Source organism: Onychostruthus taczanowskii, unplaced genomic scaffold (assembly GCF_017590055.1).
Source record: "Onychostruthus taczanowskii isolate IOZ18803 unplaced genomic scaffold, ASM1759005v1 scaffold30, whole genome shotgun sequence".
Lineage (NCBI taxonomy): Eukaryota > Metazoa > Chordata > Aves > Passeriformes > Passeridae > Onychostruthus > Onychostruthus taczanowskii.
Genome location: NW_024500350.1, coordinates 2,434,120 through 2,556,015, shown reverse-complemented (window position 1 = coordinate 2,556,015; position 121,896 = coordinate 2,434,120). Strand labels below are relative to the sequence as shown.

The 121,896-nt window shown below is 53.4% G+C and overlaps 8 protein-coding genes across 14 annotated transcripts in view; 3 read left to right on the top strand and 5 right to left on the bottom strand.

The window, feature by feature from the left end:
* Positions 1–998: 998 nt before the first annotated feature.
* GRIN2C (glutamate ionotropic receptor NMDA type subunit 2C) lies at positions 999–15,508 on the bottom strand. The gene is made up of 13 exons (XM_041409191.1): positions 15,402–15,508; positions 10,925–11,348; positions 8,860–9,455; positions 8,282–8,396; positions 7,512–7,723; positions 7,226–7,394; positions 6,728–6,881; positions 5,297–5,422; positions 4,982–5,211; positions 4,615–4,775; positions 3,880–4,067; positions 3,124–3,356; positions 999–2,725 (listed from the first exon to the last, which is right to left on the bottom strand). The coding sequence occupies exons 2-13, from the start codon at positions 11,330–11,332 to the stop codon at positions 1,316–1,318; spliced, it is 4,002 nt and encodes a 1,333-aa protein (XP_041265125.1). The 5' UTR covers positions 11,333–11,348; positions 15,402–15,508; the 3' UTR covers positions 999–1,315.
* Positions 15,509–23,193: 7,685 nt separating this feature from the next.
* FDXR (ferredoxin reductase) lies at positions 23,194–32,125 on the bottom strand. 4 transcript variants are annotated; one of them, XM_041409416.1, is made up of 12 exons: positions 31,804–32,125; positions 31,559–31,716; positions 30,423–30,518; positions 29,211–29,333; positions 28,567–28,680; positions 27,957–28,058; positions 26,586–26,693; positions 26,313–26,397; positions 25,528–25,724; positions 25,061–25,232; positions 24,487–24,660; positions 23,194–23,814 (listed from the first exon to the last, which is right to left on the bottom strand). In XM_041409416.1, the coding sequence occupies exons 1-12, from the start codon at positions 31,832–31,834 to the stop codon at positions 23,684–23,686; spliced, it is 1,491 nt and encodes a 496-aa protein (XP_041265350.1). In that variant the 5' UTR covers positions 31,835–32,125; the 3' UTR covers positions 23,194–23,683. The 4 variants fall into 4 exon arrangements, with proteins under 4 accessions (XP_041265350.1, XP_041265351.1, XP_041265354.1 ...); XM_041409417.1 differs by having other exon boundaries at positions 30,429–30,518; XM_041409420.1 differs by having other exon boundaries at positions 30,429–30,518; positions 31,619–31,716.
* A 1,305-nt stretch (positions 32,126–33,430) lies between these two features.
* Positions 33,431–39,904, bottom strand: FADS6 (fatty acid desaturase 6). Of its 2 annotated transcripts, none has more exons than XM_041409566.1 (7): positions 39,807–39,904; positions 39,238–39,584; positions 38,327–38,493; positions 37,896–38,076; positions 36,682–36,875; positions 36,172–36,351; positions 33,431–35,265 (listed from the first exon to the last, which is right to left on the bottom strand). In XM_041409566.1, the coding sequence occupies exons 1-7, from the start codon at positions 39,842–39,844 to the stop codon at positions 35,116–35,118; spliced, it is 1,257 nt and encodes a 418-aa protein (XP_041265500.1). In that variant the 5' UTR covers positions 39,845–39,904; the 3' UTR covers positions 33,431–35,115. The 2 variants fall into 2 exon arrangements, with proteins under 2 accessions (XP_041265500.1, XP_041265501.1); XM_041409567.1 differs by lacking the exon at positions 36,682–36,875 and adding an exon at positions 36,876–37,063 and having other exon boundaries at positions 33,438–35,265.
* An 18,139-nt stretch (positions 39,905–58,043) lies between these two features.
* USH1G (USH1 protein network component sans) lies at positions 58,044–66,751 on the bottom strand. The gene is made up of 2 exons (XM_041409336.1): positions 66,588–66,751; positions 58,044–59,289 (listed from the first exon to the last, which is right to left on the bottom strand). The coding sequence occupies exons 1-2, from the start codon at positions 66,749–66,751 to the stop codon at positions 58,044–58,046; spliced, it is 1,410 nt and encodes a 469-aa protein (XP_041265270.1).
* Positions 66,752–70,460: 3,709 nt separating this feature from the next.
* Positions 70,461–75,036, top strand: OTOP2 (otopetrin 2). The gene is made up of 6 exons (XM_041409323.1): positions 70,461–70,857; positions 71,366–71,502; positions 72,122–72,180; positions 72,838–72,971; positions 73,419–74,308; positions 74,866–75,036. The coding sequence occupies exons 1-6, from the start codon at positions 70,461–70,463 to the stop codon at positions 75,034–75,036; spliced, it is 1,788 nt and encodes a 595-aa protein (XP_041265257.1).
* An 8,533-nt stretch (positions 75,037–83,569) lies between these two features.
* Positions 83,570–89,373, top strand: OTOP3 (otopetrin 3). Its single transcript, XM_041409313.1, has 6 exons — positions 83,570–83,954; positions 85,094–85,230; positions 85,983–86,041; positions 86,598–86,716; positions 87,539–88,470; positions 89,203–89,373. Exons 1-6 carry the CDS (start codon positions 83,570–83,572, stop codon positions 89,371–89,373), a joined length of 1,803 nt encoding a protein of 600 aa, XP_041265247.1.
* A 2,047-nt stretch (positions 89,374–91,420) lies between these two features.
* HID1 (HID1 domain containing) lies at positions 91,421–118,094 on the bottom strand. 2 transcript variants are annotated; one of them, XM_041409394.1, is made up of 19 exons: positions 117,933–118,094; positions 110,717–110,866; positions 108,241–108,411; positions 105,438–105,551; positions 103,740–103,846; positions 103,147–103,263; positions 102,187–102,409; positions 101,731–101,787; positions 101,494–101,634; positions 101,017–101,107; positions 100,225–100,376; positions 98,920–98,998; positions 98,151–98,315; positions 97,223–97,450; positions 96,610–96,740; positions 94,978–95,058; positions 94,517–94,608; positions 94,035–94,193; positions 91,421–93,570 (listed from the first exon to the last, which is right to left on the bottom strand). In XM_041409394.1, exons 1-19 carry the CDS (start codon positions 117,996–117,998, stop codon positions 93,507–93,509), a joined length of 2,388 nt encoding a protein of 795 aa, XP_041265328.1. In that variant the 5' UTR covers positions 117,999–118,094; the 3' UTR covers positions 91,421–93,506. The 2 variants fall into 2 exon arrangements, with proteins under 2 accessions (XP_041265328.1, XP_041265329.1); XM_041409395.1 differs by lacking the exon at positions 108,241–108,411.
* Positions 118,095–120,776: 2,682 nt separating this feature from the next.
* The window catches only part of CDR2L (cerebellar degeneration related protein 2 like), a 19,802-nt gene continuing 18,682 nt past the window's right edge, over positions 120,777–121,896 (top strand). For both annotated transcript variants that reach the window (XR_005953037.1, XM_041409571.1), the window contains exon 1: positions 120,777–121,228. Coding sequence is in view for 1 of the 2 variants with exons in the window: in XM_041409571.1 (XP_041265505.1) it covers positions 121,150–121,228 (79 nt within the window). In the remaining variant the exon portion in view is untranslated. The remainder of the gene's footprint in view (positions 121,229–121,896) is intronic.

Here is a 121,896-nt window from a genome sequence, read left to right as displayed (position 1 = left end):
GCTGGGTGTCCCAGAGCAGTCCCTGCCATTGTTCCTGGGAAAGGAATGAATTTTCCCTGACTTAGTGGTACTTTCCCAGGGCATTCCTGAGCTAGCTTTCTCACTCCCAATCCCATGTTCCCTCTCTGTTACTGGCCCCAGCTGCTTGGCGGCTGCCAGCAACCCCCAACAACTGTATTTTAATAAAAAGGAAAAGGAAAAGGAAAAGGAAAAGGAAAAGGAAAAGGAAAAGGAAAAGGAAAAGGAAAAGGAAAAGCTCTAGAGCAGCTTCCCGGGGAGACATTCATGGAGGAAGGCGATGCCAAAGCTGGGAAGAGGGGCTGAGGGTTGCTCACGGGCAGCTCTGTGTATTTCTGGTGGTGCTGCTCTGGGAATGGGGCTGGAACCACCCGGCAAAGCCCTGGCTTTAGCCCGGGCCCCCGGAGCCTCCGTTTCCATTTCCCAAAGACCCTCTGCCCTGCCTGAGGCTCCTGTGAGTCACGGCCGCCCCTGGTCGCGCCCCAGCCCGGCAGGGAAAGGGCTGTGTCAGACGTACATGAAGAGAAGAATTAAACCCGGCTTATCTATCACACCTGATTTATGGCTCCATCAGCCTGGGAAGGTGGGAGGAATTTTTCCCTTTCTCATTCCCCACAGCACACCTTCCCGGGGCGGCTGTGCCGAGCTGGAGATCCCCGCCAGGCTGCCGTTTGCAGCATCACTGACAGACCCGAGCCCAGGGCTATCGGTGCCCGGCACCCCAAAGCCTGAGCAGGGGGCTCCAGTGCTCGGCTCCAGCCTCTGCACAGGCTGGCGGCTCCTAATTAAACCCTCGGAGCAGTTGCCATTTTTCTTTTCCATCTTTCCCTCGCCGGTGGGATGAGCCTGTGCGCGGCTCAGCAGTAGGAGACACGGACGGGGAGGGGGTGCACAGGACAACGAATATTCATGGGAATCCATGATGCAAGGGCAGGCCCGGAGGATGGAAGAAGGATCCCCAGGCAGCTGAAAATGTCTTTTTAATGACCCAGACATGGCGCTTCGAGTCCTTTGAGTGAAACCAAAACGTGACGGCGAAACGGCGGCGGTGCGTTTGGCGTCCCCGATGCCAGCCCCGCCTGTAGGGAGAGCTCGACCCAGCCCGTACCAGCCCTTGCCAGGCTTCTCTGATTCCCCCAAAGAGCGCACCGGGACCGGCCGAGCCGCTTGGAGCATCCCGCTGCCGGCGGTGCAGGACGCCGGGAGGCCGGAGCCCGGCCGGGAGCCGCTGGCTGGCCCGTGGGGACACCCGGGCAAAGGGCAGGCAGAGGGGTGCGGACACCCCCCTGTCCCCCCATCACACCTCCGACTCCAGGCTGGAGACCCGCCGCCAGGACCCGCCGGCGCAGGGACTCGCCACCCCGCGGGCCACCAGCGGGTCCCTCCTGTCCGCCGCCACCGCCCGCAGCAAGGCCAGCTCCCCGCGCCTGCCACAGTCCCTGCAGGCGCCGTCCCAGCGCCCGGACCCCCGGTCACAGGGGTGCACCCCGGGGTGCTCCCGGGGCGGGGCGGACCCCCGCGAGAGGTGTCTCGCGTAGAGGGGCAGGTTGGCGTACGAGTTCATGCAGGCGTGGGGGGCGCACGCCGGCACGGTGAAGGCGGCACGAGGGTTTTGCCGGCACGCCTCCCGGTAGGACGGCAGCCTGGTCACGGGCGAGCGCGGTGGCAGCCGGCCAGCGGCCTGCGGGCAGCGGGAGCCGCAGCCGTAGCCGGCCTCGGCTTCGGGGAAGAGGTCGGGCACGTCGGCGCGGGCGGCCGGGCGGGGGCCCCCGCAGCGCCGCAGCCCCGCCGGACGCCGCTTCTCGCCGCGCTCCCCGGGCGCCCGGGCCGAGCTCGCCCACCGGCTCAGCTTCTCCCGCTCCATCACCGCCGCCTCCGGCCGCGCCGGCTCGCCCCTGGCTCTGCAAGTCCTGGTGACTTTCGGGAAGGCTCCGCGAGGGCAGGATGGAGGCAGGAAGGCGCTGCCCACCTCCCGCTTCTTCTCCGCTGCCGAGAGCAGCCGGGGCAGAGTCCCCGAGCCCCCGTGTGTCCCGTCCCTCTGCAGCAAGGGGTTGTTTTGCAGCCGGTCCCCCCGTCCCGACGGCCGCTTGTGCTCCCTGTAGATGTCCGGTGGTGGGAGGTCTCTGGGGAACGTGGTGGGCGGGAGGGGAGCCCCGACATGGTTCCCCACCAGCATCTGCTCCCCATAATCCCCTCCTGGAGAAGTCTTCACCAGGAGGTGGGGGAAACCTGTGACAGCTTCATCCCCTACACAGCCACCCCGAAACTTCAGGGGGTGTAGCAGGTGGGGGTGCTCGTTTTCCCCTCTCCAGTTCTCCTCCCCGTGCAGACGGGAGTCCACGGGGACGGGCTGGGGCAGCGGCAGCCCCAGGGGAGCACCCTTGGGAGCGTGGGCTCTCCCCGGCCTCTCGGCGGGGTGCGGGCCGGAGGGGGGGCCGCGGTGTGCGCCGGTGCTGTTCTGCACCACGAGCTGGGGCGTCCTCAGGGAGAAGGTGGTCTGGAGGCGCTCACTGTGGTTGCTCCAGTCCTCAATGGTGCGGGTGGCGTGCTCCAGTGAGCCGCCCACGCTGGCCGTCGTCACCATCTCTTTGGCCGCCTGCAGCATTTTCAGCACATTAGCCTGGGCTGAGCTGGCAGTGACATCGGGTGTGGGTGCCCGCCCGGGACTTGACAGGGTCTGCACCCCATTGAAGCAGCTGTAGATGCCCTGTGGGGAGAAATGGAGACCCCCCCCATCGTCAGCAAGGTCAGTGGGGTCCTGCCCCCCTGAGCTCACGCTGCTGAGCTGAATTCATGCTGCTGAGTCTGAGGTAGCTTCAGAGAACTGACACCTCCCTCCCCAGGATCCCCAGAACTTGTCAACATGGGTGACACTATTCTCTATCACCCCTTTCCCCAGGGTTGCTGATAAGGATGTGGGGTCATTCCCAGGACTGAGCCCTTTCCCCAAAAGCTGGCTTTTCTCACCAAGATCTCATATCAACAAGAACACCTCCAGTCCTTCCCATGCAGGTCTAAGGACAATGCCCACCAAGCCGTGTCCATCTCTGTGACACCATGTGAAGACATTTGGGCCCCTCGAAAGCCCCTGTCAGCATCCCTCACCCTGCTGATGGCCAGGAGGAAGTCAAGCTTGTGGGACTTGGGGACGGAATGACGCAGCTTCCAGTAGACGAGGTGCTCCCAAGCGAAGACCAGCAGGCTCAGCCCCATGGCCACCAGCAGCATGTAGAAAACCCCAGCCATGTTGTCAATGTCCAGCTTGCTGCTCATCACCTCATTCTTCTCATTCTGGCAGATCCCTGACAGCCAAACGGTCTCCAGCTTCTGGGTCTCACCTGGGACATGCATAACAGTGCAGGGGTTGAAAATCCACCCCTGGGAATCATCTTCCCAAGCACATCCCTGCCCCTTTCCACCCTACTGTGGATGGAGAAGGATAAAGAGATCCCTGAGCCTCTGGAGGTGGAATCACCTAATGCTGCTTCCATTGGCCTGAGCATCCCACCAGTCACTTGTCCTTCTCCAGGGTCCTCTCCCAACTCTGTTCCCCACCCATGTGCCAGCCAGCCATGCTTACTGTCCTCTTCCCAGGCTTCTCCTCAGGACCCTCAAATGTTGTGCACAGCCATCTCCAGGATTTTACAACCCCAGAGGGAATGACACGCACAACATCCAGAGGATTTCATATCCCCTGAAAGGAGCTGGTGAGGTCCCTCAGTGCCATCCTACCATCAGGGTGTCAGCTGTGAAGGCTGCACAGGGGTTGAGGACCCAAGCCCTGTTCCCTGGGTTAATCTGCAGGGCAGGGGTGGGGCAGGATGGGGACAGGGCTAAGGAGGAGCTCACGCAAACACCCACCATCTCCCAGGAACTGCAGCAGGGCCAGGTCAATGGCCCGCTTCCAGCGCGAGTCCTTCTGCAGGGCGATGCCGTAGCCCGTGGTGGCAAACACCTTCCCGCTGCCGATGGTCACCAGCTTGCAGCCCTCGTCCTTGCCTGCCATGTAGTTGAGCACCGCTGCGTCGTAGATGAAGGCATCCAGCTTCCTGCCCCACCAACAGGAGGAAGGGTGAGGGGGGTCAGAAAGCCCATTACTGGGGGAGGGCTGTGCCTATTTGGGAAGCTCTATCCCTTTCAGAAAGCTGTAGCCCATCTGGAGGGGGTTCTATTTTCTCTTGGGGTCCCTGGCCCATCCTGGAGTGTTGTAACTTGGAGGGGAAGTACCCAGTCCTGGGGGGAGTTGTACCACCTGGGGGAGCCATGCCCCGTCTGGGGTGAGCTGCATCCCTTTTGAGGGAAGCTGTATGAAGCTGTATCCCATCTGCAGCAGGCTGTGCCATGTCTGGGGGTCCTGTACTTCATCCAGAGAAGATGCAGAGACATACCCTGTCTGGGAGAGCTGCACCCAGCCTGGGGGGCTCACATCCAACTTCTGGGGGGTTATACCCCAGTTGAGAAATCCCTTCTCCATCTGGGAACTCCTGTACCCTATTCCAGGGAGCCATAGTTACTTGGGGGTGCTGTATGTCATTTGGAGGAGCTCTGAGAGCCATACCCCATCTGGGGGCCATACCCCATCTCAGGGAGCCATACCCCATTTTGAGGCTGGTGAGGGCATCCTCCACAGAGCGCTGGTTGTACTTCACCATGTGGGTGTGCATGTCGGGGTAGTTGCTGCGGATGTTCCTCTCGGTGCTGCCGTTGGGGACGGTGCCGAAGCGGAAGGGTGGATACTGCTCCTGCGGCCTCTGGAACTGCAGTGGGGAGCCCCAGGGGGTGGCATCACATGGTGCCCACGCCTTTCCATGTTTCCAGCATGCCCCCTCCCCAGCCAGCCCTCTACTCATGCACTCGTGCCCAGCCAACTGGCAGTGATGTGTAGCTCTGCACACATCACTGCCAGTAACTTCAAAAAGGGTTTTTTTAAGGGATTTTTTAGGGTTCCCACCCCAATGATCACCTTCCTGTCACTCAGCCCCGACACAGTGTCGATGTACTGCTCCTGGATCATGAAGGCAGCCAGGTTGGCTGTGTAGCTGGCGAGGAAGATGACAGCGAAGAAGGCCCAGATGAGCACCATGATCTTGCTGGTGGTGCCCTTGGGGTTCTCAATGGGGACTGAGTTGTTGAAGACCAGAGCCCACAGCAACCACACGGACTTGCCGATGGTGAAGGAGGGACCTCCCGGCCCTGCAGAGACAGGGAACAGAGGGGACATTTGTCAGCCCAGCCAGGGATGTGTCCCCCCCTCCCAGCTCCCACCTTCCCAACTCACTCTTGCCGCTGGTGAGGTTCTGGTTGTAGCCAACGGGGCTGAAATACTCAAACACGAAGACGGTGATGGCCACCACAGTGAGGCACATGACAAACATCATGACCCACACAGCTGGGCTATAAGGCTCTGCAAAGCAAGTAGAACTTTGTGAGCCTCCAAGGACATCCCCTGGTCCGTTGAGGACTGCCAGGAGCCCTCCTGGATGGATGAGGCTCATCCTGAATATTGCCCCTCCTTGGGGAGGAGTTGGAGATTGGTAGCACCATGGCCAAGCAGCTCCACAGGGAATCAGGAGAGAAGGGGGTTGCTACAGAGCTAGGGGATGCAGCTATGCTTCCCTGCCTATACCAAATCAGGTTCTCACTAACAGGGAGATCTTTACAAAATGCTATCCATCTCCAGGGTCACTGCAGGAGGATTTCCCAGGGGATCACAGGTTGTCCCCCATGATGGTTCTGGGCACAGGACTGTGCCTGCACATCAGGCACAGAACCAGCCCCCCAGCCCTGCTCAGCCCTGGGAGAGCCCCCCCATGAGTGGCGACAAGCAATGAGCCCCTGCCTGCCCAAGATGATCTGGGATGGAGCAGCAGGAGCACTGGGGATGCTTCCGAGCCATCAACGTGTGGCCACCGAGATCCATTTATCAGCACGTCCTTCGCTGTCAGGGAGGAGAGGCCTCCCCTGATGGGGATGTGGCTCACTAGCGCAGAGGCAGGAGACACAGGGACATGGGGACTGCAGACCCCGACCCTGCCAAACCAGGGCAGGATGCTGCGTCTGTCCCTGGGGTGGTGAAGGTGACCCTGCTTCTGTGGGAGTCTAGGCTTCGTGGTGTGGGGGGGACAGGATGAGGAGGATGTGCCCAGCTGATGGTCCCAGCTTCCATGGCATCCCTGGCACCCACCTGCACCCTCCCCACACAAGAGCCCAGTGCCAGCTGAGCTGGGACACTGCTGCTGTGCCCTTGCCGAGAGCAGAGAGCCCTGCCTGAGCTGAATTTCCTGATGACATTGGCCCATCCTCCCCTTCCTAGGCTGCAGTTTTGCTGGTGTAAAACTCATTAAATAAAACTTTTAGCACTGGTGGTTTCCCACTTGGCTTAACCACTGGCTCTGGTGGCAGAGATGGGTCCCCAAAGCAGAGCTCCAAGCCGACAAATCCTCCCAAGTCCCCATCCTCCCTCCTCCACACAAAAAATGAAGAGGAGAAAACCACTGAGCCCAGCCTCAGTCTCCAGCCTCCATCTCCATAATAAAAGGATTACTCAGGCAGGGAAGAAAGAAGCCCCAAAGCTAACAGCACAATCTCCTTCCCTTATGACTTAGGCTTTTTTTCCTTGAAAGTTGTTAAAACTGAACAATATTTCCAATTTTCATTTGTAGGAAGTATGGGATGAACCTGCAGAAAGACAGAGGGACACAGGGCTCACCCAGGAAAGCGGAGGGGGACACGGTGCCGTTACTCCGGGCCACCATGACGCTGATGCCTGTCTCCACAAAGGGCACGGAGAAATCCACAATCTCAGACCGCTCCTCATTGATGGTGAGGGAGCCGATGGCCATGTCTGCACGCTTGTAGTACACCTGGAAAAGGGGCAGGTGAGCTTGGGATGGGCAGAGGGACAAGCAGAGGGACCCAGACCACTTTCCCCAGGCATTTCTTCATCTCCAGCATTTCCAGCCTTAATTTCTGCCTTTTTAAAAACAAAAAAAAATTAGTTTCCTAAGTGATCAGGGGCACAGACACAACCTGCTGTAGGGTTCTAAGTGTTCATCTGATGACTCCTCCAGGGAGGAGCTCATGCCAAGCTGTCCTGTGCCCACAGTCCCACCACAAATCTCATCTTCACCAGGAAAGCCGCAGGTCAGGGGGGAGTGGTGCCCTCCAGGGAGTGTTGAAGCGGGGTCTGAGCCATGCCCATCCCTACCTCACCAATCATGCCATTCCAGACCCCACGGACGATCTTGCCGTGTTTGCCATTGGTCACCAGGTAGAGGTCGTAGGAGAACTTCACTGCCTTGGCCAGCTTCTTCAGGATGTCGATGCAGAACCCTTTGCAGCACAGCTTGGTGTAGGGATCCACAAGGCCATCACCACTGGGAACACACCAGGAAAGATGGGTTGGACCAAACAGAGATGCCCTGAGCACCCTGGCCACCACCTGCCAAGGGAGTGGGGGCCAGACTTGCCGAGCTCCATTCCCTGGAGCTCACCTCTGGGAGGAGTTGGTCTGCTTGCGGCAGGGCACGGTGTTGCGCACGCAGACCCCCGTGCTGGGGTCCGTGTTCTCCACGATGACAAAGGGTCTCTCCTCCAGCGTGGCCACTGTCAGGTGGCGGTTGTCAACCACAGGCTGCATGAAGGAGCCGTAGCGGGGCCACACCGGGTACTTCATGTGGATGATGCCTTTCTCCCACTTGCCCACCTGCCCCCAAGGCAGAGCACATGGTCACCCCAGCAAAGGCTCTGGAGGCCACACGTGATCCCATATCCATCCTCCCACCTTTGGGGCTTATTCCTTGTGAGACCCATCTCAGCATCCCTTTCCCCACACACCCCTGGACTGTGGGGTGAAGTGTTTGCTCCTGAGCCCCAAGCTTCACACTCAGGTGAGCACAAACCTGGACAAACTTTACCCAAAATACTTTCAAACGACAAAAAAACCTCTCCATGCATCTTGCTTCAGATCTAGGTGTTTGGCTGCTGTTCTCCAGAAGTGGGCATCTGCATTTCTGACTTCTTTTTGAACTTATCAGCCAAATTGCAAGGAAAACTGACAACTCCTGCCAGAGCTTTGGTGCTCATCACTGCTGCAAACCCCCACCATGGCACCATGGGTACTTTTGGGACCAGCCATGGTAGATTCAGGTTTTGCATGGTACAACCCACCCCAGGATGAGACCCCAGCCTGTGCATGGCCCCAGGCTCACCCTGCCCTGCCACCCTGCAGTGTGCCCATTTCAGGGGTCCTGGAGGTTCCTACCATCTCCCAGAGCCGGTGCTGGTTGAGCGTGATCACCACCATGGTGGGCTTGACCAGGTAGCCACCTTCATTGAAGGAGAAGTCCCTGTGCTCCCATGTCACATTGAGAAGGTGCCTGGTGGGACACAGAGCCTGTAAGCCCTTGGCTGTGCGGCCCTGCACTGTGCAGCCCTCCTCCTTCTCCTCCACCTTCACTCAGGCTGCCACAGGTCCCATGGAGACATGTGGGGCTGAGAGCTGGGGACCAGCTTTAACCCCCATGCAAGGGGCAGAGGGGAGCTGGAGAAAGCTCTTCTAGCAAGGAGGCACCAAGGATGATGGCCCACGGCAGGGCTGAGCATGCACAGACTGCCAAAGCAGACCTGAGGTGCCACAGAGCTATGATAGCCCCCTGAGACCCCCAGGGGTCCTGAGTGGCCAAGAAACATGGGAAAAGGCAAGGGAGATGCTGGGACATCTCTGGGGAGATGCCCAGTGAGCATCATCCTTGCTGCTCACCAGCTCCATCCCCCTCCTCCCCTGCCCTTTCCCTCACTTTTTCCCCACTCCTCCCGTTTCACACCCACCCCAGTCCTCACCGGTAGAAGCTTGTGTTGGTGGCAGTGGCCCTGGTGGGGGTCCAGCAGTCCCGCCCCACCTCTGGGAGGTAGCCATGGGCACGGAAGAAGCTGGCTGCCCCCATGGCAATGATGGCCACGCCGTCCCGCACCTTCTGCCGCAGGCTCAGCTTCCAGCTCTCCGTCACCACGCTGATGAGGCCGACCGGGAAGGAGGAGGGTGGCACCTCCATGTTGCCCACTGTCATGCTGGGCACAATCCAGATGTATCCTGGCCCCACAAGCCCGGCTTGTTCTGCCATGGAGAAGAGATACTCGGCCTCCTCTCGGGAGCAGTAAACGAGGAGGACCTGGGCATCAATCTGGCGCAAGAGCCGCTGCGTCCTGGAGCTGCTCTGCTCCTGGCTCATCTCAAAGGTGAGCACCTCTTGCAGCTCCCAGCCAAAGTAGCTGGCATCTGTGAAGGAGCGGATGACATCCAGGAAGATGTTGTAGCCTGGGTAGAGGCTGGTGATGACAGCAAAGGAGCCCCAGTCATATTCCTCCAGCACCTTGAAGATCACCTGGATTTGCTGCTCGATGGAGACACCCAACTGCAGGAAAGCTGATCCAGGCTCCTGAGGGAGGAGAGGGATCAGGGGCTGCTCTGGCATCATGATCCAGGTCTCATGCAGCCATGCAAGCCTCCTCGAATTTGCTATCATGAAAAGTTCAAGATTGCCATGAACCAGTGTGGTCCATGGGCTCAAGACACCCAAAACCACACTAATACTGCTCCAAAGAATTTTACCCCATGCAAAGGGTCAATTCCTGCAGCCATTTCTTAGCACATTGATCAAAAATTTCTCCATCCTCCAAAGGAAATCATCAGTTTCTCCTTAAATCGGAAGGAGGTGGGTGAAAGCTCTGCCAGGAGCATAAATCCCATCCCTGCTCCATCTCACTACCTGCAGCCAGAGCTTGTGTGGCTCCTTCCCTCCTGCTCCACCTCCCTGGCCATCTGGCCTCTCATTAGCAAACCTTAATTGGTCTGATTCTGTCTTAAATGATTCAGCGAATGGTAGTTGCTGAAGGTCACGTGCAGGCAGCAGGTTTTGCCACCCAGGCCCTCCCCACCTCCAGAGAAGTAGTCTGGGGTGAGCCCCAGAGAATCCCAGACAGGGAGGAGGAGACGGATCCCTCCACCGATCCTGAAATACACAACCCCTGGAGAAAGCTGCAGAAAATCACCTGGACAGCAAAGCCATGGATCTTTTTCCATTGCTCCAGGCTCCATCTGAGCCCTCTACACCCACCTGAGTCCACTGCACCAACCAGAGCCCACAGCACCCACTGCCACCCACCCACAACGTGCTCCATGAGCACCAGTGAGTAGAGACAGGGCTGTGGGGCTGCAATCCAGGGGGATTGGACCCCAAATCACTATGCAAGAAAAGCACAAAATCTGTTCCCTCAAGAAGGGCAGGATCTCCGGCCACAGGAAAGAGCAAGCACTGAAACCCCTCCAGCACCCAGGCCAGGCAGGCTGAGGAGATAACCCAAATCTCCAAGCCCAGGACCCTCCAGCCTGGCTCCAGCTCTCCTTGACACCAGCAGCTCCCAGCAGGCAGGGTACAGTAACTGACAGTGAGGAGCAGAGAAGGCAGAAATCCTGTGTCAGCCATGGTTCACCTGAGATCACTGCCACAGCTGAGCAAGGCTTCTTCATGCTGCCCACACAGCCATTGCAGGGCTGGATCCAGCCCCAGCAGGGCAGGAGGAAGACAAGGTTGTGATAACTCTGCTGCTGCCCCAGCATCCCGTGGTGTGCACAGGAAGCAGCACACTGGGGAAGGTCCCTCCACTGGGCACTGAGGTCCTCTCCCACACCCCATTAACGGGACCCCTCCTTGAAGTCCCCACCATGTCCCACCACCCCTGCTGGCCACACTGCCACAGCCACTGATCCACCATTCCTGCCCCTGATCCCAAAGGCTGCAGTCCAGCCGTTCCTCTGCCCTCCAGCATCCCACATCCCTTAGCTATGCCACTCTAACAGTTCCTCATGTCTCTCATCCCCCCTGGAAACAGTAAGTGAGAACCTCACCTTTGGGGTCAGGACCACTGCAGACCCGCCACTGATGCTGATGATGGGGACCTGGGTCTGGGAGGAGATGAAGTCAAGGATCTGGGCCACGGCCTCCGTGCCCACGTTGTCTTCAAAGACAATGCCGTGGATCTTGTGGCCGGCGAGGATGTCGCAAATCTGGGTGAGGAGGGTGCTGGGGTTGGTGTTGTTGACGACAACAGTGATGGGATGGATCTCCAGGGGCATGTCCAGGAAGCTCTGGGGGCTCAGGCGGGAGCGGATGTGCAGAGGGTAGGACGTGCCCCCAAACACCACGGCCACGTTGACCACCGGCTCCTCGGGGCCGGGCAGCAGGATGTCCGTGAAGGCAGCCGAGCAGCCCAGCACCATCGACAGTAGCAGAGCGTGCGCCGGCGCTCTGCCCATGTCCACCAGCGTGTCCCTGCCAGCACAGGACACAGCCCCTCGCATCCAGCTGCACACCAGGACCCCCAGCCCCACTCACCCCCGCCCTCCCCACTGCCCTGCGGCGTCACCATTGAGGGTAGACCCCAGGGAACGAGGGGACCCGCCGTGCTTTGGACACTGGATGTGGTGAAGGAATGACCACAGGGTTGTACTCACCACCCACTGTACACCTCAGTGCTGTGTCACTTGTCTCCAGTCTTATCTACCACCAACCCTTCACAGCCAGTCCCTGTTTCCCACCTCAGCATCACCATCTCCCTCCCACTGCCCTCCCACCCCATCCCAAAGCCACCACTGCTACACTGGTCCATATCATCCCTTCAGCCAGGGACAGAGATAGCTGCAAGAGATGCCAGGAGGGGCTGGCAGCTCTTTGGTGCCTCTCTCTGCAGCAGACAGCCGCTTTCAATATTCAAAGGCTTTGCCCTTGAGAGATGGTTCAGCTCTGCACCCTGCTTGTTGAGACTTTGCAAATCACAGTCACTGAAGTAGCTGGTCCCCTGCCTGTCCCGCTGCCTGTCTCCTGCCCATCATCCTACTTCAGCCCCTTCTCTGCCACAAAATCCCAACCAATGCACCTATCTGGCTCCATATCTCCAAGTTTTCCCTCCAGTTTTCCACAGCATCCTTCAGCTTTCCTTCTCTTTACCCCCAGTGTGTCCCCTGCTGGCAGTGCCCACCCCGATGGGACACCCTTCACACTGTGTCTGTGCTGGCTACACCCCAAATCCAGGCTCTCACGGGCTGTTTGGGCACATCCTCCCTGCCAGGTCCCCAGTTCCCCACTGCCAGTGGGTGCTTACACTGCAGCAGTTGAGGTGACAGTCCCATGAAGTGGGACACATCCCTGCCCACAGTGATGCACCCCTGTGCTGGAGTTCACCTCTCAGAGACCACCAGCCTGTGACCAGGGGTATCCAAGCCCCTCTGAGCCCCATTTCCCCCAGGACAGTCACCCTCATGCCAAGGGGGGCAGCAGGGAAGGGGACAAGCAGCCATCCACAGGGGCACCAGCCACACACCAGTGTTGCTTCATGCAGCAAGGTGCCAGCTGGTGCTAAGAAACGTCACTTGCAATTAAAAGCTGCTGTTGCTTAATGTGTCTCCAGCACAGCCAGATGCTCCTCTCACTGAGTCCCAGCTGGTTTTGGGGTTTGGGCTACCCTGGTGACCTGCACCCCAAGACTCCTCCATGCCGCAGTGACGGACACCCCGTCAGCACGCTGCGAAAACACTGCCAGCATGTTGGACTGAAAATGCAGGACATAAACCCAGCAGCTGCTGGGCTGGGCACCCTGCAAGAGCTGCTCGGCGCAGATTCAAGCACTGGGGCTGTTCCCTCTAGGGAGCACAAACCACACATTTCCCTCCTGTACCCCCTGGCTACCGGGAAGTCTTGGGCACCCGTCCGGGCGCTGATGCTCACCGGCAGCATCTCTCTCAACCAGCTGAGTTTCATCAGGGAATCATCCACGCCCAGCACCCACCACCACCCAGGGGGTTCACTCTGCCTGACTGCATCTGCCACCCCACTCCACGTCACAGCTGGTGGAGCTGCAGGAGCCACAATGCCACAGCGATGGCCGCAGCCAGGGCCCCTTGGCCAGAGAGGGCAGCAGGTGAGTCATGCCATGCTGGCAGCGTCCCATGCTCCGGCACGGCCAGCTCAGTGGCAGGGCAGCCTGCACTGCCTGCTCCTCACTGCGAATTCCCAAGTATTTTTAGTCCTGTGATAAATAATTCATTGGGAATTCGGCATCAGCTACCCAAGCAGAGAGGAAGGGGAGCAACACGCCACCCAAAACAAACAGAACCACCCTGCCAGCAGCACTGCCCGTCTGAGCCCTCCTCAAGGACATTTAAATATACTCTGGGCCCTTGTGGTGATTGATTGGGTTTGCTAGTGCCAGCTCTGGCACCGCACCTACTCCAGGACTTTATCCTCCTCTTCCTCAACTCAGCTCTTGCCTAAGCTCAGGAGCCTCTTCCAGCACCGAGTAATCCAGGCACAGACCAGTGGTCATCCCTTGCCATGCCAAGCTCTGTCACCCCCTGCTCCTGGCTCTGACTGGGGACAGGGTTGAGCAATCTGGTTTCCCGTGGAGCAAGCCGCAGGTGGAAAATATCCCCATCCCTCACAGCTGAAATGTGATGGCAGCAGCAGAGGGGAGGTGGGCATGGGCTCATCCCATCGTCCGGCCGGTGCTGAGACAACCAGGGCAATGAATTTCCATCCTTCCCAGGAACCTGGTGCCTCCATGCAGAGTCAGGCTGGCTCAGCACAGCCTTTGGCAGACGTGGAAGAGGATGGAGGGGTTCAAGGCCAGAGAGCCTATGGCTGGCAAGGGCTCCGTGTGCAGGCTGGAGATGGGGCTGCTCCAAAATGGCCAAAAATTTGGGAGGCAAAGGGCAGCCACCCCTCCAGCCCAGCTGACACCATGCATTTCCAGGCCATTGTTTCTCCTACTGAGCTAGAGGGGCACGGGAGAATTTTAGGGTTTTTTGAGGGCGATGACAGATTGCAGGAAAGTGATGGAAGCTGAGGAGAAACTGAGCCCATTCTGGAGCTACTTGGGCTCAACACAACACAGCAAAGCCCCTGCCAACTTCAAAGAAAATCCACATTTTCCAGCCCTTTGTAGGAAATACCGCAGAATTGGTCCCTTGGGAAAAGACTTTCCCAAAAGGGAGGTTTTCCAGCCGGGTGAAGGGCCAGTGGCCAGTCAGGGTCAGGAGGAAGGTGCCATGGCCAGGAGCCTAGCAAGGCAATGCCACCTCCTGGCAGCCTCCCCAAGGACCAGAGGACACCACGAAGCTGCTTGGTGTCTTTGGCACTTGTTTTTTGTTGTTTTGGGGTGGTTTTGAGCAGGTTAACTGCCTTCCTAGGCACAACTTCCCCTGGTGCACCCAACTCACAGAAACCTTGTGCTAAAGGCACCGATAGAACCCTTACCTCTCACCAGACCCTGAAATGCCATTTTAATGCAACAGGGAAAGTTTGCTCTTCATTTTAAACCTCCTTTTTTGCCCTCACTCCTTTCCCTGCTTCAAGAGAGGGAGAGCTCATGCAGATGCTTTGACCTCGGGAATGGGGAAAATAAAATTCCAAAATCAAAATATCGTTCAGGAAAGAGAAACTTTATCTCCCCCCCCCCAAAAAACAGCCTCTGAGCCTGAAATCAGAGGGAAAACGCAGTCTGCGCCAGGGGATGGGGAACTGCTGCTGATGGACAGAAAGGACAGAGCAAAGCCAGACCTGGTGGGAGCCATGTGAGGAGGAGAGGGGGCACAGAGGAGGGCACCAGGATGTGCCAGGGCTTGTCATTGCCCCGATGGGGACATCCCTGTGGAGCAAGGAGACCTCGATGAAGCCCCTCAGAAGGGGAGAAAGCAGCAAAACCTCCTCAAAGACAACCCATCACCATGCCTGTCCCCATGCAGGGGGGATGACTCGGGACAGAGAAGCACCGGCAGCCCTCGGCAAGCTCCGTCTCCTTTCAACCTTCATCCGTCACCACCCGGCCGCACCCTCCTCTTCCTCATCGCCCTCCCCTTCCTCGCCCGCACCTCTGACAGCAACAGTTGCGGGCCGGGGGCTGCGGGCCGGGGCGATGGCCAGGGCCTCACACACGCACGCACCGAAACGCAGCTTAAAAAGGTCGAATATGGATTAACCAAAAATAAACGCCAAGTGTCCTGCCTGCCGCTGGGTTACGCAAGGTGGCGGCGGGGGACACAGGGCTGGTGGCACCCAGGGAGGTCTCCTCAATTTTTCCTGCCATCCACTCGCCCCGAAACCCCCCAGAGCAGCAGCGCCCAGGATTAAGGCTCATTTCTGTCCCGTGTCCGGGCTGGGGAGCAGGAGCGCTGGGGATGCGGGGGGATGCTGAGCTAGGGGAAGACGGACAGGGAAAACCCCCACCCCAGAAAAAACAACCGCCTCATCCCTAAAAGTTGCTGGCGGCGGTGGCGGGGCGGCAGCGGAGCCCGTCGTGCCCCGGCTGCCCCCGGCCCGCCCGGTACTTACGGGACCGCCGCTGCTCGGTGCCTACATGCCCCGCGGCTCCGGCGGGGCTCGTCCCACCGGGGGCTCGGCTCTCCCAAAGCTTCTCCTCCTGCGGGGCAGCCCCCCGGGGCAGGGTCGGCCCCCGGCGCGGCTGGCGGGGGGCTCCGGCGGCCGCCGTCGGTCCCGGCTCGTCCTTGGCGGCGGCGGCGGCGGCGGCTCTGCAGCGGCGGCTGGAGGCAGGGACGGGAGCGGGGGAAGGAGGGAGCGGGAGCGGAGCGGGTGTGCACGGGGGGGGGCCCGGTGGCAGCAGGTGTCTCCTCCGAGCCCCGGCAGCCATCTCCCCCCGGCCCGGGAGCGGCGGGGCTGCCCGGGCGGGACGGCCGGGAGGAGCGCGGGGGAGGGATGCGGGGATGGAGGCTGGGGGGAGCCCGGGCGGCGGTGGAAGGACAGGACGTGTGTCCTCCCGCCTCGCCGCAACTTCGGGGCTGGCCGCCAGCCCCGGTGGAAGGGGGGGAACGGGGGACAGGCTGCCCTCCCTCCAGAAACCGGCCCGCCTCTCCTGGCACCGGGGCCGGCCTCGGCGCCGGGGAGAGAAGGGGCAAGAGCCCCTCTTTTCCTTCTCCCCTCTCCTCCATCTCCAGGAGGGAAAACCCACGGTAAAATGGCACAGACTCCCTCTCTGGGCAGTGCCCGTCCCTAGCCCCGGTGAGAGCTGGAGGAATGCGGTTGGACTCATTCCCTCCCGCCAATATCTTCCATCCCTTTGCTGATTGAACCGGTGGATAGTGGCCAGCTGCCCACCATGGTGCCCCCCAGCCAGTGCAGGACAGCCTCAGGGTCCCCATCGGTCACAGGGAGGGGGGTGGCACTGAGCAAAGCCCCCGCAGGCAGCAGCATCCTCCAGCTGTCGCCAGTATTAAAGCATCAGCTGATCCCGCAGCACTGGTTTAGAGCAAGCCAGACTGGGGGACGGGGTGGGGCGGGGGGGTAGAAAAGGGGAGAGATGCAGTAAAGGAAGGGGGGAGACAGGCAGGGGTCCTGCTGGGGCTCCCTTGTCCCTGGGTGGTGCCCACTCTGCCCCAAAATGAGCCACTGGCTGCAGGCAAAGGGACTACAGCTCTGGCAGGACCTGGCAGGAGTTGGAGCTCAACTCAGACCCCACCGTGAGGGCAGATTCTCCCAAAGCTCCCCATGTCCCAGCTCAGAGCCACCAAAACCCTGGGCATCACCCCGAGAGCACTTGCCCTCTCCAACGGAGCCAGTGCCAGCAGTGCCCGTGCCCAGGCTCTGCCCTTCTGCCTTCCCCAGGGACAGATGCCTGGCTCAGGGACAGGGCCACCCAAACGGGTTGGGTGTTGAGTGTCTGTCACCCAGGCTGGCACTGCAGCCACCTGCAACAGCATCCTTGTGGCTGCTGGGCTTGGAGAGGCCATATCCAGAGAGGTTTCAACTTGCCTAAAAATGTTCTGTCTGTGCTTAGCCAAGAGCTGCCTGAGGCAGGACCTCCACACACCATCCCTGGTCCCTGAGACAGCCTGGCCACCTTCTGCCCAGGTGCTGTGGGTGCCTTTGGGGTGCCTCGGGGCACCCCAAAAAAAGGAAATGGTACCAAAAAAAAAAGGAAAAATGCATATAGGGCTACATTTTAATCCTGGTAAAGCAGCACCCGCTCTCTCTGCAGGAGAGCTCAGCCAAATCTCTCAGGTTGCTGCAGTGTGAGGGCTCAGGGCAATGGGGATGCAGGATCTGTCCTGTCCTGGGTCCTGCTCCCCCAGCCTCGGGCTGCCCGCCTGACTGCGGCAGCACTGCCCACCCCCTTCCCTAAAGGGAGATTTAAGGGCTGGCAACAGGCCCTCAACACCTCAAATTCTTCTCCCAGGTCGACAAAAGGGCCCATTTTGGGTTTAAGGTTGAAGGAGGCAGTGGCTGCATTTAACCCTTCCTGCTGCCTTCGTGCTCCGGTGTGGCAGAGCTGTGGGACAGCGTTCCAGGGATCTGGTCCTTTGGGGCTGGCATGGAAGCACTGAGCTGTTCCCATGCCTTTATTACTCCTCCAGCAGCTCAGGTGCTTCATTTATCTTTCCCAGGACTGACTGCTCCATGGACTGGATCCCTCAGAGGGTCTTGGCTCACAAAAATTTCCCAGCAGAGCTTCCAGGTGGACTGAGGGGAGCGCAGCAACCCCACACCTGGGGCAGTACCCAGCTCCACCACCACATCCATGACTCCCCAGCATCCCCATCCCAGGGGACATTTAATCCCCACCACAGCCCCATCCTCACACAGACAGAGACAACCCGAAGTCTGGTTCACAACTGGGCACAGCTGGAAGGTCTCTGGAAGTGGGGACAAGCAGTGCAGGGCAAGGACTGGTGGTGACACTCTCATGCCAGGCCCCCCAGCCACATCTCCTCTCCACTGGGTCCAGTGGCTTGCAGTGAGCAGCTGCCCTGAGAGCCCTACTGCAGTTTTGCAGTTTTCCTGGCAAAGTAGTTCAATGTTTAAAAAACAAAATGCCCAACACTTTTCTTTGGGAGAAGGCAGCGAGTTCCTGAATCCAGCCTGCTGCTGGGTCTGGGTCACCAGACATGATGTAGCTTGTGGGGGTTGTTCTGCATCATCAAAATAATTTATTTGTGCATTTAAACACCTAAAGTCCTTTCTATATATTAAAAAAAAAAAATGCCCTGATGGCTACAAAGGTCCAGGTTGAAACAGAAGTACCACTGACACCCCGGGATGAACCCCAAAACCCCAGGAAATGCAGCTGCACTTTTCCTCTTCCTTCCCCAGCCCCTTAGTGCCACTTTCTCAGGGGATGCTGTGCCCTCTTTGCCCAGCTGGGCTGGGTGGGGACAACACAGGCACCAAGTCCCCACCTTCATCCTCCTCCTTGCCAGTGCTGTGGAAGTGGCCCAGAGTGCGACCCTCGGCATCCCAGCTGGTCCCTCAGCCACGGCACAGCCCCAGCAAAAGGGAGCTCAGCCAGCTTCTCCATCGCCTCGTTACCTTTCCCTGGCATCTCCTCCTGCAGGAGGCTCTGTAAGCAGGTTGATGAATGCAAGGCTTGGTGCTCTGACAGCTCCTGGTGTGCAGCCACCTCCTGCAGGGAAGAGCTTGCTGGCAGCCAGGCCAAGGGAGCAAGGAGAAAGTGGAAGGCTCCTGTTGGGACTCTGATCTTTGTCCAGGTTTGCACTGGCCCATCTAGGCCAACACCAGTCAGAGAAGTGCCCTGGGCTCCATGCAGACTCCTCAGAGCCCACTGTGGCCCCACTGGAATCTCACATCCTAAACTGGGGTAAAGCCCCACATCCTGCCCCAGCCCCCTCCATTCTGGTTCCCCCAGACCTCCAGCCTTGCAGAGATCCTGGGAACCCCCACCTCCAGCATAAACCTGCACCCCAGACCCTACTCAAAGCACCCACCCCCAGCCAGGAGAGCAGCACACCAAGGCTTTGGTATCACCAGCTCTGCGAGGCAAACCCCAGCATCAGCCTCCTGTTCCTGGGAGAAAATCAGCATAGGGTTTCTAACCCGTGTGCATCCAGTACCTGGGGAAGGGGAGGACCTGCATCTGTGCCCTGCCAGCACAAAACCAGAGCTGCCCCTGGAAATACAGGGTGGCATCTGGGTGACACAGCCCTCTTGGGCTGTCCCCACAAGCATCTGCACCCCGCTAATGGCAACTGACATCAGATGCCCACAGGTCCCTCTGCCAGAGCTGAGTCTTGCAGGTGACACTTGTGACACATAGGATTTAGCCACAGACCTACAGCCATTCCCTGCCCTGCACTCATCCCAGTCCTGCATCCATCCCAGTCCTTCCTGTTGGCTGCCAACCTCTCTTTCCCAAGAAGTCTGGCCAAAACTTAAGAAGGTCTGAGCCCAGGTGCTCTTATTCCCGTCCCTGTCCTGTTGGGTCTCATTTAAGATGTAAACATAGGTGTGCATCATCTTCCTCCATGCTGTGCCACCTTGAGCTGACAGGGCCACCCTCCTTCCCCACCTCCCCTGTCTGCTCCATCCCCCCGAGAATTCAGGCCTTTAGTGCTAAATAATCACACAGCTGGCTGGTATCTTGGATCCCAGCAGCCATAAAAGCAATCAAGGTAGAGAGTGGAGCAAGGAGAAAGGTGGGACAGAGGTCACGGGGATGGTGCTGTGCATGGTGCATGCCTGGCACGGATCCGGTGCAGCTCCAGCCTGGCACAGCTCCGCTGCCACCACGTCCTACCCTCACAGTAATTAAGGATGCAAAAATAAACAGGGATGGTTTTATCTCTGCAGGGCTAATTCCTCACCCTGGGGTGGCATGTGCCTGCAGGGCTGCCCCAGATGTTAGGGATGAGGCAGACAAAGCTGCTGGAAATGGAAATTTCCCAGGAAGGAAGGAAATCACTTCTTTCTGGGGCGTAACCAGCCATCACTCGCCAACAACTTTATTTGCCGCTGTCGTATCCCTAAATAACTCCTGGAAACAGCTGCTTGGAGTTTGCATCTCCTACACCTCTGCTCCTCTCTTGACCTTGAGAAATGGGCTCATGCAGTCCCAATTTCCAAAGTCATTCATCCCAAGCAGAGGGAAAACATCTGGACTTGCAGCACCACTACCTGACCCTGCACAACCCTTCAACCATGAGCAAGACTTTGGCAAGTGCAGAACCCTGGCAAGGGTGGATCTGTAAGACTGGGCATGGAAACCATGAGGCCGTGGTGGGTCTGGAGTCAAGGACGTGCTTGGGGCCCTCTGGGAGAAGGGATGATGTTGTCCCTTGAGTGAAGTGGCTTCCTGGACACAGTGGGGCTGGTATCCCACTCCAATGACCCCAGAGCCTGGCATGCCAACATGTTCCCCATCCCTGCCCAGGGCTGGGGATGGATCTGGAGGGGAAGAGCACATGAGGGATGTGCCCGGGAGGGCAAGGATCGAGGGTGGGTTAAGGCAGGGCCGGAGCTGTGCTCAGCCAAGGCGCTGAAGTCAGCACTCTCTGGAGCCATCTGTTCCCGGCGAGGCCCCGGCGCGGACGGGCTCGCCCGGGCTCGGCGGCGGCTGCCGCAGTTTGGTGATTCATGTGGCCATTCCCCCTCTGCGCCACGCCAGCCCCGGGGACGGGGCTGGAAAATCCTGTGTTAGCCACGCTGGGGAAAAGCCTTTTCAACCATTTTTCTGCAGCTCCTCAGTGCCAGGCCAGAGATCCAGCTCCAGCTGGTTTTTCCCTTATTCCACAGCACAGGAAACCTCCTGCTTTGTGGGCTCTAAACGCTCATTGGAAAAGGCCAACTTCAGCAGGCAGTCAACCAGCAAAGCCAGTGAGAGATCTGCACTTGTCTTCTGGGAGTGGTTGGAAAATGAAGCATCAACTGGAGCTTCTGGGATGTGTCAGACCTGCTGCTCCAAGGCAGGAGCTCACAGGCAGCCCACGAGCCTGAAGAGCTTGCCTGGACAGTCTTCAGACAGGGAAACTGAGGCACGGCAGTGCAAAGCTACAAGAGGAAGTTGTAAAGACCCAAATTGAACCATGCCATCCCCCCACAGTGTGACAAGCTCGGCCCCACAGCCAGCCTGGCTGCCTTGCAGAGAGGCACACGGGAGACAGCAGGGACATGGAGCAGGGAGCCGCGTCCAGCCACTCCCCAGGCCATCGCTCACCACATGCTGACCTCCAGCAGCTTTGTGCAGCCTCATTAAAGCTAAGCTGAGCCATAATTCATCCAAGCAGGGCAATCCACATGCAGAGCTGGCAGCGACGATTTCCAGTGTTTCAGGCCGCTTTCCAACAGCAGACGGGTGTCTCTCGCAGCGTCGCCTTTCCAGCTCCTCACCTGCGTCAGAAAACGGCCTTGGAGCTGCTCCTGTGGCGGCTCAGGAGAGCGGAGGGCGAGGGGATGGCTGCCCAGCCAGGCTGCCCTCTTGCACCTCCGCGGTGAGGACACCCCTGGGGCAAACACAAGGTTTAAAAGCAGAACCCGGGTGCGAGCCTGCAAGGTGCCCCAGGCTGCCCGGAGCCCCGGGAGCAGCAGGAGTGCTGGGAGCCCCCGGGGTGCCCGGCCAGTCCATCCCAGGGTGCCCGGCCAGTCCATCCCGGGGTGCCCGGCCAGTCCATCCCAGGGTGCCCGGCCAGTCCATCCCGGGGTGCCCGGTCAGCCCAGCCCATCCCGGGGTGCCCGGCCAGCCCGTCCCGGCCCCTCCGCTCCCCGCGCAGCCTCCCAGCGCCACCTAACGACGGCGGGGACAAGGACCTTCGGTGCTGCACGGTGCCCTGAGGAGGATCGAGGGCAGCGACAGCCATGGGGAGGGAGAAGAAACGTGGACACAGGGCTGGGGCTTGGGCTCGTAGGCAGCAAAGCAAAGGGAGCTGGAAGCATTGAATAAGAATTTACATGATTGTAACCATCAGCCCTCTGCCCACGAGGCTCAGGACCCTGTCCCTGCCCTTCACTGACCTTCATCATCCCATGGTTTTCCCACAGACCAGCATTAACCCCAGGGCCTTGGCTAAGCTCAGGCTTGAGCAAAGTCACGGAGCTCAGCAAGGACAGACTCGTTAATCTGTTACCACAGCCCAAAAACTACCCTGAAGCATCCTCACTTTGGGAACAGCCACGTGCCAGGCTCAGCACAAGCACAGTGGCCTTTTCCACAGCTACAAAAGCACCCTGGCATCAACACTCAAGGAGATGTGGAAGAAAATCCTGGGGAGGATCCATCTCCTCCCTTCCCAAAACCTTCAGATCTGATGCAGCCACAACAACCCCTTTGCCGTCACATTCCTGGCTGGGCTGCCGACCTGAACTGCTGCTCCCTGTGGTAGGTGCAGCCCCCTCGCCTCCACACCCTCCCCCTTCCCAAAGCTGTGATTCACCTCGGAACCCAGCACTGATGTAATCTCCTGCTCGAGAGTTCAGCATTAGGACTGCATCAGCCACGAGACGTAAGGAGAGCCACATCACACAAACAGCTGTTCCACAAAAGCTTTATTGCTCGTTTGAGTACGAGCTCCCATTATCACATTTCCTGAGTTTCTTAATGAGCTTTCAAATGAGATTTAAATAGAAAAGTATGGGAGAGAAAAAGGGAAAAATAGGGAGAAGTCAGAGATCTCCCTTCCTTGAGATGAGACAGAGATGAGGTGAGAGAACAGCACCCTGTGGGCAAGCCCTCTGCAGTGAGAGGGCTGAGCTAGGTTGCCCTAGCTCGATTTCCCCTCTGCCTCCATCACAGCCACTGCCACTGTCACCGTTTCCAAAGGCCAGGGAGGAGGGGCTGCAATCCTGCAGTGCTCTGGCAGGGAGCAGGGGGGGCTGGGGACAGCCAGGGAAGGGGCACAGCTGACGCTGCCCCTGCGCCACGGATAAAAGGAGATTACAGCTCACGGTTTGTAATCTGGCTTAAAACCTGACACCGTCACCGTAGGCAATCTGGGCTAAGAGAAGCATTTAATAAGCTTCAAAACACACAGACCAAAAAAAAATAACCCCAGCAGTGAAAGGAGAGAAAGAGCTCAAGGCACTGCTTGCACCAGTCAGCACTGGCAGGTACCAATGGACACGGGATCCCTCATGATCCTGAACAATGCAATTACATGCCTGTTATCCCAATCCACCCCATAAAACAGACTGTGGGAAGCAGAAGGCAAATTAACTGTGGGAAGTAGAAGGCAAATTAATGCCCTTTTCTACTTGTGTAGAGTTCACAAGTGGAAAGCCCCCAGAGCTGCCTTGCCTTGGGACGTTGCAGGAGCCTCAGCACTTTGAGGGCTGCTCCAAGGTTAAGGCAGTGGCAGACAAAGAACCCAGACTCAAGCTGTAGGTCCATTTTGGCTTCCCTGGAAGGGTTTTTTTTTTTAAAAAAAAAAGTCATTATTAAAAGATGCCTGCTCTGGCATGAACGACAAGGCAACAAACCCATTTGGCTTGTGGCTTCAAGGGGAGGCAGCAAGACACAGGGAAACTTCTCCATGTGACTTGCTGTGAGAGAGTGGCTGGCCAGGAGTCTCCCAGGTGAACACACACCTCCCTTCACCTGCACTGCATGATTCATCAATGCTTCAAAGACAGACAAGAATCACCCCTGGAAACGGTAGCTGGCTGCAGGGATGTGGGGCCAGCCAACAGCCTCAGGTCTTGAGACTTTGGGAACCCAGAGTTCATGGTTACCAGAGAGGCTCCAGTGTCACACACCCCTCCAGAGCCAGCACCAGCCCCAGACACAAGCCCTGTGCTCCCAGGCTCTGCTCATGACCCTCTAGTGCTGCCCCAGGATGGCACCACTGGGGCAGTGCCACGGTCCCACCACTGCTGCTCTAGTGACCGATGATCCGCAGCATCTCCGCAGGATCCACGATCTTCTCCCGCGGTTTGCCAGCAGCTTTGCCTCTTGCCACTTCAGCGGCATCAATCTTCTCCCAGTCCGAGAAGGAAACAGGACGGACCCCTGGGGTGACGGTGAGACACAGGAGAGAGAACTTAACCAAGTAAGAACAAGTTCAGCCTCAGCTCCCCATTGCCTGATGTGGCAGCAAAGCTGCCCTTTTCTGACACAGTGTCACAGCTCAGCCTTGCAAAGGAGAAATAATTCCTAACACCAAAAGGAGAGGGGTGGCAGGTTCCAGTCGGCTCGGATCAGTCAGACCTTTGTGAGCCATAACAGCAGCGAGCACAAACCACCTCGGGGGACAAAAGGCTTCCAGCTCACTGTTAAACCTCAGACAGTTTAAGAGGCAAAACACACACACACACTTTAATTGAATGTCTTTAAACACAGCTACAGCAAATTACTCTCCTGGGCATTTTAATCTTTCCCCTAACTTGCTTGGAAGGATTACTAGGAAAACCACTCAAGAGCAATAGCTCACTGTCTCGGCAGCTGACACTGACATTTTACCCAAGGTCTGTGCTGCTTTTATTGGCCCTTCCCAGAAAGTGGTCATTAACCTTAGCAATGACACAGATATTTGAGAGAATTCAAGCCCCGTTCTCCCTGGACTTTGGAACATCAAAACAGCAGAAAAATCCATGCCCATGGTTCAGACTCTGCTCCCTCACAGATCCAGGAGTTTGGCTACACTGAACCCTCCTACTGGCTGCTACTGAGCCTTGCACTGACCTCGGCTGCGCAGGATGCTCTCCACAAGCCCAAAGCCTTCTCTGGAGGGGGATATATCCAGCACACCCCCCTGGAGATCCTCCAGCAGAGACTGGGCAGTGTCAAAGCTGTCGTTCATGGTGGTGATGATCACGCCTGTGGGTCCTCTCTTCACCCACCCGCTGCAGTACAGACCTGCAGGGGCACACGGAGCAGCCAGGCTCAGGTCAGCATGTGGCCTTGCACCCTTCTGGCTGCAAGTGCTTGCCCTCTTCCCCACCCTGGTGATGTGAACAGACCCTTAGACAGTGCAGTGGCAGGAATTTGTGTACCTACAGATCAGCACTAAGCGGCTGCATGGGCTGTGTCACTTTAGTAGCAGGATGCAATAAAACCCCTGTGCTAAACCAGACAACCCTAAAGAGATGGAGACTGCCCAGCCCTTAACCCCTGGCAGAGGCGGCTCATTCCCTCAGTTTCCACTCTCCAAGGTGTGCAGTATCCATGCCCTTGGTGAATGAACTTCCCACCCCAAAGCCCCCAAGCCCACCAGCTGTGCTCAGCATGTCCCATGCAAATCCCTGTGGATACAGACCTGGGACACCCTGCACCCTGCCCGAGCTGTTGGGGATGACCCCGCGCTGGCTGTCGAAGGGCACGGCCGGGTCCAGCGGCAGGCTCCGGTAGCCAATGCTGCTGAGCACCAGCCCACACTCCAGATCCTCCACATCTCCAGTGGGAATGGCTTTGGCAGAGTCACCCGAGCCCTGAGAGAGAGAGGAAAAGGCTGCTGACCACCGCTGTAGAGCAACAGCCCCCTCCAGTCCCCTGTGGAATCTTTGACCCCTGGGTATTTGCTAAAGGCCATTCTGCAGCAGCATCAGAGAAAGAGCTCCCTTTGGAAAAACTCTTCATGGTACCAGAAGCTCTTTTGGTACCAGACTCCCTGAGAGCCTGCCAGAGGTCACTCCAGCAGGACAGGGAACAGAGAGCTGTCTTTGGGGAGATTCCCAAGGAATGCAACAGTGTCCTGCTCCACCCCAGCCTCCCAGGCCCCGGTACCTCCAGGCGGGTCAGGGCCATGCGGACGCCCCTCGCCCTCCTCCCATCAGCACTGGGCAGCACTTCCTGGGGGCAGCGCTGGAACTTCAGCCCCCACTCCCTGGGGGCTGCTGCCCCTGCTGCCTGCATCTCCACTGGCTGCTCCAGGGCTGTTTTGATCATCAGCTCAGTCAGTCGCTTCCTGGGCCTGGGAGCATCTAGGAAAAGAGAGAAATCTTCACAACAGGAATCAGCAAAAGCCCCTTGAGACACAGCACTGGGCCAAGGCCATGTCAGGGCAGTGTCAGTATGTGAGTCTGTCATGTTGGTGGGAGCCTGACACCTTTGAGATGACAAACTGCAAGTCAAAGTGACCAGAAGACCTCCTGAGGCTTGAGGCCAGTGGGACACACAAATCAAAGTCTGCAGTTTCCTGTCTTGCTGGTGCTTGGAGGAAGCAGCCCATGGAGAAGAGCAGGTCTCTGGACACCCTTGAACTCAGTGTTTTCTTTTTAGGTCTACAAGAAGCTCTTAAATCAACAGCCTTGGGATCTCCTCAGCCCTCCTGAGCCTCCTGCCCTCATCACTCAGTGTAAGCACTAAGTGGCTGCACAAACAGAGATACACAATGTTCCCTTATCTTGGTGCCTCCTGGCACTCTGAGGACACGACACACCACGGTAACTGAGCCTTCATGAGCCAGGCATTGAGTACAGGGCAAGTTTCTCTGATGTGCACTCTGGGCACCTGCAGCTCCCCTGCCAAGGTGAGTCCCTGTCTGGAGGAGCATGGCACACTTCCCTCACCTCTGACAGCACTTTCGAGGCCTGTGAAGTTGGCAGGGTCCAGGACAGCTCTGGTACCAGGCAGGTTTATCATCTCCCGCAGCTCCTGGGAATTGTGGGCAGGAAAATGTTACCTCCAGCAGAAAGAGGACAGCCCCAAAGCCCTAGGAGCCAGGAAATGGGTGCAGGAAGGAGAATGGCTGGGATCCACACTCACCCCCAAACCACTGCTCCCCACCAGGGACAGGCAGTTTGGGGCTCAGCTCTGGGAAACAGCAGCACCTGCAGCCTCACCTTGATGGTGAAAGCAACTTGGAGAGGTCCCCTCCTCCCAACCAGCCAGACACGCTTCACCTTGCTGCAGGCAAGAGCTGCCAGGGAGCTGTCAGTGATGTCTGTCTTCTGCAAAACAGAGACAGCAGAGTGGGATGAGGGCAGATCTGGAGGGAGCTGGGGGGAAGGCACAGCCTCTGAAGGTGAAAAATCAGCAGAAAAGCTGGCTGTGCATGCAGAGAGCCCGGGAAACAAGTCATCTCCCTTTGCACAGAGCTATTTGCACAGCTGGTCCCTCATCACTGAATGTTCTTTCCGAGGCCATAACGCACCAGAGGTAACGAGCCAGCACCCCGTGACTGCCTCGGGGGATCCACCAGCAGGTTCACCTTGGGGCTAACACAGCAAAGCCTTCAGCGAGCTCCATTCTGAGCTGCCTGCAGATGCTGCTGGGGAACTTCCCAGCTCAGGATGTACAGGCTGTGGATGAAACCTGCTGCAAACCACAGCTGAAATCACCACTGTCTGCCCCAGACAGCTCCAGCACAAGCACAAGCACGGCCAGGCCTCACCCTGGCACTGGCACCTCACAGAAACCCTGTGCTCTGCTTCAATCATGTCTGCTTATCTACACTGCAAGATCTTTTCCAGAGAAAACATGATGGGAGAGACACAAGGTAACCAAGACAAGCCATTCCAGACCAATATTGCTATCAGGGAACCACCTGCCCGCCCTGGCACTCATACCAGTGCCATGTCTTTTGCAGCACTGCTCCCAGCTGGCTTAAGTCACTGGTTGGCACTGTCTCCAAGTTTGGGGGCTTTTAAAATTTAATTTAGATATTAATACAGGAAGTTGCTGCACAGCTGTAACAAACCTTGTGGCATTTCTCCCACAGGGAAAGCCTTGCTGCCAACATCTGGGGCAGCAGCTGTATGGAGCAGCTGGTGCACACCAGCTCCCAGCTGTCTGTAGGGATGAGGTCCACCACTCTGCCCAGTGCCACCAGCTGAAACCAGGCTGCTGCCCTCAGCTCCAGCAGAAAAAGATACACACCAACAAAAGTTTCTGGTTTGGTGGCAGAAGAGAGAAAGTGACCCCTCTTTTGCTTCTGACAGGGATGATGCTCAATTTCCAACTTTCTGGATTCCAGCAGAGCAATCCAGAGCCCTCTGCAGCATCACCCAAGTCATGGCCACAGCCCTGGATCACTCCCTACAGACTGTGAATCCATGGGTGCACCTGAGAGGCAGCAGCCTTCCCCAGGGAAAGGTCCCAAAGACAGAGGAATGTGAGGTTTTATCTGAGATGGGTGGGAACCAGCAGCCACCCAGCAGGGAGGGAATTTGGGGCCTGGGCTGCCCTCCTGGGGCAGAGCACCCATCACTCACCCTGAGGAGCTGCAGTGGGGACAGCAGGATGCGGGCAATGTCCAGTGCCACGTTGCCATGACCCAGAATCAGCGCTGTCTCACAGCTCAGGTCAGGCTTCAGCTGTGGGGAGAGACCCAGCTGTGACTGAATCCATATGGCCTCCACTGTGTCCAGCCCTTTAGACCCGCTCCTACCACCCAAATTCCTTCCCACCCTGCTTTGCCCCAAAAAGAGGTGATGCAGATTGGGAAACTCCACAGCCTCCTCCCCGAGCAGACACAGCAACACAGCTGCTCCAGGCACCCCAGGTGATCCCTCTTCCCACCTTCCCTGCTCTCCTGGGAGCAGAAGCTGTTTTGGCCAAAAAGCCTCATCAGGAAGCAGAGCATCACCCCTACATGTTCCCATCTAGCCCTGCCAAAATGTGCTGCCAACGTGCAGAGCCAGATAATCCACTCTCACTGATGTGCAAATTGTTCACATTTCCACAATCTAAGAAGGATTTAACACACTGCTGCTAATCTTTTCCAATTGCAGGCCTTTCAGGACTTAATCTGGAGTTGAATGCCTGCACTGGGATGGAAAGAAGGATGGGAGGAAGGGCAGGGAAGCACAGGGCCATACTCACATCCTGGTTCTCAGGCAGCCCGTTGTACCAGCCCACGAAGGCTCGGGCTGAGTAAACACCAGGGAGGTTCTCCCCTGGGATCCCCAGGACCCGGTTGTCTTCAGCACCATAACTCTGAGGAGGTAGCAGACACTGTCAGAGATGCCACTATGTGCGGGGTTTGACACCAAAACACAAATCTCCCCTTCCAGATGCTGCCAGGGTCACTGCATGGCTGTGATATCCCCTCCCAAGGGCTGAGATACTTGGTGGAAGGGCTAAACACAGCCCAAGCACAGGGGCTTCATCCACCTCGTCATCCTGGGCTCCAGAGCCAAATCTGACGTCCTTGGTCCAAGGCAGAGCATGACAAGCTGAGGACTGAGCAGCAAGGACAAATCCATGGCAGGCTAAAATAAGCATTGGCCAGCACAGGGAGAGGATTCACAGACCTGCACTCGATGCCCAACTCCAGCACATGCCCCTTGCAAGGGGCTTTGGACAAGCCTGGGAGCATCTGAGCTGTCCCAAGGCTGGGAAGAGTTTCCCATGGTAACGAAGCACCCAGAAACACCTCACCCAAACACTCTTCCCAAGATCCCAGTGGAGAATACCCCTGCAGCCCTTTCCCAGGACTCGTGGGACCCTGAGGTTTGGGTACCCACCAGCACCACGGCGTGGTAGGCCTGCTGCAGCTCCGGCAGGGTCACGTCCCGGCCCACGGTGACGTTCCCGTAGAAGGCGCAGCGCTCCGAGCGCGCCGTCTGCGTGAAGGCGTTGGTCACGTTCTGCAGGGATCACAGAGCTGGAGTTACACCCCACAGCCAGGGCCAAGGCCTGCTGCTGACAGGAGATCCCTGTGCCTGTCCCCTGCAGCCTTGAGATGCCTCACTGCCTCATCCCAATCAAGTTATTCTGAGGCTCTTATCTACCAACAGCCAGAGATAACTCACAGGGAGATAAGCACAGCTGTGACCTGGCACTCTCTCCATCACCCTCTGTGAAAGGAAAATCCATATTTTTCACCCACCTGGGGAGGATAGGACCTTCCCCGCACATTCAGCCCCTCAGAATAACCCCCACTGCAGGGGAAAACTCCTTCCCAAAAGTGAGGTTTGCAGCCCACCTGGTCCCCTCTGCTGGCATCTCATCTCAACCCTTTCTGAAAGGCCATTCCTCGAGAGAGGATTCAGGGCAGGATGGCATCCAGGCCTTTTTCTTCTGAGTGATCAGGGCTACACAGCAAAACCACCACTCCCAGCCCTGCAGCCACAGATGGACTCAGACTGGGGACAGGACAGACAGCACCATAACAGCTGCAGTATGTCCATTCCTCCTCTCTCATACAAAGGGATCCAGGCATTTTGGTCTTTGTATCTCCAGGGATTACAGGAAACCATTGCAAGATATTGCTGTGTCTGGATCTCCTGTGTCCTACCCTTCCAACCACCTCCACTCCAGCTCAGATATAGCAGATACTCCTGGGTACCACTCACTGCCAGGCAAAGGAAAATGGCTGGGAAATCCTTGGTGTAACTTTTCCCTGCCCAGGAGAGCACCTACAGCCCAACTCCCCGGCCCCCATGCGGAGATCTGTGTGTTCCCACAACAGGTACTGACTGAGGGGCAAACAGCAGCAGCAGTGAGCAGCCCAGGGACACAGAAACCCATGTGTGCTCCTTGGCCTTGCTCTAGGCCAGGCTGACCAGCACTGGGAGCAGCACTTCCCATCACAAGCCCCTGGTTCTGGCCCTCTGGACCTCTCTGGCCTCACAGCTCCGTGCCACAGAGAGCCTGGGACACCAGGAAGGACAGAGACCAGCTCAGCTGCAGCCACCACTGTCACCACGCAGGCAAGGGCAGGGAGCAGCACCAACCTTCACCTCAGGGTGGTCTGGGGCCACTCCAAAACGGACGAGCCCGAAGGGAACGGGCAGCTTCTCGTAGATGTCCACCAGGGCCCCGCCGTGGTGCTGCGGGAGAAGGAATTCACAGCCGGGGTGAGGACAGAGGGGTCACGGGAGCCTAGCAACACTCATCTGGGGCAAACACAGGGCACGAGGATGGGCTGCAGCAAGACAGAAACTGCCTCTTCCAGACTTTTCCATGAGCAGGATGAAGCTGCAGCTGTTACTGCCAGCTCAGACCACAAGATGTAGCACAGAGTGACCCCAACCACCACGAGTCCATCTTGGGGGCTCCATCTCCCTACCCAGACCTCAGCTCCTTTTCCACACCAGCCTGGTGGGTATGCAGTACCTGGGGGGCTGATCAGAGAGCCCCCAGAGCTGGGAAGCAGCCAGCACAGCACCCTGTGTGCTGGGGGACCTGCCAGACACCTCCCAGACCCCAGCAGAGATGCCCCTGCCCTGAGATGGCCTGGGCTGAGTCACCTCAGGGTCAGAGCCTCAGACAGAATCTTGGCTGCAAGGCTTTTGTTATCTTGTATTTTGAGTCGGCCTCTTCCCAAGATTAAGCAGCCCTGAAATTCGTCCCTGAGGCTTAGTAACAGCTATTTTCCAACACATTCCAGAGACAGCACAGCATGGTTTAATGATGGGGTTAAGCTGCTATATCTCTGGAGGGTGCCAATAGCCCAGTTCTGTGTTCAGCTCTCATTCCCCAACAGACCTGACTGCCCAGAGCACTGAAATTTGCAGACACAAGGTAAAGCATCATCCATGTGCCTTAATTCTACTGGGGGAGGAGGGAGGTGACACAACCACGTTAAACACACAGTTAATGTCACTCCTGCTGGGTGACAATAGCTTTGAGCGAGGCAGATTCCTGCTGATTATCTGAGTCTAGAAAAATCACTCGGGATGAACTCACAGCAACCAACCTAAGTCCTGAATGGACGACCCAGGGGCAGGGCAGGGATTAACGCAGTGCTACCGACGCCAAGCAAAGGGGCCCAGAAGGACCTGGTGGGGCCTGGGCAGCCCCAGGGAGCCCCCCAACAACACCGCCCCGAATGGAGCAGGGCCAGGAGCCCAGTCAGCCACCCCAGAACCTGCTGCGGGCCAGGCAGGGCAGAGATGGCTCCCTCGGAGGGCAGGTCCCGGCGCGGTACCTTGAGGATGTGCTGAGCCGTGTAGAAGCCGGCGGGGCCGCTGCCCACCACGCAGAGCCGAGGCGCCGGGGCAGCCGAGGACAGCCACCGCCGCAGACCTGCAGGGGACAGCGACAGGCAGGGCGTGAGGCCACACGAGCCGCCACACGAGCCGGCACAGCCCCTCCCGGGAGCCCGGCACCCACCGAGCGCGGCTCGGGGCCCCGCGCCGGCCATGGCCGAGCGGAGCGGAGCGGGGCCGGCCTTTGGCACCGCACCCGGGAGGCGGGCACGCCGCGAGCTCAGGACAGCGGCCTTGGCGCTCAGGGCCGGGCCGGGGCCGGCGGGTGGCAACTGCTCCACCGCCCCGGAACCGAGACCCCCGAAGCCGCGCACCGGGGTCCTGAGGGCCCCGCGCCTCTCACAGCCCCGGGGGTGGAGCACGGGCCTGCGGGGGCGCGGGGTCCGCAGCCCCTCGGGCCCGCAGCCCCGGCTCTCCCGGCTCTCCCGCTTATCCCGCTCCGCTCCCGCTCGCCCCGGACACGCGTCTCCCCGGGCCGCGTTCCGCTGCCGCCGCCGGGCCCCGCCCCTCCTCCTCGCCGACCAATCGTGAGGCGTCACAGCGCATTGTTTAGCATAACCCCTCCTCCCGCAGCGGTCGGACCCCGCCCCTTCTCCTCACTGACCAATCGTAAGGCGTCACTGCGCCTTGTTTAGCATAACCCCGCCTCTCTCCGCGGCCTGGCTCCGCCCCCGCACCGACAGCCAATGGCAGCTCGCCGTTTCCACCGCGGCTGACCGGAAACGCGGTGTTACCATAGAGAGGCGGGGAAGGAAGAGTCGTCTGGCGGCCGCTCGCACCGCCGCTCTCTATGGTGAGACGTCCGCGGCGCGCTCCCGCAGCATCATCATCAATGCTGCTAATTGCTTGCGGCCCTGCATCGCCCAAAAAGCGACCAGCTGCCGAGGTGTGCCGGGGAAAGCGAACCTCAGACTGATTGTAACCGTGTGCTGCACAGCGACCCAGCTCTTGCCAGGAGAAAACCCCAGCGTCCTTCGATCAAGAGTAAAATATCAGCTCCAGAGTGGATAAATGATGCTGACAGCGTCCCCATGGTCTCTGCTGTATTTCCTCCTTCATCCCCGTCACTCAGCACATGTTAAATGCTCTCAGCTCCCATGCAGGAGCAGCACATCCCTTCTGGGTCCAGCCCTGCACAACACCCCAGACAGAAAAATCATCTCAGCGAGCCCAGCAGACACTTGGAAGTTGGCCAGAGCACGCAGGCAAGTGCTTGATGGGGCTTTTTAAATGCAATTAAGACCATGAGGAGTTTACAGCCAGGAGCTGCTGGTAATATGGATCATAAAATTCACACACTTTTTCTCCTGGTCTTGGAGATGAGCTGATGGCTCTCTGCAAAGGCACACTGGAAATGGAGCTGGCTCTGTGCCTCCTTCTGCACCCGCTCTGCCAGGGGCTGTGGTGAGCACCGGGAATTCCAGCGGCTCCAAACCCTCATCCTCAGGTCAGCAGCACTCACTGAGACCTGCCCAGGGAGCCAAGGCTGAAGGCTCCAAATATCCCCACAGAGGTCATCCACAGAAGCACTCGGTTTAAATTTGGAGGGTTCCAAGCACATGAGTCAGAGTCCTCCTTTTTTTTTTTTTTTTTTTTTTTTTTTTTTTTTTTTTTTTTTTTTTTTTTTTTTTTTTTTTTTTTTTTTTTTTTTCCAGAATTCTCCCTTTCCCCCATTAACTTCTGTATCCAGCAGTTCTGGCAGGGAATAATCCATCCATTTCCCAAATCACAGGCTGTCTCCCGCTGGCTGAGGGACCTGCAAACACTCGCCTTCAGCTGGCATTGCTTTAAACATCATCCATAAAATCCAGCTGGGAAAAGAGCTGTTGCTCTGACCGGTGCCTGGGAACATTTTGAGGCCTGATCTCTTTGCAGCAGGAGAGGCCAAAAGAGCATTTTGTGCCCACAAACAGGAACAGGTGAGGTGAAGATCACCCCACCTGAACCAAAAGCACCTCTAATGCCCCCTTGTCCCCTTGCTGGAGCTGGGAATGCCAGTAATTTGTCACCTTTATCTTATCTTTGATGCTCAGTTGAGAGATTAATTGGGGAAGGGGTGAGGTGCTCTGGGGAGGGTCTCAGCCCCCCCAGAGCATTCAGGCCCTTTGCTCTGGCCATACCCCTCCAGCTGCTGTCCCACCTACAGACCAGCCCAAGCCCTGCTCAGAGGATGGGAATTTGCCCTCTGGGTGTTTCACAATGTCCTGGATCCACAGGGGCCTGGAGAGGGTGGCAATGCCAGCAGAGCAGTGCATCAGCAGCCCCTGGAGCCCAGCCCAGGGTAAATCAATAATTCAGCATTTCTGATGCCAAAGGGGTCAGGCTGGGTAGATCCAGGAGCACTGCTCCTGCTCCTGAGTCTGGATCTCTGCACAGGGATGCCATGGAGCCTGGTACGGCCATGCCAGCTCCGGCCCCACAGCACAGGGAGCTTCTCCTCAGGAGCAGGGCACAGCATCCTTGAGCCTCCCAAATCCACAGTGTGGCACTGCAGGGGTCCAGCCCGGAGGGGAGGACAACTCAGAGAGCAAAGCCCCAGGCTGAGGGCAAAGCCACACTGCTGCCAGCCTGGCCACTCTGCTGCCTCTCCCCAGCGTGGCCCTGGCGTGGGCTTTGCCATCGGTCTCGCAGGTCTGGGGCAGCAGAGCACCCTGCTGAAGACACACACAGCCTCCCACAGGTGCCTTGAAGAGGCCAGGTGAGCATCCCAGCCCTGGCAGCAGCACAGGCAGAGCTCACCCTCCCCAAACAAGGAAAGCTCCCACACCCGGGACACCAGCTGCTCTGGCAGATGATTCCCTGATGAATTCCTGCCACAGCAATGCCCAGGGGCCCCAATGACTCTGGCACCCCAACACAGACACCCCCATGGGTGCCCCCACTCCTGCCCTGGGCACCACAGGATACCAGTAAAACTTCCTCCAGCAAAAAAACCCAGTGATAAAGGAAATCCACCCCAAAGTGTTAAGGCCGAGCTTATCTTTGAAACAAATCTTTGTTCCTAGAAGGGACTGATTTAGCCCAAAGCACAAGCAGCAGTGACACAGCCCCCTTCCCACATCCACCCCTTCCCTGAGACCCCGAACAAACAGCTGCAGCTCCATCCTGCAGATCCTGGTGCTTCTCAGTTCTGCGTGTCCCGGACACGGTGTCACATCCCCCACAGACGGGGTGGTTTCCTCTCCCCAAGTGTCAAAGCAGAGTGGATAAAAGTAAGCCCTGGCTGGGAATAACTGTGGGGAACCCCGATTTTTGTGTCCCTGGTGTTGCTCTCCCCCTGCCATGGCTATGTGCACCATTTTCTAGCCAAAAGCAAGAGTTCAGGGAGGGATGTTTCTACACGATGACTTCATGGAGGTGCTGGTTCCTGCTAAAACCATCCCTCTGAGTGTCCCTGCGGGAAACAGCCCCCCAGGTGCTGCAGCCCCCGTGGTCCTCACTGGATGCCCACCAGCTCCGTTATGGGGGGAGCATGGACCATCAGCTCCTCGTATCTCTGGAGGAACAGCCAGAGCCTGGAGCTGTAGGTGTCCTCGTTGTAGGGCAGCTTCTTCTGCTTCAGGTACTGGGAGACGATGGGTTTGATCTGCAAAGGCAAAGGTGAGGTCACTGCTGTGCAGGGTGGCCTGGTGTTTGTACAAATGTGCCCAGAAAACACACCCAAAGCTGGGCTGGAGCACGCAGCACCAGCTGCAGTATCTTCGCTGTGAATATTAAGAGGAAGGTGGTTTCCAGTTGCAGCATCACAGGGAGTTCACCCTGGCAAAACGCCTTTGGAGGGCTCCAAATTAGGAGAGATGCCCTAATGAGGCTTCTAATGAGCGCCAGCCACGAATGCTCGTCGTTCACACCCATCATTATTGGCCCACACAACTCGTTGATGGGACTGGGAGCTGCCACAGGCTTAATGACCTCCTTCCCTGCGACAGCTCTTTGGGGGAGGTCGGTGCTGCCAGCCCCGTGGGCTCAAGGACGCTGAAGACAAGGGCCCAGCACTTGCTGTGGCCATCCTGGGCTGGAGGGCAGGGTATGCACCTGCCCTGGATCCCCTCCAGCCGGGGCACTGCTCAGAGCCCACGTTCTGAACACACCCCACACCTCAGAGCGGCAAGCAGGGGCACGACCAGAGTGACAGCAGGTTTGCCTGGATGGTGTCTGAACCAAAAACCGGACTGCGCAATGCTGGGGATACTTTCCCAATGGAATAACTGGGAGGATCCTGGACTGCTGGAAGGCTGGAATTGGGACCAGGAGAAGGAGCAGGGAGCAGAAACCCAGGAGAAACAGGAACGGGCTGGCAGGAGATGGGCTAGGGACTGTTGCAAAGCAGTGGGTGGTTTCCAACCCGAGAGGAGCAGCACAGGTCTGTCCGCGGGGGCGGGAGGGCGCGGGAAGATTTCCCGTCCCCGTCTCACCTCCCGGTCACCCCGTGGAGTCAAGAGGCAATTTCCAAAGGCTCCCAGCACCAACCCCTGCTTTAGGAGCAGCTCACCTTCAGGCACATGTTGTCAGAGAGGCTGGGGAAGAGGTGATGCTCCACGTGGCAGCTGATGAGCGAGTGGCCGAAGGACCAGTCGAGGAGGGCGTTGCGGGGCAGGTTGAGGACACCCAGGCTCATGAGGTGGATCCGCTTGGGTCTGCGGTCGGCAGCGAACATGGGGAGGCCAATGTGCTGCAGGAGAGGAGGGAGGGCACCCTGTGGCACCTGTCACCCCCACAGTCTCTTCCCAGCGGAGCCAATGGCAGCTCTGCCCGTGTGTGGGCACGAGGAGACACATTTTGGGGTCTCTCTGTCAGCCCAAGAGCTGGGTTTGTCCCTAAAGTCATCCCAGCTTGTGTTTGTCCGTGGAGCCACCAAGGAGCTCCCAGGCTCTGTTCCCCCAAAACATCCACACTTGGAGCCACCAGCCTCTCCCCACCCCACGGCCTGTAACACCACCTGAAACACATCAGTCCTGCCAGCCACTGCAGGGGACACCATCCTCACAGCCTTTGCACTCACCTGCCCTGACATTTTCCAAGGGCCACCACTTTCCACCCAGCACCACCAGCCTGATCCTCCTGGTGACAACATCAGCACAACTGCACCCACACGCCTTAAGGTGACACAAGCTCCAGCTAGAAGCATCAGGGCACTGGGTGGTGGCTTGCCTGTCTCCAGCACTGTTGGGATACCTTGAAGCTTCAGGTCTCTACCTGGAATATGTTGACATGGATGTAGGGATGGGCCAGGAGGGAGCGGGTGACCAGCATGCAGAGCAGGGCAGACCACGGCGACTGGAAGCCCGAGACATGGAGCAGGAGCCAGTAATGGCAGTAAAACCCCAGAAACATGCAGCAGAGGGTCCGGAGAGCTGCCTTCCACTCCACGTTCCTCAACAAATCTGCACAAGGAAGAGGAGGCAGCGCATGGGCGAGGTGTTGATGTTTCCATACCACCACTGCTGCTCCAGCAGTCAGTGTGCCAATAGCTCCACAGCCCAGCCCAGCCCATAAACTCACTTTCCCCATCCTCCAGGTTGCCCCAACCCTATAAAACTGCTGGGGTGTGGGTCTGAGAGACTCTCCAGAGCAGCAGATCCAGCTGTGCAACATCACTCAGGGGATTTGGACGCACCTTGGTTTCTTACAATTTGCCAAGTCATTGCTCGTGCATTTCGCGCTGCCCAGAGCTGGGTCAGGCAGCCTGGAGAGCTTTTCTTCCCCAGCCTCTTACTGCTTTCTGGGCTCTTCTCCCTGATCGTTTTCTGGCACCATTATTTCCCTGGAGCCACCACCTTTCCTGCCCAAGCTCTTTGTGTCTGGCCCCTGCAGTGCCCCAAACCTCCACCCCATACATGCCACCAAACGCCTCATGTGCATCTGATCAACCTGAGACCCATGCGTGAGACTGAACCCCATCATGGCCACAGATCTGAGTTAAAGAAGAACAGATTTGGGTGCTGCAGGCTTATGAGATGGCTTTTGGCAGAGATTTCAACATCCAGCACAAGAAAAGGTGAAGTAATTTCTCAGCATCAGCAGAAAGCAGATGCAGAAGATGTGGTCCCCAGGGCAAGTGCAGCATCTCCTGCCCATCCTGCAGTGTCCCACCAGGGGCTGGTGTAGTTAATGTGATGCCTCCAACCAAAGCAGAACCCTTGGGTGGGGTGAGACCTGGGCAGTCACAAGCTTCCCACACCCAACACCCTGTCCCAAGGTGCCCGGGACACGTACCAAGTGCCACCAGAGGGGTTAGGATGGGCACTGCGAGAGGAGCCACGAACATGTAGACGTAGCGGTTCAGGAAGGGAAGTTTCCACGTGCTGGAGTCCCCCAGTCCAATGATGTTGGTGTAGCCATGGTGGATCTTCACGTGGTTGTACGTGGCCTGCTCGACTGTGAAAGCTGAGCAGAGCTGGGAGGGAAGAGAGTTGTGGTGCCAGGGTTGGGCACTGCCTGGCTTGGGCTTGTGTGGGAGGAACCTGAGGAGATGCTCTGGAACCACAATGAAGCACCATGGGGAGATGCTCTGCACCCCACAGACCCCAAACCAGTCTGGAAATGGACTTTTAACAGTTAAGCACTAGAAACCCTTCCCACCATTCCAAACATTGCCCACCACCACAAGGAGCTGATGGGGTGTTTTTGGGGGCTGCCCCACTCACCTCAATGAAGAAGACAGCCCACACTTTGCTCCAGGGCTTGGACTCAGTCAAGGCATTGTGGCTGGCCAGGTGGCTGCCCTTGACAGTCAGGGTGTGATGCACCACGCCAAGGGTGAGGATACCCGCCAGGAAAGGGATGGCCTGGGACGACCGCAGGCACAGGAACCCTGTGGAGAAACCAGCCGGGCAGGAGCTCGGCCATGCACGCGTCCTGCAGCCCTGTGAGCCAGGCTGGAGGTGTTGCTACACCCAAACACGCCAGGCACTGCCCTAAACCTGTTCTTCAGCCGTAGTTACAGGTGTTTAAACCACGCAAGTCAGAGTTTGCCTCCTCATCGTCCTCATGACTGGACCAGCCACACTCACCCTTGTGCTGAAGGTTTGGCCACTTCCAGCCTCGATGGCAACGAGTGCTGCAGGAGCCTGATCCCACCCCACAGTTCTGGGATGTGGGATTCCACTGGTGCCATTACTCCGCCAGGATTTCAGCATCCCCAGGAGTTCAACAGCAAGAGAAGGTGCCAGCTTTCCAGCCATACCACCAGAGACCCACGCTCAACTGTTTTCCCTTCCACCCACCACAGCCAGGGCCACTGCCACCAAACCAACATGTCCCCTGGTGGGACACATCACCCACTGCCCTGCCCTGTGCACATCTGCCTGGGCAGCATCCCCTCAGCCCAGGCTTACCCCAGATGCCACTGGCCCCTCAGCCCAGGCTGCACCCCGGGTGTCATTGTCACCTGCTGTCAGGGGTCAGAGTGCACCCAGTCACGGGGTGAAGGAGTTACTGTGGCTTTGTTACAGCCTCAGTAGGTGCCAACAGACCCCCAGCACAAAGCAGCATGAGGAGCCAGTGGGACCCCAGGGGACCCCCCCGGCCATGGTGTGGGGGCGCTGAGCCAGGTTACCTGCTGGCAGCAGGAGGAAGCTGCAGGCAAGGATGCTGATGTCCACGCCGTGCCGTTCCCACCAGCTGCTGCTCTTCACCACCTTCTGCACCAGCTCCGAAAGCTCGGTCATCAGGGCTTCCTCGGGCTGCCACGCTCGCTCTGGGGCTCCCCCGGGGCTCACATCCCCGTCACCCAGTGCCGGCCCCGGCTCACAGCCCTCTGCCATCGCGTCTGTCCTGCTGGCAGCGGGTGCTGCCTTGCCCCGGAGCGAGGGGTCCCCCATCCCCCTGGGCCGGGGGACACCGCTGACCTCACCGTTGACCTGCCGTCCCCTCGGCCTCGTCCCATCCTCCGTGGGCATCTCCCTGCCGAGCAGAGGCCACGCCGGGTGTCACCCGCGGGGCACCAACCCCAGCACCCCGAGCCCCCGCGCACGGGGCTCGTCGGCTCCTGCTGCCGCCGAAGGACACGGGAAGGGCAGGGATGGGAAAAAACAAACAACCCAAGGAGAACGCAGCCAGCAGAGACGGCCAGAGAGCCACCCAGCCATGCACCCCACCGCAGGGACACCGCAGCCCCCTACTCACGGCAGCCCCGGCGCGGGGGCTCTCCCGGCGCTGGCCATTCCCGGGCAGCCCGCACGGCTCCGGCTCCGCTGGAGCGGCGATCGGGAGGAGGAGGAGCAGGGCAGCACCGGGAGGAGGGCGAATGCAGATGAGCCGTGGCGATAATCCGCCTTCGTGGCCCATTTAGGGGAGCAGCCGCGGCAGCGGGGGCCGTGGGGAAGCGGCGGCGGCAGAGGAGGGAAGGAGTGGAAAAAAGATGGAGAGAGGCAATGGAAATGCTGGGGGCGAAGGAGCCAAGTGCCAGGAACAGCCCTGAGAAACCCAAGCAGAGCGCTGAGGACAGGGATAGGGTTTCGCTTTTGCCAGGGAGAGGGAGAAAACGCTGCCTGTCCCACGTGGGAGCCGTTTTGGGGAGAAAATCGGCCTTTTCCACAGCGAGGAGGAGCTGCAGGAAGGAGGAGCCCCTGCCCGAGCTGCTGCTGCCACACCTCCGCTCTGCCGGGCTCCCACCAGCAACCAGGCCACCCCAAATCTGTCCCTCGCAGCTCTGGCACCCAGCTCTGACCCCTGCAGGGTCTCTCTTCTTCTCTTCTGACCTGATTCTGCATGAATTTCCCCCATTTTCCATCACTGCCTCCTGACTCATCACCCCAGACACTGGCATCCAAAAGCTTTGGGGATGCCCCTACACAGACCAGGGCCTCCAAAGCCCTAATTCTTTATGAAGGAAAGCTAAAATCACATTGTTCCTCGATGTAGCCCTGGATTTCTTCTTGCTTTGTTATTTCTCCTTGGCAAACCTCAAATCAGCTCAACTGATCCACCAAAACCTTAATGAACATTGACATCCATCAAATCCATGTGGATTTGCAACAAATGAGGCTGGTTTGCTACACCCATCACTAGGATATCATAGCCCCAAACTGGGATGGGCTCAGCACCTCCAGTAACATCACATCATCACTGTGATTTGCAGGGAAGCAAACCTCACACTCAAGTTACACCAAGCCCCAGGGAATTGTCATCATCCTCTGAAAAAAAACCCCATTTATAACAATTTAAAAAATCCAAGCTGCTGCAAAAGGGGCAGAGCTGAGAGTGCATCAGAGACCTGCTGAGGTTTCATTTCCACTGTAAGAGCCTGCATTAGGAAAGACCATTTCTAGAGCCAGGGGCACTGGGGAATCCCGGTGGTGTGTGAAGCCCAGCCAGTGATTCACTCTGATGGGCAGAATGGCTTTTGCCACCTGCCCACAGCTGGGAGAGCACCCATGGGTGCTGCCAGGCCAGGGGAGGCAGGTGTCAGGCCCAAATGTGCATCGGGTGGGGCTGCTCCTGAGACACACATACCCGCATTGTCACACCTCGGGTGTCACCACAAGGGACAGTGGCAGGAGTGTGACAGCCCTGCTCCCAGGGCCCCGTTTGGCAGGGGCAAGGGTGAGTTGTGCTGGAACTGCCATTGCACAATGGGGCAGAGCTGGTTATGTGGGGGCAGCTGAGGAGGAGGAGGGGTGGGGATCAGCCACACATCCAAGAACAACACGATCCATGAGGATCCCACTGCAGCTGGCACAGGGAGAGGCAGGCGTGTGGCATCGTTCAGTTCCGTGCTGCCACTAGGACCAGAGATCACCTGGGAGAGGAGAGCAAATCGAGGGTTGAAAACTACATGGGAGAGGCTGAAATTTGATTTCTGAGGAAAAGTGCTGAACCCAAAAGAGGTACAGGCAAGATGAGTGTCACAATGCTGACAACAGACCAGAAAGTGTAAGAACTGCAGAGCCATAAGGACAGTCAGCAGATTCAGGATTGTAGCCCTAAATCTGCTGCCTCGCAGAGCTCCATTTCCAAAAGAAACTTTTAAACATCTGATTTCCTACCACACACAGGCCAAGTCACACAGTTCCCCTGACCCAGCTGAGAACATAGGGATCAAAGCAAACACTGACCTGGCCCTTGCACTGTGGACACAAACACCTCCAATTTAGCAGGGAAAACATGTGTAAGACTCAGAAATCCTTCAGCACACAGCAGGGCAGCTGGAGCGGATCAGCATAATCCCTGAAGCAGCGAGCTGGGGCCAGCAGCTGCTGACCCTGTGGCTGTCCCTTGCCCTGGGCACCACGAGGGTCCCACAGGCAGCCCCCACTGGCTCCCCAGGCATCTGCCATCCCGAGGGAGCCACGGGAATCAAACCCTGCCACTGTCCTCATCTGACCCACTCTGCCCCTAGGACTGAGCCCAGCCCCTAGAAAGGCCAAATCTGGCTCTCAGCAAGCTCCTCCCGTGTCCCTGCTCCCCAAAGAGGAGAAAACAGCCATTTTAGCCTGGGACAAGGACACACATGTCAAGCCATCAGGACCCAGCAGCTGCAAGTGCTTCCTTGCTGAGCCCTCCCAGGGTCCCCCCCAGCCCGGGGGACAGGATCTGCTGCAGTGCCAGAAGTGCAGCTTCCAGCCCAAATCCAGGAGTATGGAAAGGTGCAGTATTTGCACCCCAGGTCGTGGTGAGGAGGTAGAGCTCCCTCAGCAGCCCTTCCCTCCCTTGCACTCCCTCCTCCTCCTCCCCGGCCCCTCCCTACAGCCCACCTTGCACTCCCTCCTCCTCCTCCCCGGGGGAGGAAGGCTCAGGCTGGAGGCGCTGGCAGTGGGACACCACCAGATGCCCTGGCTGCCTCAGCCAGACACTCCCCAAACCACCACCTCCCCTTTCCTTCCCCTGACATCGACCCATGGGTCTGCAGAGATTCACTTTTATAATACCCGGGTTTGGGCGGCACTTCCTCCCACCTCTTTCAGACCAAACGCTTTTGGGTAATTAACTTAATCAGGGATTAATTACCACCATCCCCTGCCCAGCAGGGAGACTTTAAGCACCGCCTCTTTTTGTCTTTTGGGGACTGGCAGAACTGTGGGGTCCTCAAGGAGAAATTCTCTGGATTCATGCCTCGCTCCAGCCCTGTCCCCGAGCGAGGAGCTCCATCTGCAGGCAGAGCTGTGCCTCCATCACCCCGAAAGCAGCTCCTGCCCCCCAAATTCGGGCCCCGGCACACGGGTGTTTGGCAATGCCGAGTCCCACAGCTGCTGCCCAGGTACGAGTTCCGATCCCCGCTCACCCATCCACCCCAAGGCCAGCTGGGGCACCCCAAACCTTCCCTGCTGTGGGATGAGGAAAGGGAGCAGGACGGGCTGGGGAGCACGGGGCAGGCACCAGAGGGAGTCACAGCTCTGTGCAGCGTCTGTCCTTTGTTCCAAGTGCAGGAGGCTGAGGTGGTGGGTTCCCAAGGGACACTTAGCCCTGAGCTCGTGGGCTCCCAAAACGTGAGACCCAGCCTGATTTGTGTGCCAGGGAAACAAGCTCTCAGTGGACGCCAGAGCTGGCACAGCCACCAAGACCTTGCCCGTGGGAAAGTGCAGGAGGCTGAGCTGGTGGGTTCCCAAGGGAAACTTAGCTCGTGGGCTTCCAAACCGTGAGACCCAGCCTGATTTGTGTGCCAGGGAAACAAGCTCTCAGTGGACGCCAGAGCTGGCACAGCCACCAAGACCTTGCCCGTGGGATGCAAATTCTCCTTCCAGGGACCAAAACCTTGGATGCTGGGGGGACAAAGCCACTGAGCCCCATCCCATGGGTTGCTAAGTCCTCTCCTAGGGATCGAGACCTTGGGTGCAGCCGCAGCCTCTCTGCGAGCTCCAGAGGTGCCAGGCTGGGACGGAGCTGGCGGGGGTGAGATGCCAGATCTGCCCAGGGCTGCTTTTCAGCCCACATCCTGCCAGCCCTATGAGACTTGGCAAGGTCATGCTTTTAACCTTAAATCAATACCCTTCCCGGGATATCTCACTGTTTGCACGGCACAAATGGCCACTTTAAGCCCCAGAAAACTTCCCGCTGGTGCTCAGCAGCTCCGGGAAGAGGCTGGGTCCCAGCGCTGGCTAATCTGGCCGATCTGTTTGAATGGCACGGCCGGACGATGGCGAGACGGGGCGGGCAGAGCCCTGGGTCATGCACTGGCTGCGGGGGAGGCGTTGTGAACAATGCCTGGTCTTATCCAGGCTCTTTTGGTCTTATCCAGGCTCTGTGTTGGTCCAGTGCTGCCCTGCACTGCCCCGGCACCTCCGCATGGACGTGGCTGAATGGCAGAACCCCACAAAGGACATTGTCCAAACAGAAAGGAGTTGGAGGCTCCACACCCTCCGTGTCATTCTCACCATCCTTTTCATTGCTGCGCTATTTTTCTCTTCTATTTGACCCTAAGATGGGTGCTGGAGGGATTGTAAGTGAGGAATTGCTCAGCCAAACCTCAGTGATGTTCACCTGGGGTGACAACACCTGGGATTTACCTGCCAGCAGCAGCCAGGTGTGGAGACATCAACCTAACTCCTTGCTCTGGCAAGCTTTAGGGGCTACATGGCAGTGTAGAGCCTGAACCCTCCTGGCTCTGGGGCTGGGACAGTGGTCCTCCAGGTCCTGGCTAGGCCAGAGTGCTGCTTTTTACAGGGACAGACCATAAATAACCCTGCACTTGCAGGGTGGGGACAGACCCTTGGGACAGCCTGACGGGAGATTCTTCCCAGCATGGAGTTAAACACAGGCCTGGTATCAGCTGTGCCATGGGCCCAAACACAAACACCTCCCCTCTTCCTTTCCTAGTAGCCACCTGCAAATACAAGAACCCCAAAGCTCAGGGATAAGCACCCTGACATAAGGAGTAATTTCTTTACTTCCCAAGGCTGCATGAGACTCACAGCAGTGGCTGGTGAAGGGGGGTTTATTCAAAGCACATGGAAACCAAAGTCAACACAAAGTCCTGCCCCGAGCCCTTGGATATCTCAGCCCAGGGCTCCAAGCCACAGCACCAAAACCCATCTTTCCCCATGAGCACCCCCAGAGCCCCTGGGGACTCGCTGCATAGTCACCACCAGCATATCCTGATACCAGTGGAGGAGCTGGAGCTGGGTCTGTGACTGGGAGACAAGCAGCCTAATGTATTAGTTTAGTAATTAACTCCTGTAAATTGTGCATAACAGAGCAATTAACTACTTTAGCCAGGCTTGGGAGGGGGGAGCAGGAAAACCTGTGTGCTGTGGGAGTGAGGGCATGGAACAGATTCCCTAAGCCAGGCCTGAAAAACCTGGTGTTAGTCTTGGTTTATTTCCAGTGACCCCTTGGGGCCTCGCTGCACGTTCACCACCAGCATATCCTGATACCATACCTAGGCTGTGTTTTCAGTTTTATTCACTGCTTCATTCACTGTAGTTTTATTCACAACTGCTTTATTCACTGTATCAGCAGTGAATAAAGCAGTTGTCATCCACCCCTGCTCCAGCCCAGCTTAAAATCCAAAGCCCGGCTGGAGGTGTCAACTAATCACAGACTTCCTCCACTTAGCAGCTCAGGGCCACGGTAATCACTGGTTTGGATGCCTCTGCTCTTGCCCCGACCGAAACTGCTTGCCCCCACCCCTGTGTCCCTGGCGTCACCGCCTGGCCAGGTGTTACCCAACGCAGGAGCGCGGTGGAGGTGCCATGGGCTCCCTCCTTCTCCCCTGCCATAATGCTGAGCCTGCCACCAACAGTGCCACCAAGGCATGGCTGAGTCTTCTCTCCTGCCAGCCTGGCAGGTCTTCTGTAATGCTGAAGTTCCGTGGCGTCCTGTCCTGGCAAGGATCAGCCCTGAGGAGGGAACCAGCCACGGCTCCAGTTCCAGTCAGCAGCCAGCGATTGGAATGATGTTCCCGGACACAACTCTACACTTCCAGTCCTCAAAAATTAAATATGTTTCTCCTTGTAAACATGGCACTACCCAACCCCAGCCTTCCGAGTTCCCAGGTGTCCTTCTGGTCCCCAGCCGGAGCCACTGGGGCTGGCACGCACACGTCCCCGCAGGCAGGCACCGGCCCGGCAGCTCCCTATCAGCCACCCACACAACATTTTTACCACTCGGTGCAGGCAGTGTAACTCCAGGCTCCATCCTCTGCCCTCTCGAGGAAAGAGGGACGTTTCCAGCCTCCTCAGTGTGCGGGAGGAGGATGTGGACCCCAGGATGGCATTAGCCGGCACTCGCCACCTTGTGCCGATCTGTGACCGAGCAAGGATGGCTTGCCAGGGTGGCTGAGTGTTACTACCCACAGCTGCTTTCGGGGGACAATTCTCCCTGCCAGCTTCCACTGCTGGCTTCACGTGCCAGAAGGGAAAGGACCGGGAAGGGACTGCAAAGCTCAAGGCCAAGTGGCTTTTCCTTTCTCACCCAGGAGTTTTTGAACAGGCTCTGCTGGGGCTGTTGCATTCGCCCAGTTTAAGAAACCAGAGCGAAGGTGGGTACCGACCAGCAGCTGTGCCTTTACTTTGTTCCTGCTCTTTGTGGCATCAGGATACCTTGAATTCATGGAAACCAGGAATCCTGCAAGACAGAAAGCTCCCTGCTCATCAAGAAGCCCAAGTACGGCTTTAACTGGCAAGAGGAGAGATTGCACGATGCAGCCCCTGCAGCTGCGACGGGCGCTGCCCTCCTCTGGGCATGTGCCCATGCTTTTCCCTGGCATGGCAGGTTGGTGCCACCCTGGGTGCAAACAGCAATTAGGTGCCATGCTCCCCGGGCAGGTGCCCGATCCCACGCTGCTCCGGCCGCAGGGAAGGCGAGGGCAGCCAGGGCCATGATGTAAGCGCCGTGCCCGGGAGGCAGCGCTGGAAGGGAGCGAGCCGCCCGCCCGGCCTGGGAATCCAGTGTGCTGCGTCACCCGTGCGGGCTGGAAAGTTGGTCGGGAGCCAAAGGGCTGCCCAAATCCAGCTGGACTCCAAGAATGCATCCCCACCTCGCCGGTCTCGCGTGGCTGTAACCTATTTTCCCACTTTTGGCTGCTGCAGAGAGATGATAGTTGAGCTGAGGGGATGAGGAGAGGGTCTGTCTCAGCTCCATCTTGCTGCCTGGCCTGGGGACCCATCCAACCAGCACCCAGGGTGTCCACTTGTCCATTACATCCTTCCCAGTCGGCAGCCCACCAGAGCCCTGCTGAATTAGGCACTCACCAAGGGTAGTTTTTGTTTCTTCTCCCAAGCGAGTGCCCAATGCTCCCTGCCATCCAGAGGGATAACTCACATGCTGCCTGGCAGCTATTTCATCAGCACAGCCAGACCCATACAACCAGTTAGCTTGGAAAAACACGATTCTTCTAATGATACCTTTGGAGAAGTGGTGCTCTGGATCCCAGTCGACCAAGGGAATATCCAGAGGAGCCCTGAGGAGGTTGTGGGTCAGCTCTGGCTGGCACATGGCTTCAAACTCAGCCCTGCCAGCAGCACTGGGTGAAGAAGCTGCCTTCCATCCCCAGCGCCTTAAAAACGGCATTTTTCAGCCCACTAAGAAAACACAAGCACCAGGAAAGCTGTTAATCCTCCAACTGGTTTTCCCATGAAAGAAAAGTCTCCCTGGCCCCATTCCTCCTGCTTTTCCCCTCCCACTGTAAGCCATTGCAGGTAAATCCAATGTGCTGCTCCTTAATCCCAGCCTGGGGAAGCAGGAGCCACCCTGACCCAAGCAACCTCACCTCACTGGTGCATTTCATTACTGACTTCAGCCAGGTCCTGCTGGGATCAGGGTCAGCAGCAGCCAGAGCTCACTGGCAGGAGGGCAAAGTGGGGCACAGCAAAAGAGGGAGGTGACCCACAAAAAAAAAAAAAAAAAAAAAAAAAAAAAAAAAAAAAAGGAATAGAAACCAGGTTAGGGCTAAACTGTGGGTGTAGAGGCTGTTGTGGCAGGTAGAGCTGCTGCTCTGCCAGCCCAGGGGACCAGAGGGCTCCGAGCCATCCTCAGCATCCTCACCAGATTTCCAGGGTTTTCCATCCTCTGGTTCTGGGAGTTGCTGTGCAGGAGGACTCAGGGAGAGCAGGACTACAGGGATGAGGCTGGGTGCAAAATGAACAAGAGCTCAGTCCTAAAGCCATTGCTTCATCCTGCAAGGGCTCTTCTGGTCCATCAGATGGCCATGTGGCTCCAGAGGGTCCTTGCTGCCCCAGAAGTGTCAGACCTAGGCAGTGACACATCAGGAATGGAGACTCAGAGAGCAGTTCTGCAGAAAAAGTAGAGTTTGTTTTTACCTTTCTTCCTTACTGGGAAGAGAACAATCAACAATGAGCCAAGCTTGGCACAAGGCAAGATAAGGCTGGCCTCCTGCAGCGCCTACGGTGGCACCGTGAGCGTCACGGGGCCCTTGGCACAGCCCAGAGGGTTCCTCTGGAACACACACAGGGCTCACGAGGTGCCACCAGCACCACCCTGGCACCTGCCAGCCCAGGAGGCCCAAGGGCAGCTGGATCCACTGGAAAACACAGAAGGCATCTTGTAGCCACATCCCTGGCTGGGTCATGGCCAGCTGGAGGCAGGCAGGGAGCTGATAGCAGAATTTACCAAGAGAAGCCAGAGGCAGTTCTGGGAATAACCCTGCTGCCCAGCCTGAGCCTGCTTCCAAGAAGGATGTTTTTTGCTAGCATGTGGCAAAGGTGATATCCTCAGAAAACTGGGAAATTCACCGTAAGAAAGGTGACTAAGACTCATGTTTTGTTGGAAAAAGAGGTGGAACCAGCCTCCTTGAAGTTCATGGCAAATCTCAGGTTCAGTCTGAACATGGATTGATGGCTTTTTCCAATCCCACTGAATAACTTGTCACCTAGGAATGCACCCCATCTGCTCCAGAGTGGGAGAAAACCTGCTGTCAGCCATAGAAAAAATATCCCTATAAGCTCTGCTTTCCCAAGCAGCAGGTCTCCCTTTCCCATAGTAAAAAGTCCTCCGGGCAACAAAATTACTTTTCCAAAAGACAAGCCCACAGTGATGTTGTGAGTGGGTTCTTGTGCCCATTCCCTGTCCCATGGGAGTGCAGGGCAGATTGCCCTCAGTCCCTTGGGAAGGCTCTGCTGGTGGCAGGGCTGGTGAGGATCCAGGGTGAGGAGGACATCTGAGGAGAGAGAGTCAGGGCTGCCAGCTCCCACGCCTGCTTTACATACGTAGTAATTTTGGGAAGGAACAGTGTAAAAAGGTAATTCTTTTAGCCTTCAGTCCCATTTTAGCCTTATGCTGATGTCAGGGCTGGCATAGTCCTTGGCATCACCTGTCCCTGGGGTGGTGAGAAAGCGAGCTTGTGGTACCCTTCAGAGAAGAAGACACCCATGCCATGTCACCTCCTCCAGCCCCTGGTGTCTGTGGGACGCCTGGGGAGGGCTGGGGACCTGCTCATACCCCCTGGCATGGAAAGCCACCCAGGAGGCATTGTCTGATCTTCCCTTGGGAAAGGCGCTTTGAGCACGTGGCAATCTCTGCCCGGCCGAGCGGAGCAGCCCCGGGCCAGGTGAGTAACACCTTCAGCGCCTGCCTCGAATACCGGGGGCTGATCTCTCACCTGGTGCCAGCAGGGAGGAGCCACGCTGTTCCTCTGGCACCAGGGAGCCTATCTTGGCACCTCCAAAATGCCTCCTGGGGAGGGTCAGGGAGCCCTCACTGCCTCCCCGGGTTTTCGTGAGGGATGCCCAGCACAGGGCAGGGCTGTCCCTATTCCCACAGGTGTTATCCTGGAGGCAGAGCAAGGCTCTGGTCACAGACACGCCGATGCTGCTCCCAGCAGCCTGCCCTGCATTGTATAACCTCTTACGTCAGGCCAGCTCCTGTCCCAGCGCATCCTGGCCCGGCACTGCAGCCAGTCCTGGGACACAAAGCTCTGGGCTCCCACTCCCTGGGGATCCCTGCATCTTCTGAGTACCCTGGGGGCCTCCATCCTGCAGCCCTCCCTCAGGGATGCTGGCAGATCCCCACTGTGACCCAAGGATGCTCATCCTCCACCTCAGGACCTTTTGGGGCACATGAGGCAGCACTTGTCATTGTTTGTGAAAGCAACCGGCGGGGGGGGGGGGGGGGGGAAAAAAAAAAAAAAAAAAAACTTTGTTTTTTTTTTTTCCCTGGGTGGGAAGAAAAAAGTGAAAGCAACCGGCAGTGGGGGGGGGGAGAAGAAAAAAAAAAAAAAAGCTTGTTTTTATGCTTTTCCCAGGTGAGAGGAGAGGAGAAGGGGCAGGATGTGGTCAGAGCTGATCCCTGACCAGCAGTGGAGATGAGTCCAGCACATCCCATCACAGTCTGACAGGTGCCCATAAAGCCTCCACCTCCTCAGCCATCTATGGCCTGCTTTCCAAACCCGACTGTCCGGGTTTCGGGGTGCTGGAGGGATGCCAAAGCACCAGGACAGTGGGGTGAAGGCACTCCCTGGCACTAAAGCAGCCAGGACACCATGCCAAGAACAGCACCTGCTGCTCACCTCCCCTCCCCAGCCCCCGAAACGCGAGAAAAGCCCCTGCGGGGATGCTGTCTGTGCGTGTCAGCGAGTGCCCTCGGGGGCTGTGCAGCACCCGTGAAACCACAGCCGGGCCCCCTCCCTGGGCACGGGTGGCCGAGCCCCTGCACCGCCATCGAGCCCCCAGTGTCGCCCCCCGGGCATCCCTTGGGAGCGTCCCAGCGCCGCAGGCTTTGGTTTGGAGCCGGGTGCTGTTATGTAAAGGAGCAGGAGAGTGGCGGCGATCAGCTGGCCTTTGTAGGTCAGAAAATGGAAGTGCGGGGCAGTTCGGGGACTGGGCTGGGTCAGCCCGTGAGTCAGTGGCAAAGGAGGGACCGGCTCGGCGGAGGCTTTATTAGCAGAGCAGGGGTGGAGCGAGGCTCGCAGCAGGCGAGCAGCCGCGCCGAGCGCCGGCACCGACGGAGCGGGGGCTCGTCCTCGCTCCCTGCCGCCCGATGCGGCCCCAGCCCCGCTCCTCCTCCTCCTCCTCTTCCTCCTCCTCCTCCTCGCCGTGCCCCTGAGGGGCCGCCGAGCCGCTCGCCCCCCGCCGCAGCCCCAAACGCCCACGGCGCAGCCAGAAGGCGGTGATGGAGCAAGGTCAGTGAAACAGGTTTCTCCTCCCGGATCCCTGGAGCAGGCTGGGGAGCTGCGGACTTGTTGACAGCGGCTCTCGTTAGCTCGGTTATTGAGCGGGGCCGAGGGCTGCGCTCCCTGCTGCTCCGCAGGTAGCGGCTCCGGTGGGGTCACGGATGCCCTGTGCAGCTCCCCATCCCTCCCCAAGTGGGCAGCCGTGCTGCTCAGCCTTCCCCGGCCTCGCGGGACCCCAAGGGATCCCCCTGCCCCGGGAAGTCTGCTCCAAAACACTAGTGGGGTCGAGGTGCTGCGATAAGGGGTGTTGGTATGGGAGGTCTGCGGCGCCAGGGATGTAGAAAGGTTTGGGGGTGGCATCCCCGTCTGACTCCGGTGCTGTGACCTGCAGCCACCCCGGGTCAGCTGAGCCTCAGTGCCACACTCAGGGGTTGTTTGTGGCTGTGGAGAAGGACCAGGCTGTAAAAGGCAGCAGCAGGCTGGCTTTCAGAATCCGCCTTCTGCCCTGTTCAGGCCTTTTGGCATTCTGGAATTGCCGCACATTCCTCTCTGCTGGTCACCAGCACTGCCCACAGCTGATGGCACTGCGCTCCAGAGAAGGGCATGTGTCAAGTCCGGCCATCCCAGACACGGGTGCATTTCCAAAACACAGCCAGAGAGCCCAGGGCAGTGCCTGGAGGGATGAGCATGGGTGGGGGTCCCAGGCTCTGCTTGGACATGGTCATGCCTGCCCAGTTTTGCTGTTTCCTGGGGTAGAGATAATGGATGGGAACACAGGGATGTTGTGGCAGACAGATCTGTCGCCGGCGCCTCCTGCGAGGGCAGAGCCCGTCCTTGGACCAGAGCAGCGTCGTGCTGAGCCTGCTGCTACCTCTGCCCAGGCAGCGGTGGCTGCAGCCTCAACAGAGAGGAGATGGGACCCTTGGAAAGTCCATCCCTGCTTGCTTACTGTCTGGGTTTAGGTGTTTTCTGGGCTGGATGGCACACTGGCAGCCCTGCCCTTGCTGCTCCAGCCAGTGCAGTTCCATGAGGAACTGGGTGGCCCAGCCTTCACCCAGGTGTCTCCTTTGGTGATGGCTGCTCCTGGTCCCACAAGGACTTTCTGGGCTGGGTGCCTTGGTTGGCTGTGTAGAGTGCTGATGTGTTAGAGCTTGACACCCTGCAACAGGAATATGTAGTTGTTGTCAAAGTACTGTCTGAAACGTTAAAGCTTAGGGATCAGGAGCAGCAGGAAGGTTGTCTCCCACTCCAAGAAAGTGAGAGATAATGATGAAAGCTGGGGTCACCACAGTGCTCAGAGCCACCCCAGAGCTCAGGTCCTGTGAGCAGGGATCCCTGGTGCCTGGGAAGGCAGTGCCACAGTATATGTAGTGACAGTCACTGGCCTGGCCCCACACCAGCCAAGGGTCCCACAGCCCCCTCAGTGCCTTTGACCCCCAGCAAAGTGTCCAGAGCAGGATGTATAGGCCATCCAGAGCATCAGTCCTGCAGTGCAGGTGTTTGCCCCAGGTACAGCATGGTCACAGCTACCAGCACTGTTGGTATTGTCCCAGCTTCTGAGGGTTTCCCATCTGCTATCACCCCGGGGACCCATGTGTCCCTGCTGAGCTGATCCATCACCCCTGGGACCCATGTGTCCCTGCTGAGCTGATCCATCACCCCTGGGACCCATGTGTCCCTGCTGAGCTGACCCTTTGTTCACACAGGGGATGTTGTGGTGCTGGGGCTGAGCCTGACTGCTCGGTGTTCTCACCTCAGCATGTGGAGTGGCACAGAGCCAGCTCCATCACTGGGCTCAAGTCAAGTCCTCCTAAAATAGTTTCCCAGTTTCAGTTTCCCTGGAGCAGTGTTTCTGTGAGCCCATCCTCACTGCTGGTTTCAGGGCTGTGCCAGGGCCTGGGTGTCACAGGGGACCAGGGATGTCCAGCAGCTGGGGATGATGATGTCCTGGGTGATGACCTGGAATGATCAGGTGGTGCCTGTGCTCCAAGAATACTTTTTCCCAGCAGTACTGTCAGTGCCCATTGGGATGGATCCAGAGTGGGCCCAGGGCACTGGTGATGCCTCACACCTTTCTCTGCCCTGGCTCCCCCCTGGGATGCTCAGTGCTATCGGCAAGTGTGTCCCTGTGCTCCTTCTTGGGAGCAAGCCAGGATGATGGGTACCAGGATAATGGGTACCTGGGAGTTCACTCCAGCCCTGAAAAAACTGGTGTCAGAATCCATGGCATTGCTTGATATTTTGCTAGTATTTATAAATTGTATTAATTAGAAAATTTATGAATTGCAAATGTAGAAAATTGTTTTCCCTCTTAATTCTGAATTCAGAATAAATTCTGTAAATACTGAAGTCAGAATTTAAATAAAATGGCCCTCAACTTCTCCCACTTTCCCACTCAGCAACTGTCACTGGGAAGACATGCTGAGCTGTGTCCATGTCCCTGCCTTTTGGGGCACTTTGGTTTTGGGAACAGCCATGGAGACTCCCAAAAGCAGTTGCAAGGCCCCCATGAGGTGCTGCATCCGACCCAGGCCATATCAGTGCCACATCCATCCCTGTGCTGGGCTGCCAGGGAACACCATGCAAGGCTTGGCAAATCCAGAGCATGCAGGAGGTGCTCTGCAATAATCCCCTTGTCCCTTGCTCCATCCTGGCCATGCACCTTCCTGCAGCCATGCATTACTCAGCTGCTGGGCCAGGAAGTGAATCCCTGGTGGGATGGGCAGGAAATAGTTAAGCAAGTGGGGTGAAATGGCCCATGCTGGCCTGGCAGGTCCTAGACCCCAGAGTCACCCTCCGGTGTGGGCACCGTGGCTGTCACCAACTCCAGGTGAGACTGGGGAAGAGGAGCACCAGGCAGGGCTGAGGGCAAGGTGCTCCAGCCCAAGTAAAATGCCTCTCCCTGATCCTCTCTGCCTGTAGGACCTATCTAGTGTCCCGTGGATTCTACATGGTGCCCTGTGGTTGATGTTCTTCCTCAGTTCCCACGTCAGTGCCACATGGCAAGGCCGAGCACACGTGCCATCCAAGGGCAGCAGGCAAAAACCTGGTGCTGCCTGGAGAAGCAGCCAGGTCCCCACAGGCCAGCAGTGGTACCCAGAAATGCTGCAATGTGCCTGCAAACCGACATCTCCAACACCACCACTCTGTGACCTCAGTGATGCCCAAAAACCTCCCCTGCTCTCTCCCCACTCCAGACCATGGTCTGGAGCATCTGAGTGCTAGTGAGTGCCAACATATCCCCCCTTGCAGCAGCTGCCTGGGGACAAAGGCAGGGCCTGGGAATCAGCATCACTTTCATGAGCAATGCTCCTTCAGTGGAGGAGCTTGGGCTGTCCAGCTCAAGGATGAAGTGTCCATGCCACTGGACCACTGGAGTGGCCCATTAGCCTTTCTCCACTCCCTACACACCACCTCCAACATTGTCAGGGACAAGGAAACACGTGTCCAAGCTAAACCCAGGGGACTGGTTTTGCTGGGAAGCCCCATTTAACACAGACACAGGATGGTTTGGGGTTTGTGGCTTGGGGCATTACAGGACAACCATCCCCAGGATCACTGGTTCCCTGATGGGGACACGCTGCCATCCACTGCAGGACCTGCCCCGTGTCTGACTGCTCTGGTGCCACAGGCCGGGACAGTGTTTGCTCCTTGGCAGCAGCGGGTCGGGGAAACCTGCTGCCTGCCTGGGTTTCTGTTTGGGAGGGTATTTAAGGGTGTTCTCCAGGGTGTGCCAGCCCTGGCCTCCACCCTGCTTTCACAAGTGCCCTCTCCGAAAGGAGCTTGTTGTTCTCGGTCGTGGAGTGTAATGAGCACCGTGAGGTTCCCCCGTGGAAGCTCCGATGGGCAGAGCAGCCACAGGGCAAGCTGAGCTCTGAGAACCTGGGGACAGCCACGTTCCTGTCTCATGCTCCATCTTGAGCCCAGCGGGATGCAGCAACCCAGCTGGACAGGGGGGGTTGGAATGCAGGAAACATCTCTTTGGCCAGGGCTTTGGATGTTGTCTCCTGCAAAGGCTGTGGCCCTGCACGTTGTGGGTCAAACTTGGCTGGAAACCAGGGACCAAACCTGGAGACAAAGAACACGCATGAGATCCAAAGGCAGGTGCTTGGTCTGGAGTTTTTGGTGCCAATGATAGCCCCCCCATGCCCACACACCACCCTCCTCACCCCACAGGGCCCATCTCTTGGGCTCTGCCACACTGCATTGATGCCACAGCTCAGTTTTGGTCTCTCCCTGCATCACAGAGGTGACCACATTGATCTCAGGGCTTGGTGATCCCAAGTGGCATTTCTGGCCTTGGTCTTAGCTATGCAGGGACACACCCCATGGCACTTGGGTACTGTCATCTCACCAAACCTTTCACAGGCTCTTTGATGGAAAGACAAGCTGGGAGAAAGGATCTCTGCTCGCATCAGCTCAACATCAGCAACTGCTTGGGTGCTCCTAAGCAAAATGGCAAAAGTCAGGGAGTGTGCACACCCCAGGTGCCTAGACCTCTGAAATACCTTCCACATCCCAGTGCCTGGCCTGCTAAAGTCTCCAGTGGGTGCCAAGCCAATAGATCCACTTCTCTTTGCCATCTGCTGGGATATCCTGGTTCCCATTGCACGGGAGTGGCAATGGAGTAAGCCATGGCAAATCACTCCCCTCCTGCACCCTGCACAGACCCAAAGGCACAATCCATCCCCAGGGAAACTGGGGCTGGGGACTGGCTCATGGTGGGCAGCTGATGCTCTGGCAGTTACCCAGAGAAGGGGCAGAGGGCTTGGATGAGTTTCACATGTGCATGAGGAAGAGGGTGAAGTTAGTGATCGCAGCCTCACCTGAAAACTGGCCCGAGGGTGCAGGTCCTGCTGGCAGCAATGGATCCCAGTGGGCTGTGGGTCCCATCCTCCTCTCCCAGACCCGGTCCCGGCAGAGGGAGCTGTGACATCAGCCAAGCAATCGCTCTCCCTGCTGGGACACCAGCCCCAGGCTTTGGAAAGGGACCAAAAAAAACAGTGCTGGGGCTGGGGTAGTGCAGTCTTCTTGGAGAACTCACTGACTCAGCACATCCGATCGCTCACCCTTTTGCCTGTACATTGAGCCAAGAGTTATGCAGAACTTGTAATTTCAAATATAAATGCATTGTTATGTCTTAAAAAAAAAACGAGTCAGTTTACATCTGTGCAGAAAGATCTCAGACCCTCAGTGCAGTGATGGTGTTTAGGGGGTGCCAGAGCATCTCTGTGTACAGTGGCTTGAGGCTGGGACCCCACATTCTCCTGGTGGGGATTCAGCCACTGGGGAAGCAGCAGGGCAGAGAAACACCAGAGCATTTCCAACTTGCAAAGAGTAATTTTCCTCCCCTACACCCACACACCCAGGGCAAGCACAGACAGAGAGCAGCACAGCTGCTTCACACCAACAAAACCATGGCCTCTGCAGTTCCAAAGGGACTAAGTGTGGTCCAAATCCCAGCCTGGCCTGGGATGAGCACACACAAGTCATTCCTCATCATTTGTATCCCTGAGATGAAGTGGATGAACAATGCCAGTAACGTGTGCAGCATTTTTCTGATCTGGCAGTCTGCATCACAGCCTGAACAGGCACTTTGTCAATACCCCATGTCACAGGCTGCTGACTCTCCCTCAACAGGATATGTCACTGCCCATCCTGCTGCTGCACCCCAGAAACTCCTGCAACCCAGGAGCCATTCATAGATCACACATGAAATGGCGCAGTGGAGCTGGGAGTGCACTGGTCAGTGGGATGGGTCTGTGGGAACACCTGACATTGTGGTTCAGAGCTGTGCTTGGAGCACTGATGCATCAGGGATGCTCAGAAGAGGCTCTGGGCTGCAGTCTGGTGCTGTGCTCAGTCCTGGGAAATTGCTGGGTTTCAGAGACAAGGTCCTCTGTACACAAACTGCTGACACAGCTCAGTGCCCTGGAGAGATGGGACATAAACAATGCGTCTGTGAAACAACCATTTGACCACTGGAAGGCAGCTACCGACATGTTCGGAGCATCTTCTTCATTCTTGATTTTGCCCTCAAGACAGCACAGATCAGACTCACAAATTTGTTGGGCACCAGCTGGCCAAAGTCACAGCTGGCACATCTCAGACTGAGACCATGGCCATCAGAACTCCCTTCCAAAAACACAGCATCAGACAGGATGATGCTTCTCACCAAATGAGAACCAGGAGAGAGAGCAGAATTCCCGAACCCTCTGCTCCTCAAGCCCAAACCCCAAAACAACCACTTGCTCAGGGAAGAATAGCTTGTAATTATTTATTTTGTGTCCCTTTGAAAATATCACGTTATCTCCTTCCATTCATGGCTTGGTGTGGTCTCACAGCCTGTGACAGCAGCGTCCCAGCCATCTGTGCAGCTCACTCCTTCCTCCAGTGAGTGGGAGACCATGGTCCCTTGAAGGCTGGCAGGTTGGAGCTGCCTGGTCCAGTCTCGGCTGTCATCCCTCCATGGCAGGAACTGCCCGGAAGCATTGCACAGACAGGGAGCAGAGTGAGGGAGCAGTCCCGTGGGACTGGTGGGGATGGCTGTAGCTTTCAGCTGCCCCAGAAAGGGAGTCTCTGGCTTGTGTTTTCTGGCAACTTAGAACTGGGTTTGTTTCTCGAGCATTAAAAAAAAAACAACAAAAAACCAAAAAAGATGCTGCTGCTATCTGCAAAGGAAAATAGAAAAATCTATCAGCACCATGAGGATCCAAGAAGAAGTTGTACTGAAAGGCTGTAAAAGCAGCACACAGATATCTGAAGGCTGGGAAGCCCAAACAACACAGTGAATTGGGGTGTCAGTGCATGTGGCCTCTCTGACAGGTACACAGTCCTTTAACCCTACCAACCAAACCCTGGAAACACCATAAAACAGCAACAACTCCAACCTAGATATGCAATCTCCAGAGGCCTGAGTAAGACCTCTAGCATTTGGGGAAGGATTCCCAAAGCCACCTGGCGCTGCCGTCAGCCTGCTCCCACCAGGAATTGCGGTTGATTTCCTAACGTCTTCAAGAGGTGAAGAGTCAAGACAAGCCTGAGTGTGGTTGAAAATCTCAGCTACATGGACTGAGAAGCATCAGACCACAAAGCAGTCTGCATTCAAATGGGTTATGAAACAAAACAAGGGCTTCACGTCCTGCCCAGTTACATGAAGGTTGTTGAGTAATGAACTAACGCTATTGCCACCTCTCCAAACTCTCATCCTTTCCACACGAGCAGGAATTTGCCTACACACAGAAGTGCTGAGGTTACCTGGACTCCTACTCTTCCAAAGAAGGTTGAAAACAAGACCTTACGTTATCCATATCTCCCCCTGCTGAAGGGTTTAACCCCTCAGACACCCCATCTCCTACTTACAGTTCAGTGTCTACAATGACATCTGGCTTCTCCAGCGTTTGTCGTCTCCTCTGGATGGCATCCACAATCTTTTTCCTGGGGCCCAAAGGGATATTGATGCTCTTCAGGTCATTGTCTGAACACAGCATGAGGGCCTCCAAGTCAATCTTTTCCTTCTTCAGGATGGAGATGAATTCAAACATGTGCAGGGAAGCCAGAAAAGTTTCCAAGGGGCTTGTGTCTGGTTCATCATCGTCGTCTAAGCCCAGCTCCACCTCATCCCAGGGCAGCTCCTCCGCGTTCCTCTCCTGCAGGCTGTTGGCACTGCCAATGCTGTCGTTGAGACTTGGCGAGCGCTGCAGGCGGCTCCGCAGTCTGACGCCCATCCCGTCGGCGCCGTCCTCCCCCGGCGCGGCCCCGTCCTCCCGGCCGATCCCGAAGAGCCCGCTGCTCACGTAGTTGCGCCGGAACACCATGGTGCCCAGCCCGGGACGGTTGAACAAGGAGTCGTGTCCGGAGTCGGTGCTGACCTCCGAGTGGGCCGAGTCCATGTGCAAACCTGGGTCGCTTATGGCACGGGAGACAGTGTCTTCATCCGTGAGGAACATGTCTCGGATATTGCGGCGAGTCCACTCCTTCGGGCTGGCGTACGTGCCCTGCTTCACAAACATGACGTCATTGCCCAGCTGCAGACCAGACAGAGAGCGCACGCTTTTCCTGCCATCCTCGTAGATCTTGAATGTCCCGTCCACCTGCTTCTTCTTCTCTAGTTTCTTTTGTATTTTCGTCTTCCCCTTGGCTGTGCCATGGATGGTGGCTTGTGAGTATGGCAGGGAAGTCACCATAGACATGTGCTGGAACTTCTTGCTTAAGGTGCTGCTTGAATAGCTGGAAAAGCTCATGGTGTCCGAATTATCTGACATCTCCTTTCTGTACCGTTTCTCCATCCTTTCGTGGTGCTTCTTCTGCAGCTTCACGCAGTCCTTAATCCTCCTCTCTGCATCCCGAAAGGCCTTGTCCTTCAGTTTGCTCACCAGCTTGGGGTTGAGGTTGCTCTGCTTGGCAGCAATCGAGTCCAGGTACCGCACACACTCCATGTGCCCCTTCATGGCTGCCATGTCCAGTGGGGTGTGGTAGTCATTGTCCAGGCACCAGATGTTGGCCCCAAAGGAGATGAGGAAGGAGAGGCAGTTCAGGTGGCCATTGGCTGCTGCCAGGTGGAGGGGGGTGTTCCCCCAGATGTCACATTTGTCTGGATCACCCCTAGGCAGCAAGAAAATCAGCTGTTTAGCATGCAGGGATTGATGACAGACTTCGCTGAGATATTCCCAGCTATGCAGGGGCAAATCAGCACCATGAAGTGTTGACTCCTTGAAATACCAAGCTACGCTCCTATGGTTCCTGCAAATTAATTTTAAAGGGTTCTTCTGGAAGGGTGTGCTACTGACATGGAATCACGTGCCCCACCTGCAAGGCTGTGGCAATGTGACTTGAATTTAGGTCTCAAGAAAAATGTGTTCCCACATCAAACCAACTTCTGGAGAAAGGCAAGTCAGGTTCTGGATAGCCCAGAAGTGAGATACGGGTCTAATTCTATCTCAGACCTTAAGCTTGTTATAAAATTTCAAATCTCAAATATCCCATTAAATTCTAGTCAGAGTCTGTCTTCAGAACTTGGCTTCATTTGGACTCTGTGGGGGGGCATGCCAAAATGCCTGTCTGTATGCCACATCCTGGGTTGGACACCTTGGGATCCCACCATGAAACATCCATCCTCAGCAATGGTTCTGCCATTGCTGCCATACCTTCCCACCCACCTGTTCCTTGGCACCTGGGGAAATCTGCAGCACAAAGAGGAATGTTGGCAGGAGAGGATAAGCTGATTTTGCTGTCATTGGCCTCAGCACTGGGGTTTTGTGGGGAATTTTGCTGTACCATGCTTGGTCTCCATAGCACAGCTGGAAGCACACTGGTATTAGCACATCCAGAGAATCCAGTTTCAGAGAAAGTGCAGATTAGGTTTCTGCACTCCTCAGGAGCCGGACACTGCCAGCAGCATCTCCATTCCCACTGTGTCTGCCCCTGCCCCAGCAAGCTGCTGGTGGGACACAACCAATCCTGCCTCCTGTGCCAGGACAAACACAAACCTGGGATTCAAGGGAAGTCTGTCCTCCTGACATTCCTCTGTATTTGTGCTCAGGTGAAACGAGAGAGAGTTCACACCCCTGCTGGCACCAGCCCTCTCCTGAGCTGTGTGCTAATGATATGCAGCCAGCAGCAGTATCTGTCAACAGGGCACTCTCCCTCCGTGCACATGGATATGGCAAAGGCTTTTATTAAGGCTGGGCAGCTCCACCACCCTCAAGAGCAACTCCTCGTGGGCAGCAGGGTTCTGGCAGAGCTCTGGCTCAGCACAGCTCCTGCCTGTTCCCACACCACCCTTTCAGTGAGTGCCAGAGGAACCCAGCACTGTTCCTCCTCCACACAGACCTCAGCTCCAATCCATGGTGACACCAAGAGTGCAGAAAGCAAATCACAGAATACAGAAAGTGACCTACCAAGCATCATCAACTCCTTAATGCGTGTTTGAGACCTTCAGCAAGGGTTACTTAACTCCTTGCTGCTCTAGGGTCTGTGTTGACAAGAGCTGGGAGCAGCAGAACCCAGAACCCTCTCTCAGATCCCATGTGCTCTGAGCTATGGCTTGTCTGACTTCAAAGAGTCATAAAACCTCTCCAGGGAAAGGGCAGGAGACCACAGGAGCAGGGGACCACAGGAGCAGAGGTACTTCTTTGCCCCGATGCTTTGCACCTTCATCACTTTATGCTAATGCACAAACCCCAGAAACAGCCTCATCCAGCACATTCATCCCCACACAGGGCCCCCCCTGCCTGCTTGGAGCAGTCCAAGGGGCAGCAGAGGCAGATAGGAACTGCCCAGTCAGTGTAATGCCAAATTTGCAATCTTCACACTTTAGAAAAGCAATAAAGACTGTCCAGAGGTTAAGCTGGACATTATTTGTGCCCAGAGCATGAACTTCCTAACTCCACTCCCTGAAAGCTGCTGAGGTGCACTCAGCTTTCTCTGTGGGAGCATGAATAGCAACTCCACCATAAACGTTTTCACTAAATTTACAGAAACATAGTAAGTAAAACCTTGAGCTCATTGGCAAATTCAGCAGGTTTGAAACTCTGTAAAGCCAAAAAAAAAACCCACAGACCATTCAGGACTTCGGAGCCATAGCCTTTGACATCTCTTATAGAAGGAGAAAAATGTTTCAAAGATGGGTGATGAGGAGGGGGAAGGCAGGAGATCACAGGGCTGAGGAGCCATGAAGCCAAGAAAAAGAGAGAAGGGATCTGATAGTACTCTGGCAATGCCGAGTTTCCAGGAGCAGTAATTCCCCAGCCCTTGCTTCTACCCTCGTAGTGACATGTCCAGGCTGGGAAATGCATGGGGAGGATAAATATTTGATGAATTGCAAGAGAGGAGTAAATTATTCATGCTGCATTTAAAGAGCCAGTGAACCTGTTCCACATGGAACTGCTGGTGCTGGTGGAGAGCCTCCAGTGCATGAAGGGCTGCTGGTTTGTTTTGTGTGCTCTGAAAGGGCTCTTGTGTGCCTGGCATGTGTGGGCAGGTGAGCCAGGGCACCCCGGGCGTCCCAGTGTGTATGTGGACTCATGATGTGGACAGTGACTGAGCAGTGAACTCCCTGGAAACAGTCTTGCTCCCAAAACCAAGTGTGTGGATGCTCAATCCATCAGGTGCCTTTTGGAGCCTGTTCTCGGGTCTGCCTGGTTCAGGAGGCAGAGGGCAAAGCCAGGGAGGTCTTGGGGGTTTCATATGTGAAAGTCCACTTTCCTCAGAAAGCGAGGGGAAAGAATGTCAAAACCAACTTTCCCTGGTCATTTCCACTCTCTAGAAAGAAGAGTATTAGGGCAAAATTAGGTATCTCAGGCCCTCTGCCCTATAAATGTCTGCCGCAGGCGCTAAAAATGCATCAGAAGGAAAGAAGAACGGTGACTTGCAAAGTAGAGATGTTTGATTCAACTCAGATAATAAACATGAGGCCCTCCCTCTGGCAGGTGTCTGGCTGAGCAAAACTTCACCTCCAGGGTGCTGCACATGAGGAGATGCTGACTGCAGGGTCCACTAAGTGGGAACATATTTTAATAACAGGTGTAAAGTGCAGCACTTCTCAGCTTCAAAGCGTTTTTGAGCACTTAGTCAACTCCTGTAATAATCATTATTAAAACACTGTTAATTGGGCCCCTTAGGTGGACATGTGCATCTCTTGAGTCACTGTGTTTGCACCATGACATGCATGCTCACTCCCTTCCTGCTGGTTTTTCCCCTCTGCTTCTCCCATAGGATCCCAATTAGCCAGGGAATCCAGTGGCACTTACATATGTTCTTCCCTGGCTGCATGTGTGAAGTTCCTCTGATAGCAAAGGGCTGGCTCACCCTTGGCTCATGGGTGTGTGTGAGAAACTGGGCCCTCAGATCAGGAGCCAACTGGGTGCAGAGTGTCTCTGCTCCCATAAAATGGTTTTGGATAGAGGAAGAGTGAAAAAAATAATTTATGGCTTGAGGAACAATCCTCACTACCTTCAGCATAGTCAGTCAGGGCAACGATCCAAGCAAAGCCTAGAAAAGAGCAGAAAAGATGAGGTTTGGGGCTCAGAGCAGAGCTTTGGTCCTGTACATCAAGTTTTTCCCAGGTGGTAGTACCCCAAGGATTCCATTGTCCTCCAGGTTCAAATCCCCCAAAATCCAGCAGAGATGCTGCAGATGAGGGTCCTGCCAGGGCCTTTTCCCTGTTATCCCAGCACAAAGCCAGGCTGGCAGCTCCTGTCCAGGTGCTGTTTGTGCTGGGGCAGTGCCCAGGGCCACGTCTCCTGGCTCAGCAGCTCAGCGTGCCCAGGGCTCACCCTCAGTGCCAGCAGCCAGCTCAGGTGCCGGAAGCCACGGAGCTGCACCAGTGCCCCACCCTGCTCCTCACCTTCCCGGCAGGTCATCCCAGGGAAGGTCCCCACCAACACGGCCAGCCTGCCCCAGCTCCCACGTGGCCTGCAGCCCTGTGGCGTGCAGAGGGTGCACATCACCTTCACGTGCCTTTGCTGCAACCTCCGCTGCAGCCCTGCCCCAGCTGGGGTGAGGGGATGCCCTCGAGCAGCCTGGCTGATGTCAGGAGCCACTGTCAGCCCCAAACCATGGCTGAGACACTTGTCCCCTCTGCCATCCAAAGTATCTGTGCCCCCTGTTTTTGTAAGAAGGGAAAATGAGGACCAGCTCTGCTGAGTGGGGACCTGCAGACACATCTCACTTCCACTCCAAGGAAGTTGTGGCTGATCCCAGCCAAGGCCCCCAGACCTGCCTATAACTGGAGCTGGACTGGTGCCTGCCCCTGCCACAGCAGCCTAACGAACCACACTGAAGAATTACTGTGTCTGAAAAGCTGCAATGCTAAATGACAGCTTGCCTGCCTCTTCCCAGCCGTCATGTTAATTGAGTTTGTTTTCCTCACTGGAGCCCAGCCAGGAGGAAGAAAAAGGCTTTTTGTGTGGCAAACAAGAAGGATGAGCCACTGCTGGTCTCTCCATCCCAAACCCTCTCTCTGTCTGTTGCAAAGGGCACACAGAGGCACAGGCACATCCCCAGCTGATAAGGGCAGCACAATAATCCTGTTTCTTTACCCCTTCCATGTCGGTTGGGGCAGCAAGCTTCCCTCAAGGATCTGCCAAAGGATTTCTTTCCCCCTCCTTGTTCCACAGCCTGACACCACAATCTACGGAACACATGTGGATGAGGCTCCTTCACTGACAACAGAGCCTACATGTGTCCATCAGCCTGGCATGACCATGAGCCATGATTTTGGCCCCCAGGAGCCCCTTCCCACAGCCCTGCTTTCTCAGGGTTCCTCTGGCCACCCTCACTAGGGCCTTTCATGGCACTCAATGTCCCATCTTGTTTGGGCACTGGTGCCACTGCCCAGCACTGGCAAGGAGATTTTGGTGTTTCTTGCTGTCCCAGGACTCCCCACCATCCTCTGTGCTATGAAATCCCTGTGCAACCCAGAAGGAGGCTCACCAGAGCCTGAAGATGCCTCCCACCCCATCCCTGCATGGAGCCAGCCCAGCCCCAAAGCCTTCACTCCCCCAGATGCTGCTCCATGTCACAGTCCCACACTCCCATCTCGTAGTGCAGGGCTCTCTGAACCAAAGGAGGAATATTTTGGCAGCAGAGGCCAGAGAGCAATTCTCTGACATTTTGGGATACTCAGGGGTCCTCCCTCTTGCCTCACAGTGGTTATAGTGCAGGTGTAGTAGTAACATATATAACACAGCATTAAGTTTCATCTCTGAACAAAGTTTAAATACTGTGGCACATCATTCTGGGCACTGGCAGAAAATTACAGGGTCTGCCCTCAGGCTCTCCTGGGTCTTGCACAATTCCACCTCTCTGCCACCCTTGTCCCCAGGCTGGGGCTTTCCTGCCTTTGGCAGACACAAAGCCAGCTCCAAGGAGCAGGGCTGCCTCCATGCCAAGCACTTTGCTGGTCTTTCTGTGGCCCTGGGTAAGGATCTGACACATGGAGATGAATGCACAAATGCAAACACATCCTGCAGTCCCACAGCCACACACCTTGCTCCACCATCCATCATGTAAAGGGCACTGGGCTTTTGCCAGGCTATTTTCCTTGTCAGGAACAAATGTATATTAGGTTGCTAATTAAACAGCAGCCAAGCTGCACTCGAACACGATTTGAGCCCACAAGGACCTTTTAATCCCATGTGAGTTTATAAAAGCAGCCCTTGGGCTTTGTGGAGAGGCAGAAACTGCTGGCTTGGAGGTGCTGCAGGGTGCCCTGTGATGGAGATGAGCAATATGAGGAGATACACTGGTATAAAGAGATTATAAAGTAAAGGGTTTGCCTTTCTGGAGGGGCGTTCACCCACTGCTTGGGCCTTCCAGGTTGACTTTCTGGCCATCAGAGTCTTTGAAACCATTTTTAACTTCTGGCTCTCCCCTCAGCATTCCTCCCATGTCTCTCTTCTAGCCCTGGCTAGCAATTCCTGTCCTGACAGGAGCTCTGGAAAGGTTTTTGCTGGGCACAGTCTTTCCTGGAGCACACAAGGAGTCAGAGAGCCCCAGCCAGGGAAGCATCACAGGCTCTCAGCCCAGGACCCTCTCAGATGCTCCACTCGGAGGGAGCACCATCTTGCTCTTTCCCTTCCAGACTCAGAAATAACCTTTTCCTGAACACACTCCTACTGCATCAAAGCCACTCTGTACACAGCCTTCAGACCAGGATCTGAAAGGAAATTATTTACAATGAAAGGACAGCCGTGGATGGAGGAGCTCTGCCTGTGAGCACAGCTGAGGGACTGCCTGAATATTTTGCACAAGCAAACCAGACTGTCAGGACATGGCAAGAGCCCAGGAACAGGTGCAGTGGAGATGTGGCTGGTCAGGTAAAGGAGCTGCTAACACAGCCCAGGGTGGACAAAAAATCCCTGCATGGGAGCTGACAGGCCCAGCAAGCCCAACATGGAGAAGTAAAGCCCTTTCAAGGAGGTGTGGTGTCCATCCAGGCTGCTGACCTCAGTACCATCCCACAGTACTGGAAATGCATAAAATCAGCACCACCAATCTCTCAACACAAGGCAGAAGCCACTCCAGCTTGGATGGCTTTAAAAGAGGTGCTCAGGAGAGCTATGGAGCAGAAGGAAGCACTGGGCTGTGTCTTTGGGGGGTTAGTTAGAACTGTGGAGTCACAGACTGCTCCAGAGAGAGCTAGGAATGGCAGGTCTTGCTTTAGCACAGACCTTGTGTGGTTCCCCCAACACCAAGGTGTAAATCCCTCCAGTCTAAGTCCCCTTAATCCCACTCCCACCTCTCCACCACATCCACATTTAGGAAGCAAGAAACTCTTAAGATTTGGCAGCCCAGGGTGAGGTACAGAGAGACAGACCAGTGTGGAGCAGGCCCTGTGGGGGAGACTGGGCTTAAAGAAATCTGCTCTTGGAAAACCTGAATTTCCCAGGCTCCAAGTGTACAACAAGCTGCCCAGGGAGGTACTGAGCCCTTGCTTTGGGTAAAACAGACAAGTGCCACGCACTGCCAGCTGGCACTGCACACATGCCTCTGTGAGCATTCTTGGGACAGAGGGAGCAGTTATTTTCTCTACCTCCTCACTTAAAAGGGCTTTTTTCATGTCAGCAACACAATGTGTTTATCTTTACAGGACCTGTAAAAGATCACAAAGCCCTGGGAAGGGGGAACTCATCCCTGCCCAGGGTGCTGCAAGCAGGCTGGGGACAGGAGCACTTATAGGGTCAGAGGAGCTGGGAAAACACAGAGCAGTTATCAGGAGGGTTGGATTAGATTCAAAGCACCACAAAGAAAAGTAACAGCAGGGAGGACAGGAGTAGGGGTCTTGTAGAGAGAAGCCATAATTTTGTGGGGCACGCTGACCTGTGAGCAGAGCAGGGGGAAGAAGGGGGTCCCAGCTGCTCTGCTCCGCAGACCAGCACCGTGCCCTGGCCAGCACTCACCCTCTGCTGACGATGAGGCGCAGGGCGTCCAGGTTGCCGTGGTAGGCGGCCCAGAGGGTCGGGGTCATGCCATCCTCGTCCGGCGAGTTCAGGTCCTTCTTGGTGGCTTCCTTCAGCAGGTCCAGGTAGCCGTCCCGGGCGGCTCGGTGGTACTGGTCGTTCATGGTGCCAAGGGGTCCCCGGGCCAGCACATGGGTGCCCGGGGGGTGCAGAGCATGGGCACGGCCGTGGGGCAGCTGCCAGGAGGGCCCCACCGGCCTCGCACAGCTCCGGGACACCTGAGAAGTCCCGGCCGCGGAGGCAGGAGCGTTCCAAGCGCAGCCAGCCAGGCTCCACAGCGCTTCCCCTGGGTCCTAAGCATCCTCCGGCCGCGGCGGCTCCTTGGAGCACGCACCAGCTCCACGGCACATTAAAAGCTCCAATTAAGCAGCGTCGCTCTGTTGGGCTCAGCACGGGGTCACACAGCAACAATTCACCAGGTTCACGCGTCCCCAGAGCGGAGCAGGCGGCACACAGGCTGCTGGTTGTATCCTGCCCAATATGCCCCTGTTCCACAGCTACCCCATCTCAAGCAAGGGGCAGCCGTAGCCAGAGGAGGAAGAGGAGGTCACTGGAGCACAAGCCCCCACGGCCTCCACTCACAGCCCTGTCAGAGCACGGACCTGGATGGATCATCCTGCTCTGTATGGAGTTGGCTAGGAGCAGTTTGGTGACTGATTTCAAAGTAATACCAGGGGTGTTCACAGCTCAGCTTTTCCTCACTAAAAAAATCCCCCAAAACATTTATTTATTTATTTATTTATTTATTTATATCTTTCCCTAGTGTCACTAGGAAGACAGCAGCAGACCCAGACACCATCCCTATCCCGCATCTACCCTGCCTATACCCACAGAATTCTGCTTTCCAAGGAACTGCACAACAAACTGTGCAACGGGAATCTGATAAACCAAGGAAACTATAAGGGCTGGAAACGTTCCCTTTCTCACCTCTTTTCCCTTTCTGGAGCATAAAAAAGCCCCCAAACCCTGTGTGTAACTCGGTACTTCCTGCGATGTGCAGTGCCTGCAGTGTCCGGCCTCTGGTGTCTTTTATGCTGACACAGAATTCCCGGCTGTGTGAGCCCCTCGGGGAGCTGGACAGCCCCAGGCAGTTCTCCAGCACAGCGTTCCCGGTTCCCGGGCACCCTCTGCTGTCGGAAAGATGGAGCCAAGCCTGGATGTTGACCGAAGCACGAAGCTGTCCCAGTACATTACACCCAAGGGTGAATCGGTGGATTGTATCCCGTGGGACATGGTGACATGGAGGAGGAATTTCCTGCTACTCTCTTCTTCATTTTAGCTGTAATGTCCTGACTCTGGAGATCTCCAGGGCGGGATGCTGTGTGTCACCATGGCCCTGGGACAGGCACAGGGTTTGGAGAGGGTGAACAGAGCCATCGGATGGGTGAGAAATGGGAGGAGAATGGAAAACTGGGGAAAGACTGTAAGACAGCATCAGGGGGGCTTGGAGGCAATGAGCAGAGAGGAAGTAAGTGAGAAAGGCAGCTTATTTTTGTAAGGGTTAAAAAAAAATGCCCCAAGAGAGGAGGGTGGCCCTAAAGCAGTGCCAGGTGCACCCACGCAAGCTGCAGTGATTAATCCCTGGGTGGCTGACACAGAGTCAGCATCCCGGCTGCCCGGGGACACCTGGAAGTGCATCACAGCCAGAGTCTGCTCCCTGCGGGGTTTGCTCACCTCAGCAGGTTCATTTGCACCGGCTCAGCCTCCCTGGGCAAGTCCTGATGGCATGCAGTAGCCACTGAGGATTTTGTTGCTGGGATCCTTGCAGCACAGTAACGTCTGCAGCTCATTACCGACGTTATTTAATGATTCGTGTATTGTTACTAATTAAATTTGTTGCGCCGTACGGTGGCTGCCAGGGGGACTGGGAGCATTGCCCGAGGCAGTAAACACTCTTTCCTCTGTTGCTGGCTGGGAAGGACAAAAGAGGCACGGTAAACCAGCGCGTTTAGCCCGAGGGGCCTCTGAACCTCTGGCCTCTGCAAAACATCATTATCAGCTCGGATTTACTTCTGGGCTTCCCCTGGGAAAGGCTGCAGACTGAGAAGAGATGAACCGCTCGCCCCAAGAGGAATCGCTGTGGCTCAGCAGAGGCCAGGCAGGGCAGAGCTGCACGGCAGGGACACACCGGGCTCTCCCTGGGCTCCCCTTCCCCATCCCACACCGTTCCGTTTGCTGTCCTGCAGCGTGGCAAGAAGGACACAAGCGGCCAGGAATGGGGCTGAGAAAACACATAGCAAATGGCCCCAGATCTGTGCTTGCCCCGAAGGGAGAAAGCAGCAGAGACATCTCCAACAGAGGCATTTCAAGGACTAAAACTTGTCCCCATCCACCCAGAGCTGCCGTGGGACTCCTACAGCTTCCCCACAAGACATAGCTGGGTGAAAGAGACCTTGAGCAGAAACTGTTCCCTTACCAGACAAACATTCAAATCATACCTGCCCTGTGGTTTGTGACATGGTTACTCCTTGGAAGGACAGGAGTTAAGGTCCTGAGGTCCAGAGAAAGGTGATCCTACCCTGAAAAGTCAAAGGCAGTGCGTCAGCAAAGGAGAACACAAATTCCAGTCCCTAAATCCTGCCCTTCTCTAGTGCTAAATCTTCCTCGTTGATGACAGCATGGGTGGGAAAGGATTGAGTTACCATGGCACTGAGCAGGTACAAATGCAAATTTCTTCCTTTTCCTCAAGAACCTTGGAGGCATGGAGTGGACTGATTTGAATAGCACAGGGTGGGGCGCAGTGTTTGTTCTGCTCCAATAAGCGGAAAGCCAACCACAAGTTCATCACCTAAACCATCTCCTCTCAAGGGAAGAGACCTCATGCATGTAGGGAGATGGATTTGGTGGGGTGGCCTTGCTCTGTGGTGGCCATAACCCTGTGACCGAGCAGTCCATGCCATGCTTAGCAGTGTTGTCAGCTCAGGCTCTTGCTAGGTAAATAACCCTTATCTTCTCATCTCTTTCCAGCTTCCCCAAAATCAGCTATTGCACAAAATGGATCACATGAGTTTCTCTGAGAAGCCCACAAAGCCCTGCTGTCAGCTCCAGATATGGTATAAATTACAGAGACGTCCCAACACGTATAAATTCTTCAACTGACCAAGCTGCAGCAACAGGGAAACTTCTCAGCCTGGCAGGAGCAGAGATTTGGATCCCAGGCAGCAAAACAGGTTGGTGGAATGGCTTTGTTTGGATGGTTAATTCACTTTATTTCAGGCTTTTCACTGAGAATGAATGAAATGCCAAACTTGGCACAGGCAAAGGGCTTTAGAGGGCGTGACAACTCAGGTAGTTCACACCCTTCCTGCAGGAACTGCTACAAATTATGATGTGATACTCCAAAGATTCCGGGGGATTTCTTACCTTTTGGTGGCCTGTTCTTCAGCAAGGAAGTATAACAATTTCTCAGAATATTTAGTGTTTGACATTTAGAATTTAAACCACACTGGATGTTTGCCCCAGGATATTTGATCCTGTGAGTGCTTTTTGGTGCTTTTCCAAATCTTGCATCAATAAACACGTAAATGTTGTGTGACCAATTAAATACACTTCGTTAAAATTACCTGGGATCTTCCTGAGCAAGAGCATCTTAAGTAAAAAAAGCCATCAGGGAACCAGGAAAGGAAAGTTGGAAAATGAGCTCACCTTCTTCTTGCACTCCCTGTCTCAGCCTTCCCTGTTCCTGTGATACATCCTGTGCTCCTCATCACGTGTCCTGCTTTGGCCCAGTCCTGGGCTCTTACAAATGCACCTCTCACTCATGGGCCTCTCTTCCCAGCAGTGCTGACCCTCAGGCAGAGCCTTGGCTGAACCATGACCGAGGAGCCCGGGCGGAAGGACAGCGAGCTCGGACACCCGCACTGCAGCATGGGCTGCGGACACAAGGACGACAAGGCCAGCCTGGCTTCGAGCCAGATAGCGTCTTTCGGCCACCAGCCCCCCTCCAGTCCTGCCTCCAAGGAAGTGTGGAAAAAGGGTGGCCGCATGTTCTCCATCCTGCTGGCCGTGCACTTGGCCCTGCTGGCCTGCACGCTGGTGAGCAGCGGGGCTTTCGAGAAGATCGCCGTGCACGACTACGACGTCTTCTTCCTGCTGACAGTCATGATGCTGATCGTCATCATCTGGATCATCTTCTACCTCGCTGGCACCTCCCGCTGCCCGGGTGCCATCCTCGGCAAGGACTCCCACGCCGGGCCCATCTGGCTGAGAGGTGGGTGCTGGGGCTGGAGGGGAGATACAGCATGGACGGTTCATGGGAGCATCAGTTATTACAAGGGGAGCAGCAAAGATCTGGGCACAGCCTCTTCCTGCTGATGGACTGGGGCATGGCACCATGCCCTGCTTCAGGTCAGCTCCTGGTCCCTGCACTGGATTCACTGCCAGGTCTCCCTGAATCCACACCAGGATCTCTCCCGTTGCTTTTGCAAGAGCTGTTAGCCTCAGCATACCAGGCTGATTGAAAATCACTTCCAGCCAAAATCGTATGATTTTGTTGCTGCCAAGAAAATTTGGGTGCAGGGAGAGGAAAAAGGGCAGGCTTCCAGCCAAAATTATCGTATGATTTTGTTGCTGCCAAGAAAATTTGGGTGCAGGGAGAGGAAAAAGGGCAGTAAAAGCAAAACCTCTTCATGATAACATTTTCTCTTCTTCCTCTCCATCTGCTTTAGCCCATGTGTGCACACATCTGTCCAACCACAGATATTTTTGTTCCCCAACAGGAGGCCTGATCCTATTTGCCATTTTCAGCCTTGTGATGGATGTGTTCAAAATAGGGTATTACTCGAGCTTCTACAGCTGCCTGTCTGCAATCAAAATCATCTACCCCATTGTGCAGGCAATATTTGTGGTTGTCCAGGTGAGATGGTTGTGCTCTGTCTTTGGGAGCAGTAGAGAGACACAGGCACCAGAGGAAAGAGCTCTGATCTCTTGGATTTAGTTCAACTGCCACCATAGCAAATGAAAGGGCTTAACTCAGCCCCCACCCAGCCCACATCTTCTCTCTCCAACCACAACAGCTTCTATCTCTGGAAACTCAACTCACTCTAAGGCAGTGATTTAAACTTGTTACCATCCCGTGACATTTTTGTCACAAACTCTGAACAGCCCCCAGCCAGCCAGGCCTCCTTTCCCATGAAGAACAGAAGAGAAGAAGGACAATCAAGGCAGGGGCTACCTTGCAGTTTGAGGGCCCACACAGAGGACACCTTGCTCTGGGACAATGCCAAGAAGGGAAGAGATCAGAGAGGGACAATTGAGACAGAAAAGGATTGGCCATGGGCAAATCAATGGCAGTGGGAGCAAAGAAAGAACATCCAGCAGAGGGCCAGCATCATCAACTAGGCTGAGCCCAGGTGGACCCAAGCAAAAGAAGCTCCAGCTTGCTCTCTGCTCTGCAGGGAGATCCCTCCTTCAGAGGGATGTCCTTTGCTTTCTTTTTTTGCTGGGAATAACAACTCCTTTTCTTTTCCCTGCAGACATATTTCCTGTGGGTCTCTGCCAAAGACTGCATCCACGTGCACCTGAACGTTACCAGGTGAGCACTGCTGCTCCTTGAATCCCACTGGCCAGCAGACCTGGGCCCCCACAAGCATTCTGTACTCTCTCACACAGCTAAGATGTAACCAGGGGATAATCCCTTAATGCTGTCCAAAATGAAACCTGCTCAATCTCCAGTTAAACTTAGATCTCAACTCAAGCAGTTGTGGTTAATGACCTGTAGATCTATCAGGGTTGGGATTTGGTTAAAGAATACAAGCATTACTCAAAGCAGATAGTATTAAATAAATAAGTATCATTAAATAATGATTCATAGTTGACTTTTTCTTCCCTGGGGAAGATAACTATGCAGTGGGCAAGCCTCAGGCTAAAATAACATCTTGTCCACTTTTGCAAGATTGGATCTACTGGAGACCACTTCAGATCTTTTAATTTATTCACTACTGAGAAGCTCTTTCAAAAGCAACAACGGGAATCAAGCCTTGCTAATTCTTACAAGCATGGACAAAAAATAGGAAGAGAGTGAGGGCAGCAAAGAAAGGATCAAGATTTCTAGCCTGGGCCACTGGAGTCTTCGCACGAGTTCAGGCAGTGCCACAGTCCCTGGGAGCACACCTAAACCATGCATGAGAGAAACATGGCCTAGAGCCACTGCTTCAATGTCACTAACCTTCTCCTCCTCCTCCTCCTGCAGATGTGGCTTGATGCTAACACTGACTACAAACCTGGCTGTGTGGATGTCAGCAGTGACAGATGAGTCTGTCCACAAGGCACATTCAAAGCTGAAGAAAAACATGACAGAGGAAATCTTCAGGTGGCTCCTGAAAGGTAATCTGCCTCTTTGTGAAGCCATTTGGTCCAGGGAGAGATCCCATCAGGTAGAAATTGTTGCCCGGCAAGTCAGATTTCATCCCTTTTCATAAGGTCTGTTTAGAGCTAGAGGTACCTTTGTCAGGTCTGGTTTGTTAAAAGCTAAGTATGGATGTTCATTTCCTAACCTCTGTCAGAGAGGAGTCAGAGAGGTGGAAGACTGTACAAATGGGATGGGATTGAAAAAGGGAAGGAAAAAGAAAGGTTTAACCTGACAGCTAACATTTTAGGGAAGAACCTGGGCACAAGAAAGCTGAGGGTGAAGTGTCCTTGTTTGCAAAGTGGTCACATATTCTTTTGTTATTTGTTTTGATTTTCACTGACCCCAAACATCCAGCTCTTCAGGGAGAAGTGTTGCTCCTTGTTTTAATACCATGGCACCTGTCTGGTTTTGTCTTGTTTCAGTGGGAATGAGAAGCAGCTCAGTTGAAGAATGCAATTGCAACAGCCAAATCTGCCAGATCTTCAAAAATGGCTACTTTTGGCTGTACCCCTTTAACATTGAGTACAGTCTCTTTGCCTCTGCCATGGTCTATGTCATGTGGAAGAATGTTGGACGCTTCATAGACCACCACTCCCACCACATTCAGCGCCTGAAGTTCAGGCTCTTCCGAAGGACCTTCTTTGTAGGCATCATGTTGGGCCTCATCATCCTTGTGAGTGGTTTGGGAGTCCTCATCCTGTACGAGGTGCAGGTAAATTCCAGCACTGAATCCAGCAAGAAGAGCCAAGCACTCACCATGTACTATATCTTCAACATTGTTTGTCTGAGCCTGATGTCTCTTGTCTGCATTGGTGGCTCCGTCATCTACCGGTTTGACAAGAGGGACATGGACCGGCACAAGAACCCCACCAGGACCCTGGACGTGGCCCTGCTAATGGGGGCAGCCTTGGGGCAGTATGCCATTTCCTACTACTCCATTGTGGCCATCGTGGCCAGCACGCCAAGAGACACCATCAGCGCACTCAACCTCACCTACGCCCTCCTGATGATCGCCCAGCACACCTTCCAGAACGTCTTCATCATCGAGGGCCTCCACCGGCAGCCCCCCAAGGAGGACTACAAGCACGAGTCTCACCAGAAGGACCTCTACGGGCTCACCTTTGTCAACATCAACGCAGTGTCCCTGCGGGTGCCCGACACCGGCAGCACCTTGGCCGCCGGCGCGGCACCTGGCGCGGAAGCCACGCGTGCTTCTGACCTCGTGAGGTCCCTCGCTGCCCCCAAGAAGATGAACTGGAGGAGGAAGTTCTTGAGGGAGATCTCCATGTTCCTGCTGCTGAGCAATATCATAGTGAGTACATGCAGGGAGAAGAGTTTGTGGGGAAGGAGAGGGCTACAAGCACAAGGGAGAAGGGTCTGTGAAGGAAAGGGTGTGGCCTATGGAAAAACAGTCCTTTCTGTGCCTCTGCTGTACAGAAAGTACATTAGTTATATTTATAAATGCAGAATTCTGATTCCCTTATCACCTAAAAAAAAAAGCTACCGCCCTGAAGTTAAGACATTTCAAGCTACATCAACAGACCTGTCACTTATCACCAGAATATCAGACACAAGAGGTGGATGCAAGAGAATAATCAGTTTCAGTGTTTTTATTGTGCATTGGTGGATGTGTGGGATAAGTTACGTTAATAAATTACGTTAAACCATTCCCTTCACCCCCCAGAGAAGGGATGTTAAGTGACAAATATCTGGGGTGAAGTCTGGGTTTTCTTGAGACATGGCAGCACTTCTCTTCCCGAAACCCATAGCCTAGGAGGTTGCTCCTTTCCTGGGAAGCTGTGACTGCAGGCCCCTGATGAAGCACACACCTTTCTCACTGCAGTGCTGTTCTCCCATTTCCTCCCACAGCTCTGGATCATGCCAGCGTTCGGTGCCCGGCCCCAGTTTGACAATGACACAGAACTGAACTTCTATGGCGATTCCATGTGGCCGGCCATCGTGGACATTTGCCTGCCCTTTGGGATCTTCTACCGAATGCACGCTGTGGCCAGCTTGCTGGAGGTCTACATCATGTCCTAAAGAGCCCCCTTGCAAGGGAGACCCTCCTCAAGCAATCCACCTTCCTCCTACCCCAGGGCTGGGAAGCTGCCCAGATGTCCCCAGGGGTCTCCAACACTGCCTGAATCATGTCCCCTTGCAGTGTTGGGGCATTTATGAACTGTCAGTGAAGATGATCCTAACACAGTCCAGATTTTATTTTTGCTACTTGTGTGTGGATGTGCCTGTGTGTGTCTGAAGTTCTTAAAGCTTAAAAGAGAACAGATAAAAGAAAAGAGAGTTATCTAGGGTGGGAACATGGTGATTACCCTTGGTTCAGGCAGAGACTCACCTTCCTTGTAAAGCCTGTTCACTCCATGCCACTGATGGATTCTCCAGAGTGTTCTCAGCCCCTCAGGCACTCAGAGCCTCCCTGCACAGAGAGCTGGAGAGTGCAAGGGGCTGACAAAGGCCTGGAAGGACAGAAAGGGAAACCACTTCACCTCCTCGTATGGCCAGTCGGAAATCACTCCCCTGCAGACATGTGAAAAACAAACTGGTGACCACCAAAGGCTTTGGGAAACATTTTAATCTTTCCTCTCTGTATTGCCCATATTTATGGGCCCTCTCAACACTTCCCTGTGCCAGCCCGTGCCTTCCTCTCCAGGAAGCTTCACTGCAGCCTCCTCTTCCCAAGGAGTGTGTGGTCCTGGGCTAGCCCTGATATGGGATTGCTCTAGCACACTTTTTTCTCAGCTTTCCTGAATCAGGGTTCAAGAATCATAAATATGATGTGGGCAATACAGTCTGGGGGATAATAAAGAGATTTTTCTTTTTTCTTTTTTCTTTTTTCCTTTTTTAAATACATAATGATTTTTTTAAAAAAATATATACGAACATTTTTGTATGCAAAGTTATTTATTGATTTTCACTGTAACTGAACTCCTGAAGGGACCCTGTGACACAGAAATCAATGCAATGCTGTGGCCAATTTGATCTCCAGCACCCTGAAGGGATGCTGGTGCTGCATCCTCAAGCCTGTGCATGCTTTGAGACTTAGAGCACAGCCCTGCACCTAGACCCTTGGCCCTGACTCAGGTTTCTAGGTGCCTGCAGTCTCCATGAATCACTGAATGATTGAGGAGACTTTCAGAGCAGGAGTCCTGGGCTGCAGGAGTAGAAACAGGCCCCTCTGCTGTACCCAGCATCCAAGCAGAGCCTCAGAAAGCCCTCTCTGCCAGGACAGGAGGATGCATGTCAAACTGGCACAGCTGAGCTCTGTTTTCATCCTGAAAAATCAGGGTTTAACCATCCTAGTAAAGGCTTTATTGTTCCATCAGGGTTTATCGTTCCAATAAAAAACACTGCAGAGGTGGCAGAAACCATCAAGCCTTTTCCTATGGACGTTTGCGCATCAGCCAAAGAAAAAATAATAAATGGAAATCATGGGACTTGAAATGGAGTGATGCAATTTTCCACCCTACAGCCCAGGCTGACGTGTTTCCAGCCACTTTCCCCTCCAAGTCCAGATCACCAAACCAGCAAGGACCAGTGCCTCTGGCTGGTCTGACACCAGCCTTTCTCTGCACTGGGTAGAACATGGGGGAAACCCCAAGTTCCCCTGCGCTCAGGGGACTGCACTGATCCAGGATCTCCACTGGGGCCAACCCTTCCCCTCACCAGCCTGGGAGTCTTCCCAAGCCCAACTGACCCTGCAAAGGCCTGGTTCTATTTTTACCGTTGATTTGGTAAAGATAAAATCTTCCTCTAGAAACCTCACCTTTCCTAAAACAAAAGCCTCATTATTTTGTGGCTCCTGCAGTTGAAATTAAGTCAGAAAAGAGACGCAAAGTGCAGACGTCAGTCCTACTTAGAGCTCCACGCATTGTTTGAGCCAAGCTGCTGAGCACACACAGGGGCAGAAAACACTTTTAATCACCCAATCTGTTCCCAAGGGCACACTAGGTTTCTTCCTATGTGCTCTTGCTGGTTCCTGCTCCCAGTTTCCCAGGAAGGGGTGCACTGGGTCAAGCAGGGCACTCTTTGAACTGCTCTTCTCTTCTGGACAGCTGTTGTAGGGGCACTTCTGGAGCCAACAGATTCAGGATGGATGTCAGGAGAACCCCCACAACAACTCAAGCAGCTCTGATACAGGCACTAATCCCAAATCAACTTTTCCAGGGTGCTGGGTCAGCTGGAACCACAACATCCAGCCACAGTCCTGCTGAGATAAACCAAAACACTTTGGGGATGGTAGAGCCTGGAGATACCCGGCTAACCTGAGGTATCTCCAGGCTGCAACCACAGGGATGATAGGGGCTTCCAACCAAGGGCTGAATTCTTCTTCTGCCCTCCAGCCACAAACATGTAAACTTGGGAGAAGCAGTAGATTGGGAAAGAGCTAGTGAACCCCAGCTATATACAAAAAAAGGGGGTATATCAATATAGGGGGGTATATATACAGCCAGAGGGAAAGTGAGCACAAATGCAAAAAAGAAAAAAAAAAAAGAAGAAGCCTAAATATCCAAACCCTAAGAAAACTCTGCTGTAAACCCTCTTGTGTGCTCAAGGATAGTGGAAGGTATCAGCTCATAGTCAGTTACTGTGCAAAGGGGTGTGCTCCAAGGCTGATGGAGAATCATCCAAATGTTCTGGGCAACTCCTTGGCACATTCAGTCTCCCAGGTGTGTCACCCAAACCCAGGCACAGCCCTGGAGCAGGCACTGCCACATCCTAAGTGCACAAATCCATGCCTTTCCTTGGGATTCCTCTCTGGCAGGTGATGCAGCTGACTGCTGCTGGCTGCTTCATCACTGCCCCTTTCCCCTCAGGGCTGGACACAGCTCCTCACAGCCCACTGAAGGAGCAGGATGCATCTTCTTGATGGAGGGTTTGGTGGAAGGGGAGGATACCACAAACACAGAGCACCCAAGTCATGGAAGGGATCGTGCTTGGCCCTTTGTACACGCATCCTCGTGTCAGATCCCTGAAAAGCACAGCTGGTAGCTCCATCTTCTGTGCCTGGAAGGAGGGAAGCTGAGGCAAGGGAGCTGGCTGAGCAGAGAGCCTGTCAGAGCAGAGAACAAAGCTGGGCCCCAAGGCCACCAGCAGCATCTTGCTAACTGCTCCTGCCAGAGCATCCTTATGGAGCAGGGATACCATTCCCATTAAGGGATGGGGAACCAGGACAGAGATGTGCCTCAGGGTGACTGTTTAAATGGCAGCCACTGCAAATGAGGAGCTACAGGAAAGCAGTGGGCTGCCCTGGGGCACACTAGGTCCTCCCAGGGGCTTCCAGATTCGCCCACTTTGGTATAAAATCCACTTTGGCCTCCCAGGGATTTGAGCCCCTGCTGCGCTGCAGAGGTTTGGTGGAACCCCGAATCCCGTAAATAAAAATCACTCCCCAGGGGCTGGCAGGGTTAAGAGCTCAGCACTGCTTGGGCTCAGGAGCTCTAGTGCCAAGATCTGAGACACTGTGTGAGAGTCAAAAAGGTCTCAATTCAGACCCTGGCCTGAGGAACATGGTGCCAGAGCCAGCAAGGGTGAGCAGCAAGAGAGGGAAGAGAGGAAGAGCAGGAGATCAGAAATCATTGCTCAGAAAAGAGCAGAGAGGGCCATAGCCAGGGTCAGGCCTGAGGTATCATCCCACCCCCACCTGGGTTTTGCATCCCCTCCTCAGCTTCTTAATCATTTGTTATTTGAGGGCGAGATTTGCTTTATTAGGGAGAAAAAACCAAAACAAAACACCATTTATCTGGGCGGTTTGCTCTGAGGTGTGTCCGAGACGGGAGGAATCCAAGTTAATTATTATCTCTCAGTGTAGTAGATGGAAAGTGGATGGACTGAGAAGGTCACAAGGCTGGAGATGAGAGATGGGATTGCAGCACAAGGTGCCTGTGAGCAGTATCGGCTCCAGCAGTGTGCTGAGAGCCAAGTCAGGAGGTGGTGGCAGAGGAGGCATTTCCCAGTGGTCCTTAGCAGTGAGGAGGAACTTGGTGCTGGCAGGAGCTCAAAAGCACCTGTAACAAGAGGCAGCAGGGAAGACAGAGACACACTCACAAGTGGAGGCAGGCCATACCCCCAGAACCCATCAGAGGGCATGGAGGGACAGAGCTGGGCAGTGCAGCACAGCTCACCCTCACCCACGCTGGATGAAGCTGCTCTTTGCAGTCACCCCAGAAGTCTCTCCCTCCCAGCCCCAAGGAGACGTCACTGCCATGGTTATCAGTGCCAAAGGAAGGGCGTGGGCCGGCCGGGGAGATGTGAAGGAGCCTCGCGTTCCTCAGGTGGCCTTTGGGCAAACACAGCGGCTGGGCACGGAGCTCCTTCCTCCCGGGCCCTGTTTACAGACCTGCTGGGCCTGGCCTGGCTGTAATCACTGCTGAGTGCACAGATAGCACCATTAATAAGCACACTGCTGATAGCAGGGGGGCAAACATCGCTCCTAACGTTTACCAGCTTTCTCCCAACCTGTGAGTAAAGGCAGCTTCTCCAGGGCAGTGATCCTGTGATCGATCCAGTGAGTTGGACTCACCTTCTCCTTTCCTGCACGCTTGCTTACTTAATGGTTTAGTTAAACTTGTGTCAATACATTCCAGTAAAACAGCTGCTCTTCTTCAAATTAAGGACCAAATAAGGAGGATTAACCCATCTCCCAGGGCTTTAAAACTCCTCTGGGTTGAATTTCATCTTCAAAGCCAAGATAGGGCGAGTCAGGCTAGGAAGGATGCCTCATCTTTGCAACACAGATGCCCAGTCCCATTGACAAAACTACCGAAGCACAGCAGGCACCAGCATTTTATTTCAGACCCATCTTTGAAGGAAAAACCTCCAATTTCAGCCAAACTTTAGGATACATTCAGACTCGTGGCCTCCATTTCCTACTTCTGTATGGCTACCTCAATTTAGGATCATGGCACTGAAAAGGAGCAGATTTGTTAATGACTTGCACAGAAGTAGTTGGCTTTGGCCAACAGAGGCCACCAAATGGCTCTTGCGATATCCCAGTTTCCTGCTGATCTCTGGAACAGAGTCTGGAAAAGAGCCAGGCCCCTGAAAGAGCTCAATTGCACTCAGGGGATCTCAAAACATGAAAGCAAGGACATCCAAGTAGGCTGTCCAGACAGGCTGGAGATGCTGATGCTTTCGGGGAAGGCAGAACAAATCTAGCCATGGGTATTCATGAACACCTGCCCAGACTGGAGCACCTGGGCTCCACCACAGCAGTGCAAGGGCTTGGTCAGACATTAAACATGACCTTTTGCAGGCAGACATCAAACAATGGCTGCACCAGCACGCAACGGGTGTTCTCACCCAGCAGAAATGGGGCCCTTTCAGCCTTGTTTTCCACCCCTTTCGTCACATCCCCACACATGATAACCTGTGCTCCCCCAACCACTCCTACCCCTAATCAGCTTCTTGGGAATTATTTCATGGCTCTGAACTCCCAGCTCACGTGTTTGCCAGCTGCAAGGACCTCAGGGCTTGGGGGTTCATCCTGGGACACACAGATAAGTCCTCTCCTTCCAAGGAGAGGTCCATCCTCTTCTGATGGACCTTCTAAACTCACCAACTCGGAAATGCTGAATCCCTCCTGCCAGCCACAAAACCTGAGGCATCAGCTCACCACAGAGTCCCAAGCAAGAATCAGTTTGTCCTGCAAAAGGAGAAAGATCAAGAACAGCACTGCTTGGACCGAAAGCATCCCTGACCACACTTGGCCAAGACTGTGGGGATGGCGCCTGTGGGTCGCACTCTGAAATCAGCATTAGTAGGTTGTAGTTATCACCCTCAAAAGCAGCATCTTTCTGCCAAAAAAGCATCAAACTGGTGTCATTCCTGCACTAGTGCAGGAGTGGACTGCGAGCTTTACCTTTTTGGTAAGATGTATGCCTTGGATAAAAGCAAAAAGAAATCATACATGTGAGGAAAAAAATCTTAGGATCTACCTAAAAACAAGGGAGTGGGGAACTCAAGTGGATTTTGGCCAAGGCAGTATGGGTAAGCACTCCCAACACAAGCCTGTGCCAGGAGATTAGCTCTACACCTGCCTGAGCCATGGCACAAATTAGTCACCACCGTTTGTGGTTTTACCAGTTGGCAGATCCCGCGCTGAGCCTGTTGGTGTGAGGCAACCCAGCAGGAGCATAAAGGAGCTGTGCCCCATTGGCTGCCTCTGGCAGATCGGAGAGCTTCCCACTGAGTAATTAATGAAATGACAATAATAGACACAAAGTAAACAAGGTGGAAAGAAAATAAATCAATGGGCTGGGAGCAGAGGCTGCATTTAGCGAGGAGCAGCCCTGACGGCTCCTGTCTGCACCTTGGGCTGTTGGAGTCTCCTGGGCATCCTGGTGGCATTCCAGCCACTGCTTTGGGATCAGCTGCATCCGAGGCTGTGCTGGCTCCTCAGGCAGCAGAGGCTGCAGGCAGGTAAGGGCTGTGTCTGGCTGCTCCCCACAGCACAGCTACGGGGTCAGGGGCTTGGGTCCCTCTGTGTGCAGTCCTGTCTGGGCACTTGGGTACCTCCCGGTGCAGTCTGAATGGGCTTCTTGATGTTTTATGGCCTTTAAGCTCCCTTTGGAGCAGAAGAGTTATGGCCCTAGAAGAGAGGAGGGAGATTGCTCCTCTGCACTAAGTTAGGAGAATTCTGGAGAAAAATGGGGAAGATTTTAGGATCAATCCCCACCAACAGATGTGCCAAGGAACTCAGGGCTTGGGGGTTTGTCCTGGGACACACAAATTAATCTCCTTCTATGGAGAGGTCCATCCTCTCCTAATGGACCCTCTAAACTCACCAATTTAGAGAGAAATGCTGAATCCCTGCTGCCAGCCACAAAACCCAGGGGATCAGCTCACCTCAGAGTCCCAGGGGCAAGGGCAGATAGAGCACCTCTGTGCACATGCAAAAGGGAAACACTAAATTTCAATCCCTCCTCAAACAATTTCTCCCTAAGACTACCTATCACAGAATGTTTAAGGTTCCCCCTTCTCTCAAACATATCTCAGGGGTTTTTTTTTCCACTCCAGCCACCCTTCACTGAAGTGACTGCCAGAACCTGGGCTAACTGTTAGAATTCCAGTGCCACACCAGGAGTGGGGAACTGCCTCGGGATGGGGATTTACCAGAGGCAGAACCTTTAGAGCCACTTGCTCTGTGGTGCCCGACACAAGCCATGACAGGGACCAGGCAGAGGAGGAAGGAGGAGGCTCTCCATCTCCAGGTTCCACAAGGAACGATTTATTCCAGGAGAAGGGAGCAGGACGAAAGGCCCCTCGCTCAATCGTGCAAGGGGTTTTGTTCAGATACAAGTCAGGGGGTGGATACAAACAGCTAACTAATAGGGAATCCTCAGGGGGGAGTGAGGGGATTACATCCAGGGGCCTGTTGGGGTAGGAGGGTGGAGAGGATGGGCCACATGGGCCAATGGGGGCTTCGAGGAGCAGAGGGATTCCAAAGGGACTGGCCCCAGGTTTAAGTGGCAGAGAAGGTTCAAGAATAAGGGGCTGGGTTGCCTTGACAGGCAGGGAAAGAGCTGGAACAAGGGCGGGGAATGGCATGAGGGACTGCTTTGAGGGAGGGTGAACCCCAGGGGTGAACCAACCCGAGGAGAACAGGGGTGTACAACAGAACGAAACACTTAACAAGGAATCGATAAAATAAATTCGAATGGCAACACTTCACTACAACCAGAGCCACACCCTGGAATGAAAGCATCTTTCTATGTACCAAATCTCTAGAGAGGCTGATGTTGCCTGATTGCTTTATGTCAGCAAGATTTCCCTCTCAAGAGTAGTACAGTCCCATCAAGACTGTCGTCCTGGGCCCATCCGTCCAGTTTCTCTGTGTCAGTGTCCTCACGGCCTAGTGCTACAAGAGGAAAAAAAAGAAAAACAGGTACTAATTGTTTCCCAGTTTCATCCCACCTGGGTGGGACTTTGGATCTTCCCCTAGCAGCTTATTCCAAGCTATACAGACCCTTTGTTTATTCTCTCCAACTCTGACAAAATTTGTGTGACCATTCAAGGGGCCTGTAACTCTCAGAGCCCAAAAACAAAAGGAAGAGGTTGGATCCATCAACTGAAAATCAAACATGAATTTCAGAGCAGGTCTAAGCTTGCTCTTCATTTCCACCTAATCCTTATGGCAATAAAGGGTAAGGGGAAACCCTGAACCCAGGGCTGGAGAAGCTGTGAAAGGTCAGTGTGGGAAGGGTTTGAGCACCTCTGGTCCCAGCAGCTCCTGGTACTGGTGGGGCAGGTAGAGATATCAGACACCCACTTTAATCGATGTCTCTGGACAGGTTTTGGCAGAAGGGCCTTTCCCCAGTGCCCTGAAATGACTCTGTCCACTGGGAAATTTTTAATGCCTAGCCTGGGATAAAAACCAGTCTCCTTTTCCCCTTCATCCAGCTTCTGGAGAAGGAAGGAAAAGCTGCAAAGCAAGGAAGGGAGGTCACCACACAGTGAAGTGGCATTCACAGCAGAGCATACAACCTCCCATCTCAGCACACCTCCCCCTTTAAACCTCCCCTCTTTTCAATGCAGCAAGTGATCCCCAGGCAGATGAGCCATGTCTGACAAGAAAGTCTCCAGGTCCTGCCATCACTGCAAGAGCAGGTCAGCATCAGTCCCAACAGACAGCTCCAAGATCCACTATGAGGAGTTCTGGCTGTACCGTCACTGCTCTTCGGTGCACCAGAGGGACCAGCAAGCTCAGAAGGTTGGGCGGCTCTTCTCAGGGCTGCTGGCCGTGAACGTGGTGTTTCTGGGCAGTGCCTTCATCAGCAGCATGATCTTCAACAAGGTGGCCATCACTCTGGCAGATGTCTGGATCCTGCTCTCCATCCTCAAGGTCTTGTGCCTGTTCTGGATTATTTACTACCTGAGGGGCACCAGCCGGCAGCCACACGCGGTGCTCTACCGGGACTCCCACGCCGGAGCCATCTGGGTTAGGGGTAAGTTCTGCTTTTATTTCTTCTCTCATGCCTTCTTCCAAAGACTTGGAAGGCAAAGAAATTCTTCCCCTGTTACTAGAAGAGCTGGAAGCCATAGGATATGCAGTTAGGGCGTTGGGAACCTCCCAGTTCCTGTCAGGCTGAAGGGAACCAGAGCAGCGAGGAAAGCCTGAAACTCAGCTTCCTTTAGCCTCCAGTCAAACTTCACTCTCTGGTCCCTTCACAAAGAGAAATCCAGGCATAACCCCTTTCCAGGACAGCAACTGAGCACCGTGGGAAAACCACAGGAAAGGTTTTAGGCAGGAGCACTTTGAAAAGTGAGAGGAAAATCACTGTGTTTATCCTCCAAGAGCACCAGTGGCTCTATGTCAGCATAATCCTCATTTAACATTACCGCAGCCTTGTTGCCACGGTACCCATTTGTTACCCATTGAGTCACAAAGGATTCTTACCCATTGAGTCACATCTCAGTGACACCCAGGCTTTCCTGGGAGATTTTCCCTTCAGTATTTGCGCCACTTTGAGAAATTACCCTTCTCACAGCAGCCCTGCCTCTGGTCTATCACGGAGTTTTTAATTAGGCACTGTCTTGTTAACTAAGCATGGAGAATCAGTTGAAGGAAGCTGCAAGGTACTTGAGTACCTAAAGCTGCAGAGACATGTCCAAGGCAAAAAGGAGAAAGAATCAAAGGGTCCCAACTCCTGCAGATGGGGCTGCTACAAGCCTTAGCAGACCTGTGGTTATCTCAGCTTTCCTCCACAAGGCAGAAAGCATGACCCACCATTAACTTACCCGTCATTCCAGATTGTACAGAAAAGCCCAAAAACCCCATCCTCACCTTGCATCCAAGCACAAGAAAATACCTTGCATTTTCCTAACACCTTTAACCAGTCAAAGCACACAGTTTCAGGAATAAGGCTTCTTCTTCTAAAGAATGTAATAAGAATAAGAATAAAGAAGATAATTAGAATAATAATAAGGCTTCTTGTCCTCTTCTCCTAAAATCATGAGAATTCCAGGAGAAAGACTGCCAGCTCCACACAAATCCAAGAAGCACAAGACCTCCTATCCCCAGACAAGCTCAGATGCTCCACAGACATATCTGGGTTTTTTTACTGGTCCTTTGCTCTTTGTGCAGGGTCAGTGCTGCTGTTTGGCAGTTGCAGCATCCTCCTGAATGTGTTTCAGATTGGCTACAGCGCAATCCTTGTCCACTGCAAATCCAAGGTGGAAATTGTGTTCCCCATCATTGGAATCCTTTTTATTTGCACCCAGGTACGGCACATTACCCTTCTGTAAGTTTGTTCATTCTCTCTGTCCCATTCCTGGGAGGCCCAGGGCTGGGGGGAAGCTGGGAGAAGTGGGAAAGTGAATGAATATGGGATATTCTCCTGAGCACTGAAAGCATTAAAGCATCACACACCACTTCAGATGCTACCTGCACTGTGTGCCACATGGAGAGACAGGGGAGAAGGATTCAAAAAGTACCCTAGAAATACCTGACATACCATAGGATCCAGAGGAATTTGCTTTGAAGCAAAGTAAGGAGAGAGGAGAGGAAATTTCACGTTTTGCCAGAGATGTCTTTGCACCAGTCTGTGCCTCAGCCCCTCTTTGTATTTGCCAATCCATCCGCCCAACAAAATCCTTTGCACACAAAGATATCTCACACCATTTTCACCTTGGTATTCAACACCAGCCTTCTTCTTTACAGACCCAAAGCCATATTTGAAAAGTAAACTAATTCCCACCTCAGCAGTAAATCCTCATATGAATGGGGCAGAGGAACACGGAGCTCCAGGATGTGCATTCAGTGCAGTCACACATAAATGCTGCCCTTACCCAAGGGTGCCAGCACCTGCCTCAGCACTGGGGTGCAGGTGCACACATGTCCCTGCACCCTCACACAGAGGCAGGTTTGCTCCTGCTTGGACCTGTACCTTGTTGTCTACCTGTTCCTTTCCACCATGCGTGCAGCCAGCTGCCAGCTTCACCCTGCTCACGGTGTTATTGTTCTCCACTTGCAGGCTTACTTTCTGTGGTATCACTGTAAGGACTGCATTCAAGTCCAGCACAACTTTACCAGGTAAAAAATGAGGACAAAAAATTCCTTCTACTGCTCTAAACAAACTTTTCCTTTCTGCCTGTGATGCCCTGCTAGAAATGCGTTCCTCTGATCCTACACAGACCCTGTATTTTGGGTGACACAAGAACCAAACTATGCATTGTTCAGACCAATCCTCCCTCCACTGAACTGAGCTCACCAGCTCCCTTCAGTTTTCCTTTGTGCCTTGGAATGCTGCAAAGCTTCTTCCTTCCTCCCAAGCATCGTCCTGCTGCCTGTCTCAGGGACCAGCTCACAGACTGGAGGATGGGGGAGGGTGGTCCCCCCATTCCTGTTACTGGGAGATGTCTCAGCTTAGGCCAGTTTCACCAGGCACTGCCTGCCCTGCTCCTTTGTAAATGGCAAGTGGGAATATGCTCAGGTGTGTTTATGCAAAGCCACACCCCATGGGCCTCAGGTAGATCAGGCACAAACACCCCGTGTGTGCTCAAATCTGTGCACGGGCCAGCGAGGGGGCAAGGCCACACTGGCTGTGTACCATCTCCAAACATTGTACAAGTCCTTTGTCTCCTCCCAGGTGTGGGCTGATGCTCATCATAGCCACCAACCTTCTTGTCTGGCTCCTGGCCGTGACCAACGACACCCTGCACGTGGAGATCGAGTCTCAGCTGCGCGAGGTGGAGCAGCGATTCTCAGGCAAGGCTCCTTCCACATCCCCATTGGTGTTAGGCTGACACAGGTGACCTCTAGGACAACAACATTTCACAGAACCACAGAATCACAGAATATACTGAGTTGGAAGGGACCCACTTGGATCAGCAAGTCCAGTTCATGGCCCTGTACAAGACTGTCCCCAAGTTGTCCACCATGTGCCCCAGAGTAAGGTCTAAATGCATCCTGAACTCTGTCAGGCTTGGTGCTGGTGCACTTCTCTGGGGAGCCTCTGGGTCTCAGTGATTCAGGTATCTCCAGTTCTCCCAAATGCTGCAACTTCCCTATTATTGAAGGTTGTCTTGAGGAAATGGGCTGCAAGGGGAGAAGATCTTCACCTGGAGGGAGGGAATCTGCTATGAAACCCTGAAACTGAGGGCTAGGAAAGGAAAAGCCCACCACAAATTAGCATTTTTGCTCACTTTTTCCTATTAACTGAAAGCACAAGATTGCCAGACTAGAAGGGGCTTATGTAATTGCTGTGGTCTTTCTGAGGATATAGAGGAAGAAAGGGGAATCTAATATTCCAGGGGGAGAAATAGAGAAAGCTTTGTTGTGAAGGAAGAGGAGTCTCTCATCCAGCACCTAAGGTGTTGACCATAGGTAGGAAAAGACATTAGCTAAGCTGTGTTATTCTGAATCCTCATATCCTTTAGGATTGACCAGTAGCCTTATAACTTCCTTCTGATCCCTGTTTCTGAGGCACAGATGCACACGTTGTGCCTGCACCCAAGAAACTCCCAAAGACAGCTGTGACATCCAGGTCATCTCCCTCTTAATTGTTACCTTCCTCTTCTCATGCTCCAGGCAACAAGACTGCCTTGTGCATATGCCCAAACACGACCATCTGCGAAATCTTCCAGAAGGGCTACATCCTGCTCTACCCCTTCAACACCGAGTACTGCCTGGTCTGCTGCTCCATGCTCTACGTCATGTGGAAGAATGTGGGGAGACGCATCAGCCACCACCACATCCCAAACACCAAGCCCAAATTCAAGCTCCAGGGTGTGGTCTTTGGGCCAGTGCTGGGCACCAGTGCTATAATCATTGGGGCTTGTATCTTCATGATGTACCAGATCCAGGTCACCAGCTTGGCCCCCAGCCAGCAGGTCTTAGTGATCTATTATTCCTACTACATTGTGCTCCTGCCCCTGATGAGTGTGGGTGCCGTGATCGGGACAATCATCCACGCCTTGGAAAAAAAGGAGCTGGACACACTGAAGAACCCAACGCGCAGCCTGGACGTGGTCCTGCTGATGGCAGCGGCCCTCGGCCAAATCGGCATTTCCTACTTCTCCATTGTGGCCCTGCTGGCCACCAACCCCAGCGAGCTGCTGAACAGCCTCGCCCTGTCCTACTCTGTCTTCCTCATCGTACAGAACATCACCCAAAATGTTTTTGTCATCGATGGTCTGCACCGGCGGCACGGTGTAGCAGCAGCTGAGGACAAACATGCCGGACGCTCCGGGCAGTACGCGGTGGCTGCAGAGCTGCCTGGGGAAGAGGACACCACGATGAGCAGCAAACAGGAGCACAGCCAGACACCTCCTAGCAAGGAGGAAGACATTAAAGAAGAGCAGAGTTGTGAAGCCGACAGCCAGAGACGAATGAGTGTGCTGGAGCTGGGACAGGAGATCCGGAAAGCTTCCCTGTCCTACATTCATACCTACTCTCACCTGAGCTGGAAGAGAAGAGTATTGAGGGAGATCTCGTTCTTCTTAGCTTTGTGCAACATCATAGTAAGTATTGTGCTCTCTGCTCTGTCACAGCTCCAGCTGAGCCACAGTGACCTGTGACACAGACTTGATCTTTTTGTCTTTCTCCTGTATTCCAAACAGAAAACCTTTACCCACCAAGTCTCAACCTACTGGTGAGGCGAGTCAAAACCGGTTTTGCTGATAATACCCCACCCTCATAAATAGAAAGCCTCTCTTTTACCCTTAGAGGCAAGTATTACTGTGTTTCATGGATGCAGGGAGGAGACAGCTAATAAATCCTTACTGGCCAAGATTTTAGCCTCTGGAAAAAAACCCACTAGGCTCATTAAGGGTGTTTTATGAGAAATGTGAAAGAAAATGTCAGGCACTAGCATTAAGTCTCTGTAAACATGAGTCTCCAGGCTTGAAACTCACCCAATAAAGTACACTGTGGTCTGGGATCTTGAATCAACACTGCAGCCTTAATCCAGAGAAAACCCATTGCCCAGGGAAACAATGAAACCCTGCAGAAAGAGAAGCAGGCTGGGGCAGAATGGGGCTGTCTTTAGGTTTCCAGGGATTCAACAGGATTTGAATTACAGCAAGGAGTCAACAGCATAACTGTGGTATTTTCCTTCTCCTCCCTGGCAAGGAAACTATTGTGGTACTCCTGAAATATTCCTACAGCTCTTGAGCCAGTGCTGAGATTAGGGTGCAAGTAGGGGACAGTTTGTCATCCTCTGACTTGTGTTTCTTCCCCTCACATCTCTCCAGCTGTGGGTCATGCCCACATTTGGGACTCACCCCACCTTCAAGAACGGAATGGAAAGGTCATTTTACGGCTACTCCACCTGGTTTGTGATCGTGAACTTCGGACTCCCCTTGTGTGTGTTCTACCGCATGCACTCCATCGGGGGCCTCCTGGAGGTCTATGTGACAGCCTGAGCCAAGCTGCACCCCACCCCAGCGGCTGGGGAGAATCAGTGATGCTGAACAAAGATGCAGTAAGCTGTAGATATGCACATGAAAGCTTCTAAGACTTTTTCCCTCCAGCTTCTGCTTGGATTTCTTGTACAACATCACCATGAATTTCAGAAGCGGTTCTTTAGTATTATCCTTTTCCACCATAGAGAATAGACTCAAAGCCCCTAAACAAACTCTCACTGCTCTCAGGAATCACACATGCAGTCAGCAGTCTGTCAGTGGATGCTGTTTGGCAGCAAATGGGACTTTAACAACTCCTATTGAGATCTTCCAGGCAAAAGAATGCAAGGGCAGCCTTCAGCAAAAGCATTGAAGGCTGGCCTGCACCAATTCAGAAAATCAAAAGCAACCAAAAAATAAAAGCTATAACATGACCTTGCCTTACTGAGAATAAACATTACTTCCTACAGGCACTCCTGTAACAGGAGTTTAAGTTACTGAGCTTTCAGGTGGGAATCACTAGGGAAGCACTGTGGGTGATCTTTACACCCACAGATGATGTTATCACTGGTGTGGACTCGCCAGGGTCCCATCCTTGTACACAGGGCTAGTTCAAGAGCAAGCCACTGCCACATCCACTGTGAATCTTTGCCCACCCCAGCACGTTGGCCCTTGCTGCTGCCTTGCACACCCACAAACCTTTCTCGAGGTGACCACGCACAAAGGAAGGTGGCTGCCCTGAGGTGCCTGATCAAAGACCCATTAGGATGTGTTCCATAGGGATGCTTGCTTTGAAAGCATGTGGGAGAGCAAGGGGCTTGTGACTGTGGGTCCCAAATCCAGAGCCTGATGAACCGAAATAAAGAGGTTGAATTCTCACGCATGTCTTGTGAAACTTCTGGGTCTGCTCTGCACTCAATGAGCTCAAGGTCAACTCACTTAAATTGCTCTTACATTCAGAGGTTGTATGGGCCTCTGAGCAACCTGGCCTAGAGGAAGGAATTCCTGCCCATGGCAGATGAGCTTTATGGTCTCTTCCAACCCAAAACATTCTGGGATTCTATGAGATTTAAGAGCAGGCCTGCTTTATAATCAGTCAAAATCTGTCATGACCCTTACCCAAGCATGGCACAAAAGGCACTCTCACTATTGCTTCTGTTCCTTTGTAAATGAATCCCAGGATCAGTGTGGGTAAGGATTAGAGCCTGTTTATGGGGTTTTTTTTGGGATTCCCTAGTAAAGCAAACTCTGCCAAGACAGTAACAGTGAGGATTCAGCATTCAGGCAGTGATAGCACTTTTCTGTAAAACTCTAAGTGAGACTGATTGCATGAGCATGAACTTTGCCCAATAAGTGTTTGTATTTGGGCCCATGTCAACAGAAATATGTCATGAGAAATAACAGCTGGATAAATTAGGCTCTAATAAAGTTAATTATTATTCCCATGTCAGTGTTTGTACCATGGGATCCACAGGACGAACATGCTAAGGTCTGACCTCAAACCTTCGTAGTGATTGACAGCCTGGGTGCAAGGAGAGATGGCACTTCGTGGGCAAACATGACTTGGATTTTATCCAGTTTAATGGATAAAACACTGGTTTAAGTTACTGAGCTTTCACAGAGCAGGTGACTTTGGAATGAACACTGAATACATGACTGAAGACATGATCAGCATGGACAGGAATGAAGCCCACCAGCTCCAACTCTCACCTACAGCCACCACAGATCAGATAAGCAGTCAAGGCCCTCCATGTCCTTTCCTAACAACCCCCAGGGCCAGGGTGCCTGTTTTTCAGGTCTCAACTGCACAAAGGCTTTAGCACATGGTTCACTAACACAGGGCACTTGATCCTCTTTGATCTTTGATGATGCTATAAACACAGAAATGGCCAAACCCACACAATTCAGGCTCATTTCCAAGAGTCAAATCTTCATTTTTGATTATAAAAAAAAATTACCACTGCAGAGGAAGCCAGCCCATGGTCCCCTCGTGGCACAAATCACCTCCACATAAGACAAACAAGATTATAAATCTCCCTCTGGAGATGGGGGAAAAAAAGTACCCAAGTTCATGTTTCAGTTAATCTTTATCTTTCTGTCCATAAGTAAGCAAAGAGTTTACAGTGCAAGTTGATTTCCACAGAACAAGGATCAGACTCCAAACACCAAGAAACAAACAAAAAGGCTTCCAGAGGAACTCACAAAGAAACAAAGCAGAAAAGAGGACGGAAGAGATCATGAGAACCAGCAGATCCATGGGAGGGAAGAGGCAAAGCACATGGGACACGGGAGGCCCCGTTCCAGCTGTGAGGTGCAAGTGCCATACAATCAGAGTGTGGCCCCACCAAATCACATTCTTATACATGAGATTCTCCAAGTGAAACAGAGCCCTCACCCTGTTTACACCTGAACAGAGGTGGGGTCAGGATGGGAGAAGTGCTGGGTGGCAAAGTGGGTTGGAGATGGGAGGCAGGTGGGGGAATAACCTCTCTCTATTTCACATATTTCTTATCCTTCAGAAAACCGTTCCAATTTTATTTCACTTTCTACTGGCCCGGGACTCCATTCTCTCTCAGTGCCCAGTGGAGGAAACCACCTGACTAGAGGCCAGAGGGAGCCAGCAGCACCCTGGAGCAGCTCTCTGGGAGAGGATGGTCATGCTGTTACCACTGCAGCTGCAAAGCTTAGGCCACGGTTACAAGTCACAGAGTGTGTGTCACACTGTCCCTGCACTGAATGTGACAGGCCTGTTTCCATGCAGTGATGCCACTGGGTCTAACCTGTGGCAAACAGCTCGTGGCCAGCAATCTTCCCAAGAACCTGAATAAAAGAGCACCAAGGATTATGCTTTGATGGAAAGGTCTCAGTTCATGACAGGACCCCTCACATTTCATTGCCTAAAGACCATGTGAGTCTAAGACAGCAGCTCCTCCCAGCAGAACATGAAATTTGATTCAAACTCCAGGGTGTCTCCACTCACCAACGTGTAACCCCACGATGCTGAACCAAGCCAGCAACAGCGGATCTCCCACCAGTTTCCATTCTGGCTTTACAAAATGTACACGTGCTTGGGACCCAATACATTCAAGATCCAATAACTTGGTCAATAAGCAAAATGCCCTGAAGAATTCAACTTTGCCTCAGCACTCTCCACTCCCTACTGACATGGAGATGCTTTTCCTCCTACAACTTCCAAATTCCTCCTAGAACTTCCCTGAGTGCCTCCATCAAACCCTTGCCTTAACAGTAGTGTGCAAAAGACCCTTCTGCTCCCTGCATTGCATCAGCCTGCCAGGCAAAGATGGAAGGATATGGTTCCTTTCAAACCCAGGTGACGGTGTCCTTTCAGCCAGTGGGAGAAGACTTAAAAGAGTGAAGTCAGGTCTCTTCTCCTTGCTCTCACTGAGCCAGTCCCTTCCTTCCTCTGCTCACATGGATTAAACTTACAAGAAAGACAGGCTCCTTTGCAACAGTCCACCAGGCTGCTGGGCCTGGAAGCCGAGGAAAAACTTCTGAGCCACACCAACAAAACTTCTCAAGCAGCTTTCCAGGAAAGGACTAGAGAGATTCAGAACTGAGACACAAAATTCTCCTTCAACATCTTCTCCTTTTACTTAGGTGGGAAAGACTTCCCTATATGCAACTGAGACACCAGGGAGAGACCTGCAGCCAGAAGGGATGCCCTGGAAACTTTATGGAGCTACATGGAAGTAACTGCAGTTTCCAAACCCTGTCTCCTGCAGCAATAGCAGCTTCTCCCTTTGCACCCAATTTACAGCTAGTCTTTTTCAATTAAATGCTGACTCTGACCAGGGCAAGGACAGGGTCAGATTGGTTTCCAAACCACATCCAGAAGCAAAAGAGTAACAGAGGAGCGAAGAACAGTCTGATTTCTAGTGCAACCACAACCGTGGACAATCCCTTAGATATCTTTAACTCAAGGTTCATGGTGAAGGGGGAGGGAAGAGAAGTGAGCTGGGGGGAGGGATGCCCAAGCAGGTCCCGATTAAAGCTTTAAATGACAGGGAGGTAAATGAAGTGATTGTCCTTTTGGTCTCTCAGCTGGATGTGAAATGCAGGAATAGCTGTGATGAAGCAGCACGCCACAGTCCTTAGATCCAGTGTATTTCTCTCAGTAGAGGTAAGTGTTCTCTTCAGACCCGTTGAATTTCAAACAGCTTAACATCTGTGTCATACCAGATCGGGGGATCCACATTCCTGAGAGAGAAAGACAAGAACCACTTTACTCCCTGTGGCCAGTTACACAGAATAAAAATCTCACAGCCACGATTACAGGAGCTGGCTGCACAGCATGCCTTCAGCTTTGCATAAAAGGAAGTCACTGTTTGAGAGACAATGCACCTTACAGGGATGACAGTATCTACAACATCCCACAAAGCCAGAGCTCTGCATACAATCTCTGCACCAGACCCTCTGGGCAGCTTTTCTATTCCCTGCTGCTGCCAGTTTCCAAAGAAGTAGCACTCCCAGAACAACCCCCTTCACATCACCCACTCCAAGTTTTGGAGCAGCTGATACACCCCAGTCTCTTCCAAGCGAACAACATCTTTCTATCCTGTAAATATGAGATAACCCAGGGCTGGCTGAGGGCATGCAATTCTCTCTGTAGGCCTCCCAAAAGTCTGGAAAAGACCAAGTCAGGTTGCACCCAGCTGGTTTACCTCAAGTAAATAACTCCCCACATGTAGGTGCGGAACCACATGGCAGTGCCCGAGTTTGCCTGGTACTTGCGGATGAGGATGGGGTGAGGCACTGGCAGCAGCCCCACCAAGGTGCCATGCTGCAGGAACTTGAGGATCTCCGACTCATCCGTGAGACCCCTGCCAAAATACAGACCAGGATCATCCTTAGCACGTCCCACAGACACTTCCAAAACTGCTGCAGCACAAAGGACCAGCCCAAACAAACACAGATACTGAGCCAAGGCCCAGGAGAACACACTCCGTCCTCTCCTGGAGAGGAGTGGAGAAGGGATCAGACAAACAAGACGTTTGGCAAGGCAAGTAACAACTCTGCTGAGCCCAAGATGCTTTCAATTAAACTTTACAAGGTTTCCCTTAGAGGTCCTCCAAATTTAAATTCTGCCAACCTCATATTGCTCCTTAAACAGCACATAGCCCTTCCTTTCCAAAAATCTCCTTACTTGTCAATGCAGATCTTCTCCACCTGAGGGACCAGCACCTGTAAGAGCCGCATGATTGTCTGCAGGGGGAGCTTTGACTTCCAAGACATCACCTGTAGGTAGGAAAACAGCAGGGAAATGAGTACACTGCATAGCAGGTTTTTACAGCTGACTCCACAATCTCTGCAACAAACTAAGTTTACAATAATCACAAAGCTGGTGGGTGAACTGAGTGCACAGGAGCAATACAATAAATCCTGGAGCACTAGAATTATGAGGCACCCAATAAGACCAGTGGGGCATTGGTTTGAAACAGGTAAATAAAATATTTCTTTGCAGATGTCAGTAAATTAAACTTCTGGAGCTTTGACCTCAAGTGCCTGTGAGGAAAGCCTCTGATGGCAGGGAAGGGGTAGGGAGTGTGAGGTATTTCTGCCAGAACTCTTTCTCATTATTTATTTCCTGTGTCCAGATGCCCTTACCCAGTCAGGAGTTGGAGTCCACTGTCCACTGGAGGATGCACTAGAGAGACGCCTTCGATCCCGCCAGGAATGTGATGCCTCCTATCAATAAACATTATTTTCAACAAATAAAAACAAACAAATGCAAATCACACTTAAGAGTAAGAAATACAATCAATTTTCTGCTGATATTCTCTCCAGATTTTGGAGACCACTACTAGGAAAGACAGCTCAGCCTGTCTCTAGAACATGTCAAACCCACCCGACCTTCATTCACCAAACCCACGTGCTCTCACCCAGAGAGTGGCAATATTTAATGAAGCTGGAGGACCCTGTGGAAGGTCACAGCTCCAGTCACCACTGCTGACACTCTGCTGGAACAATCCACAGTGACAGAGTTAAAACAGCACTGACAAGAGACTGTTCAGAGGGATGCTTCTTTCTTTTGGCACAGAGATGATATAACTAAGAGCCACAGATATTTCAGCCTCTGTCTACTGAGTATCTCTGTGATTTTTTGTGTCCATTCTGGAATATCTTAGAGAGCATTTTTCCAAGGGTAGGCTCCCAGCAACTCCTATCTAATAACTCTTGCTTCTTGAGGAATGATACACTCAGCCTGGCTTTCTATATTCATGGTGGGAAGCAGGGAAGGAAATAACCCTCTAAAATCACTGTCAGTCTCTGCACAAGGTGAAAACAGAGAGGCTTTTTCCTTTAGCAGTGCTTCCTGACCATAGCAGTGCTTCCTGACCATTCAGTGCTACAACATGGAGCTGACCTTTATGTTTCCTGACCATTCAGTGCTACAACATGGAGCTGACCTTTCTTTTCTACAAAACAAATGGGCACTTCCTTCCAACAGCCACCCTGCTGCTGCACATAAATGGACTCATTCACTCATCACCTTCTCAACCAGAAACAGCCAGCTTGGGGTAGAGCTGTGCCAGTGCTTTTTCTGTCTGGGGAACAGCTTGAGCCAGCTGCTGGACACAGATGGAAAGACCCATGATTATGTTTCATGGGCTGCTGGAAGAAGAAACCTTCCACAAGTTCTCAGTCAAGATCTCATTTAATGACAACATAATTAATGGTGTGCTTAAGACATCTCGCTGGCCAGGGGCTTGAACTGGTACCAGGCAGGGCCAGGAAGGGTAAGTAAAATTGGTCCCAGAGTATTTGGGATTTCTGTACATTCCAATTTATTCAAGGCCACTCTGAGGGCAGCACCTCAGCCCAGCCTTCATGGGAGTACATTGTCCACAGCACCAGCTAGTTAAAAGATTCTGGTAGAGCTCTCCATCCCACGGAAGATGAAAAAGAAGCAGCAGTAAGAACCTGAGTTGGAAAATCAGGATCAGGAGGTTTCATGGACATCCTCTGGCAATTCTGTACTCACTGCTCTGTCATAGTCTTCATGTTGGAGAAAGCTCACTCAAGTGCCCCAGCTCTTGTGTCATAGCATAAACATGAAACACCCAAGATGATGCAACAGCCCTTCTGGACCACGTTGTGTCCCAGCACCCTGCACGTGTGCACACTGCCTTTAATGCGATGCCCTTCTTCAGTGAGCCAACAGACCTCTTCTTCTAAGCCCTCATTTTTGTTCACTTCACACCTAGACCTTCCCTGCACACCAGTGTCCAGTCTTACCCCACTCCAGGGCTCCCCATCACTCAGGGCTGCAGAGTTTCCCTCTGGTGACAGCTGGGAAGCCTCAGGCTCCAGGGAACGCATGGTCCCATCCTCTGACACCTGTGACTTCTCCGTGAGCTTGTCAATCCCTGTGTTCAAAAGAGGAAAAGCTCAGAAACACAAGTTAATTAAACAGGTTTAAAAGCAGAGGGCTCTTCTCTGCCCCACTATGCACAGACACCCTATGTCTCTGCTGATATTGGAAAAGCTCCCCTTTCAACAGGAGAAGCAAGATTTAGCTTTGATTTCACAATCCCAAAGGACTTTTTCTCTACAAAAATGCTCCCTGAGGAGGAGGAACACAGATTCACATGGATAGAGTTAACCTGAGCCAACAGGTCAAGATTAGGATAAATGGTCATGTGGACACTAAGTCTGAGAGAACAGAAACTCAAGGCAGTTTGTTTGTGATCAGCTTGGGCCAACTGATCTGAAACTCAGACTGAAAGGCAGTTAACTTATTCACAAATGTAAACTCTTAATCTCTCCACACCCAGTGAAAGGGTGAGTCCACACCATATCCCACAGAGAAAACAAACCTCTCCTGTCCCAATGGTAAACTAAAGCTCACCTGGAGTAGCCACCAGACTGGTCTTTAGCGTCCCTGGCTCAGCAGGGGCAGCAGGACGTGAGCCTTCCATGGAGACCCCGTCCTGGGAGTTGGTGCGAGAAATGGGTTCAGGGGTTTTCTTCTTGCGCTGCAGCCCCTTCTGGATGGACTGCGAGTCCGTGGGCAGGTTGGCCAGCTGGTGAAAGACATTCCGCTTGCGGATAACAGCATAGACCAAATTGGAGTTCCCTGGGAATCACAGCAGCAAAATGAGCAGAGAAGGCTCAAAGAGCTCTGCCAAGCCAGCACAGCTCGCTGGGCACACAAAGCCTCACTGCTCCCACCCACAAAGGCAGTGGCACAGGGAAAAAAAAGCAGAGCTCAATATTCTCTTATCCATTACAAAGCACTACAGAAAGTTCAGTGAAATCCTCCCTAGGCTGGAAAGCCAACAAGAAATGGCTTGGTGAGGGATATTCAAACAGCTGAGAAGAAAAAGGACAGTCTGAGCCACTTATTAGTATCTATTTTAGAAGAAAAGGTTACTAGCCAAAGTTCAACATTCTTCCATCTTCAAAAGAACTCACAAAAGAAATCAGGACATTTTGAGGAGACACAAGCTTGAAACAGCAAAACCAAAAAGCCAGAATTCTTACTGCCTGCAAGATGGCACAGAACACTTTATGTTTCTTTTCCTCTCTGTGCATCTCACCTTCTGCAGGAGGGCTCAGGTTATGCTAATAATTAGCTGCCATCTCATTTTGCTCTAACGAAATTTGCCTGAGCCAGGACCCAATGCTGATTATCTACTAACCCAACTTCTCAGTCCTATGTAGCTCATTTCTACACTTCTCACCTCCTCTCATCTCCTTGGACTTCCTCTGAACTTTCATCTGACATTCTCTTGGACTAAACTAGTGCAAACCCACTAAATAAAGCAGTCTGTTACCATCAAACTGGTACTGAATGATGTTGTTGAAAACTTCCAGCAAGAAGAAAACAAGATGGTGGTTCTGGACAGCAGAGAACAGGAACCAGGTGGTGGAAAAAGCCTCCAAGAGATGCAGTAACTTGTTAGCAGCCACCATGGAGAGAGACTTCAGGTATGGAGACACTGTGGAAGGCAAAGCAAATGAAAACTAGAGAAAGAACCAAGGTGTATATATTCTCAAAAATACACCACTAAAAATGTCGCTTTTATGACCTTCCCACCCTTGAACTTCTGAGAAAGCCTCATGGAATAGCTGAGCCAAACGGTTCCACAGAAACATTTCTAAATACAAAGCAAATGAAATAGAGATATTGCCTAGTAAAATGAGGCATTGCTGCTTTTAGAGGGTTTTGTTTAGTCTTACACTAATAACAACACCTCTGCTGTGCATCCTGAAAAGCTTCACAACTGGAGCCACCTGGGCACTCACTAAGTCCAAGGGAAGCAGCACCACTGTGAGGAGGTGACACTCCCTGCTGGAAAGGGACAGTACTGCCAACTACCCTCACCAGGCCTGCTGGCAAATGTCCTGTCACCTCCCCAAGGGAGCTCCAGGACTCTGCTGTCCCTCCTTCTGCCCCATCTGACCATGCAGGCAGATCTTATCTGCACTGGCCAGTGCCCTCCAGCAGCAGACACTGGCCAGTGTTAGGGAACAGAGATAGGGGCACAGGGAGAGGGGAGTGGGAGCACTGTGAGCTGTGGTTTCCCCCCACACAGTGCTCACCATTCACAACGATGGTGAGCAGGCAGTCGAAGAGGGGCTGCAGCCGCTGGTGCCCGCTGGTGATGATCTTGTGAAAGACCTGTGGAAGGAAGGAGCTCTTGAGCAAGGCAGCACCTTACTGAAAGCACCCTCTCAACCAAAACCAGTGCCACCCCCACACTAATCACTTCCTGACACCATTCCTTCCTAGGCAGGGCCCTGCACACTCCACAATTACACACGTGGAGAAGGCTGCTCTCACTGCAGACTTGTGCTCCAGGAGTATAAGCTTTCATGTACAAGGAATCCTTTGGGAATGTGATTAGGGCCCTATAACACTGCAAACAGAAAATGACTGTGAGCTGTTCAACAATGTTCAGGCAGCCTGGGACAAAACTAAACCACCAGGAAGTAAGAGTGCCTTCACCTCCAACAGACTTTGACTCTGAACCCTTATGATAGCTGCTTGAAATGCCACAGAACTAATCATTTTACATTTGATTTTAGTGCAGACTTCTAACTCAAATGTTTGTCCTATTTTTAACTATATCTTCAGACATGGAAAGATTCAAGTGCCTTGTAACCAGTTCAGACATTCGCAATCTCGGCCTTCCCACCTTTAGTTGTCATGTCTGTAAGGGAAGTCCTAAGCATAATTAAAACAAAGACATTATCTGAGATTAATGAAATGTAAAAGCAAAACACATAGCATCAAGAGCAGTTATGGTGGGCAGGTTTCTTCCTACTCCTTTGAATAGGAATCTCCTCTTGGAGATTTATCAAAAGCTGCTGAGAGCTTCTTCTCTGGCAAATGAGAACATGACAGAAGGGAAGCACCTGAGGCTTGTATTGCAAAGCACAGAGCTGCTCACAGGCAGTGTTGTGGGCAGACTGAGAGGTCAATTAAACTCACAGCAGCTCAAAGCTCTAGAGCTGAGCTTGGCATCACTGTTGTCCCCACTGACAGATGTGCTCCACACACTTCTGGTTGCCTAGGACAGAGCCAGATCTCCTGCCTTCCCCACCAGTAGAGTAGAGGGCATGCACCCACCCCATCATGACAGCAGTGCAGCACCATGAGGAATCCTGTTCTTTGGGATCATATCATGCAGATGGAATTGCACCTCATGCATATGCACCCTGCCAGACACATCACCTCAGGTTAACAGTGTGCATCCCACACACTTCCTAGCTATTCAGTGGGCTAGCTAGTAGTAATAGACTAGCTAATAAACTAGCTTCCAGTCCAGGGAGGGCAAGTATATCGAAGGTGGACAATTATTTGTGGAGCTAGGAGGGTTCAAGAAGTGCTGGAGCTGTACTCACTATGATGAGCAGATCTGCATGTGTCCCTGTGAAGACAGGGATGTCCATAGGCACTCGTACAGAATACGGCTTGTTCAGTCGCACCCCAAAGTTACGCTCCCCACTGAGGAGCAGGAGGATAAAGACCCCAATGTGCATCAGGCCCACTCGTGCTGCAAGGAGAAAAAACAAGAAGAAAAACATGTCACAGTGAGGCCAGTGGAATTCTGTGAGGGGCAGTGAGGAGAGAGGAGAAACACTATGGGACTGATAAAAAACTGCACAGACTAAACCATCCTGATAAGGGACATCCCACACAGCGCCTCCCTTCACTGTCAGCACCAGTGTCCTTCCCAAGCACATCTGTGTTAAGTCTTATCAGTGTTAAGTCTTGGATGCTTTTCTTCATTATGTTCTTAATGTAAAGCTGTCATCGTAGTAGTGAAGATCTGACTACTTCTCTCCACTACACAATGATGGAGTTATGCCTGATTTACTCCCATAGCAAAGTAGATTGGTCATTTTCCCTTCTTCACTGGATCAGGGACACCATTTTCAACAAGAGGACTCAAAATGTTAACACATACTAAGGAAAGATCTCCCTTCCCTATATTGCAGGATAGATTGTGTCCTGCTTCTAGTCCCTTACAAACTTTAAAACTCAATTAACCGGACAACTCCACTCCATGTCTACAGAAGGTCAGGAACATGCATTCAAGATGCTGTCAACTGGCAGGGAGGAAGCACCTCAAAAACATTCTAGCTCAACTGTCAAGCACAAATTGTTCCAAATATTGAAAATAACCAACTTACACTGGTCTGCTCTGGCATCATTGAGAAAGTACAAGATTGGGACAAGAATGTCCAGAACATCGCTGCTCTTCAGCACAAAGAAGAGGAATTTCTGGAAGAAAAGGGAAGATTTCAGACAATCATAAGCATATACCCTGCACCATCCACAGACTCAGGACAGCAGTCTCTAGTTAATCAGTCTCTCAAGAACATTACAAAGGCTGGTGTATGCACTACCTCATCAACTCCAGCGTTACTTGTAGAGTTATTATAATACCTGTTGCATAACCTGCTTCCAGCACAGACCTTCAGGAGCTGCAGCCCCTCTCCCAGGCTGTCTCTACAGCCAGAGCCCCAGCCCCTGCATCAGTGGGGCTGATGACCACAGCACCCCAGAGCCAATGCCAACTACCCACCACAGCCCTTCACCAGGGCTTGATCCAGCCAGAGTCACAACAACCAAGCTGGGGTGAAGCTCAGCAAGAAGCAGATCCACACCTTGTTGAAGTCACAGAGTTTCCAGAAGAGGACAAGGAGTTCCTGATGGAATTGTATCTTCTTGGCAGAGTTTGGCAGGTAGGTCTGGACCAGTGGGTTTGATAACAAGCGAGCCACTCCTTTCAGGATGAACTGGAAATCCTGCCAACGGATCAGGAAAGAGACTGTGGTGGGCCCAGGGCTAATGCAACCAGCATGAAATCAGACAGGGAACAGTGCAGGATGGGAACACGTTACCTCCTCCCGGTGTATCCTTGAGAGGTAATTCACAAACAGATTGTCTGGTCCAGGAGGCTGCATTCAAAGGAAAGGAGGGAAATGCTTACTAGCAAGGTATATTCAGGAATTTGAAGTATAACCACCAAGGTTTCTCACTTCAGCTTTCTGCTCTGAATAATCCAGCTTTAAATGCAGAGACAGAGCACTGCATGGAATAGTAAAGTCAAGGGCTTTTCACTTACATGCTCCTGATTTAAGTCAGTGATCAAAATCTAATTTTTTGGTCATGTATAGGTCTTTAGTGACAACAGGACTGAAGAAGGATCGAAACAGAGAGAGCAGACTGCAAGGGGAGTAGCAGTACTACTCAACAAGCAGTGCTGGGTCCTACAGCTCAACATTCAACACAAACTGGTATGAGAGGACCCCAGTGAGTTCAGGAGAGCAGCAAATACAGATTCCAGTAACACTCACATCCACATCATCCATGGCTGTGCCAGTGGTTGTGCCATCCACAGTGGGACTTGAACTGGTGGAGCTGTCATAGTCCAAGGTGACAATCAGCACCTGGGCCGCCTCCTCCACCAGCGGCTCGCGGTAGTCAGAGAAAAGCAGGTGATTGTAAGGAATCCCATAACCCACGGGGTCGTAGGCACAGACAACGTTCAGGAGCGAGGTGAAGAGTGGGAGTGCATGTCTGAGGAGGAGAAAATGTTCTAAGAGGCAGCAGCAGGAAACAAAAGGCACTGCCTTGGAGAGAGACAGGCATTTCTCTCCCCAGGAGCCTGGGGCCATGAAAAAACACAATCGTTTTCTCTAACCTGTGACAGCAGTCCATGACTGAGCAGCTCAGACCCAAGAGCTAAGACTCCAGCTCCCAGCTGGGCTCCTGGACTACAGCTGAGAGGGGACGGGAGGTGAAAAAGGGCACGTGGGCTCCCAGAGGAATCATGTGTACAATGTGAAAACGGGAAAGGACCTCAAAGCTCTCTAGCCTCTGGAAAGACAAAACTATATTTCTTCAGCCTCCAGCCAGGTTTGTACTCCCCTGCGGTGTCACCTGAGGAGCTGGAAGTCCCAGAAGTACAATTTCACTAGAGGGCGGCATTTATCCGCCACCAACACCACGCCCCCTTCCTTCCCAAGGGAACAGCAGGGAACGGGACCTGCCATTTCAAACAGGGCAGGGATCAGTCAGTCCTGCAGCCAACTCCAGTGGGCACCGTGCTCAGACTCTCCTTTTGCTGCTGAGGAACACTTCTGACTAAGCAGAAATACTAAGGGGGTGCACATGAGACAGGGACAAAGTAAAAGAACAGCCCCTGGACGTTGGAGGTAACAAGTCCTATGGTTACCCGTTACCAAAACACTCCATGGAACAGATTTGAAGATATTTCTCCCCCTGGAACCCAGGCCCCCACCCTTTACCCTCACCTGTTCTCTGTGGAGCAGAAAAACTGTACCCAGGGGTTGGTGTTGCTGCTGTCTGAGGAGGGAGGCAGGTACATGGCCTCAGAGAAACAGGTCAGCAGCAGCTTCAGCAGCTCTGTCCTGAAAGGAGAAGTAAAGGCCTGGAGCCATTCAGGAGCAGGGACTGGGCATAGGAGGCACAATCACCACAACAACACGTAAGGAAGGCTCAGTCCCACCTAGAAAGTCCTTCTGAGGGAGAGCTAAGCCCATTTCATTTCCTAAGCCATACTGCTGTCACTGGCACAAAGCTAAACAGAATTGCTCCCTTACAAAAAAGGAATCCAGTACAGAGCTCCTTGGCATTTCCAGAATGGCAGTGTTTACCCAGTTCCTACTGCAGACAGTCTGACTCCCACCTTATATTACAAAAAGCTACTCAAAAGGTCAGCTGGGTTTTTTTTTCTGTGTTGCCAGTCCTGTTACCTTGGAAAGGAGCAAGCAGAAAGCTCCTTGGGAATCATGGATACTCAAGGAGGCAAAGAGACCTCATCTCCCCCAGATCTCCCTCTCCTCAGCCTAGTTTCTTTCCATTCAGCCTTAGCAGAAGCTCTTACCTATTCAAGTCATGGATGTAGTTGGGCTGTGGAGAATGAGCAAAGCCCACTCCTGCCTCCCAGATGTACTCACAGCTGTCAATGGAGTGGATATCTTCTGCTGTGTCCTGTGGGAGAAATAAGAGGTTGAATCACAGAAGGCAGGAGCCAGAATTGGCAGCAATGGTGGTACATCCAAGGCAGTTCAGCCCCTCTCTCTAGAAAAAAACAGCAGAGAGACACTCAGACAATTGAACTGTACAAAAGCTCCCCCCAGGCCTGAAAAAGCAGGTGCTGATGTCTTCAAAGAGCTCAGCCTTTGCAAGCAAGGGATAAAACACAGAGATAAAAGTACTATGCATGATGGAGGGAGCCCACATTTCCAGCCACCATTTTAGGGCTAACTTCATTTGGGAACATGGGTCAGTCCTGTGTCTCCTTTGCCCATTGTGTCACAGGTCTTCCTCTTTACTCAGTGGTACTTCAGCCAACATCCACCACGACCTGTATCTCTGGGGCCACATGCTGCTCTGCCATAACAGAAGATGGTGGTACCCATCTCTCTCCTCTTAAGCTGCAGTCAGACCAAGCCCAGAGAGGAAAAGTCAGCTCAGCAAAGACTACGGTGGCTGCAGGCAGCAGCAACAAGGAACACAAATCATTCACAACCTCAGTGTCTAATTCCAGTTGCCCAGAATCCTGAAAAACCAGTCTGGCTGCTGCCAAGGGAAAAATCACAGGTGCAAGTGGTGGGGGGAGGCTCTCCCAGGAAAATCCATTGTCACCCTGACTTGTGCAATCCATCCCAGGTGACAGCACTGGACAGGAAGTCCATCTGTTTCAGCACCACTACTCATAACACATGGGTAGCTCTGATCCAGCCTTGCCCCTTCAGCCCCAGGTGACAGATTTCAACTCTCCTTCTACTACTTAGAAACCCCAAGCAATCAATTTAGTACTCAGATTTGTCACAGAATTTTGCAGCCATCAAACACACCATGGTTTAGCATGCTCATTTTTAGTTTGTGTCAGATCTATCCCAAAAAGGAAAACTGTTTTTTTTTTTTTTGTTTATAGACTGAACCTACAAAAAAACATGAGAGCCACTTGCAGGGAGAAAGGAGGGAGATGCACCACAATCTGTTGTCTGTTCTTAGCACACCTGGTAGAAGATCCCTGCTTCAGGAAACTCCTCTGAGGTACAGACAGTCACCACAAGGATCAGAACATATTTAAATGTCTTTGCTTCCACAATACAAAGAGGGAGAAGAGGTGGAAAGACACAACAGAGGCCATCTTCTCATTCAGATCACAGCACATGTGAGGAGGCAAACAGCTGCTTCCTGCTCCAGAATGCACCAAACTGCCAGAGAGAGGAACAAGGTGCTAAAGGTCTCTGCTCTTCTGGCAACAACAAAAGAGCAACTGTTTACCAGCATAACCACCTTTTCCTGAGGTTTTAAGCTGTAGTGATGGGGTAGTTGCCAGCCACTCCATTTGAGACTCATCCCCAGAACATCTGTTTTAGAAGGGACAAACACCATACCATGAACCCAAAATGATGATCAATATTACTCACTGTAGGGTCAAGCTCAGCAAATCTGTATTTTCCTGCCTGCAGGCTTGCAGGAAGCTGCTGGGGTTTCCCAAGGTCCCCCCCCCACCATGCAGCTAACCTGCCTCTATGCAGATAATCTCATGATTCAATTTGCAACTCACCACCGTGCTCCTCCGGTGGCTCTGCACAGTGAAGTCGGGACAAAAGAGCAGATCTGTGACAGCGAGGAGCAAGGACTCGGCCAGTGGCCGCGCATTTTCATCATCTTCATCTCCCTGAAGTGACAAACAGGAGAGCACTGTCAGTTCAGGGTGAGCACAGAGCACACAGTAACACCAGGATGCCACAGCACAAGAAGATACAATCTCCAAAAACACATAGGGAGGTAAGGCATTACACAGGAACAGGAGGGAACAAAAGAACAAAGGAACAAAAACCCAGATGGTACAGGAAAGAAATTTCCCCCCGGATGGTGCTGACTGAACAGGAACAAGCTCTTTAATGACAGCAAACAGAGCACACAAGGGCCTGGAGATGTCAGGGAAAAAGAAGAGTAGCACTGGGTACACCTTGCCACGTGGCTTGGCTTATTGAAGACAAAAGGAAAGAGAGGCATTGACAGAGAAGAGGGTTTTACAGTCATGAAGGAGGGTGATTTGGATGGTGCATGGAGACAGCAATAGGGAGAAGCCCAGCAGCAATAAGGTAAAAATCCCTCAAAGTTCTTTCTGCATGGGCTGCCCAAAACTGGAGGTGACAGAACAAGGGGAGGCTGTGTGCACCAGGCAAGGGGCTGCCCCAGCCTGCCTCGGCAGAGCAAGCACAACAGCAGAGAGGATTGTGCCATCTCCAGCATTCAAAGAAATCTCTCCAAGCACGCATGGCTACTCCTCTGCAGCTGTTGCCACGGGAAACCTTGCCAGATCCTGCCTGTCAAAGAGCATCCTGCCTGGGAGGCCTTCCCACCACACGCTGGTGCTGGAGGGAAAGACAGAGAGCAGGAATGGCAGGAGCTTATCTACCTCAGCCAGGCCTCTGTCAGCCTGAGCACAACACACAGCTCTTCAATCACAGCAGGCAGCTATGGAGATAGTGGTCTGTGTGGCTCTGAATCTGTCTTGGTGACAGCAGGGAGGATACTACAAACAGAGCCCGGATATAAGAACAGGCACACAGAGGATGGATGGAGCCAGCAAAGATGCTTTGACTTGTGCTCACAGTCAGAGGTGAAATGACAACCATTAGGGTCCAAAGGGATTTCTTTTCCAAGACTGATCTTTACTAAGAGTATCTTGACTGCCAGAAAAAATTTCCCTGCAGGCTGCAGGTACCACCACATCCAAAATGGTGGCACACAACAAACCAGTAGATCTGAACACAACACAGACTCCAACAGAGGAGGGAGAAGCCATGGCTCCAGGAAGCTCTGTCATCCATCACTCCATCATGAAGCAGATGAAGTACAATCACAGAGATATTTACTAAGAGTCCAGGCATACCATCATCTTCAGTTCCCAGACAGAAATCAGCCACCAGACAGCAAAGCTGTTGCCCCAGATTAGATGTGATCCCAACTTTCCTAACATCTCAGGGATGTATTTGTTATCCCAGCCTTAAAAGTTAAATGCACATGGTTAAATGACTGAGCACACCAAGCCAAAACAGCTCCACCCACACTCTGGAGGACTCCCCAGCACAGCTAACGTGGACTGGGCTGGATCACCTTGGGGTGACTCCACCACTCTGAGGCTGAGAAACTCTTTTCTAGGTGCTAAACAAAGTGGAAAAACAGGAATAACAGCAGCCTGCCTAGATCAGAGCACCAGACACCCCTTCGTCTTCCTTCCCAAAACACGTTCCTCCATTGTTAAGCCTCACCAGCACTCCCTGGCCCCTGCAGGGATGATAAGAGTGACAACCACCACCCTCCCAATAGCACAAATCACAAAGCAGGACTAGCAAAGACTTCCCTTTTCATCACCTAGAACTTCCTTTTGATGTGTCCTCAGGCAAAGCAGATTAGAGGTGACAGGCAGAGACAGCAAAAGGTGCCAGTTTATACGGTACCAACCACTGCCAACCCTTCATAACTGTCCCCAAAATCACAGCGCTGCACTCAGACTCAGGAGAACCACAGTTCAGTAAGAGAACCATAGTTCAGTACAGCCACACTGACCTGCAGATCAGAAACTCATAGGAACAGGCTCTCTATGCACAGAGCAGCTGATGGAGCAAGCAGGTAAGTACATACTCCTGGTACAACTCAGCTGTGCTCTCAGTGCTGCTATTCCTCCTCTTTGCAGAAGATCCTAAAGCACTTTCACCCCATTCCTCTGAGAGATGCAAAAGAGCCCTGTTGTGCTTGCTCTCCAGACAAAGAAATGTGTGGAGGCTGAGATACTCCCTGGGGTTATGTACTTCACTGACAGAGCCACAAACAGAACCACTCCTTAACCACTCTTGCTCAGCTGTGGGCTTCATCTCCCAGGTTAGGTCCCCTGGCTAAAACTGCATCACTCAACTCATAAGTAGGGTATTGAGTCATGATGCCAAGAGCTTCTCTGGCACTGTTCACTTTAAATGCGACATTGTAAAATCAGCGCAAACAATACCCTGCTGCATTTTGATTTGAAACTTAAATCAACTGTAATTAATGGAACAAGGACATTTCAGTTAAGAAAGTCATACAGCCTTCAGTACAGCTCTCAGATTCACTAAGACTCATACCTCCACTTGTACTGGAGAAGCCTTTCCTCACATACCAGTGCTCTCCTACAGCTACACACACAAGTGAAATATCCAGAAGATGCAGCAAGAACCAAAGGAAGGGAAAGAATTTAAAAAGTGCTACCTAATTTCTGACCACACAGAAATAATGGGAATAAAATTGCCCCCAAATAGTGTCTCCTCACTGCAGCCTCCCCATCGCCCTCCAGAAAGAAGAATAAGTCATAAAAGACAGACCCCTCCTCGGCCTGCCCCAGGGACAGTTGACCAGAAGAAACCTCTCCAGTCTGGGTCCTCAAAGATGTAAGGCAGAATACGGGTGAGGAGTCGACAGCAGTTCAAGACAATTTGTCTTTCCTTCTCCGTGTGGCAGCCACTCTCTGCTCCCTGCACCAGCTTCTCCACAGCCTGAAGAAAACAAAACCAAGGAAGGCAGCATTAGCCTGGGCAGAAGTCAGCAAGAGCTAGGCAGGTCTGTCCTGCTAGTGATACCCTCACAGAGACTTATAAGCAGTTCTTGGGAGTCCATTTGCTCTCAGTTTAACAGCACAGTTGTTGTTTGAAACTCTGTAAAAAACAGGGTTAATGATTTTAAACAGACCTTCTTGAATTTCTGCTGTTCCATTGCAAGAGACCTCAAATGCCAGGGCTAATCCATGCAGCACACGTGTGGTGCCACGTGAGACAAACAGCCAAAGCACCAGAAGGCTCCTTCCAGCCCTGCTCCATGACACCATGAAAAGGGCAGATGCACTGAAAAGGGCAGATGAGATTAATCAGCTGCAGCAAGTACATGAGATGCAGGCAGGAAGGACCAAGGCAGCAGCACTGTGCTGCGTTGAGGGAGGCTCTGGCAGGGGATGATCACACAGAAACACACAGTCTGACAGTTCTGTCTGTGTGATTACAGCAGGAACCTCTCCTGACTCAAGAGGTGGCAGCTAAGCTGCTGCCTGTGTTATGTGTAGGGATACAGCCTCCAGCAGCATCTGTCAAGGTCCTGCTGCAGAAGAGGGTGGTAGCCCAGGTTTCCCCACTGCCCCTGTGAACAGGACTGCTCCGGAAAGAGCTTCTGGGCTGAGACTCTGCAGTCCATCCAGTGGCTGCTGCAGCTGCCAGTGGAGGGTCACTGGGCTTCTCAGAATAGATGTGGGTCTCACCAGGCAGCAACTACAGGCACAGGAGGCAGTGACAGGAGGTTTTACCCACACATAGAAAAAAGCAGTCTCTTTCCTCCACGGCTGCCCCCAGTTGTTCTTACTCCCTGATCCCAAGGGGAAACAAAGGGGAAATGAAAGCCAAAACATTTAACAAGGATTCACCTTGCTGCTTTTTAATTCATGAGGTCATGTGCCCCTGCTTATTTTCATGGCACACTGCCTGGGTCACTGACTCTGCCAGCCTGCGTCACTGCATTAATGGGTATTTAAGTGCTGTTTGTCCCAGCCTGTCACACACTAACTGAGCTGAACGATTTCTTCAGGCACACTTATGATTGTGCAGCCTGAATCTCCAACCATGACTGTAAATGACATTTCTTCACAAACACACAGTATTGCTAAGTCCAGTGGCACATTGCACATGGCACAAGTCAGGGCTCTCAGACTGGCAAAAGCACTGCTAGAGTGGGCTCCTATGACACTGATATCCCAAGATCTACAGACCAAGCATAAACAGTCCTGCAGTGACAAGGCCTCCCAACACACCTGTTTCCAGTAGGGAAAAGAAACTATATTTTAGTCTTGGTTTAGGAAGAAAGAAGACACAGAGTCAAAGGGGTTACAGATCTTCTAAGTCCCTCTCAACTCCCAAACAGCTCACTGCCAGAAACCAATACCAGGGATGTTTTTCCCAGTTTTCCTCATGTTCATATTTTTTCTCAAGTATCCTCTACATGCATCTGTCTACAATTCACAGTCAGAGGCACCTTCACTATGATTCAGTAAGTCTCATTCACATATTGTAGAGGAGGAAAGAAAAACAGGGTGGCAGCAACTATTTAAAACTGGAAAAGTGCCATTCCAAATGTTTTCAACTACAAATTCAAGGCTAGTCTTGGCATGGCTCAAATCAGGAGCATTGTTAACACCTGCACTTTCCCAGGCAGAGAAAGTCTCAGGCTGTTGCTCACCAGCTTGACAATTTGTCAAACCTGGCAGGGTAGGAAATGCTGTTCAATGTCCCTGTGCTCCATACAAGGACACGGTAACACCAGAAGCAGCATCAGGAATGTTCTGTTATCACAGCAGAACAAAGAAAAGTCTTAAGATCTTCCTCAAATTTTATCTAGGCGTTTGCACAGTGACAGTCTGCACATCTCTCTGGGATCTCTCAGCTTGAAGCCAGACTGGTGCATGGTGAGGTACAATTAGGTGCAGACAAGGAACGGGATGTTTCAGCCTCACTACAAATATGCAGCCTTGCTACAAAGTCCCCTGAGCAAGAAGCAGTTTACAGAACAGGTAAGACCCAAGAGAACAGAGTGAAACACAGAAAGGGGACAGGAGGAAAAAAGCTCCAAACGGATCAAACACCAGCTATAATCTGTGCTAACCTATGAGAGGAACGTTGAGGAACCCTCAGGAGGAGATAGGGACAAGCAAGCACATTGTGTGGTACAAGGTACCTGTTATTCCTTGGAAACCACAGTGCTGTTGATCCAGGGACACCCCAGCTAGCACAGCTCCAAGGAATAAAACAGCACCAAACTTACCTTGTAACACAAAGTTGCCAAATTTGAAGGCGATTCTTCTCTCACTGCTCGGATCTCTGCAGCTGGTACAAGAGCAAAGACATCCTGCACTGAAGTGGCTGTGTCTGCCCAGAACTGGTCCCAAAAGGCATTATCAGTGGCCTCCACAGGCTGTGGAGAGACAAATGTTGTCATAGATGTGGAACTACCATTCCATACAATCCAATCATCAGCAATTATGCCTGGCTTGGGGATGGGACGAGGCAAGAAGAGGTTCAATAAAACATACTAGCACTGGTTTTATATGTCAGCCTCTGTTCCCAGGGCTTTGGATGATTTATCTCCCAAACTGAACATTCCTTCAGACATACAGGAGGCTTCATGTTTGTCTGCAGCTGCTGCCAGTAATCCCAGATCTTCACCACTGCATTGGCCAGGCTGTCCTTGCGCACTCTGCCACCTTCAGAGCAAGTCAAGGAAGCCCTGAGCGTGCACTGGAATTACTTCTGTTGTAACCAAAATCTTGAGGAAGTAATCAGGGACAAGGAAGTAATCATTAGGGCACAAACAAACCCACGGAACTGACAGACCCACCTCAAAGCACTTACAGATAAAATGCAATTGATCTTTCTGAATCAAATATTTATAGAGAACTGGACTCAGTGCAGCCGGTCGCTGCCAAGGCTTTGTTCTTAAAAAGCACTAAGAGTGCCATTCAAAGAGGAGATGGAAGAAGGAGACAAAAGAAAATCCATTTCAAACCTGTGGTCTCAGAAGCTCATACCCCAACCCAGCCCTGGGAACAAACCTCTTTCTACTACATTTTCTGCTTATACTTGCCAAGAGATAGGCACTGCCCAAACACAGCTCTGAGGACTCATCCCACCCAGGGGCTCAGCTACAGGGGCAGGATAAATACATGCCTGTTTATCACAAGCAGTGTGAAAGAGATGGATCTATGATTGCGCTCAGAAGAGGAAAATGTGAGCTTTCCCAGGAGTTTCACCAGCCATGGTGTGGGCATGCTTGGCAGGTCAGAAGAGCTGCTCACCAGAGCACCCCCAGCCCTTGGCTTGGGGCCAGGAGGAGCCTCCTGCCTGCCAGCAGCACCAGTTCCAAAGCAAACAGTAGTGCTCCCTAAGGGCAATAATCAGCACCACTGGGTGGGTCTTGCATGTCAGATATGAAAGGGGCAAAAATATGACTGTGTTTAATTCAAACAACTCCTGCCCACTCCCACATCTGCTGTAGAAGGCAGAAAATTTGTGCAGCTCTGTGCTGTGTCTAAATGCAGCTGAGACGCCAGTTGGGGGAGAACAGGTCATTCACAACTCTGACACAGGGAAGTGCTGCACTGCCCTGTTTGCTGTCACCTCCTGAACCAACAGCCCCAGCCCATGGGCATGTGATGTGTCACCACCACCGCAGGCCAGAAAGTGAGAGGGGCCAGCTACCGCAGACTGGTACAGCAGGTTATTGCCCTGCAGCTCCTTGCCTTAATGCTTCAGTGCTGCTGGTCCTAGTCCTTCCAGTCATGCAATGAACCAGCCCAAGTGACCCTCCAGTCTTTAAAAACCAAACCAAAAAGAAACCCCTGTGTGTTCAGATGTCTTGTTAAACTCAGCCCTTTCAGTGTTGAAAACCTAATTTTTTTCACCAAAGCAAGATCTCACCAAACCTCTTCCCAAGGGAAGAGCAACTTTTCCCAAATGGTTCAAGATCACAGGTCCTCAGAGGGGATCTGTAGGAACAATCCAATCCAATATTCACAGCCTGACTTTCAGCTGAGCATGTGAAAGAGCTGAGCTCTTTGTAGTCTGGGCATGAAGGACTTAAATGGAAGGAAAGCTATTTTGCACATCTCATCTCTAATAGTACTCCTCAAAAAGAGCCAAGTATTTAGAAATCTGATCTATGTACTGCATGAAATACCCTACAAATCCTACACCCCATTTCAAACCACACACCACAACCTCATGTAGAACTGCCACATGTACATCCTGGCTGCCTGCCACAGCCACTCCCACTGACAACAGAAAGCAGCAATTGCTGCTAATTGGGCATCATGCATAAATAATGCCTTCATTCTCATCTAGAGGGGGAGCAAAAAACCATTTCCCTCCAGAAGACACTGATCCCTTTACCTCCCACTAGCCTGAGGCCTCCTCAGAGGTTGAACACAGCCTGTTTTACAGATGGCAGCCCAACAGGCATTGGGAACTCTGACTGCAGTCCCTTGGAGCAGGGAAGCACAGGGGCGATTCCCTGAGCTGCAACGTTGGATGTAGAGCAGCATTCATGTCTCCGCTGCCATCTTGGCAACCAGATTATGCTAAAACACTGGTACCTTGCATTTTTAATAGCTGCAGCAAGCCAGCTCTTCATCAACAGATGGTATCCCATGTACAATCCTGGGACATGGATTCAGTACTGAGTCACTCACATCCCCACTGTCCCCCTGTTTTAATTACCAGCCTGGCATCATGAAGCTGCTCATTCCACATAATATTCATTTCCTTGACAGAACATTACTGGCTGTTTTTAAGCTGATTGTTTTCTGCATGCAGCATCTCTGGGGATCTAAATACCCATTTCCTCAGCTGAGCTCACCTAACAGACTGTATCCAGCCTCACAGAGGAGAGAAATACAGAGACCTAGATCAGCCTTGTTCACCAGCCAGGGATATCTTCATTTGGAAATGTCAAGAATTAGGTACAAGTGTTGGTACAGCACAAGCTGCAGTCACAAATCCCAGAGCACTCATAGCCTTGACAGTGCTTCAGCCAGAGAGCTCATGAGGAGCTGAATCCTCAGCACAGGTAAGAAAGAGCCTAACGTTCCTCCAGCACAATGCAGACAACCAGCTCTACACCAGCAGAGTAATGAGAGTAAGAATTGAGGGATCAGTAGCTCAACTCACCCTGGAAACACAACTGGCACATCTGGAAAGCAAAGGATCTTCCTGACCCACACACCTCTCATGGCAGAGGCTGCTGAAGGTACAGAACTGCCAGGCAGAGAGAGACTCTGATCCCCAAGCCAAGCCCCACACCACAAGGGTGGGGTAACTGTAGAGCAGAATGTTGCTGAGGACACAGTGGGCAGATCCAAGGCGATGTGACAGAGTGGGCAAGGAGGGAGACTTTTGCCTTCAATTAAGACTTCCCACCTGCACGCTGGCCAAACAAAGGTAAAACCAGTCATTCTGGACACCTCCATTCTTTGTTTTCTACTAGTTGTAAATGTTGTGTTTCAGGTTCTTTGAAGCACACCACACACATGCTGCACAAGTTAGGAAAGGAATTCACTCGGTTTGCAAGCCTCATGCGAGTGACTGAGCAGAGAATCAGCCTGAGCCGGCAATCCCCAGACAAACAGGATACCTCACAGGAAACAGGAAAACAGAGAGGCCTGACCATGTCCTAAAACACAGGAAAAGCTCCCAAGGCACAGTCTAGCCTATTTGTTACCGTCCTCAACCTGACACCAGCACCACCTTTGCTTCTCTTTTAGACACAGTTCCTCACAAACTCCAGCAGTGTGTGTGTGTGAGTGCTTGTACCTCCGCCCGACCAAGAGCTCTCTGCACATAGGACATAAATCAAATGTCCATTCCTAACAATTCCTCCAACAGGCCCCCACTGGAGGACTGTCCTAAAACTAATTCTAGGACTGCTGCAGATCATCAGCAGAGAACCAAGGGACAAGCAGCCACTAGCCTTGCTCAGTGTGTTCTCTTTTTGCTTCTTGCCAACATGCCAACTAATCACCCCACCAACCATGGCAGCAATCCTTCGGAGCAGGGGCTCTCCTTGATCTGGGGCTCAACAGCAGAGCAAGTCCCTCATCCCTGCCCCAGGTTTCCAGCCAGCACTGCACAAGCTCAGGTGATCTGTTACAGCAGTTGCTCCTTTCCACCCCAAATGTGGCAGAAGTGTGGTGTGTAATCACCATTCACACAGCACCTGATGGAGCTTTAGATCAGGTAACCCTGCAGGGCCAGGGATTAGTTTGAGGCAATTCACACATCTTTGTACCTCTTGTTTGTGAGCCGCTGTGCAAAAGGAAAGCCTGTGGACAGACTTATTCTAAATATAAATAACTAGTAAGATTTCATCCCTCCAGCCAAGGACAGCACCTCTACACAGGCTTCAGAACAATAATAATTTTTTTTTCTATAGGATCTTTGCAGTCAGCAGTGCAGAATCAATGAGACTTCAAGTCTACCACCAGTTCTCTGCTGTCACAGAAGAGAGAGTGTTGCCAAGCAAACTGGAAAATGGGATTTGTAGAAGTCTGGCAGGGAAAGACCAGGACAAAAGTCAGCTGTGTCAAGTGTTAGTTACAGCTTTGCTTTTAAGACAACTTCACTTTTGATCAACCTGAGACTTGGATACCTGAGTGCAGCTTGAACACTGTAAGAAATGCTCTGCCAGGGACCAACCTTTCTCCAAGCACAAGATGTGCTTTTATCAGACTCAAGCTAACAGCCCATTGTATTCCTGGATTTCCACACCACGGAAAAGGAAAGAACTGGGGTTTGTCCCTCATGTTTGATTCTTCCTGTCTCTTTAAAAGCAGAGGAATAGCTCCCATTAAAATCTAACAAGCTGGTAGACAAGATCAAAATTTCTTATCTTCTGGCTGGTTGCTGGCAGGAACCCCAAGTGATTGGGCAAAGAAAAGGTGGCTCCCCAGCAGTTAAAGCTCCCAGACCTGCAATTGACCAGCCATGAGGAACTGTCATATCCACTATCCATGTTTCCTTCATCTGTTAAATAGGCAGCACTTTTATGGGCAGTTTGGGAGGGCTCACACATTCTCTATTATGAAGCACATCTGTTTTATTATCAAAGGGACAGGCCCTGCCAGTATAATGTGTGCAGTGCAATGTAATATATACATATCATATAAAAAGCCTAAAGACCTTTTCTGCATGTGTGACTATAAATATACATCTGTAGTATAAGTTAATTTCTTCCTTCTGGTAATACTTCTGTTTTTAATCACTGAAATAATTCTGAAGTGATTTTTCTTTTTTAATACTCTTACACCTTTAGAGTTTCTCTTTGGCAGTTAAAAAATCAATTAAGTCAATTTCATTTGTGTCCAGACTTGGTTCCACGTTCAAGTTCTGGGCTCCACATGTGTTGTAAGCATTCAACTGTTATGTTCCTTACAGATTTATTTAATTTTTTTAAATGCTCAGATAGGAACACTCATTTTTTTAATTAAGAAAAGCCTGATGTTTATAAAAACTTATTTTTTAAGAAAAAATTAACTAACTTCTGTGCCAACTCTAAACCTTCACCAATGAGTGAACAGTGACTTTGGCTCAACTACTTCTTCCCAACAGAGCCTTAGGAAGACCTCACAGTGCATTCTGAGCTCAGAGTTTCACATTACAGATGATTTGATGGAAATCTCTTTGTCCAGCTCCCTAATGTCAGAGGAGAAGGCTGCAAAACAGGAGACAGGTGCTGAGGAAGCAAAGCATGTTGCGAACCAATAGCTTGGAAGGATTTGGCTCTGTCCATTTACTGCAGCCTGGTTTTGGATCCAGGATCTCATGGACCAGGAGGTTTTGCTGCTGGGAAGAGATCAGAAGGCTCCAGGAGAGCCCAGTCATGCGTTCTGCGCGAGCAAACACTGGTGCCCTTCTACAGAATGTAAATATGGGAGCGCCAACACCCCACCCTTTTCCACATGCAGTCTCACCTAGATCACAGAGACGTGAAATGAATCCAGCCAAGAATGAAGCTTTTACTCCTTCCTTTTTATTCAGGGCCCCAGTGAACCTTCTTCCCTTACACAGGTCGATAAAGCAGGGGAGGGGAGCGCTCTCGCCTGGGCTGGTGATCCAAGGGATTGCCTCACAGGATTTTCTTTGTGAACAGCAGACTGGGCAGAGCCCTGTAGGCCTGATTTACCGCCCTCCAACCTCACTTTACAAGCACATTTCCCCACGAAGGAAGGGCAGCCCAAAGCTGAGGATACTCTGAACTATTTGGCATGCAAAAGAGACTTTGGAAGAACCCCTTAAAACATTAATTCCCCCACTTCTCTCTTTACCTACGTTCACAACTAGTGGTTTTTAAGAATATATTCACAAAATCATTCTTTAGAAATGCAGATAAATGTGATACATAAGAAAGTAAAAATGCATGGTTTTTTTCCAGTCTCTTTCACAGCCTTATCCATCTATAATTCAATTCCCAGTAGTAGCCTCTGCCTCTTGAGTTTTCAGTTTTCTCCTACCAGCCTTTACCTCTTTGCATCCATACCTTTTCATATGAAAAGGTATTAACTACATTAACTACCTTTCTGCCATGACCCCCATGTTTTCTTAGCAGCTGTTATTGCCTTACTTCTAAAGGTGGATCATAACAGCTGTTCTCCATTGTAGCTTAGAAGAACATGAGATGTGACTTCTCAACACAGCAAAATCCCTCTGCTCCTTACACTGAAGGCCAGGCTACTAATTTTCTGCCAGTGTGCTGCTGCTACTGGGCACTCCACTTAAAACAAAAATTAAGCAAGCTCCCAGGACAGGCACAACATATGTTAGACCTCTAGACAGCGACCCTCCCTTCACACAGCCCTCACTTTCACTTAACTCCTTCTCCACCTCAGCCTGCAGAAATAAAGCATTAATTCACAAGTCAGAGCTGGAAACCTCTGCTGCCAACAGCACAGCTGCCCAACAGCCCTTTCCATCAGCTATTACCTGAAAACAGGGCAAGGTTCTCCACCCATTATGCGCGGGGGTGGGAGAAAGGATACAGAAAAGGGAGCAGCGGCAAACCGTGTGATGTAAACCCGCAAGCGGAATACATTAGAAGCTGTGGACATCCCTTATGACAGCAGCGTCTGCTCTGTTAGCACAAGACGCTGTTCAGCAAGGCACAAGATGTCACCAGAGGCGGTGACAGGGCCCGGACACGGCTGGCCGCTGCCGCGGGCTCCGGCCGGGGCCCCTCTACACACCGGTGACACGGTGATGGGCGCAGCCTGCCCTGAGCCCCACCGGCCTTCGGGCACGGCCTGGCTGGGAGAGCCTGGCCAGGGCCGGCCGTGACTGCAGCCCCGGCCCCACAGGCAGGGACCCGCTCGGGGACCGCGCACAGGAGCGCCGGCGGTGTGTCGGGCAGGGCCGGCTGCGGGGGGCTCCTCAGGGCGGAGGTTCCCGAGATGGCGCGGCCCCCCTCGCCCCCCGCCCGAGATGGCGGCCCTCACCTGCGTCTTGGTGGTGAGCTGGATCACCGCCTTCCTGAAGTTGAGCTTGGAGTCGGCGCTGCCCATGGTGCGGCCCGGCTGCGGGCAGGGCCGGGCAGGGCTGTCCCCTCACGCCGCCGCTGACGCCATCCCCGGCCCCGCGCCGGCGGCTGCCGCTGCCTGCCTCCCTCCTCCTGTCAAACCGGGGCTCGCCGATCCCTCCCTCCCTCCGCCCGACGCTCCTCCTCCGCCAGCTCTCCATCCCTACATCCCGCCCCGCCGCCTCCCCTATTTTCCCACCTCCGCCTGTCATCCATCCGCCACTTCACCCTTTCGTTCTCGCCCTCTGTGTCGCAGCCCCTTCCCTCCCACACTTTGCTCCCCACAGAGCCTGCCTCATCTCCACTCACGGCAGAGCACGGCTTTTCTCATTTCTCCTTCCTTCGCTGTCCCCTCCTGCCTAGGCTCCCTCTGCCTTCTCTGCCCTGCGCTTTCCTTTACAGCCCTTTTCTTCTGCTCCATCCTTTTTGCCTTATCCCTGCATCAAGTTCCTCTGCTCTCATGTCACCGCTTTTCCCCTTTTCTTGCCCCTTTTCCCACTCTGCCCGCAGCCTTTGTCCCCTGAAGCTCCTGTCAAGGCATCACCGGCCACTCTCCGAGCCTGGTGCCAAGCCCAGATGGTCCAGAGGTATAATCAGGATGCCCCTCGCCCTGGGTTGAAAGGAGCCAGGAACAAGCACGCTCCTAACCCAGACCCTGTGCGAGCACCTTATGAGGAGCTCATTGCATGCGGTGGCCCATTAACCCTAATGAAATTCCACCCACACACGAGGAGAGGATGTTTTATAACCCTGGGTGCTGGGAATTCAGGATTTGGCACTCACTGAGCACCTCAAAGGAGCTGTTTGAGGGCATTCTGCGCTGCCTTTGAAGCCATCATCGCGGTTTTCTGCTCTGAGCAGCGCTGTGAACTGCAAGCAGGTCTTTTTGGTGTCCCCAAGTTACATTTCACATGCTCAACTCTACAAACCTTTCTTCAGAAAAAAAGTGAGGTAATTCCAATCGTTCTGCAAAAGAAAGCAGTGTGCTGACTCTCCAGCTGGGGCAGACTGTGGGAATTCTCTTTTTCTGGCATATAACCTGTACAGGAGTGTGTTTGATTCGACTGAGTGACATACCAGATCTGAGACATTCTGGTAAAACCTACAGGAAAAAATATTTTCACAAAATCATGTAATCTGGCTTTTGCTGCCAAACAGCCTGGGGCTTTGCATCCAAATACTCAGTATGACTACATTATACAGATAAATTATAAGAATTTATTATAAGATATAAGAATTCTGTTACGAACAGAATACTTTTCAAAAGCAATTATTTCTCACAAATAACAGAAGAATTCCAGTCCAACTGTCTGACCACTTCAGGTCTGACCAAAAGTTGAAGTATGTCATTAAGGGCATTGTCCACATGACTCTTCAATAGGCATGAGAAAGTTAAGATTTTCCCATTTTTGTATTAAAATTGCTTAGAAAAAGATCTAAGACCTAGAGATGGTTTTCTCTCAGATACACCACAAGTGCTTGATTATGTTTGCTGAGTTATAAATGCCAAGTTAAAGAGACTCCTTGATTCTGGTCTGTGACTGTATTAAAGCAGATGACTTTCCAAGCAGCCACTGAATTTTCAGAATGTGTATATGTGATGGAGAGGTCTATGAGGAGAAAAGGAGAGAGGAATAGTTTATAATTCCTCTTTTATTCCCATCTTTATCCCCCTCCTCCGCTGTGGTACACAAGAGCTGAGTACTAGCCCTTGCTTTAATCATCCAGGGGCACCCAGCTGCCTGTCACTGCTGGATTGGATAGAGTTTTCTGACACAAATCCCATATTTTCTGGATGCACAGTCTGCTGCTCTTGCGTAGACACTTTATATTGCTTTTTCTGTAGGCACCATTGCAAGGTAATGCCATCAAATTTAAATCTGTGAAGTTCCATCACTCAGAAGGAAAAAAAAAAAACACACAAAAAACCCTCAACAACAAAAATAAAACCATTATCTAAACACACTGTTACTGTCACAGAAGTTGATTTAGATCTTAGAATCTCTGATAGATTCCAGGGCTGACAAGCACAAATAAATTCTCTTATGCCAAACTCCAGCTAGGAGAATGACCACCATCTCTAACCCTTATTCCATTAAGGTGGAAAGCAAGCACCAAAATCCAAGATATTTTCTGAATTTACTTATATGTAACAGACACATTTCCTCCTCAGAACTCTATAAATCCTGATTTCCCTGAATTTTAAATTCATTCCATCCTTCACAAATACAAGAAAAATGAAAGAGGAACCTGCATCAAAGGCACTGATTTCCTGTCAGAGTGCAAAATAACAGAGGGCTGGAGGAAGACACCACACTGAGGAGATGCTGTGGGGCTGTTTGTACGGCGTGTCCCCTTCTGCAGCCCCAGCTGAGGGGGAAATGGATGATCTTGAAGAACAACCCGCACAAACCCAGCAAGGCAGAGAAGGCGCTGAAAGCCCCCCTGGGATGTCCCCGTAACTGCCCCAAGTCCCCGTGGAGCCCATGGCAAGGCCGGGACACGGCATTCCAACCGCAAGCCGAGATGGACAGAGCAGGGGGATTGCGGGACCGCTGACAGGGTGAGCCCCACCCTGGCACCCCACGCTCCGCTCCCCGCAGCCCCGCAGCCGCCCCGCTGTCCGCGGCAGGGCTGGGCGGAGAGGAGGAGGAGGAGGAGGAGGAGGAGGCGGAGAAGAAGGAGGCGAAGGAGGACGGTCTCGCCTCGCCTCCCCCTTCCCTCTCGCCGGTTTTCTTTGCAGCATTTCCATGCTAGAGGTCCCCACCGAGCTGCGGAGCGAGGATCTGCCTGGCTGCGCCGGGCCCTCTTCCTTCCTTTGTGCATCCCCCAGCCCTGTGCAAGCCGTGCCCCCCCGCCCCGGCCGCCACGTCCCCGCTGCATCCCCTCCTCCGGAGCCCCCCCGGCCTTGGAGGCAGGAGGAAGCCGCCTCCCCCGGGCCCGCAGAGCCGGGGCAGCGGCCAGGCACCGGCTGCCACGTCGTGCCACCTCCTCCTTCCCGGCCCGGTCGGGGCACCGAGGCCGCATCCCCGCCCGCATCCCCGCCCGCATCCCCGCATCCATCCCGCTCCGCGGTCCGGAGGCGCCGGGCCCCCCTTCGGCGGATGCTGCGCGTCTCCCCGGGCCGCTGGTGCTAAATGCTGAGCGCCGACAGGATGGAGGAGTTTCAGAGCGAGGAAGAGGAGCCGTGGTACGACCAGCAGGACCTGGAGCAGGGTAAGGATGGGGGCACGCCGCAAGCTGCCAGAGATGGAGGGCCAGGGGATGCGCGGACAAGAAAACGGGAAAAATCCGGGGACGGGAGGGCGGGATACCTTCGCTCTGTTCTGCTATTTGGTTGGCAAAGCCAGCGCCTCATCCTGCAGCGGCAAATCTCGGCTCTGCTGCTCCAAACCGCTGTCCTGGCCGAGGAAAGTTTAAAGCCGATGGATAGAGGCAGGGAGCCCAGAGCTGTCCTAAGCACTAGGGCAGTACATAATTTGTTGTGTTACACCTTCAAGGTAGCTGGTTCCCAAAAAAACTTGCTGCAGGCAGAATCAAACAGGGGTAGTTATGACATGGCTTTTATTTCAAGAGTAGTCCAAGGCAGAGTTGCCAGGCACATTAGTTAGAAATTAATATATGGGAAATAATGTATTGCTAAGGATGATGAAAGTCTGTCTCAAAAGCTTTGCTGTCCAAGCCCAAATCCAAAGGGATCTCCAGTTTCTTAGTCACCTAATTACTTCTGGAGATTTTTCCAATCAGCTGTAATATCAGGAGAAATGTGGGAGGAAAAGAAAAAAAATCAAGGCCAAGTTTTAAACAGCAAAAGATGATAAATGGTCACTTCTGTACCTTGTTAGAAGATAAATGGTCACTTCTGTAGTTTGCTTTGAAGTAAC

What these genes read in the sequence shown, in the direction of transcription:
- GRIN2C (XM_041409191.1), bottom strand. Translation starts at nt 11,332, where the DNA reads ATGGGCAGAGCGCCGGCGCACGCTCTGCTACTGTCGATGGTGCTGGGC. An exon ending in CGGGGCTGAGTGACAGGAAG is followed by an intron (nt 4,776 to 4,981) that starts GTGATCATTGGG and finishes TCCCCACTGCAG; the next exon opens with TTCCAGAGGCCGCAGGAGCA. An exon ending in TCCTCCTGGCCATCAGCAGG is followed by an intron (nt 2,726 to 3,123) that starts GTGAGGGATGCT and finishes TTCTCCCCACAG; the next exon opens with GGCATCTACAGCTGCTTCAA.
- FDXR (XM_041409416.1), bottom strand. Translation starts at nt 31,834, where the DNA reads ATGGCCGGCGCGGGGCCCCGAGCCGCGCTCG. An exon ending in CCTACCACGCCGTGGTGCTG is followed by an intron (nt 28,681 to 29,210) that starts GTGGGTACCCAA and finishes CTACCTCCTCAG; the next exon opens with AGTTATGGTGCTGAAGACAA. An exon ending in CAGGGTGCAGGGTGTCCCAG is followed by an intron (nt 24,661 to 25,060) that starts GTCTGTATCCAC and finishes GTGCCCCTGCAG; the next exon opens with GTCTGTACTGCAGCGGGTGG.
- FADS6 (XM_041409566.1), bottom strand. Translation starts at nt 39,844, where the DNA reads ATGGCCAGCGCCGGGAGAGCCCCCGCGCCGGGGCTGCC. An exon ending in CTTGGAAAATGTCAGGGCAG is followed by an intron (nt 36,352 to 36,681) that starts GTGAGTGCAAAG and finishes CCTCTCCTGCAG; the next exon opens with CACATTGGCCTCCCCATGTT. An exon ending in CTGACAACATGTGCCTGAAG is followed by an intron (nt 35,266 to 36,171) that starts GTGAGCTGCTCC and finishes TTGCCTTTGCAG; the next exon opens with ATCAAACCCATCGTCTCCCA.
- USH1G (XM_041409336.1), bottom strand. Translation starts at nt 66,751, where the DNA reads ATGAACGACCAGTACCACCGAGCCGCCCGGGACGGCTACCTGGACCTG. An exon ending in CGCCTCATCGTCAGCAGAGG is followed by an intron (nt 59,290 to 66,587) that starts GTGAGTGCTGGC and finishes CTTGCTGCCTAG; the next exon opens with GGGTGATCCAGACAAATGTG.
- OTOP2 (XM_041409323.1), top strand. Translation starts at nt 70,461, where the DNA reads ATGACCGAGGAGCCCGGGCGGAAGGACAGCGAGCTCGGACACCCGCAC. An exon ending in CAATATTTGTGGTTGTCCAG is followed by an intron (nt 71,503 to 72,121) that starts GTGAGATGGTTG and finishes TTTTCCCTGCAG; the next exon opens with ACATATTTCCTGTGGGTCTC. An exon ending in TGCTGCTGAGCAATATCATA is followed by an intron (nt 74,309 to 74,865) that starts GTGAGTACATGC and finishes TTCCTCCCACAG; the next exon opens with CTCTGGATCATGCCAGCGTT.
- OTOP3 (XM_041409313.1), top strand. Translation starts at nt 83,570, where the DNA reads ATGTCTGACAAGAAAGTCTCCAGGTCCTGCCATCACTGCAAGAGCAGG. An exon ending in TCCTTTTTATTTGCACCCAG is followed by an intron (nt 85,231 to 85,982) that starts GTACGGCACATT and finishes CTCCACTTGCAG; the next exon opens with GCTTACTTTCTGTGGTATCA. An exon ending in GTCCAGCACAACTTTACCAG is followed by an intron (nt 86,042 to 86,597) that starts GTAAAAAATGAG and finishes GTCTCCTCCCAG; the next exon opens with GTGTGGGCTGATGCTCATCA.
- HID1 (XM_041409394.1), bottom strand. Translation starts at nt 117,998, where the DNA reads ATGGGCAGCGCCGACTCCAAGCTCAACTTCAGGAAGGCGGTGATCCAG. An exon ending in TGGCAACTTTGTGTTACAAG is followed by an intron (nt 108,412 to 110,716) that starts GTAAGTTTGGTG and finishes TGTTTTCTTCAG; the next exon opens with GCTGTGGAGAAGCTGGTGCA. An exon ending in CAGTCTGGTGGCTACTCCAG is followed by an intron (nt 96,741 to 97,222) that starts GTGAGCTTTAGT and finishes TTTTGAACACAG; the next exon opens with GGATTGACAAGCTCACGGAG.